Below are 144179 nucleotides of genomic sequence, written 5' to 3' on the forward strand. Positions count from 1 at the left end.
TATCCTGAGCTGCATTAGGCGAAATATTGCCAGCAGGACAAGGGAGGTGGTAGTTCTCCTCTACTCAATCACTGGTGAGTTCAAACATGGAGTTTTGGGTCCAGTTCAGGGCTCCCTAGTACAAGAAATACCTTGACACTACTGGAGAAAATCCAATGTAGGACCACGAAGATGATGAAGGGACTGGAGCTTCTCTCCTATGAGGAAAACTTGAGAGAGATAGGACACTTCAGCCTGGAGAAGAGATCACTCATCCATTGATAAGATCCCTCAGTTGGGATCTTATCAATGTACATAAATATCTGAAGACAGGGTCTGATGAGCATGGAGCCAGGTTCTTTTCAGTAGTGCCAAGTGCCAGGACAAGAGTCAATGGGCACAAACTGAAATACAGGAGGTTCAATCTGAACATCAGGAAGTACTTCTTTACTGTATGGGTGACTGAGCACTGGAATGGGTTGCCCAGGAAGGCTGTGGAGTCTCCCTCCTTGAGATCTTTAAAAGCCGTCTGGACACAGTCCTGGGCAACGTGCTCTAGGTGTCCTTGCTTGAGTAGGGGGTTTAGATAAGAATACCATTCCAGCCAAAATCATTCCGTTATTCTGTCATATGCACATTATTTAAGATTTCTCTTACTCCCTTTTACTTTGAGGTTTAATGGAAGCATACACATCATCTTTTCCTTCTTATGATTCCTGAAAATGACTGAGTAAATATTATACTTCTATTTTTTATATCTTCAGATTGTACCTTACTGTGAGGCAAATGTTTTTCTTGAGAATTATTGTTATTATTCGACCTGTTTTCCTACTATTCCTACTATTCCTACTATTTCCTACTATTTCCTACTATTGTAAAAAAATGTTGAGAATGTTCAGTCAAAATGTAGAAATTTTTTTATCTCATCTCACATAAATTCTCTAATGCGAGCTTACTACTAACATGAGCTACTTTCACTTAGACTATGATTCCTAAGTTGTTCTGCATATATTTTGCTCTCTGAATGTTCATTGTTAACCACAGTAGTGGACCTGGTCTTACAGAAATATCAACATGAGGTTAATTTTTGCACTTTTAGTAGTTCTGTTGTTATCATAGAGATGAACTATATGAATGGCTGTTCAGTAACATATTTATACTTTTGCAGGAAGTATCAAGATATGATTACACGATTGGCATAATCAAATACTGTATGGTAAAAGGTTGTATTGCAGACTTCTTCAACATGCGTTTTTTACTTTCTTACGAGGCCCCAATTTAGCTTGCAAATGCATGCTTATATCATGGGAAATTTTCTTTCTGCCAACTCAACCTCTCTGAAGTCATGTCGAGGAAAACATATTTGACCTTCTTCATTTCTTTTTCTTTGAGCAATTTTCACAGTACTGAACTTTTACACTATATTTAGTGTAGATTAGCAAGACTAGAACACATACTTTTCTCATTAATAAATTTTAAAATGTCATAGGTAAAATTTTTCTTTATCTGGAAGGAAGAATCATGTAAACACTGTTAAAGAAGGGAAGTCACATTTAAGCATGATCTCAACACTGGAATTAGCAACTTCAGCACTTACTTTGCATTATTTAGTCCAACAACTGTAAATAATTAATTGAAAATCTACCGAACTTACATTTCTAGGACACAGATTTTGGCTATTTTTAAAGTGAAGTTTTATTGTTCTCCCTTTTGGCACAGTACAGCATAACAAGCAGTTCTTTACCTAAGTAAAAAATATGTAATGAAAAAAATTATCTTCCCTTTCTGAGTCCACTTTTATATTTTATATTATTTTATATTTTATATTTTATTTTATATTTTATATTTTATATTTTATATTTTATATGTTTTATAATAAAATCTTATTAATATATTTTATATATTTATTTATTAATATTTATTTATATATTTATATATATTTATATATTATCTTTAAGAATATCAGCTTTTATATATATATATATCAAGGCATATTATTATGAGCTCCTTTGTACAGAAAAAGTTGAAATTGATTCATATAAACATATATTTACAGGGCTACAGAGCTAAATATGCTAGTCAGGTATGCCACAAGGGAGAGTACTTTAATGTTATAATGTATTATCAACAAAACCAACATCGGATCTTTATAACTGTTGTAATCACTGATTCTAGCAAAAGAGAACAGAAAGTGAAGATGCTATAAGGGGGCTATACATCTCTTTTTGAAGATCCACAAACAAGCATATGCCAATATACTTATTTTGTACACATTCTCAGTATATATTTGATCTCCTGATTAAGATTAGATTATATGTTGGGCTATTCATTTTATTACATCAATAGTCATCCAATATTTACATATTTAAATATTCAAATAAATATCAAATATTCATTGTATCAATATTTCATTCAATATTTGCAAAACAATTTCCACAAGAAGCAGAATCTAACATTACATTAACTGTCACATCATATTTCACAGAAAGTAATGAGCTTATTTACACACCTATATGTATCTTCAAACAAAACAAAATCAGAAGGCATACTCATCTGTCCTTTACAGTGCTTACAGCTAAGATGAGTATCAATATTTATTTGTCTGAAAAGTAAACACACCAGTCCTCTTGCAATATTTACCACAAAGATCTTTAGTATCACTGAGTTATGAAGTGAATATTGAACCTCTCTGAACTATCCAGCCAACAATCAAATACCAATCAGTTGAGACTTATTTTGATGTCACTGTAGGACAAAAACCCATGTTTCTCACACACACACACCAATGTAATTTATAAGATGTGTCATGGTTTTTATTTAGTTTCAAAGATCGCCCTTTGAAGTCAGTTGCATAGGAAGAAACTCATATCCTTTTTCTTTACCACTAATAGTCTTTTTCTTTTTTTTTTTTTTTTTAGATATCTGAATATAGCCATAACAGACAGTACAGTTCATTGTGTCCCTGAAGAGAATACATCTTCTGATGTGGTATTTTAACTGCTTTTACTTCTAAAATTAAAAAGGAGAAAAATTTTAATTCTGACAATGGCATGAAAGTGGGAGGGATAGTTTCTGTTTCTGGCTTAGAAGGAACTATCTGAACTGTAGTCAAAAAAAAGAACAGGCTTTTCCATGGTCTTCCTTTAAACTGTAAAACTGTTATTTTAAAATCTACAGCACAGCTTGTTTTCCAGAGAGCACTTTGATACCATGCAATACCAATTCAAATGCTGACAACTGGCACATTTACCTTTAGAACATTTGAATAATGAATTAGAAATTCAGCCTGTTATTCATTCAAAATCTAAATTACTGTATCCATTAATTGACTCTTCTCACTCCATTACTTGAGCCAGAATTTTAACTGATTTAATGTAAAATATCCACTAAAGAAAAAGAGACGACTCTTATTTTCTTAACTGAAAATCCAAGTGGTGGAACACATTCCTGAAACACCAGTAACATACATGGCCTGTCCATGCTTTGACTAAAGTCTGTTTGAAATTAGACCTCCTGGGGTGGAGATTAAAGTGTTTCATACCTTCTCTGGATTTGCAGAAAGATATTAGTAACACAGGCCTACACTGGTAGGTGGCTACAGACCAGAACAATACTTTGATTCTTAAGGTTTAGAAACTCCACTTGTTTGGACTTTGTTCAAGAATCGGTACTGTAACCTAAAAAGTTGCTGAATATTACTAGCACTACATTCAAACAGGTCATAATCACTAGTATTGTAACCATATAATCATAAAAATGTCTATGTGTGGTAAAAATGTAAACTAATAATAAATAGTTGGAATATGAAATCTATGTTAAAAAGAATTACTTACAAGTCTCTACATAAACTGAAAATAAGGAAATACAATATTTATGATACTATACAATGATCTATAGATCATTGACTGCCAAACTCTGTAAGCATATTTTACAATATTTAAGTCAAATTTTGATTATGGTAAAAATGAACCATGTTACTTTATTGTTTCTTCCAAACTAGTTTAATAATGTACTTATGTTAAAGAAAAATATGTCTTTTATAGCTTACTTCTGGGAAATTCAGGTATGGAACGGAGATGTAAAATCCTGTGCAGAATAATCTGTGATCATCCAATTTAAATTCTCTCCTTTAGGAGTTGTATGCTTCATTGCCTTTCCTCTTACATAGTCAACTACATACATAAAAGCTGAATACCATGAAATATGAACCTTTTTAACGCTGAGGGATTTATTCAGCATTTGCATTACAAAGGAAGTGGATACCATTACAATAAATTTGCACAGTCAAAGTATCATGTAGTCAGAGGTAGGGATTCCCATGAAAAGAATCTTTCATACGCACTCTGCATAACTGACCCAGAGATCTGTAATCTGAGTTCCTAGTTTCAATACTGTTCTGACAGATAAATAAGGAGATACTAAAACTTTTGCAGCAAGCAAACTAATGAAGATCTAAATTATAGTTTATAAGCCATAGCTAAGTTTTAATAAGGAATGTTAAAATAAGCAAATGTACTTCATGATTATATTGCAATTGAAATGCTTCTGACACAGAAATTGTGACCAAAATCAGCTCTGAAACCAGAGCTCTTTTTAAATGTAGCAGTTTATTAAACAGAGATACTGTTATCACCTTACTAATAATAATCCCTCAAAAGTTATTATTGTGCTGGTATTTTTAAATGTTAACTTTTAAAATGAGAAAAGAAGGAAAAAAGACTTTGGAAAAAGATTTTGTATTAAGAAAGCCTTGAATGCAAAAACAAAAACAACCTTTTCCCTTTCCATTTTTTCTCCCCTCACTAAATCTTATCTGCTTTCCTTAAGTTTATATCCCCCTATATTGTATAAAAATAAAATCATTGCCCTAAATAATACACACATGCTTTTCTTTATTATTCAGTGTGGTGGTGCGTTTTATGTTATAAAATTCTAGTAATTATTATAAGGTGTTCAAGACCTGTAACAACAGTCGCTAAAGCAAGGTGATTTATAGAAAGGGTCAAAAGGCAATTATTCGTAAACATTTGACATATTTGACAGTTTTTTGTTGTTGTTGTTTTGGTTTGATTTTTCTTGCTTCTTTCCCTCTTGCCTGATAATATAAAGATTTTTTTTTCTTGTAAAATAATAATGATATTATAAATACTATATAGTATAAAATAAACAGAGACTATAATGAAATCCTTACTTGTGGCAAAGAACTTCAAAGTAAAGTAGAATCACTGTCCAAAGTTAAAACAGACATCTGAGAACGTTAGACTCATGAGTAACTTTATCAACAGTTGCACCTGAGATATTCTAATATTAGTGCAGAATAATCATTTTGTACTCTGGATAGGTGAAAATGCATAAAAATAATCAGATTTAAATTGTTTGAAAGAAAAGCAGCATTTGTTTGAAAGTATAATGTCAACAAGAAATTAAATATATGCTGTATGTCTCTTGTATAAATTTTAAAGGAAAAAAATATAGTGATTTATCTTTAAGAAGCAGAAAAATAAGTAGAAAAAGCAAATTCATTATTATTTCAAGGATTTTATCTTTCTCTTGGCTGCTATTGCGTACCCTGCAGGGATTTAGAGGACACTGAGGAACTACCTTCCAGGGCCTGTCATATTCTGAACATACTAAAAAAAGAAGCACTCACATTGACCCTGATTTCCACGGGAAATAAAATCAAACTCTCAATATTCAACCACATAAAACATAGGATTTGGGGAAAATAAGTTTTCTGTAAGTGTTCTCCAGAGAACCTCTGCAGGCTTCAATGGTTCAGCTCTCTTGAAGCCTAATTCTAATTCAGCTGCATAAAATCTCACCTCGCTGGCCCTGCAGCACATAGGCTTGTTTTTAAAGCCCTGTGATCCATAAAAAATCTCCTGAAAAATTCTCTTTCTTGACCAAAGCACCCCAGAAACTTCTTTTCAGACTCAGGAGGCAGAATAGGAGTGCTAATAAAAACTGAAAGGACATTATATTTACAGCAAGTACATCATGTGAAGCCGGTAAAGCAAACTATTGGAAATTTATATATCCTGACAAAATTCAGAGATGCTATCAAATGAAAGAATTTGACTGGTCCAGTTTCAGTGGAAAATTTGAAATTTCACTTCTGGTATTCAGTTGAATTATAAGCCTGAGTTCTGGCAAACAAAATCATAAGATATTTTTGTGAAGATTTGACTCACACATTTGAAAGTCAGGGTGTCACAGTAAGTCTTGAAGAGGTACTGTATGAGGTAAAATTACTTGTTTCTCTTCACAGTCAAGTTCAGCAAGCAAATAATAAAATTTTGTCCCAGGAACTCATGGAAGAAAACTGTTCCTACCTCATTGATTCCATACTGCTCTTGCATAAAACCCATACGCTGTCCAGCTCCTTTCTCTGCAATACCTTTTGCATTAATACATTAATGCAAAATAATACAGTGTATTTCTCTCACATTTTTTTTCCCCAAGATCCCAAACAATTAACATGTTAATTTAAAAAATCTTAGGTAAAATATACATCCGCATAAATTTGACACTATGAGTTTAAAAAGTCCTTTGATGCAATTCAGATGCTTTCAATGATATGATGAAAAGGGTTAACTTCAATATCTTGCAGTGCTGTTTTGGGAAAAGAAAATATATATATATATATTTTTTTTTTTTCAGTATTGAAACTGTCATCTGGATGACAAAGATGTTTAGGAATATACTTTCCTTTTTTTTTTTTTTTTCAATTAGCATTTTATAAGACATATATCTTCTATAAACAATGCATATACTGGAGCAATAATTCTTGCAGATATCCCAAAGAAAAGCTTATTCTTATTTACTAATACTTATTCTGTATTAGTGTATCTGGTAGAGACGGTCTAACTCTTCTTACTGTCCTGCATGAATGTCCACTATCCCAAAGTCATATGAGCTCTCAGGTTGCTAAAATTACAAACTAGTGAGCTATTTATCTAAAGGTTGCCTTATTTACAGGCTTATGTTTTGTCATTACAGCGCTTTGGCTGAAGGGATTCTTAAATTAAGAGAGAAAACTTTCTACAGGTAATTTAGAAGACTGATTTGGAAAGGCTAAGTTTACAGTAATTTATTTTAATCAAATATACAGGGAGACAGCATCTCAGCAAACCTAATGAAAGTTCAAGTAGTTAAGTCACATGTAGAAATCTCTTTTACAGATGTCTATATTTTGGGATCTGAATTTGAAGTTGAATCCTATTCATAAACACGTACCATAGTGCCCAAACAGATTATTTGGGACAGTTCCTAGAGCTGTCTAATTATGTAACTGCTGTTAGGTTTGTCTGGGAGGATGCATAGTTTTGCCTCTGTGGGAAGGAACCTGCAGACAATCTCAGATATGGGAAGAGGACTCTGGGAGCAATCATTATTGACAAAGCGTTTGCATCCAAGGTGCTTAGTTCTTTGTCTGGTCAGGAACTCAGGAAATCCAAATGGGGTCATGAGCAGGTCAGTAATTCAACATCTCTTTGAGCCTTCCTGAAATAGAAATCTCAGCATTTCTACTTAAAACCAGTGAGGGACCGAAATCACCTGGAGTTCTTAAGGCATCCATTTAATGTATAGATGTTTTTTTCTTTTGTGGGATACTGAGGTCTCCCCCTTCCTCCTCCCCCTCATCCCCTGCCCCCCCCCCCCCCCCCCCCCCCCCCCCCCCAGCAGTGAGATAGAATAATAATAAGCTTATTATTTATGGAGACATATGGTCCTGCATGACTGATAATGATCCAGAATGATAAGGAAAAACAGCAAAATATGTTTTGTGCACTGGGATTTTATATATGCAAACGGATTAATAATATTTTGTCAATTATTCATTAGTGTCAAATGAACAAATCACATCCAATTTGTTGTATCTAAACTAATTCCTACAAGGCAATCAAAATTTTAAGCAGATGTCTATGCTGCAAAAATAATGTGTGTGTAATTAAACATGGTCAAATACTGTGTATGCAATTCTTTTTCTTTCATCATGTCTTGCTGCTAGAATGAAGGAATAAATTTTTATTCTGCCACATTCAGATAAGGGTGACAGCCACAGCCATCTGGGCGGTGAGTTTGCAGTGCAGTTCATGTGCAGAGAACTTTTCCCCCCATCTCCATACTGCCACACAAACACCAAATAAAACCAAGTAAAAAGCAAAATCCTAGGTCTCCAGATGACTTACAGCATTTATTCTGTTCTGTAAATAGGAAACTATATTATGTGCTTTGGAAGTAAATAAAAATAAGAGACAACAACTTCAATATTTGCAATTTGGGCCCGTAAGGGAAATGATTCACTGCATGGAAAAGACTTTTCTAGAAAAAATAAAATCTGTAATGTTCAGCCTATTTTATTTCCTGAGCCTGTGTAGATCTGTGAAATTCTACCTGGTTGACAAGAAAGTCAACTTTTTGTTAACAGTCCTATATTGATTTCATGGATTCCCATATCTCTATTATATCCTTTTAGAGAAAACATGTATATTAGAAAAATACACAATAATAGAGCTGTTGATATTATTTCCTTTTTTAAAGATTATTTCTTCAAGTATCAAAGTATTTTTATTCCAGAATTCTGAGCATTTTGGGTAGATTTTATGACACTTCACCCTCTTATCCAAGTTTCTCACTGCTATAATTAATAGAAATAATTCAAGAGTACATTTTGTTCATTTTCATTAATCTCATAGAGCACTGATAATTGTTTTTAAGAAGATAGCAGAATTGAATGACTGATAAAAGAAAACACTTGCAAAAAAGCTGCACTTGCTGTAGCTGTGTGCTTGCTTCAGAGAAACCAAGACCATTTTGAAAATAATTTCTCATTGACAGTGTCTAAGAAGACAGCTAAATGTATTTTTCAATACATTTTATAAGAATAACGCATATGATTTAACAGTATTAAAGCAACCATAGGTTTTCCTTCTTTTTAGCCATAAATTTGCAATCTGAATATTGTCCTCATACGTACTGTATGTATGTCAATAGAAGCTTTGAAAAAGACCCTTTGTTATAAGAGAGCATATGTTACATTCTCCCTAAACTGAGGATGTTAACTTTTAATGAAATGATTCTGAGAATTTAGGAATTTATGAGGATAGACTGCCATTTATTTTATGAATTGATCTTCTCTTCCTGCAAGACAGAATTCTCATTGGTTGCAAGATGCTGCAGAGCAAAACTGTTTGTTCTAAAGTTTTTTCCTGACCATCATAGGATTTGTTACTGAGCATGAGCCTAAATAATAAACTTGACATTACCAAATCAGAACTAACCAGGAAACCACAGTTTTCATTTTGTAATAAATGAAACATTAACACATTTGTGCTGGTCCCCACCTCATATGCACTGCTAGCTACAGTCTGCTTAGCCACCACTGTTAGACTAGGCTGAAGGCTGAAGGTGAAACGATCCCTAAGCAAAGTCCAACTTCAAGTTATATTTTGGAATTACCATACATGTAAAGAATATGTTCTTTGCCATTGCTGGTGATATTAATAATACCTATCACCTTTAATAGTAATACCTATCAACTTTAATAATATTACCTATCACCTTTAATAGCAGATGAGACCACCTCAGCTAAACTCCATATTTATAAGGACCTGAGCAGTACTCTGTTTTCTTGAGAAATACACGAATGTGTAAAGTTTTATTAAATAGAAGCAAAATACTACAATGAAGTATTTTTAATCCATTTGGTCTCTGTTTATAGTAGATTTTAGCATAGTTTCAAGTATTCCACTGTCCACCAAGCAGCACACTGGGCCTGGTGACAGTTGCCTTTAATGTGAACCGAACAAACCTGTCTTTCTCGCTGTGCAGATAATATGCAAAAACAGAACACTAAGGATGGGTAATTTTCTTTTGATTATCTTATCTCTCAGTTTTAATTCTTTAGGATAGTTTCTTTACCTTTCGAGAGATTCTGACAGGCCCAGGGAATTTAGCTATCCAGAAGGACCAAGTTCCTTCCAGCACAGCACAACGTGGAATTCTACTTGGGGCAGTTGATATACAAAGTGGAATAGAAATTAAGTTTGATCCGATTTGTTAGCAGTCCTCAGACACTCCACTTGTGAGACTGACAAGTCAATTCACTCTCTGTCTGTCATGAATCCAACAGCTTGTCTCCATGTGACTTATGATTCTGCTGTGTAGCTCCTCAAGGGACAAGACTGGAGGTGTAAACAGATCTCAGGTACTTTATCATCATGGTAAATTAATTTCAATTTCTGAGCAAAATTGCATAATAGAAAAACTAAAATGCCATTGCTAGTTCTGTTTTTTGTTGCTGTTGTTGTTATTGTTTGTTTTTTACCAGTTCTACTACTGCAGCAGTTGACAGTAAGAAACACAGATGACATATAATCTATAAGAACAACAGACTTCAGTCTTCATGGATTTATATGTGTGTGTGCATGTATAATGCATATAAAATATATATATATGTATTTTTTTTCTTACGGAAAGGTAAGGAATCCCTACCTACAGATAGGTAGGAATTCGATCTTCCATGAAAATGCAGAGTTTTATTTGAAAAAAATGCAAACATTTTCAAAATAATATTTGGAAGAAAATGCCTTTTGGGTCAGTAAAAGCTTTCTTTCTAGTTGGTATGACAGAATATATTTTAAAGTAAAAAGTTAAATATGTTTCAATGAAAAATCAAAGTATTAAGAAAGTATTAAAATCTCTGTAGCTCTTTGTGTTATTGTGTTATTCTAAAAATAAATAAATAATATTTGGTTAAAATGTTCATCACTCTATTAACTATTTAGATTTCAGATTTCAGTAAAACAATACTAAAAGGGAAAAATATTTTACAATCCATAGACTGACAGTTTTCTCTTCACCAAAAGGACATATAATAAATCTATCAAAGTAATTTCATAAAAAGGCATTAAATCAAGTTTCATGGCATAAAGCAGACAATTGGTTATGCTTTTTAGGAAGATAATTGCTTTGCTCTGGTTATTTCATAAGTCCATCCTTTAAACACAGGTAAATTGTGTAAGACAACATACTTCAGGGGAAATAGCTATTGTGCTGCTGCTTAATTTGACTATATCAGGGCCCTGAAAAGTAAAGCCACCTGATGTAGCACCCTCCTACTGACATAGCCCTGATCGAACTACCTGCTATGCATGCTCTAAGCATAGACTAAGGCTCTAACCTTCTCTAGAGCCTTATGAGAAGGATTAGTGAATATTACATACTACATAGGCAGAGACACTTTGATGAAGGTGGTCTTAAAAGCATGCACAAAGGGGCAGATCACCCATGTATTTAGAGCTCTCAAAACACAACCTTTTACATTTCATCCAAGTCCCACTTTGTTGGCATAGATATTTTCACTCATCCATGTCTTAGCTTTATCCCTGCCTTAAAACTGAAAGCTAAAGTCCTGAATCAGGCAACTTTCCAGACAGTTTCAGGAATGGGGAGTTCTGTGCCAGCACTATTTAGTCTGACCTTTCACTTACTTCAACGAGCTGTAAGTAAAACATTTAATCTTATGTGATCCAGAGTACTGGGATGAATGTTACAGTGAAAGAGTAGTTTTAAAATCTCTTTCCTGTGATTTACATGAGAAAACATGATTTCCGTGGTTTATATAACCTTATTATGAAGTTTATTCTTACAAAGGTACTCCCCACTATTTAAGGGGAAACCTGCAACTATTTAAAGACAGCTCCTAAGTGTAAATGAAGAAAGAGAATTTTCAATTACATGCTCTCAATAGAAAAGCAAGACCGTTAGTTATTTTCCACAAATGTATACATTTTTAAAGACAATTTCACCAGTTCAGATTCTTTCCAATATTAGAAAATAATACTTTCACTCCTTCTCCCATTCCATATATATATATATAACACCAGTCAACCCTGCTTTGTATTATTATTAATTCTTTTCTATATAAAATACCTTTTGTTTTTTGAACAATGTTCATTTCTACTAAAAATTTTACAAAATAATTCTGTCAAACTTTCCTTTACTCCTTTAATATATGCTTGAAAATTACATTTTTACAGCTTTTCACCGGTAAGGAGTTCCACATAGGGTAATTTCTCTCAGAATCAGCAGCTGGTTCAAAAGAAAACGTGAACATGTTTTAAGCAGTTCCTGAAGGTTTGAACAGCTACTGACCTCTGGGAAGAATGAATAAACAGCAGAGCTGAGAACAAAAGGAGTCCTCAGGCTACTATTAACTCACACTAATAAGGCAGACATGATGTACTATGGTCAGTACAAGTCTCATTTGTAGATAAGCCATAAAGAAAAAAACATTTCATCACTAAAGAAAGATCAGAGGTTAAAGTATGATATGATTATTTTTAACTGATCTTCCAGTGACAAATTTCTGAAATATGAAGGAGTTCTTACATTTCAGAAAAATATTTCAGTGTGACTTTACACAGCGTTTGGAGTTACAAAATGTACATGCCAAAGAAAAAGCTTTTTTGTGTATTTGTGGGGACAGGCAGGGCTGAAGGGAAGGGGATGTTAAGTTTCTTTCATTATGTAGTCGAAGTAACGATTGCATAAAATCTTTACATTTTTCTGGCACCTTATCTTTTAGAAAAATGAAACTATTTCTTTTACAAAGCATATCTTAATTTAGTAAGAACATGAAATATAAGAAGGAAAAAAATATTTAGTAAATTACTGTGACAATTGTTAGAAATATGTAGAATACCTTGAACATCATTAAATATGGTCAGATTTTTTATTATTATTATTATTATTATTATTATTATTTTCCTTAATTGGACCTGATTCTCCAATGGTATTACTTTTCTTACGTAAAGTTTATTTTTCCACACAACTTCAGGGCTTGAACTGTTGTCCTTGAGGGAGGGAAGAGAAGGAGGGAAGGAGGGAAGGAGAGAAGCAGGGGGGGAGGGAAGGAAGAAGGAAGGAAGGAAGGAAGGAAGGAAGGAAGGAAGGAAGGAAGGAAGGAAGGAAGGAAGGAAGGAAGGAAGGAAGGAAGGAAGGAAGGAAGGAAGGAAGGAAGGAAGGAAGGAAGGAAGGAAGGAAGGAAGGAAGGAAGGAAGGAAGGAAGGAAGGATTTAAAAAATACTCACTTTTCTTGCAATCAGAAGCTGGTAGTTGAATATTTGCAAACCATATTACTACTCCTTTAACTATAGTTATATTTCTCTGTTACAGCCCGTATACAACACAAACCTTGGGACAACAGACTACATGACCAGAGTATTGCCATCCAGCAATGGTAGGAACTCTTCAGTTTTTAAATCCAGAATGAGTTAATGAAGATTCTGTGGCTTGTTCCCAAATCAGTACTGTTGTTTATCTCCAGGCAGGTGGCTGAGTACCACACAGTTGCTCACTCAATCTCCCTGGGTGGGATGAAGGACAGAATCAGAAAGGTAAAAGTGCAAGAACTCATGTGTTGAGATAATGACAGTGTACTAGGTAAAGCAAAACCTGTGAGCACAACTGTAGCAAAATAAGGAATTAATTCACTACTTCCCACCATCAGGCAGGTGTTCAGCCTCAATCACTTTGAACATCCCCCCTTCCTCCTTCCTTACCTCAGATTTTATTGCTGAATATGGTATCATATGGCTTGTAATATGTCTTTGGTCAGTCTGAATCAACAGTCCTGGTTCTGTCCCTTCCCAGCTTCTTGTGGACCCCTGTGCCCTTTACTAACAAGGCAGTACAAGGAAAGTCCTTGACTCAGTGTAAGCACTGCTCTGCAACAACTAAAAACATTGGTGTGTTATCACCACTGTCTTCATGAAAAATCCAAAACACAGCATTATACAAGTTTCTAAAAAGAAAATTAACACTCTCCCAGCCAAAACCATGACACGTGTTTTGTTGCAAACCTCCAGAAAAATGCTACTCATCTTTGTTGATACAAAAATATTTATTAAAGGATATAAATATAAGAGCTTTGGCAAGAATGATCTCTTCTGATGTTTGATGCTAGGGTAAATTTTAAAATGAGAATGGAAGAGTATCTTTCCATTACAGTTCTGAAAAACACTATATGACATTATGAACATGATTCACCACACCTCTGTACTGTAAATCAATTTATTTTGAAATTAGTGTATAAGACCTCTCAGTAGAAAGTGGAGAAAACACCTCCAGGAAATATCCCATTCCATTTTAAAATGAGTGTCCAAAAGAAATGAGATGAACCATGGGAGCTACCATTTTGCATCATCAACTCACAGAAGCATCAGTTTGTCATAGAAATCTGTTTAATATGTCTTTTAAGGCAAAGATACTCTATTTTTGAAATGGAAAAATAACAAGAAATAAGGCCTTAGGTAATTAGGAAGTTGAGGGATTGAATTTGATAGTAAAGCTAAATTGTAAAGTCCTAACTTCAGAGTTGTTGTAATAGCCTTTGTCAAAAGGAAGGTGCATGCTATTGTATTACATTACATCAATAATTGTATTGTATTACATTACATCAGTAATGTTTCTTGTTTCCCAGAGGAGGTGAAATATGTCATTTTCTTTTCTGCTTTTCTACAGAATTCATATGTGATCATCACCCCTTATTTCTTCTGAGTCAGGGCTCTGACTCAGACCCCTATACATACTCAGACCAACCTGTCACTGCTCTATGAAATTCCAACTTTGTCAAGAAAGTTACCAATTAGAAGACAAATTAGAAAAATAATTGAAATCTTTATATTTAAGTATCTACCTTTTGTGATCTTGCAGCTCTATGGGTAATAGTTTTACTGGCTAGAATATATAGAACAAACCTGGCTTTTAAAAACTCCATATTAGTCTTTCTCTTCTTCTAATACTTTTTATTCAGGAGAATGTACATTATTAATTTAAGTGCCTGTACAAAAAAAAAGCTTTTGTCTTTTGTAAAGCTGTGTGCATCCTAGATGCCCAAAAGAAATGAGCATGTTAAGCTACCAAGTCTTGGCCTTAAGTTGACCTCTTTCTCTTATATAACAAAAATGTTAAAAGCTTGATGTTAATTAATGCAAATTCTTAAGAATTCTGCCTGTTCAGACCATCCTTAATGCAAAAATTCTAAATAATTATGTTCTCTGAGGACATAATTGCAGCTCCAATGGTAACGTTCACAAAACAATGAAGGGTTCCACTTGACTTTTTCTTTTCTCCTCAGTAGCATTTTTTAATGAATAGTTTGAGAATTGCTAACGGTAAATTAAAAATCAGGCCATGAAAGTAGTTTTTATGAGATGGTAATTATTTGATCTGGCTGAAGCCCCCAGATGAATTTGACATATTTTTCTTTTCTTTTAAAATATTTAAAGTAGATAGGATGCAACAGAGAAAACATCATAGCTTTACTCTGTAGTACAAATGTAAAAAAAAGTCCTTTTTTCCCAACTCACTCACTTCAGATAAATGTCTCTATGACTAACATGTTTTGGAATGAATTAAGGGAGAATCTAAGTTGCTTTTTACCCTGTCAAGTAAGGAACTGTAACACTAACAAGGACTGGAAGAATCAACCTAAATTAGATGCCAAGAATTATTTTGCTTCATTTCAAGTTATTCAGCTTCTGAGGTTAGTCAAAAATGTAAGATAATGAGCTGAGCAAGAATGAAAAACTGCTTTCTTATGACATCCTTTCTCCTCTTGATTTTAAATGTACTAATGCTTGAATATTGCTTTTAGCAACATGGCTTTTAGCCTCAAGAACAATTTCAACATGGTAAGATGCATTTCTCAGCCCTCTGTGCTTCAGCAGTTGAGGACAATGCAAAAGTTGATTGTTGGATGCAGCATAGCCAGTCATATCGGTGGAACTGCTCAACAGGTTGCTGGAGCCTTGTTCCATGTTTCCCATCATGGCTGTATGTGAAAACTGGAAAATCTGGCCTTACATAACTTAAGGAACTCAGAGTAGAATTTTCCAAGATAAGCACTACCAGCCTGAGCTTTATGGAGGAGGTGCACTATGTCATTTTATATCAAGCACACAATAAAGAATCCCTTGTGGCCCTATGTACGGTAATCAAATTTTCTGGTTACAGTGTATTCACCCAAAGGACAGGCTTCAAGTCTTCAAATCTCCCCTTAGAGCTCCACAATATTGCTTGACTTCTTAACAGAGTACTGCTGCTTTGGAGGATAAGAAAACATATATATACCAAAGATATAGATCTCCAAAGTAAAAAAAAAAAAAAAAAAAACACAAAACAAACAAACAAACAAAAACCTCATGACATAATTAGAAAGAAGATGCTAGATCAAAAGCAAAGTAGCAGCATCATTGCAAACAAATGGCTGGATTATAATAGGATTTTATTTTATTTTATTTTATTTTATTTTATTTTATTTTATTTTATTTTATTTTATTTTATTATTTTATTTTATTTTATTTTATTCCAAAATACTTATCTACTGGTAGAAAAGGGGCTTTTGACAGCTTATTTCATAGTGTGGTTTACTTGAAAGGAAGTCACTTTTATAGTTCAGAAATTTCAATTTGAATGTATTCATTAAGCAAGTGAAAAAACGCGTGATATTCCCAGTCTTTAATTAAAATGTAGATAACTTTCCCAGTTTGACTGTCAAATGATAAAATGGCATTTCCATGTTTCTGTAGGGTGTGACAATGTTCATGTGACTTAGCCTACATTACAGTTTAGCTTTGTGATTTTAGATTGAAGTTTTAAGAAAAAAAGACAGGAGTTGCATTGGATATTTTATTCAAAAATCATTTCTCCTCTCTCCCAAAGTTGTTTCTCAGGCATAAGTGTTCTCTTTCAGTCATACACGAAACAAAAATCTAAATTATGGTCACAGTGAGATCATCATACAATGATCTCTGCTCTCAATTCCCCTGTTGTCTCGGTACTTACTGAGAAGAGGAATGCCTCAGTTCTCAGTGCCTCCTGCACTTGCTGCTGTGGCATGTGCATTTCTAGCTAAACTGTGCTGTAATTTTTTCCTGTTTCTGTTAGGACCTACTCAACAACAGCAGGCAAAGAACATTTAAAGGAACTTTGGCTAGTATGTGACTCTAGTGAAACTAGCTTCAGCTATGGCTGTTTTGATGGAGTTACACAAAGATACTGCACAAGAGGTAATTCAGTTCAGTGTGTAAACAGGGTGATTACAATAACAGCAACTGAATAAAGCTGTAACTTCATGGCTTCTCATTTAGTCATTACTTACACTCAGGCAGAAAGATTTTTGAAATTCAATATGCTGTTTCCTGTCCTTTTGATCTATAAAGAGGAAATGGATCCTCTTTTCAAAGAGCCAATGTTTAAAAGAATACAGGAATGAACATGTTACAAACTGTAAGCATGTAAATTACTGGTGGTAGTTACTGTCTTTGTTGCTGGAGGAAAAATGAGAACTTTGTTTGGCTGGTGGTAGAGTACTTGACAGGCTGTCTTGAAGGTTGTTTAAATACAGCATATAAACTCAGTGCATTTTATTAGTTTATAAAAAAGTTGCAATTAAATGACATTTTTAATTTTTTTTTAAAGACATGGTCTAGATTGGATTAATTTATGACAACTAAAACTATATGTATATATGCAAATGAATAAAATGTAAATACAGGACATACTTTAAGAAAGGCTTTCCAGTTCTATCTAAGTAAATTAAAACAGTTCTCACTCATGGCACTTTCAGCAACCTTGTTATGATGAAGAACCTTTTGACAGTGATTGTATTACAATCAAGTAGAATAACAAATGTACAAGCTTAAAAAAAAAAAATCTTTCCTTTATTCAAAGTTGTACTTGGAGATAGCTCTAACAGTAGGAGGAATTACTTAGAAATAATGCAGTCTTATAGGAATTTCTAATATAATGGGATTTAGGCTAGCAAAGAATAGAATGGAAAAAAAAATAGCAGTTTGGTTATGGCAGAGTAGTGAATGGAGAATAGAACTGCTAGGAACAGCAGGAGTTTGGGAGAAAGGACTCAGAATTAAAAAGGTAAACATGAATAGAGTCAACTGAGAAATCATTTCTTCAATACAGTGACTGATGTGGGTTTTGTATTTCCCTCTCTTCCTGATCATCTCATCTGCTTTCAAATTTGGTAAGAATACTTTTTATACTTTTTAATGGTAACTTTTTGTATATCTAGAGGTCCCTGGTAAAATGATACCATGGTTGCAATTTTACAGTAAACATGAGAAGAAAGGCTAGGAACACTAAAGGCTCTAGACATCTCTAAAACACAGATAATTTTCTCTTAAATTCTCTTCTAGAAATCAAAACTGTAATCCCATTTTATTTCTGACTCCACCTCTCCAAGGGAAAGAGTAAAGCATTGACATAACATCTCAGGGTCTCTTTCTCTGTTGACCTGAACCTTCTCCAGTTATTCTTTCATACCTATCCAGATAAAGTTGTCTGGCTCTCAGCTGAACCCTAGAATAATCCAGAAAGTAAATAAAATTTTTGATAAATTTGTTGTGAAACCTGATTTGAGATATCATACTTCGCATACATATGCATGCTCACATACAGTGTCTGGATTGCCTAGTGAATAAAATGTGGTCTCAGAAATACTCAGATGCATCCCTTTTAAAATGTGGTAACTGGAAGGAAAGTAAATTATACCACTTTTTACATATAGTTTATAGTTATGTCATATGACCAAGAGGAAGGAACCTTCATTCTAGGTCTTCTCCAAAACACATGGATTAAATATGAAATTATTCATTTCTGCAAGAGTCTGTAACTCCTAAGATACTGATTATGCTTTAATTAGTATATATGAGGCACTCTACATTTCATCTGTTAAACACTGTTATGGAGAAAGAAGCTTTAGTTTCACAAAGTCAGTGAGGAAAAGAAGTTTGAGAGAGAGCAGGGTGTGTGCTTGAGCTGTTTTCTGCAATGAGCAGAGTTCTGATTCCTTCTTAAAGTGTTAACTCTTGGTTTTATTTTTTATTGAATGTATACACTTCTGAATTTATAGAATATGTTGTTACCTGGAATTCTTGTTACCTACTTTTTGTGCAGCATATGTTTTAGTTGAATATCACCTTGAAACATCTGTCTTCCCTTGTGCTCTATATGGTACACCTAGCACATGAATATTCTCCTGCTGTATTTCAGCTGTTTACTTGTTTGTTTCACTGGCTGGAGTTACTAAGATAAATAACTACTCCCCAAATTGAAATAAAATACTGAATGTTTCAATGTTAAGCTCTTCTTTCTGCCCAGTAAAAATATAGAAATTGGATTATTTCTGCTTTTAGAAATTGGACTAATGACTTGGCTTCCCTTATTTATTAATTTAGGACCATTAGTCCTTAAAAAGCACTAATTTGCTAACCACAATTTTAACTATCTGCTTTGTTTATCCAGTGTTGTTAAACAAGTCCTTTTGGACACAGGGGAATGGAGGTCTGTCTCCTGACCTGTGTCATGGATGAAATTGTATGCTTCACTTGTAAGAGAGAAATAGCAATATATTTTTTGATACACTGTAGTGATCTAACGAAGCTTAATCATAAATGAGACCGACATAATAAGATTTGAGATGGCAAGTTACACTTGATTATTCACTACATAGAGGACGGGGTAAGTCAGACACATTGGCGAGACCTCCCATTGAGGTTCAGAGTGGACCCCCTTGCTTTCTAAACTCCTTGAACCAAAGAGCTGAGGTGCCTAAGTACAGCTGAATTCACTCCTAGTCCCAGTCTTGGTCAATGGTTATGTCTAAGGATTATATGTGCACAATCAGTCTAAGATATAATCTTAGCAAAGCTTACGGAGTTTATCAAGCTATTAATCACTTGCCAAGGATCTGTTGCTGCAAGGGCTGTCTTGCAAGGCATATGTGACCTTGAGAGGTGTCTCTACTCAAGTGGAGATCCTGTCATGCAGACAGCTGCAGTGCAAAATACCTCAAACAGCTCTTGGCCTGCTTACCATTTATGGGGTAAAATGACAGACTAATAGTCATATTGGTTTTTACGCACATGCTCCATTGGCCCTCAGCTGCTGAACAAGGTGTCTCTGTCAGTTTCTCCAGCACCCAGCTTGATCTGATATTGTGTTTGCTGTCTGCCTGAGCAAGGCCTCCAGTGTAGCCAGTTCACTGGTAACTCTGTCTGCCTGAGCAAGGCCTTGGTGCAAGGGACAGTGTTTAAGCAAGCCAATGGGCAGACCAAAACCACTTGGGGGTGAGCACACCATCACAACCTGTTCACCTATGTCAGAGTCATCATGTATATCCAGGATGAATCCAACAACTTGAGCACTGCAACAGCTTTCTGCAGAGTCTGGGCTTTTAGCTTAGCTTAACTTCAATGGTATGGGAGGAAGAGGAGAAAATAAAACTTGATGAGTACAGAAACAAAAGTAGCAGCCCAACTTCCTACAGATCACCGATATATGTTCTCCTCTTGCTAGTGTCTGGGGCTGCCCACCCACATTCCTCACCTGCTTGGAGACGCAAGTTGCACTGTGAACAGTCCTGGCTGACAGCAGTGTCTTTCGCTGATGCTTCTTAGAATGGGGTTCATTTTGTAAACACCTTTCATTTGACAGGACATCAGTTTGGATCTCTGCCCTCAACCTTCCCAAACCTATTCGGAAATGCAGTATCTCTAAGATATCTACACTTCTGTCAGTTTTGGTTAATAAGCCATCAGATTCAAAAGTTACTGATTTGAGACAGATAGACAGCTGGAAAAGTAGAGCGTTCTCATCAGCCAAGCTTCTTTTTTTAAAAAGCAGAATAACACAAAGTAATAAATAAATAAATAAATAAAAAGATTCTAAAGCATGACCAGGAGATAGAATAGAAATAAAAATAGACAACAGAAGGAAAAGGGGGAATGGGTGCTACACACAGCATAGAAAAAGAACATAATGTGTTCAGAATTAAAAGAAAGGAAAAATCAGAAAAAGACGTGAGTTAAAACCTGAGATGGACTGTTAATTTTACTTATATAACACTTCATTTTACTCATTCAGTGTCAAGGATTTCCAGTAAAAACTAGAATCACAGAATAGAATAGAACATAGAATCATTACGGTTGGAAAAGACCTCCAAGATCATCTGGTCCAACCATTGCCCTACCACCAACGTCATCCACTAAAACATGTCCCTAAGCACCATGTCCAACCTTTCCTTAAACACCCCCAGAGACAGTGACACCACCACCTCTCTGGGCGACCCATTTCAATGTCTAACCACTCTTTCTGAGAAGAAATTTCTCCTAATTTACAACCTGAACCTCCCCTGCTGCAGCTTGAGGCCATTTCCTCTAGTCCTGTCACTAGTTATCTGCGAGAAGAGGCTGACCCCCAGCTCCCCACAACTTCCTTTCAGGTAGTTGGAGAGAGCAAGAAGGTCTCTCCTGAGCATCCTCATCTCCAGACTAAACAACCCCAGTTCCCTCAGCCTCTCCTCATAGGACCTGTGTTCCAGGTCCTTCACCACCTTTGTAGCCCTTCTATTGGACACGCCTCAGTGCCTCAATGTCATTCTTGTAGTAAGGGGCCCAAAACTGACACAGTACTCGAAGTGAGGCCTCACCAGAGCAGAGTACAAGGGGACGATCACCTCCCTGGTCCTGCTGGCTACACTATTCCTGATCCAAGCTAGGATGCCATTGGCCTTCTTGGTCACCTGGGCACACTGACAGCTCAAGTTCAGGCGAGCATTGACCAACACCCCCGGATCTTTTTCTGCTGTCCTGCTTTCCAGCCACTCTGCCCCAAGCCTGTAGCATAGCATGGGTTTGTTGTGGCCGAAGTGCAGGACCCGACACTTAGCCATGTCGAACCTCATCCCATTGGTCTCTGCCCATTGATCCAAATTATCCATGTCCCTCTGCAGGGCCTTCCTACCCTCTGGCAGATTGACACTTCCCCCCCAACTTGGGGTCATCTGCAAACTTACTGAGGGTGCATTCAATTCCCTCATCCAAATCATCAGTAAAGATATTAAAGAGAATGAGCCCCAACACCAACCCCCCGGGAACACCACCAGTGACCAGTCGCCAGCTGGGTTTAACTCCATTCACCACTACTCTCTGGTCCCAGCCATCCAGCCAGTTTTTAACTCAGCAAAGAGTGTACCTGTCCAAGCCATGGGCTGTCAGCTTCTCTGGGAGAATACTTTGGGAGACTGTGTCAAGGCTTTGCTGAAGTCTAGGTAAACTACAACAACACTCTTTCCCTCATCCACCAGGTGGGTCACCCGGTCATAGAAGGCGATGAGGCCAGTCAGGCAGGACTTGCCTTTCACGAACCCATGCTGTCTAGGCCTGATCCCCTGGTTGTCTTGCACATGTTGTGTGATTGTACTCAAGATGATCTGTTCTATAATCTTCCCTGGCACTGAGGTCAGGCTGACAGGCCTGTAGTTCCCCAGATGCTCCTTACTACCCTTCTTATAGATAGGCATCACATTGGTAAGTCTCCAGTCATCTGGGACCTCTCTGGATGACCATGACTGCTGATAGATGATGGAAAGCGGTCCAGCAATCATATCCTCCAACTCCCTCAGCACCCTCGGGTGGATCCCATGTGACCCCATGGACTTGTGACAGTCCAGGTGGAGCTGCAGGTCTCTAACTGTTTCCACCTGAACTGGGGGGTGGGGTGGGGTGGGGGTGGGGGTGGGAGTGTTATTCTGTTCCCTGTCCCAGACTTCCAGGCGGGGAGGATGAGTAATCCAAGGATTACTGGTCTGGCTAGTAAAGACAGATATAAAGAAATCATTGAGAATCTCAGCCTTTTCCTTATCCACAGTATTCATGTTTTCCTCTGCATCAAATAAAGGATGGAGATTCTCCTTGTCGCTTGTTAATATATTTATAAAAAACAAGTTTTGTTATCTTTTCCCATAGTGGTCAGGTTGAGATCAGGCAAGGCTTTAGCTTTTCTTTTTTCCCAGCATATGCTAGCATATGCTAGCAACTTCCTTGTATTCTCATCATGTTGCCTGCCCCTTCTTCCATCGGATATAATCTCTCCTTTTCTCCCAGAGACTCATCAAAATTTCCCTGTTCAGCCATGATGGTCTTCTTCCCTGCCGGCTCATCCTACAGCACACGGGGACAGCCTGTTCCTGCGCCTTTAAGACTTCCTTCCTGAGAAGCATCCAGCCTTCCTGGACCCCTCTGCCTTTCAGGACTGGCTCCCCAAGGAACCCTCCCTACCAGTGCCCTGAACAGTTCAAAGTCTGCCCTCTGGAAGTCCAAGGCAGCAGCTTTACTGCCCCCACTCCTGACTTCACCAAGAATAGAAAACTCTACAATTTTATGGTCACTCTGCCCAAGTCAGCTCCCTACCACCCATCTCCCACCTTCCACTTCTCTGTTCATGAACAGCAGATTTAGTGAGGCACCCCCTCTGGTAGGCTCATTAACTAGCTGAGTCAGGAAGCTATCTTCCACACACTTCAGGAACCTCCTAGACTACTTCTTCAGGGTTTTACTGTATTTCCAGCATATGCCCGGGAAGTTGAAGTCTCCCATGAGAACAAGTGCTGGTAATCACGTGACTTCTGCCAGGAAAGTCTTCCATTGCTGCAGTGTTCAATTTCCCTGTTTGTCGTTACAGTCTTAATCTTTTCATGATGTGAAATTTCCAGTCTTAACTATGCAAACTTGAAGTTTTCCATTTTCAATTACTGCAGTTCCTGTGAGCTATAAGATTCTAATTTCTATAAAGTTAAATCATACCTTGCTTTTTCTTTGCTTAGCTTATATTCTAATAATCTACTTTTAAATTAATATCAGAAATTCAGTAGATTTCATTAAAAATAATAATAATAAAAAAAATCTGTAGGTCTTGGAAATTTCCTTCTGTAGTCCCAAAATTCTGAAATAAACATGTTTATGTTTAAGATTTTTGAGGGCTATAGTTTTGCTGTATAAATTTGCAAATTTTGATTGAAACATATAAATAAAGTAATTTGACCTAGGTTGCTTCTGGAGCTCATTGACCAGCAATTTTAGAGAATTTCTTTCTTTACTTACTTACTCAGTTACTGATTTGATGAATTACATTTGATGGAAGGTCATTTTGATTAAAATGTAGGTGCTCCTGATTGGAAATGGAATCAGTAAGTGTGTCTTACACCTTAAATCAACCTTCTAATCATAATATCATAATATCTTTTTTTTTTCTTTTTTTTTTTTTCTGTAGTGTGGCATAATAGATGTGAGAATTGCATAAAGCAACACTTGGGATAGATGTGAGAGAGAATTAAGCTTTTCCTACCTTCCCTTTGTTGTGATATTTTAAAAGGAACATTCTTAGGGGATGAATTTACAGGAGAGTAGTGATGATAAGGAGTGAGCCTTACCACATTTTTGGTAAATGCTGTCACTATTAAATTATTATGGAAACTGTACAGTAGAGTTGTCTTAAAAGAAAGTTGAAACCTGCAAGAAATGGTACCAAACTATTATGAACTGAGACCTTTAAGAGCCTTAGGTAAAAGAACAGCCAGGAGGGCTGTGTGCTGACCTCTTCTGGCTAGGGAAGTTTCTAACATGCATAGACACAGGAGTCTTGGAAGTGGGATGTCTCTGCACTAACTTTAGATACCTCTGTTGTAAATATTTACATTGGAGTTAAAAAGTTGAGTCTTGCTTTAGAGATAATGAAGAGAAAAATGTCACTTCATGTAGCAAATGTATCTAATATAGGTCAGTATCACCCTAAGTATACATAATTCTTTCTTTTCATTTACTGCAGCTACCTGAAGCTAGGACAAATATAACACCATAAGAACTTCCAGACTTCCAAGTCAAATAAACCCATACATTGTATTAAAATGTTCAGATACTCCAAGACTTTAGGCTGCAGGGACATTTAGATCCCAGTTTGGACTAAGACAATTCAGTTTCAAATAAATCCTTCTTCAGGCTTTATAGATTGGATCAGGCATGTAGTAGTATAAGAGACTTGCACAGCAATTATTTTAACTTTTGCCATTTTGCGCTTTCCTCTGCTTCCACTGAAACTAGGAGAACTTTTTGTAGGATAAATTACATCTAATTTTAAAACACACAAAGAATAGAGTCTAAGCATCTAAACCACTTTAGGTTGCAGTGTTTAATGCATACATGATAGGATGACAATAAAGCATACATTTGGAATAACCTGCACCACTTAGAAGATCTAACTATTTGAAGCTCCTGTCAAACAAAACTTTATGCAACAACATATCATCATTTATTTCTTCTATGCGGAAAAGATGCGGAAAGATGGTAATGAAGGTCATAGCAAAAAAAAAAAAAAAAAGGAAAGAAAAAACACTTTTTTTTTTATAATAGTATTATTAAGAGGTTAATGTTGCAGTAAAGATACTAACAAAGAAAATTCCTAAATAATGCATTATTATTTTATTTTATTTTTTTTTTTTTTTAACCACCATTTAATACTTAAAGCTGAGTTCTCTCACAAAGAAGCTAAGCCTAGTGACATACCAATTTGAGCAAGCACTGGCCTTATGGCCAGTTCTTATCATCTAATTCTATAGATTGGATGAATCTGAAAACAAAATAAATCCTCTTCTTTTTATGCTATTCTAAGGTCCCAGTACTGCAGGCTGATCTGTGTGTGGCTGGACAGAAATAGAAATAACAGCAATCTTCTAACTGGGCTTTACATTTTAATGACTTTAAATCAAACATTAGGTTAGAATTTAGATTATTACAGTTTTATCCTCAAATTTTAATTTTTCAGGGGCGTAACTATAACCAATACTCTGGGAGTTAGTCACTATGGTTTTTGTTTTGTTTTGTTTTGTTTTATAAACTGGGACAGTGCGAGTTTTATACCTAAGGCAGGACTATTTCTTTTAAAGTTTTCCTTTTGTTTGTCCCCACAATAAAGCTGCTAAACAGGATAAAGTATGTCCATCCTTTAAGCCAGGATGTGAAATCTATTTTCACTGAATTTCTATAAATCATTCAGTATGAGGTGTGGAGATTAGTGTTTGCTGAGGAAAACTCAGCTAGTATATTTCCCTTATAAAATGTCAAGGCTCTTTGGGCTGAAGGAACTTTCCTGTGCAAGGTGGTTGAAGACAGTTCTTTGAAAGGGGGTTGACAGAGTACTGCCAATGAATCAAATGTGAACCATTAAATTTAGTGAACTGAACACTTCAGAGAACCTTCACTTCTCCTACAGAATAAATATTTTCTTCTGTATTCTCTTCAGTCTTCTCAATATGGAGTCCCTATTTCAACATTCAAATATAGACTTCTAATTTAAGACATCTTTGTTAACTGTGGTGGTGATTTTTTCCTTAGGTTTAGTTATTGTATTTTAGCTTTACAAAACTACTTGTATGACTTTTATTTTGTTTTTATTTTATTTTTAAAGGAAAAGGTTGTCAAAAAGGGAGTGAGTTTAGTCAGAATGCCATACTGACATTACTATACTGCTTTTAAGGACTTGAACCCATAACATTGTGACCTACTCACAGTGTTATTCTGGCAAACAGAGAAAGTGCTAAATCAAGATTTTGTAGCTAAATAAAATTAACTCACATTTTAAAACCCCTTGTTTGGTTAAATGAATCCCATACTGGATGGCTTTAAATGCTGTTATGCTGTTTCAAATGGAAATCCCACAAAACTTTTTTTTTTTTTTTTTTTTTTTTTTTTAATGTGGATTTTCATGGTTCTGCCCTGTGAAACTGCATGGGGTGTAGGTTTCAAAGTGCTGGCAGAGGGGGGGCTGCAGAGGTGACCTCTGTCAGAAAAGGCCAGGAGCTGCCCTGTGACAGACACAGCTAGTTCTAGCTGGCTCCAGCGGCTCCACTGCAGGACATGGCTGAGCCCAGCAGCCAAGATACTGGTGCCCTGGAGAAACATTTATACAAGAATAAAATGTCACATAGCAGGCAGTGGAGGAGGGAAAGAAAAAAGAAAAAATCAACCAAGGGAGCATGAAGGTCAGGGAAGATGGAAGGGGACGTATTCCATGCAACCAGAGCAGATATTACCTGCAGCCCATTGTAGTGATTATGGTCATGATCTATTAGGGTTATTTGACCTGCATGTGTGTTATGGCCACAACCACTATGCCCAAGGAGGACCCAGAATGGAGCAGACGAATATTTCCTAGATGAACTGCAGCCCTTTGAAAACTCATGCTAGAGCAGATCACAGAATCACAGAACGTTAGGGATTGGAAGGGACCTTGAAAGATCATCTAGTCCAATCTCCCTGCCGGAGCAGGAACACCAAAATCATGTCACACAGGAATGCGTCCAGCCAGGTTTTGAAAGTCTCCATTGAAGGAGACTCCACCACCCCCCTGGAAGCCTGTTCTAGTGTTCTGTCGCCCTTACTGTAAAATAATTTTGTCTCATATTTAGGCAGAACCTATGTTCCAGCTTGCACCCATTGCCCCTTGTCCTATCAGTGGATGTCACCAAGAAGAGCCTGGCTCCATCCTCCTGACATTAGCCCTTTACATATTTATAAACTTTAATAAGGTCACCCCTCAGTCTCCTCTTCTCCAAGCTAAAGAGACCCAGCTCCCTCAGCCTTTCCTCGTAAGGGGGATGCTCCACTCCCTTAGTCATCCTTGTGGCTCTGCACTGGACTCTCTCAATCACTTCTCGAGAGAACTTCACCTGAAATCTGTGGAAGAGTATCTATAGAGTAAAGAAAAGAGAGAGGAGGAGTGGCTGAGAGAAAAGGGCTATGTACTATGTACTATGATCATAACCCCTCCTCCCCATTCACCTGTACTGTTCGAGGGTCCTTAGAGGAGTTGAGTATGAAGGCAAAAGAAACAAAGTTTGTTTAACATTTGTTATTATTTCTCACTACCTGAATCTATTTTCATTGGTAATAAATTATTTTTTTCCCCAAGGCAAGTCTGTTTTGGCCACTGCAGTAACTGGTAATGCAATCTGCCTGCCTTTATCTTGACCCATGACAGTTCTAATCCTATTTTCTTCCCCTATCCCTCTCAGGAGGGAGAGTGAATGAGCAGCTGGGTGGGTGTTTGGCTGTTAGCCAAGGTTAACCCACTACAGAAACAAATGTTCTATTCTGTGGCAGATAAATCACATAATCAATCACAGAATGGCTGAGGTTGGAAGGGACTTCTGGAGGTCATAGGGCCACAACCCGTGCTCAGGCAGGGCCACCCTCCCTTCAAAAATACTGTTAGATGTTTGCATAGCTGATAAGAAAGCTGTATTCTGGTTATTTATCGTCAAACTGAAAGGTTATTATTTTGTCCTGTATCTCACAATTTCCAGTCTTACCAAATTGTATAAAGATAATATTCATATTGGTTTTGATGCTAATGCCCACTGGTAGATTTTGAAGCAGTTTAGGGGGCAGGGTTAAGTTAAAAATATATCAACAACTCAGAGGAATACTCAGAAAAGATTAAATCTGATTTGGCAAAAACAAAATTGTTATAGTTGGTGATAATTCGCTGAAGAAATATAATATGTATCATTAGTGGATAAGCCTTAGAACTGAGCAAGGGAACTGGGAGTTACAGTGAATAATAAATTAAATATTTTTCACAGTTGTGAAAAAGAAAATTATGCAGGGATGTATAATAGATGTATTGTCCAAAACAAAACTCTCTGATTTCTCCATACTCAGAGTTCAATTTAGAGATACGCACAATTCAAGAAGTATACAGGCCAATTTAAGAGAACACAGGGAGAGAAAGAAAATAGTCAGAGATCTAGAAAACATGATCTACAGAAGGGAGTAAGGAAGTGGAGATATTTCATTTAGAGAAATGAAAATCTGAGGTGTAAAAGCCTGATGCATAGGGAGGAGTGATCTGTCCTCCATGCCTGCAGTAAACAGCACAAAGAAGAATAAGTTATTGTGATATAGAGATAAGATGTTTTTTTTCTGGGGGAAATAATTATGAAGCACTGCATTAGATTACTTGAGAGACTGACAAATTTCTGTCACTGGAAGTCTTTAAAAACATGCTAGACTAACACATGCACAGTGGCATACGCTTATGTGATTTTTGCCTTCAGGCAGGAATATGAGATAAATGAACACTTGAGGCCCTTTTCAGATATTTTAAATGATTTTTTTTTTTTTTGGTAGTGGTGTTAAGATCACTACTCTTGTAATATATCAGGAATAGTTTGAAATGACTGTAGAAAAGTGTTTTATTTTTTCCTCAACCATTAAATTGTCAAATCATAAAAATCTCATAAAATTTCTGGTATACATGAAAGTACTAATTTCAGTGAAATAAACATAGCCTGTGTTTATTTTTAGACTTTTCACATATGATTTCCCCTCTAGTGAATAGTTTCATTCATTGCCAAAATTTTCTGAATATCAGGGGAATATACGGTAATTGAATAATTATTACAAGATTTGCCATCAGCAAAAGCTGGGTGTTTTCCAGTCTTTCACCTCTGATGAAGGTGACATGTATACCCTTTATGTATTTTTTTCTCTTATTTTTTGGCTCTACCTCTCTATTTGACAGAAGATTAGCACACTCTTCTTGCCAGCATGAGTCCAGAACAGTCAGATGACATTTATTTTGAAAATTCATGTTTTGTACCAGAGAACTACAATATGGATATAATTACTTATGAATCAACTACAAAAGGCATTTTGTAAATGAATAATACTATTCCTTATACAGGCAAAGCATATTATTTAAAAAGATAAAATATAAAGCCTAGACAGGCTTGGAAATTATTATTAATATAATTTTATAGTGTAAATTTGCAGGTGCTAGGAAAATGCTATATTTGTTCTGTGACCGAATAAAGAATGTATCAGTACGTTCGCATCGTCCATGCCAGCAGTAACTGAAAGAATTAAGGTTTTGTTTTGGTTTAATTCTTATGTTATATGTTTATACTGACTTCCTGGCTTTAAGAACAAAGCAGAAGTTTTCTGTATGGGTTAAAAATATTCCAAAGTAGGTAACCTAAAACATTTGTTTTCATAAGGTTTGGAGGAGGGTTGAGGGAGGAGGGAGACCATAGAAGTAATTAGTAAATTTTTTTTTTTTTGAAACATGACTTCAGCTAGGAGTATTTAAGATGCCATTTAAGTAGCAGAACAAGAGGCAATGCACAAAAACTGGAAGACTAAAGGTTCTATATCAACATCAGGAAGCACTATCTGTTTCCCTTCGATCTGGGAGGAATAGGATACATAGGGCCCGAAGGTCGAGTTGCTTAACAACTTAAAGCGAGACATACTGTTCTCACGACCAGCTCCTGAAACTCGACAGTGTTTGTAATCAAGAAAAGGAATGGAAAATGGAGACTGTTATATGATCTGAGAAAAATTAATGAAGTCATGGAAGATATGGGAGCGCTTCAACTGGGATTGCCGTCTCCAACTATGCTCCCCCTGTCATGGACATTAATAGTAATAGACTTAAAGGATGGTTTTTTACACATTTGCCAGAATTCAGAAAAAAATCACTATGTTTATGTTTCAATTGATACCTTTTCTGATTGTATTTTTGCACCTGTCCATGCAGGAGAAAAGGCAAAGGGTGTGTGTAAACATTTTCTGTCAGCTTTTACAACAGTAGAAATCCCCCAAACAATTAAAACAGGTAATGGGCCAGGACATGTGGCCCACGCAACCCACTTTTTTTCAACAGTGGGGTATTCAACATCTGATGGGTATACCTCGTTCTCCGCACGGGTCAAGCAATAATTAAACAAGCCCATGGTACCCTAAAAGCTATGCTTCAAAAACAAAAAAGGGGGAGTAGAGGTGTGACCCCCAGGAAAAGATAGGTAAAGTATGCTATGTTCTTAAATTTTTAAATCGGTGGGCAGAGGAAGGTCCTCCAATTCATAGACATTTTAATCACAATACTTTAGACTCAGTTAAAGAAAGGGCAAAAGTCGTGGTAAAAAAAAAATAAATAAAAAATTAAGCAAAAAATAAGCACCAATCATTGGGAAGGGCCCTATTCTCTAATAACTTGGGACCAAGGTTGTGCTTGTGTTTCAACAGGAGCCAAGCTGGTCCTAGATAGGTGTCAGCATGATGGGTCCGTCCATCCATCTCATCATCTGCCTTAACATCACAGCACTCTCCTTCGCAGTTTGGACTCCAGCTCAAACAAAAAACAATGTATGGGAGGGTCTCACTGGCATATGCAGGACCCACAAACAAGGACTCCAGGAGCTGGAGGGGCAGCCAGAGCCCCCCGGCTGGGCAGCATTCAGTGCCTGCCTCTCCTAGGGATGTGGTTACAAAGTTTGTTAAAGACAGGATTAGTATGTCTGGTAGTTTTTCTCTGTGTTTTAATTTGTGTTAATCGTGCTTTCTTAATTTGTGTTAATCGTGCTTTCTTTGATAATAAAGAAGAGGGAGATGTGTGAGTGTGGCCATGGGGTCAAGCCCTTCTTGTTTAGAAACCCTAATTGTTGTCCGTAAAAATGGTAGTTTGAAACTCATTAAGAAGTCTAGTGAAACTTTTCATTATTTCTTTTGTTTACTTACTATATGTTGCACTTTACACTTATTTTGTTGTTTAAGAGTTCTTGAAAAAAAGGAAAAAAAAAGAAAAAAAAAAGAAAAAAGAACCTGAACACAGAATGTGTAACAGTTCAAAACTTAAAAATAAATAAAATTAAAATTAAAATTAAAAAATGTAAAAATAAAAATAGAAAAGCAAGAAAACACAGTAGGACTATGTAGATATGTAGGATTTTTTAAAGGTCAATACTGAAATGATTCATAAAAGAAAAATGGTATTTTATTGACAGAATATAATAGTGTGGAAATATATGTAACAAGGACCAATCAGTATGAAAAGCACCTGCATGAGTGACACAGTAGTGCCATTGAAGTTTTTTCAAAAAAGTGGATTAAAACACAGACAAAAATAGTACTGTGTGAGGAAAAAAAAAAAAAAAAAGCGTGTGTGAAGAGCAAGCAAAGGGCCTGATACAAAACATACTAAAGACAGCAGAAATTGTCTGTTGCTTTTACTGCTTGGGGTTGGGACGTTGAGAAAATTTGTAAATAACTGAAAAAGAGAAAATTATCGATGAAACAGCTGGAAATTAGAGTTATGGCTATAGAAAAACTAGTACTGGCAATAGTGCTGTTGAAAAAACCTGGTTCATAAACTGAACTGTGTTTTAACAAATTATTGTTTTTAATAATACAAATTTACCAAGTGAAATAGAAGGTAGCCTGTAACGTTAACACTCCCAGCCATCAAAGAATAGGACCTTTCCTCCACGGCAGTTCATATGAAAATTATTCTCCAAAGGTTTTGTTGTTGTTTTTCCAAAGTAACAGAATTGCACAGAATTTTTATGACTAAGCTATTCGTAAAAATAATTAGTAAAGTTTATAAATACATATAAATACATATGTATATGTACCCACACATAAATTACGGAGAAATTCCAAGTTAGACAAAAAATGAATTGAACTGGAAATGCAGGAGTTATTGTCTATATTAATAAGGTTTATCATATTAGGTCAAAGTGTGCCGTAACTAGTTTATATCTAGTTTGTCATGATGTCTAATTTAGAGCTTCCCAAGCCTCTTGTAACCAGATTTCTTCATAATGTGATCTTGTAAATAATTGGAAGAGAATTAAACATGGCTTTATTCAGTCCATCTACAGTGATGTCTTTAGTAATATGAAAAGGTGAAAAGGAAAGTAACAATCTTTGATAAAAGGCAAAGTACCAGCATGCAATTCTTTAGTATTAATGAAATTCTAGAAATTTCTAGGTTAAGAGAGCTCACAAAAGGGTATACTATGCAGAACTCTCCAAGGTGGAAGATACATCAGGCTGATACATCAGTGAATCATCATCATTTGAAAAGAAAATGTATACATTTTTCATCTCTAGATTGGAGACGGAATAACTGCACAGAGCTCAGTATAGCTTATTAGGCCAATGAAATATCAAATTAACATAACTTCATAGCTTACAGTTTCAGCTATCTTATTATTCTTGACCCACATAATTCCGGAATTCATTTCTCAGTGCTTGCAGTCCAAAATTTTGGAAAGATGAACTTTTATTTATTTCTGGGGGAGACTTACAAAAAATATATTTCTAAATGCCTATTATGTATTATGTATTTGTATTGTGATAACAGAATCAGAAGTATGTTAATTTCTAAATGACATTTTATTTTCTAATGTTTCTAATGTATCCAGTGCTGACATACCATCAGATATTACGATAGTATACGCCCTTGTGCCAAAGCACCAACATAAAATATTAAACACTTAACTAAATTGTAAATATGAAATTATACAAAACTTCCATATATAATAAAGAATAATAAGTACTTTTTTTTTTTTTCTTGTGAAGAATACAAGTTCAGAAGGTAATTAACAACTAGTTTTTAAGCCTGATCAGAACTTCTAAAAGGGAAGTCTGGGATTTGCATCTATATTTCCCTCCGGAAGCCTTTTTTATGGTGAATTCATATGGTTCCATTTGTGCATTTATTGAAAAACACCTTTCTTGTGACCACGGATTGTAATTGTGGATATATTTATGAAAATATTTAGAAATACCCAGAAATTATGTAAGCTACTCTTCAATAATTATGTATTAAAATTTAGCAAATGCGAAATTGATCCGTGTTGATGAGACTTTGATGGTTCAGTTATATATTCTCTGCTGATCAGGTAGTGTTTAACTGCCCAAGGAAACTATACTCAAGTCCTTCATCCCCCAGTTTGTTCATTCCCCATTCACCTGAAAAAAAAAAATAAAATAAAATAAAAAGTCTTTTGTCAGTGACAGCGACAATTTCCCCACCTTTTCCCTCAGCACTTCTCTGTTTACGTGGCAAGGTTTTGGTAGCGGGGAGCTGCAGGTGTGGCCTCTTTGTGAAGAGTCCAGAAGATGCCCCATGTCGGACAAGGGCCATTTTCAGGTGACTCCAAAAGGGACCCACTGCTGACCAGAGCTGAGCCAATAAATGAAGCTATTTGTATCTCTGTGAAAGCATATTTAAGAAAGGGGAAAAAACGCTGCACAACAGCAGCTGGGAGAGCGAGGAGGAGTGAGAAACAGCCTTGCAGACCCCAAGGTCAGTGCAGCAGGAGGGCAGGAGGTGCTCCAGGCATGCAGCAGAAGTTCCCCTGTGGCCTGTGGAGAGGCCCCTGGTGGAGCAGGCTGTCCCCCTGCAGCCCATGGGTCCCACATGGAGCAGATCTCCACGCTGCAGCCTGTGAAGGAGCCCCCGGTGGAGCAGGTGGATGTGGCCTGGAGGAGGCTGTGGCCCATGGAGAGCCCCTGCAGGAGCAGGCCCTGGGCTGAAGCTGCAGCCTGTGGAGAGGAGCCCACGCAGGAGCAGGGGGTCTGGGGGGAGCTGCCGCCTATGGGGGACCCAGGTTGGAGCATTTTGCTCCTGATGGATGGATCCCATGTACGGACACATGTTGGAGCAGTTCTTGAAGAGCTACTGCCTGTGGGAAGCTCACACAGGATCAGTTTGGGAAAGACGTCATCCTGTGGGAGGGACCCCACATGGAGCAGGGGCAGAGGGTGACTGAGAAGGAGCGGTGGAGATGAAGCATTAGGGACTGACCGCACCCCTCATTGCCCAGCTGCAGCACTCGGGGGCGGGGGGGGGGGGGGGGGGGGGGGGGGGGGCAGGAGGCATATGAGAAGATAGATGGGGGATTTTTTTTAATTTTTTTTTAGTTTCTCACTGGTCTAGCTTGTTAGTAATAGGCAAAAAAAATTAGTAATCTCCATATGATGAGTTTGTTTTGCCCATTGTAATAATTGGCAGATGTTCTCCCTATCCTTACATAAACCCTTGAGCCTTTTTCATCGTATTTTCTCCCTCCTTTTCCCTTTGAGGAGGGGGAGTGAGAAGGCAGTTGTAGTAGAGCTCAGCTGCCCAGCTGAGTAAAACCACCACACTCTGTTGGATAAGTGTTGTATATATTTGCCTTTCTTTCAGATTTCACTTTTATTCTTCTGTTGCTGTCACAAATGTCTTAGAGCTGTCTTCCTCTGCATTACTTACTAATAAATTTTCCAGTACTTCAGCACAGTCTTTACTCTCAGAGATCGAATTTCTCAGCACTCTTATTTTCTGCTTTCCTCATAACCTCATTCTAACTGTTCTAAGTACTGATTTCTCCTAAATCCAATCGTGAGTCCTTACATCCATCACGTTATACATTAATTTTCGGCTGCCTAATTCCCCAAATTATTCACGCAGACAGTCATTTGAAGATTTTTCCCAAAATAGCCATCACATATGCAGCTACTAAATGGTGATTCTCTTTAATGTTTATGGTTTAAGATTTACCAGGAAGCTGACAATTTTTGTTAAGTTAGCTTTCTTCTCTTTGACTAAATTCATAGAATCATAGGATGGCTTGGGTTGGAAGGCACCTTAAAGATCATATAGTTCCAGCCATCCTGCCATGGGCAAGGATGCCACCTACTAGATAGGTTGCTCAGGGCTCCATCCAGTCTGGCCTTGAACACCTCCAGAGATGGGGCATCCACAGCTCCTCTGGGCAACCTGTTCCAGTGCCTCACCACTCTCTGAGTAAAGAATTTACTCCTAACATCTAATCTCAATCTTCCCTCTTTTAGTTTAAAACCATCTACCCTTTTCTTATAACTATCTGCCTGTACAAAAAAAAGTTATTCTTCATCTTTTTTATAAGTCCCTTTTAAGGACTGAAAAGCTGCAATGAGGTCTCCCTGGAGCCTTCTCTTCTGCAGGTTTAACATCCCTATCTCTCTCAGCCTTTTTTCACAGAAGTGCTCCAACTCTCTAATCATCTTTGTGGCCCTCCTCTGGACCCTCTCTATCAGGTCTATCAGGTCACATTTTTCTTGTGCATAAGACCCCAGACCTGGATACAATACTCCAAGTGGGACCTCACAAGGCAGGTTGTCAGCCTTCTGGCCACTCCTCTCTTGATGGAACCCAGGATGCAGTTGACCTTCTGGGCTGCAAGTATACACTGCTGGCTCATGTCAAGCTTTTCATCCATCAAAACTCCCAAGTCCTCCTCCGCTAGGTTGCTCTCAGTGAGTACTTCTCCCAGTCTGTCTTCTCCCATTCTCTTCTGCTTCACCTTAGTAGTCTCAACATGGAATTGTTAAACCTTATTAAGTTCACATGGGCCCCCTTATCTAGCTTTTGTAGGTCCCTTCATTCTGTTTTATCAGCTGTACCACTCAACTTCATGTCGTTCGCAAACTTGCTGAGAGTGCTTTCAATCCCACTGTCTATGTCATTGAGAAAGAGTATTAAACAGCACTGGGACCCAGACTCACCCTTGAGGAACACCACTTGTCACTTGTGCTTCTTGTCAGATTCCTCTTATATAATGTTTTAGAAGATAAAAAGTTAAAAAATAATAATAAAAAAAAACCTGAGGAACTCAACATTGCAACACAACCACTGTCTGCAAATAAGTTATTGAAAACAGTAAGAAAAAAAACATCAAGAGACATAATGTGATGTACCTTTTAAAATCAACAGCAAGATCAGCCCATGCTGCACAAAAAAAAAAAAAAAAAGAGCAAAAGAACAACAACAACAAAACAAACACCAACACCAGAAAAACAGTAAACCAAGCAAAACCAAATCAAACCAAACCAAAACTTACCTAAATATTCTATGGTGGAAAAAAAAAATCAGTGAAATACCTAGGTGGGCAGCTATGAACATTTAGAATAAGAAACTGTGATTAGTGAATTTACTCAAAACATTATAGAAGGAACTACACAGGTAACACATGATACCTATAAATCTCTATTTTGAAAGCAATTGATTATTGATCAACTTGTATACTGGAGACTAATTATAGAATAATTTGCTCACTATGGACTGTCTTTCAAAATTTACCAGACAAACATGTTAATAATGCATAGTAAGGATATGAGTCATTGAATTGCAGAGAACTACACTTAGGAAGATAAATCACAACATCCATGCTTGAGATATTTGACCTTAACATTTTTGGAAATCATTTTAATTTTATGTATGTGTGCTATCAATCAATATTATGCACAGCTCAGAGGACTAGCTGAAATAAATCTGTAAATATATTTCAAAATGCTCATCCTAATCAAAGTAACTGTAGGCTATGTCTGTTGAAAACATTACTTGAGAACTGAAGGGCTTCACTTCGAAGTACAAAAATGAAGCTCAAAAAAAGCAAAATATTGAAGGGTCACTGAAAAATATCAGTGTTGCAAACCATGACATAGTAAAATAAATCTATTTGGACAGATGAATATTTACTAATCAAAATAAAATAAAAGATATGCATCTTAATATTTCAATAAACTATCACAGGATGAATTCAAGTAAGAAAAGAAAAAGAAAAAGAAAAAGAAAAAGAAAAAGAAAAAGAAAAAGAAAAAGAAAAAGAAAAAGAAAAAGAAAAAGAAAAAGAAAAAGAAAAAGAAAAAGAAAAAGAAAAAGAAAAAGAAAAAGAAAAAGAAAAAGAAAAAGAAAAAAAAGAAAAAGAAAAAGAAAAAGAAAAAAAAAGAAAAAGAAAAAGAAAAAAAAAAAGAAAAAGAAAAAGAAAAAGAAAAAGAAAAAGAAAAAGAAAAAGAAAAAGAAAAAGAAAAAGAAAAAGAAAAAGAAAAAGAAAAAGAAAAAGAAAAAGAAAAAGAAAAAGAAAAAGAAAAAGAAAAAGAAAAAGAAAAAGAAAGAAAAGGAAAAACACAGTTGGAACAGTCACTTAATGTGGAAGATTTTTTTTTAATCCAGTTATGAACATAACAGAAACTTTTTTTTTTTTTTTTTTGGTGGTGGGGGGGAGGGAGCTTATTTGAAGCTATCTTATACTTGGACCTGGACAGAAGATGAATTGTAATTAAAAACAAAACAAAACAAACAAAAAAGAAAACAACTATATTAATTCAAATTATGGATAAGCATCATTGCATCATTCATAATGGCAAGATCAAGAGTAATTGTTGAAGAAGTACTCATATATTGCCAGCACATGCCTTGTATACTTATATACTCCATTGTTTCTGTTCTCTGTGTCAGTGACGTATCTTATGACTACAGATTTATAATTTTATATTGCTTCAGACTATTTTATAGGGAATTTTTAGGATGTACCAAAAGCACATTAGCAAACATGATAATTACAATATACTCATTTTAGCAATTTTTCTTCATTAACCAAAAATGCATTGACATGAAAGAAAGAAAAAAAAAATCTTTATACTCAACATCTGGAGTCACTAAAAAAGAATCTGAAAATGGTGAATTTAAAAATATGTACAAACACTCTGAACAATCATGCAAAGATTAGACTAGTTTTTCATTTTAAATGGATTGTTTGAGCTCCACTTTCTTCTTCTGTTCACTAGTGCTTTTAGTCACCCAGCTCTTCATGCTGTTTCTACTTGCTTCCCTGCTGCTACATTTTGCTTTTTGCTTCTTGTCTCTGTCCCCTGCTGTTCTTTTCAACAGTGTTCTGCTTTTTGTTTGATGAACAGTGAAAATTGCAGAATTCTTGACCTCTAAAGAACAGACAGAACTTCAGAAATCGGGACTCTTGTAAATTGGACTTGGCTGCTGCTGCTACATGGAATACCATTAAACATCAAGGAGGACTAATCCTTTTTTTTTTTTTTTTAAATTCTACAAAAGTGTATATAAAAGGTCTTACACTGTAATATTGCACATGGAATAATTTCAGACTCTGGCAAGCATTAGTACAGACATTCCTGTTTTTAATTCTGCAGAACAAAGGCAATTTCAAGTTAAAGCCAGGAGTAATTTTTTGCACAATTACAAAACCTCTCAAAGTAGAGTCTTATCATTTACACTATCCAAATTATTACTCCTTTCCTTTCCCCATTACGTAATAAAAGTGGAACATTATGCACAACAGATGGTGGTGCTTTCATGATCACCTTGCACAATTCCTGTGCCTTGAATAACATAAAGTTTTTTTTTCTTTTTTTTTCTTTTTTTTTTTTTTTTCTTTCCCTGAAAGCCTGTCAGACATGTCAGAACATATGACATCTAGTCTTTGGTATATGGGTGTTTTTTGGTATGCAGCACTCAAATCAGACAGGCACGTTAATTAGTTTAGCACATGTCTGCAAAAAAATATTATATATATTTCCCAGAATGCTAGCTGAAAGAGCATGTGCATCTGTACAGATAAGCAATGAGTTATTTTGAGAACATCTTTACCTAGTGCATGGCTGTTTAGTTCACTTTGTTCTCAGAATGTAGGTCAGAACTAAGCAAAATTTGTACTGGTAAATGTGTAGCAAAAGACTTTCATGTCAACAGTTTTTTTATTTTCAAGTTTTGAAACGTTATTAACTAGCTCAGAACTTAAGCACCTTACTTAAGTTTAAACCTCCAATACCCTTTAAAAGTCCATATCCTCATATAGTAGTAAATTGAAAGTGAGTTGAATGACTTCAGATTTCACTTCTAGAAAATTCTTATCTGCATGAGTAATTTTCTACTTTTCACAGTATACTTTTCAGGGCTGTGAGTGTTTAATAGGCAGCTCCTCTCTATCGCTCCTTTCCTTCACATTTTTCCCCTTCTCCCCTGTGTGAGGCTGCTCCCACAGGCTACAGTCTTGACTGTAGTCAATGACTGCTCCATTGTGGGTCCTCTCCTCGAGCTCCAGTCTTCAGGATTGTCCTTGACTTAGTGTGAGCACTGCTCTGCAACAAGTAAAACACCAGTGTGTTATTGCCATTATTCTCGTCCTAAATCCAAAACATAGCACATAACCATAAATTAACTGTATTCCAGCTGAAACCAGCACAGGCACCAAGGCTGTCTCTCCAACCTTCCCACCCCTGCCAAACGCCAGTAGGCTGGGGTTGAGCAAGAAACTGGGAGGGAACCGAGCCAACTGTCTCAAAGAAACCAAAGGGATATTGCGTACTTTATGAAATCAATATGTTAAACAATAAAACCTAAGAGAAAAGAGGAAGCAGGGGGCATTTTATGAGGGAGTTTGATTTCTGAAGAGAGCTGCTACATGTACTGAGGCCATGGTTCCCAGGCAATGGCTGTATGTTGCCTGCTGATGGGATGAGAAGTACAGACATTTTTTTTCCCCTTTTGCTTCCATCTATGACTTTTGCTTTTCTTTCACTAAGGTGCTTCTAAGTCAGCTTGCAAGTTTTGTTTTATGTATTTATTTATTTATTTATCTACCTTATTTTCTTTCCCTGTCCTGCTGTGGGCACCTGGCGACCAGCCGAGGTTAACCCACCAGAAGGGCATATCTACATTGTGTAGTCCTCCACAGGCTGCAGTGTGGATATTTGTTCCAATATGGTCTTTCATGGGCTGCAGGGAACCTGCATAACCATGGTCTTCTCTAGGAGCTGAAGTGGAATTTCAGCTCTGGTGCCTGGAATACCCCCTTCCCATACTTCTCTGACCCTGTTGTCTCTAGGATTGCTTCTTACAGGTTTTTCCTCACTCCTCTCTGTCAAATTCTACACATTATTATTGTTATTGTTATTGTTATTGTTATTTCTGTATTATTTTTTCAAGCAGTGCTACAAGTTTCACAGATTGGCTCCACTTTCTCCACAGGTGGATTCTTTGCAGAGATTGTTGGAACTGACTGTGTCCAGCAGGTCCCTGGTGTCCTACACCCTGTCTGCAACAACAACCTTGCTACATAAACCCAATAAAGGGGATGAGGGTACTGGTCATGCCGTGGTCACCCTCAGCTGTGGTACACTCCTGCTCGTGGAACAGCCATGCTAGGACTCATAATCCCTTGTAATACTTAGCTAATTAATGAACATGCCTATATATGCATACATATGCATGTGCGCAGCAACACATAAACTGCTGGCAAAAGTCTGGGAGGTGATAACAATACTCATGAGTAATTGTAACTATGAGCTATTTTCCCTTTACACCTACGTTTCACATAACATCAAGCCCTTGAGAATTCCTGGTGTTGTTAGCCCTTTGCTCATCTTAGCAGATAAAATCTCAGCAAAAGTAGTTATTAATACAGGAAGGAGTATAACAACTAAAACTAGTAAGCAGTCTCAAAAAAATCAAGTATCACAAAGTAGTCTTATACAATAACAAAGTATTATTCAAAGACATCCATTTAATAAATACACAAAAGGGACACTTGAAATAAGACTACACTTATATGGTCACTTTCTCAAATAAATTACAATTGTCTAGAACATCAGGGTTTCGGCAATTTTAAATAGGTGTCAGTGAAATTATTGTAATATATCTCTAATTTCCTTGAAGCTATTCAATGAAGAATCTCAATTATTATTATTATTATGTCTATTTTCATTAGTGTTCTCAAGTACTCTGAAATGGGTGAGACAAAATTACCTAATGAACATACAACTAAAATTAGTTGAAGCTACATTCTGATAAACTAACAGACCTGGAAATGTACATAAAAATAATTGCTATCAGCAGCCAATATAAAACTTCATTTTATAAACCTCTACCTCTAGTAACTAAGATTGTTATGTAAAAATAAAAGTTCAACTGTTTGCCTGTTTGTTCTAGGTATAATTTGCAGAATAGAAGCAAAAACTTCTTTTGCTTTTTAAACCACAGACGTTAGAAATAATGGTTTGCTTTAGTTTTCTAAATAGAATTTAAATTGAAGTAAGTTATGAGTTTTAAACTGCTTGACAGGGAAAAGAAAGAAGTATAGTTCAATGTTTAGCACCTGATTCTATTATGACTCTGGTAGAACCTCAAATGGGAGATATGAAGCTCTGTAGAAGTGGAAGTCTGAGATCAGCTAAGACATTGTAAATTTGCAATATACATGTTATCTGTGTTAACAGAGAAACTAACAACTTTTCCTCTTCAGCCCTAAAGCAGTAGAAATCTCTATTCTATGCCTGTTACAGGCATTTGTATTTCATCAGAAGGGTCTTTCACAGATATCCAATGAATAGCTACCTCTTTCCAGCAGACAGAGATCAGATCATATCAAATACGATCCCTCCCATTTCTCTTATTTCTTGCAAAAAGAAAGCAAATCTAAAAAAATATCCCAACTTGTTACAAGACATCTCATCTCATTCTCCCATCCTATTTCTTCATAAAATAGGGAATATTTGTGATCCTGATGAGAGCAGGTTTGGTGGAGGTAGAGACTACACTTTTTGAGAAAGGACATCCCTGCAGAGATCCTAGCATGGGGGCAGAGGGGTAGAGATTAAGTGTGAAGTGTCACATTGCACATATTAACAGTACAAAGAAGAAAAAAGAGTAACTAAGAAAATAAGTATATACTTTCTGTTGAATAAGGGAAAATGTCTAGACAAATGAGGGATTTTTCTTTCCCTTAGGAAAGGAGATATTGATTCTACTTATTTTGTTAGATCTTGGATTAATCTTTCCTGTGTACTAAAACAGCTGCAAATATTTTATAGTTTTTAAAATGTATGAAGATGTGTTTGTTACGATGATGCCACTTGCCAAAATTACTGATTCATCTTACTTGATAGTAGTTTATAAGTACTTAATCTTTAGTTGAATGTATTCTAACATTTTTGAGAGATAAGGAAATGCTATGAGAATCTCCACAGGTCATGAATCACCACAGCTTAAACTAGGGCATTTATTTCACTATCTGTATTCACAGTTATTGTATTATTGCTCTATAGATAATGAATAAAATTTATGTAATCATTTCATATGTAATACTAAAACTTCAAAGTCAAGTAAGGTGTTCAATTTTTATATGTCAATATGTTTTTTTTCAGGGCCTGGATATCCATCTTTACAGAAATCTAAGCTAGATCAAATCTACATTAGGTTTCATGTTTCAGAGGCTTCTTTGAAAACAAATGAAAGAAAAAGAAAACTACCTTGCACATAGGGTATAGAAAGTCGCAGTACATGTTATGTGATGAACAAAAGTGAGGCTACAACAAGACAAACATACAATAAAATACAAACAGGATGTCAGCTAAAGTGTTCTATTACTCTCTGTAGAGTTCAGACAAATTGGCATTTTATTAGGCCTGCCTACAGCAGCAAATCTGGTAACTTTTCTTCAGTTGAAAAAGCCACATATCTGTTAACATGTAGAAAGCTGGTAACCTTCTCCAGTCTCTTATATGTTGCTCTGAGTTTCTCTGTCATTCTCACAAACAATAAATAGTGGCTGCTAGATGTGAAGTCAAGCCTTTCAAAATGGAGAATTCTCTTCCAGCTGAGGTCAGAAAAGTATCAATTAACTGTCACATCATTGACTGCTCATAGTCCAGCAGCAAAAGAAAATTGCTTATCTATTCACAAAGTAAAATTTGTACTAGGTCGCTGTTAGCAATTTATTTCCACTCCTGTAACAGTGATTTCTTAACTGTAATAATCTATTTTCTCTCCCTGATCTTTTGATGTGAACAATATCTTAACAAATCAAGACTGAGGGGAAAAAATATGGTCCCTGCTATCACCTGCTGTTTGGAAATACAACTCACATTCTTTATTCAAGACATTTTTTCTGCAAATTTTTAAACAGCTACTTCTCATTAGGAAATTTAGAGGTGTTACATAACATTTATTTAAACTTCTTTTGTGGTTTGGGGCTCACAATTATTGATACAAAATAAAGTTCTGACAGTGACACTGCCAAGCTGCTAAGATTTTATTGTTTTCAGTAGTAAACATAAAGATGCGCTTTAGTCTCACCAGGTGTGAAGTATTCCATTCACAGAAGTAGAAATTTTATACATTTTATTAGTAACCTCAGTTCATGCTAGGTATTTCTCAAGTCATACTCTTGTAGGAAGCCCCAACATTGAGACTAACGATTATAACAGAAGTGTTGAATTAAGTATTAAGTAGTTCTCTTTCACTGAAATTATTGCAGTTTGATGCTAATGCAGTGGATTACCGATTAACTTTTTTATTTTTTTTTAATTTTATTTTTTTTTTTACATTCAAACAAGAGCAGATTCTAGATTCCTGAATAACTGATGGAGCTGAAGGTTTATAAAGCTATATCTGCACTGTCTCTGCCCCTACAATGTTTAATCCTTTTGATTTTTCATAAGACCTTAGAATAGTGAAAAGAGAATAGAAAATGATTCTATACTGATTACTAGCAACTTTAACATGGTTATTCGACATAAAGGGCACAAAAATATTCCCTTGTACCAGTTCAGTGAATACGGAAATGTTTGTTGAGTTCTGACCCTTCCATAACTGCTAAAGCATTTCTAGAATGACTCTGAAGCCTGTGTTACCCCTGAGGTCCTGGCACCGTGAGTAGATAAGGTAGTTCATAAGCTGCCTACATTCAGACTACTCTGGCTGACTACAAGTCCTATCCATTCTTGCAGCAAGAAATGTCAGAACATTTCTAGGAAAGACTAAAGAATTTCAGTTCTCACTGGAAGTGCACTTTGACACCTAGACTATATGCACTAAGTTAGTTAAGCTTGGAGAGTACTATAAGCACGAGATATATCAGGCCAGGAATCTGCAACATAATGTCCCTATGTTGCAGGCACACACAGCCACCCTCTAGCACACCACCTTCTAAGTGATGTGTGAATGTCATTGTTCTGGCCTGGAGGCTACCCTAGGCACCACTCTATGCATCGTGCTGTATCGCCTTTCAGAACTGCACATTATTAAATGTTTTATCTGACTTAGAATTATCAGTAGCAAAACCATCATTGTAAGAGATGCATGTTGAATAATTTTACTTATGTGTTTATTGCAGTTTATTGAAACTGACAGGGTCACCATAGTTTTGTTCATTCACTAAGGAATTTAAAGCATTCAACCAATAAGAGCAAGAAAAGAAGAAAAGGAGCAAGCATTTTTATTTTTTTTAATTAATGTTATTTATTAATTCATTTTTTAATTTAAAACATTCAACTAATAGGAGCAAGAAGAGAAGAGAGCTCCAAGTATACTAAATATGTATCTAGTGAATTACATTATGTTGAAGCACTTACCTGCATCTATGGGTAATTTACATAATAGGCACTGTAGATACAGAAGGTTTAAGGTCAGTATTAGCATTGGAAAGAATAATATTATTTATAAATTGTATAGCATATCCCATTAATTGTGTATTCAGTAGGATGTTGGATTTGGATTAATAAAGGTTTCAATTTCTTGCTATTGTTTAATTTTCTTACAGAAGATTTTGAGTGTGTACTTTTTGAGATTCTCACATGGAAATTTTGTTTATTTGCTTATTTTAACTGAAAATAGTGTGGAGCAATTAGTATTGTATTTCCCATGCTGAAGTTTTATTAGATAAAGAGCTAATCTGAATCTGACTGTGAGGAACTAGTAAAGTCTATATATTCAGGTCACCCAAGATAACTGCACACCCATTCCATCTCCCTGATATGACAACTTCTGAACTTCTGATGCCTGCACTATAGATATTTGCATATGATAGCAGTATTGGATGGATTAGTTTCACTTTGAATTTTTTTACATGGACATGATGTTATAACTGGACCTGATATAAGCCATGCTTTAAGCAGGGCGTTACATCAGACAACGTCCAGAGGTTCCTTCCACCCTAAATAGTTACGTGATTTTATAATCCTACCACCTGGAGCTCTAAATTTAGCACTTTTTCATTACGACTACTTCTAGTAGCTGCATAACTTCTCTGTCATTCATGTTGGCTATTTTAACAAGAACAAACAAATGACATTTCTCCTAGATGTGTTATTCCTTATGCTTAATGCATAGTTGAGGACTTAATAAATATATTATTGTAATCAAAATAGCAGGAGTAGAATTACAAAGTCTTTCTCTGTCTTTGCTACAATCACATTATTACTTATATTTTAAAGGATCAATTATATATATTTATTCTTATTTAATTTTTAACAAGTAAATACTTGATTAAGAAAAATAAATACTTGAGGAAGTGCATAAAATGTAAAAGTAAACTAAGGTGAATCATGGTGTCATTTAAGGCAAATAAACTATCTGACAGAAAACTTTCTCTTCTACCTGGGACTCCTTGTCTGGGAGAGGCTCTTTTCTGTGTTACTGGGATTTTGTTTGTTTACAGTCATTGCCAAATCACACATAAAAGTTCTATAGTGTTATGGTTAATGACAACACCAGGCCTATGCAGCAGCAGAACAGACAACACTTAGTCATCATTTTACAGACAGCTGTCAGTGAACTTTTTTTTCCCCCCAGTAATTAAATATGGATTTTCATTAAACAATTAGCTTTCCCATCACACTATAACACTGAAATATGTCACTATTTCAATTAATATTGACATATAAGTTAGAGTTAAAATAATAAAATAGGAACCCTTTGTCCTTCTAACGTGTAACATACAAGTCAATATTATAGCATTTATAATAATTTGTATAATTATTTAAGGTTTTCTCGTCTAAGTTATATTTTTCCATGACCTCTTTAAAGGGCAGTAGGAAAGCTGATAAAGGCCCATTTCCATTCAATCAATTAAATTCAAATTATATATATATATATAATCTTTTTAATGAGTTAAGTTGCAATTTTTTTAAGAACATTTATCTGTGTAAGATTATGACTTTCTAAATACTTTTACAGCATAGTACATTTTCTGTAAATATACATATCAAAAATTATCTTGAGAAAAATATAACTTTTTATGATTATTATTTTCTGTTTTTTTTTTTTTTATATATATATTAAAGACGTGAGAATTGCAATGCAAGAAAAATTTTGTATAATTCTAATGTATGGGGCTAGTCTCCACAGTTTCTTTCACAGACTTTTGTTTGTTTGTTTTTCATTACTACATCTGATGTGATTACAGAATTTTCCTTCTCCTGGGTTATTACAGACTCTTGGAAACCACTCTATCTTTTATGTTGACTGCATCTCATGGTATGACTAGGTAGATTATTTTTATTTAAAATATGAAGCTCCTTGTTGCAAAGGTCGATTTCAAATTCAGATCATGGGTGGGTTTTTTTGTGCAATCATTCGAATCAATACCTAGAGCCTATAGAGAAAACATAAAACTCTACCAAATAAACATGACGAAGATTTACATTTTTGTTGTAAACCAGTCAGTGATTTCTCAAAGCAGAACCCAATGGTGTATTATACTTAACAAGTATATACGTGTAGAGCTATTAATGCAGAAGAACAATTTAAATCTTTTCAAATAAAAGGAGAATGAAACTATGAACTAGTGAAGACTGGGAAAAAAAAAAAATGGAAAAAGAACCCAGTCCTCATTAACATGCTGTCTTGATGTTTTATTTACTTATAGCTTTTCACAATCCTCCTTTAAAGTAGGGATGTAATGCACCATGGTAAATGTAATCTAGTACAGAGGCTGACCTGAAAAGGATAGTAGGAGAATAGAAAATTAGACACACAAGCTCCAAGCCCCAACAGTATTTGTATCATTTACATCACACTTTTCAAATTAACATTTCAGGCTTTTATATATTTGATTGTTCACCAAGAGGAATATGTCCAAAGGAAAAAAAAAAGTAAAAAAAAAAAAAAAAAGTGTAAATCATCAGAAAATGATGTAGCTAAGGTATGAACCTGACTAAAGAGGAAAAGAGACAAGCTATTTTTTTTCTACTCTTGTTATTGTTTAAGTTATTTTAATTGACTGAACTGCTAGTTACCTAAGTCCTGCTGCCAATCTAGCAAATATTTAGGAAGAAACTTCCTCTTTCAGTCTGAAATTGCATTATATTTATAATTATTGATTTCTTATTAAAAAAAAAAAAAAACACCTTTATTGAGTGTTAAATTTCCAGCATGCTTCATCTTTATCACTTTTCAGAAGTTTAAGTTATAAATCTCAAAATCAGGCAGGCTTATGCTGTAGGACTACCTTTGTAGGTAGTAAATGAAATATGGCCAAGGAATATTCTAATACATTGGAACTCAATCATCTACACTTTAAACCTAACAAAAATTTCCTTGACATGTTATTGGACCATGCTAAATTAATATTTTCAAAAAAAAAAATCCCAAGTATAAATAGGTCAGATACAATTTCTAATATGCAGTTTTATTTGACTACCTGTTTGGGAAAACAGAAAAATTTGATAGTATCAGTGTGAGCTCCTCCATGCCAGGTGGCTTTAGCAGTTAATAATGATGAATCACATTTTAATTACTATATGCATAGCTCAGAATTTCTAGATATATTTTGGCAATACAAAATTTAATCAACTAAACAAAAACATTTTATTCTGCATTAGCTTATGCTACCAGAATTTACTCGGAGGTGTGTCTTAAATTAGTTTGTGATCAAAAGAATTTAAGTCTCTAAAATATAGATGTTGCTCTATTTAAAAATGACATCTGAAGAAAATAAAACACACTAACACACTATTTAAACTGCAGTGGCTGACGGAAGGAACTGAAAGTAAAATTCATTATACTCAAAAACCAAATTTTTCAGTAGTGGTTTATGATTCGTGGTAGCCATATCTCAATCAGTTCTTATTTTTCTTGAAGCAAGGTTATCAAAAACTGATTATATGTATATATTTTAATTAAACTTAGTAGCATACATCCTTTTTTTTAACAGTTTAGTTTCCCAGTAAATGTTGTTTACTCTAATGGGAAAAAATAGCATGGATATGTTTTATCAGTTTTTAAGAAGTATTTAATTATTTTCATTTCCATAATTATAACTATCAGTAACAAATATCAGGGTACTGAAAACTTATTCTGAAAACCTAGCACATAAAAACTACTTCTATGTTTTTCAACTACGCATGTTTGGTTCAACAAAATCATCAACACCTTGAATTTGTCTTGAACACATCTATAATTATATTTGGTCATTGTCACGTGATATATTATTGAATTTGTTTCATTAGCTTTTTATCAACTCTTAGAAAATTTCCTAATAAAATTGTAATTTGCCTATCAATTGAGTTAAACTATTGGAATTCATTCATGAATGGATATATTATTGCACAGTTTTCAGCACTGTTCAAGCAAGGTATTGAGAAAAGCTACATAAACTCTGAGGATCATGTTCCAGACAGTGACTGTAATTACCATATTAATTACCATCAAATTCTTATAGTATCTAAAATTTATTTGAATTTCTATTGCTAGGCTCCCTATATGATATCTGTGTAGCTACTCTTTTTAACCAAAAGTGGCAAGAGTCAGTGCAGAAGTTTCTATAGTTACTTGGAGGCTTCAGAAGAGTTCAATCAGTTAAGCATGTTCACATTGCATCGTTTAGTTTACAGCATAGAAAAATCAAATAGACCAAATTTTGCGTAAATGTTGGTAGCTATCATGGGACTTTCAAATGCAATCGAAATCCCGAAACTAGTTTGGAAAAAAAAAAAAATATATATATATATATATTGTTGTTACCACACTCACTTGCCAAGGCAATCAGCTGTGGGTGGGCCCATTCCACAACAAAGTGGGGGATGGTGGTGTACAGGGGGGGTTTCCTGAGTCAGGGAAGTCCCAGGGGAGTGCAGAGACTCTTGAGGGGTCAGGAAGCTGACGTGAGAGCAGATGACAAGGCATGGGTTGGTCCAGCAGTAATGGTGGCCACCCTCCACTGCCGCATAAGCAACCCTCAGGGAAAGAAAGCAACCAGTTGTGTGGTGACCAGAGCAGGCAAACAGGGTGTCTGGAGGCAGTTGGCATACAGGGAGGGCGCCCCTTGAGGGAGGGCCATTCCACTGGCAGAGCGGGAGGCACCAAGTACACCTTAACCCTATACCTGGATCTGCACAGGCTGAGGGCACGGCTAACAGATGCAGCAGTTTGCACGGCAGTTCATGCAGAAGGGCGCAAGAGGGCACCTTTGTTTCCAGTCCTCGTAGTGTACACTTTCTCAGATATGAGCATGACATGCTGCAGAGCATATTCCTCATTAGCTGCTGGAGTTACTTCGTTATCTGTGTCAGAAGTGTTGACCCTGACAGACTCTCTGACTGCAGATGTGTCTTTTCAGGTCTCAGGCTGCAGAGATTGCTTGGGGCCTCTCTGGGAGGCCTGGACTAACAGTCAGATCTCGTGTATAAGGTGTTCAGGTGTAGACAGGGTGTTCATGGAGACCATACAGCTCCAGGAGTCCCAACCCCATACAGCAGTGGAGCTGTCAGAGGGCTCAGTGCTACGTAAAGCAGTACATCATTACACTACAGAAGAGAGCTGGAAGCTGGTCACTTCTCGTAGGACAAGAAAGGCTTTTACTCCTCCTGAAGCCTTGCTATTGAGGAACAGATTCAGTGCCCACCAGGCTGAGGAAGAGCTGGGCAAGACTTCAAGGGAGGCAGCTGGGCAGACAGACCCTGTGACTAGCAGGAGTACTTGGAAGAAGAGGTGGGGGGATTGTTGTGGGTGACTCCTTGCTGCTGGGTGTGGAGGCACCTGATCTCTTGTCTAGACGGTTTTGTTGCCTGCTAGGGGCTTGGATAAGACATGTCATGGAAAAACTGCCAAAACTTGTCCGTGAGTCAAACTAATTACCCTCTGCTCCTCTTCCATGTGGGTGCTAATGACACCAAGGGTAAATCAGAAATCATCAAACAGGATTTTAGGGCTCTGGGAATGGTGGTCATGGGCCACGAAGCCCAGGTCATTTTTTCCGCAATAATTCCAGTGGATGGGAAGGATGGGAGTAGGAGAAAGCTGATGTTCCAAGTTAATGACTGGCTGTGCCACTGGTATTGGCAACAGGGTTTTGGTTCTATTACCATGGAACCCTGTTTGATGATCAAGAACTGATGGGGAGAGATAGGATCCACCTCACTAAGAGGATGCACACGTGTCTTTGCTAGCAGGATGGCCAACATGGTAAGGAGAGCTTTAAACTACGAAAGATGGGGGAAGGGGAGAGTTACAGGGATGGGGAAGGGAACGCAGCAAAAAGTGGCTTGAGTCAGGCTGCCTCCAGTGGGTGCATGCAGACAAGGAAGTGAGCACAGGACATGACTATGGAGGATCCTCTTGTAGGCTTGATCACCTCCCTGAAGTCCTTGTGTAGAAATGCTTGCATAGCAAATGAACCTGATATCTGCTGGAAACACCATACATCTGGGCACAAACAATCCAAGAGGTTCCTGCAGAGCATTGATGATAACTTTTTTACACAAGTGTTTAAGGAGCCAATGAGGACAGGTATGTTGCTGGACCTTGTATTAACAAACAATGAAGGGTTGGTTAGAAATGTGAAGGTTGGGGGCAGCCTTGGCTTCAGTGACCATGAGATGGTGGAGCTCGGAATCTTGGGAGGAAGAAGTAGGGCAAAAGTTATGATCACAACCCTGGACTTCAGGAAAGAAAATTTTGGCCTCTTTGGGGACCTACTTAGAGGAATTCCATGGGTTAGGGCCCTAGAAGAAAGTGTGTGTGGGGGGGTGCAAGAGAGCTAGTTAATATTCAAATATCACTTCCTCCAAGCTCAAGTTCAACATATCCCTTTGAGTAAGAAGGCAAGCAATGGGGGCAGGAGACCTGCATGGATGAGCAGGGAGATCCTGGGAAAACTCAGTCAGAACAAGGAAGTATACAGCATGTGGAAAAAGGGACAGGTTACTTGGGAGGAATATAGGGACATTGTCAGAGTACGCAGGGATATGACAAGGAAGGCCAAGACTCATTTTAAATTAAATCTGAAAAGGGATGTCAAGGACAATAAGAAGGGCTTCTTCAAATATGTTAGTAGCAAGAGGAAGACTAGGGAAAATATAAGCCTGCTGCTGAATGGGGTGAATGCCCTGCTGACATAGGATACAAAGAATGCAGAGTTGCTGAATGCCTTTGTCTCCACTGCTAATACCAGCACCCAGGAATCTCAGACCCTAGAGACAAGAGAGGAAGCATGGAGAAAGGAGGACATTCCCTTGGTCAAGGAGGATCAGGTTAGAGTGTTTAGGTACACTTGACACCCACGAATTCAACCAACTTTGCTCACTGGCCTGGTTCTGACCAGTGGAAGGTCCCTTTTGGAGCTGGCTGAAACTGGCTCTTATCTAGACTTTTGGACTCTTCTCACAGGAGCCACCCATACATCTACCCTTCTACCAAGCTCTTGCCACGTAAGCCCAATACACCTGTTGACAAAGAATACAGAGAAGGCAGAATTTATGAATAACTTCTTTGCTTCTGTCTTCACTGCTAAAACCAGACCTCAAGAACCTCAGACTCTAAAGAAAGGAAGTGTGAGAAAGGACAACTTTGTCAAGGAGTATCAGGTTAGAGATCATATAGGCACATTTGACACCCACAAATCCATGGGCCCAAAAATGGGATACACTGGTGAGTGCTGAGGGAGCTGGCCAATGTTATTGCTAGGACACCCTCTGTTGTCTTTGAAAGGTGGTGAAGAACAGGAGAGGTGCCTGAGGACTGGAAGAAAGCCAGTGTCACTTCAGTCTTCAAAAAGGGCAAGAGAGAGGATCCAGGAAACTACAGGCCAGTCAGCCTCACCTCCACCCCTGGAATGGTTATAGAAGAGCTCATCCTGGATGTCATCTCCAAGCATGTGAAGGCTAAGAAGTTGATCAGGAGTAGTCAGCATGGATTCACCAAAGGGAAATCATGCTTACCCAATCTGACAGCCTTCTATGATGGGACGACTGGCTGAGTAGATGAAGGAAGAGCAGTGGATGTTGTCTACCTTGACTTCAGTAAGGCTTTCAACAGTGTCTTCCGTAACATCCTTATAGGCAAACTCAGGAAGTGTGTGATAGATGAGTGGACAGTGAGACAGATTGAGAACTGTCTGGATGGCAGAACTCAGAGGGTTGTGCTCAGCGGCAGTCTAGTTGGAGACCTGTGTCTAGTGGTGTCCCCCCGGCGACAGTACTGGGTCCAGTCTTGTTCAGCGTATTCATCAGTGACCTGGATGATGAAACAGAGTGCACCCTCAACAAGTTTACTGATGACACAAAGCTGGGAGGAGTGGCTGATACCCCAGAGGGTTGTGTTGCCATTCAGAGGGACCTGGACAGGCTGGAGAGTTTAGCAGTGAGGAACCTCATGAAGTTCAACAAAGGCAAGTGCAGCACCCTTCACCTAGGGAGAAATAACCTCTCGCACCAGTACAGGCTGGAGGCTGACCTGCTGGAAAGAAATACTGCTGGAGAAGGACCTGGGAGTTCTGGTGGACAGCAGGTCGACATTTTTGAGCAATGTGCCCTTGTGGCCAAGAAGGCCAATAGCATCCTGAGGTGCATTAAGAAGACTGTTGCCAGCAGGTTGCGGGAGGTGATCTTTCATATCCCTTTATTCAGTCTTGGTGAGGCCACACCTGCAGTATTGTGTCCGGTTCTGGGATCCCCAGTACAAGAGGGACATAGAGCTATGGGAGCAAGTCCAGCAGAGGGCTACTAGGATGATAAGGTGACTGGAGCGTCTGTCATATGAGGAGAGAGCACCTCTGTCATATGAGAGCACCATCTGTCATATGAGAGAGGCACCGTATGTGTGAGGTGCGAGGTGCGAGCAGGTGGATGACCTGGTCCGCATGGTGGCAGAACTCAAAGAGGAGGTGGAGAGGTTGAGGGCTATCAGGGAGTGTGAGCGGGAGATAGACTGGTGGAGTGACTCCCTGCAGGGCCTGAAGGAGAGGTACCAGGGTGAGACACCCCAAATGGGGATGGACCCCCTGCCCTGTCACTGTCGGGCAGAGGGAGGCGACCTAGGAGTTGAGGAGGGATGGAGACAGGTCCCTGCTCGACCTCACAGGCGACGACCCCCCTACCGGCCCCACCTTCCCAGGTGCCCTTACACAACAGATTTGAGGCCCTGGAGCTTGAGAGACCGGTGGGTGAGGATGAGGTAGAAAGTCTACCCAGGAGGATGCCTAGGGTGAGGAGGTCGACTCCACGCTTCAAGACTGCCTCCACCAAGAAAGATAGAAGGGTAATCGTTGTAGGCGACCCCCTTCTCAGGGGGACAGAGGGCCCTATTTGTCGACCTGACCCTACCCTTAGGGAAGTCTGCTGCCTCCCTGGGGCCAGGGTCAGGGATGTTGCCAGGAAGCTTCCCAACCTGGTCCGCCCCTGTGACTACTACCCTCTTTTGATAGTCCAGGCTGGCAGTGAAAGTATTGAAGAGAGAAGCCTGAAGGCTATGAAACGGGACTTTAGGGGACTGGGACGGTTAGTGGATGGAGTGGGAGTACAGATGGTGTTTTCATCTATCCCTGCAGTGGCAGGGAGGGGTACAGAGAAGACATGCAAAACCCACCTGATTAACACGTGGCTCAGAGGCTGGTGCCAACACAGAAATTTTGTTTTTTTTTTTGACCATGGGGCGCTTTACTCAGCACCCGGCCTGGTGACCGCAGACAGGTCCCTATCTCTAAGGGGAAAACGGATCCTAGCCCAGGAGCTGGCAGGGCTCATTGAGAGGGCTTTAAACTAGGTAAGAAGGGGGATGGGGCTGAAATTAGGCTTGTTGGAGCTGTGCCAGGGGGAACAATGGCAAAGCCGGGGAAGAGGGCAATGGCCCAAATGAAGTGCATCTACACTAATGCACGCAGCATGGGTAACAAACAAGAGGAACTGGAAGCCATCGTGCAGCAGGCAGGCTATGACTTGGTTGCCATCACGGAAACGTGGTGGGACCACTCTCATGACTGGAGTGCTGCAGTGTCTGGCTATAGGCCCTTCAGAAAGGACAGGCAGCACAGAAGGGATGGTGGTGTGGCTCTCTATATCAGAAAGTGTTTTGATGTTGTGGAACTTGAGGCTGGGAATGATAAGGTTGAGTCCCTGTGGGTTAGGATCAGCGGGAAGGCCAACAAGGCAAGCATCCTGGTGGGGGTCTGTTATAGACTGCCGAACCAGGATGCAGAGACGGATGAGGAGTTCTACAGGCAGCTGGCAGAAGCCGTGATATCGTCCGCGCTTGTTCTCATGGGGGACTTCAACTTCCCAGACATATCCTGGAAGCACAACACAGCCCAGAGAAAGCAGTCTAGGAGGTTTCTGGAGAGCGTGCAAGATAGCTTCCTGACGCAGCTGGTTAGAGAGCCTACCAGGGGAGGTGCCCCGCTAGACCTTCTTTTCGCAAACAGAGAAGGACTGATGGGAGATGTGGTGGTCGGGAGCTGTCTTGGGCACAGTGACCACAAAATGGTAGAGTTCCCTATTCTTGGTGAAGTCAGGAAGGGGATCAGTAAAACCGCTGTCTTGGCCTTCCGGAGGGCTGACTTTGAGCTGTTCAGGACACTGGTTGGCAGAGTCCCTTGGGAGGAGGTTCTGAAGGGTAAAGGAGTCCAGGAAGGCTGGGCACTCTTTTCATTAAGGAAATCTTAATGGCTCAGGAGCGGTCTGTCCCCATGTGCCCAAAGATGAGCCGGCGCGGAAAAAGACCGGCCTGGCTGAACAGAGAGTTGTGGCTCGAGCTTAGGAGAAAAAGGAGGGTTTATAATATTTGGAAAAGAGAGCGGGCCACTCAGGAGGACTATAAGGATGTTGCGAGGCTGTGCAGGGACAAAATTAGAAGGGCCAAAGCTCATCTGGAGCTCAATCTGGCTACTGCCGTTAAAGATAACAAAAAACGTTTTCACAAATACATCAACACGAAAAGGAGGACTAAGGAGAATCTCCATCCTTTACTGGGTGCTGGGGGGAAACTTAGTTACAAAAGATGAGGAAAAGGCTGAGGTGCTCAATGCCTTCTTTGCCTCAGTCTTTAGCGGCAAGACCAGTTGTTCTCTGGAAACCGAGTACCCTGAGGGAGTGGAAGGGGATGGGGAGCAGAATGTGGCCCTCACTATCCACGAGGAAATGGTTAGCGACCTGCTACAGCACTTGGATGGACGCAAGTCGATGGGGCCGGATGGGATCCACCCGAGGGTACTGAGAGAACGGGCGGAGGAGCTGGCCAAGCCGCTTTCCATCATTTATCGGCAGTCCTGGCTATCAGGGGAGGTCCCAGTTGACTAGCGGCTAGCAAAAATGACGCCCATCTACAAGAAGGGCCGGAGGGTAGACCCGGGAAACTATAGGCCTGTTAGTTTGACCTCAGTGCCAGGGAAGCTCATGGAGCAGATTATCTTGAGTGCAATCAAGCGGCAATTGCAGGGCAACCAGGTGATCAGGCCCAGTCAGCATGGGTTTATGAAAGGTAGGTCCTGCTTGACAATCCTGATCTCCTTCTATGACAAAGTGACACGCTTAGTGGATGAGGGAAAGGCTGTGGATGTGGTCTACCTTGACTTCAGTAAGGCTTTTGACACCGTTTCCCACAGCATTCTCCTCAAGGAACTGGCTGCTTGTGGCTTGGACTGGCGTACGCTTTGTTGAGTTAAAAACTGGCTGGATGGCCGGGCCCAAAGAGTTGTGGTGAATGGAGCCAAATCCAGTTGGAGGCCGGTCACTAGTGGAGTCCCCAAGGGCTCAGTGCTGGGGCCGGTCCTCTTTAATATCTTTATTGATGACCTGGATGAGGGGATTGAGTGCACCCTCAGTAAGTTTGCAGACGACACCAAGTTAGGTGCGTGTGTCGATCTGCTCGAGGGAAGGAAGGCTCTGCAGGAGGATCTGGATAGGCTGGACCGATGGGCCGAGGTCAACTGTATGAAGTTCAACAAGGCCAAGTGCCGGGTCCTGCACCTGGGGCACAACAACCCCAAGCAGAGCTACAGGCTGGGAGATGAGTGGTTGGAAAGCTGCCTGGCAGAGAAGGACCTGGGAGTACTGGTTGATAGGCAGCTGAATATGAGCCAGCAGTGTGCTCAGGTGGCCAAGAAGGCCAACAGCATCCTGGCTTGCATAAGAAGCAGCGTGGCCAGCAGGGCTAGGGAGGTGATTGTCCCCCTGTACTCAGCTCTGGTGAGGCCGTACCTCGAGTACTGTGTTCAGTTTTGGGCCCCTCGCTACAAGGACATGGAGGTGCTCGAGCGAGTCCAGAGAAGGGCAACGAAGCTGGTGGGGGGTCTGGAGAACAAGTCTTACGAGGAGCAGCTGAGGGAGCTGGGATTGTTCAGCCTGGAGAAGAAGAGGCCCATGGGCGACCTCATCGCCCTCTATAGGTACCTTAAAGGAGGCTGTAGAGAGGTGGGGGTTGGTCTATTCTCCCGCATGCCTGGTGACAGCACCAGGGAGAATGGGCTAAAGTTGCGCCAGGGGAGGTTTAGGTTGGATGTTAGGAAGAACTTCTTTACTGAAAGGGTTGTTAGGCATTGGAATGGACTGCCCAGGGAGGTGGTTGAGTCGCCATCCCTGGAGGTCTTTAAGAGACGTTTAGATGTAGCCCTTAGTGATATGGTTTAGTGGAGGACTTGTTAGTGTTAGGGCTGAGGTTGGACTAGATGATCTTGGAGGTCTCTTCCAACCTAGACAATTCTGTGATTCTGTGATTCTGTGAGAGGCTCAGGGACCCAGGCCTGTTTAGCTTGAAGAAGAGAAGACCGAGAGAGCATCTTACCAATGTGTATAAATATCTGAAGGGAGGGTGTTAAGAGGATGGGGGCAGACTGTCTTCAGTGGTGCCAAGCAACAGGACAAGAAGCAATAGGTTCAAACTGAGGCACAGGAATTTCCATCTGAATATGAGAAAACACATTACTGTGAGGGTGACAGATCACTGAAAGCGGTTGCCCAGAGAGGCCGTGGAGTCTTCTCTAGAGATATTCAAAACCTGCCTGAACATGATCCTGTGCAATGTGCTCTAGGTGACCCTACTTGGGTGGGGTTTGGACTAGATGATTTTCAGAGTTCCCTTTCACCCTCAAGCATTCTGTGAATCTGTGATACTGAGTGGAAAACACAGTTTTCTCTATTAAAAGAACTCAATAAAAATATTAAAATATAAATAAAAATATTAAAATACAAATAAAATATTCCTTTAGCTAGGAATGTAGATGCTATCTGTTTATATTTGAAACTGAAATAATGAGTAATTTTTTTAAATGATATTTTCCTCCATGGCTGTTATAACTTAGGCAAAAGTATTTGGGGAGCATTTCTAAAACTACCAAATTTCTTAAATAACATCAGTCGGCTTCCATATGAAGAATGCAAGTCCTACATTCATTATTTTAAAATGAACTATGTATAATGAAGTATCCAGTTCTTCTGAAACACGGTATTCAGAGACTATTATAAATGACTTCTTTAAATGTGTCTGTTCTCAAATTTGTTATTTCTGAACCTCATAAAATTTTTTGGTAATTCTGTAATTTTGAATAATTATGGACATTCCAAGGAACCCTGTGTATCCTGGACCTACATTTTATGACAACTGAAAATGAATAAAGAAATAACTTTAATTAAACAAATGTATGTTTCTGTCTAATAAAGAAATTTATACCATGCATATTCATTCATACCAATCTATTTGCTGAGTTCTTTGAAAACTCCCTTTTCCTTCAGAATTTCAGTATAGTCTTGCTTGTTTGATCATTAATTAAGCATTCATAATTGAATTGTAAGGTACACATTCACCTTTCCCTTATTTAGCTTCATTCTGACATGCTGTTTTAATCACTTCGAATTTTTAGGGGAGTTCTTGATAGAATATCTTGTTACAACTAATATTAAAAATGTATATATTACTAAAATATATCTACTTCCAGCTTAGTTCATCTTCAGTCATCGACTGATTTAATAAATTCTTTTAATAGGAAATAATTGTCAAAGATATTTACCAAGAACATATCCTATAAAACAAATTTGATAAATAAATACCTAATATAGCATATTTCTACTGAAGAAAAGCTACTACATACTTCTATTCTATTATTCATACCCCATTCAGTTATAAATAACTAGAACCATTTGTTTTGCAAATTTATGTGGTTTACAATTATATACGATAATATGCATATATGCATACATACATGTATGCACAAATAATATGCATATATATATATACATATATATATTTATTTACAATAAACCAGTATTCAGCAAGCTAGTCTCAAAGCCTTCAACATCATTTCAAATGAACTTGAAAAATAATTTGCACTAACACCTTACCCATCAGCAGAAAGCTAAGGCTTTTTAACCTTATGTAAAACACCTTTAAACTGTCAACTAAAGCAAATTTTAACATTCAGCTTTGAATCTCAGCAGGATTTCTTCAATTTCTTGCTTTTTTCCTCCATTATCACAAAACCTTCTTAAAGTTGGCCTGAAATGACACTAATCTAGCATAGCTATTTTCAGTTTAATGAATGGGTTTCTGTCTATGTAGATTTATGCAGATGGATGTTTTGGGCCTCACCTGCTGACATTATCAGGATGGAGTCACTCTGTGTTTCAAATAGCAGAATAATACTTCTGTAATAACAAATATGTAGATCCAGAAGAAAGTCATACAATTTACTGGAATTGAAAAAGCAGATGGGACCTTTGGCAAATGATGCTATTCTTCCTTGCCATTGAGTGTTTATTCTAAAAGCATCTGTAGCACTGTAGGCAACATTTTTTTTCTGAGTGAAGAACCCTGTGTACTAAGTACCTCATATTTCCTTCAAAAACAGCATGAAAATTTACCTAATTTTGAAACTTTTCCCTTTAGTGCCTTGTGAATGATGTAGAAAATAGAATCAAAATATATAAGACTAAAAGATTACAATTATGTTGTTTTTTCTATGTAGTAATGTATAGTTTGCAAAAAATATTACTACAAATATATTTTTTACAGTAACACCCCAATTCTCAGCAAGAAATCAACAATATAACAAACTTACTAAGTTATCATTACTTTTTTTTTTTCAAATATAAAATTTTCTGTCACAGAGTAATGTTTATATCACAGTGCATCTCTACTGTTAGTCAATAAATAACTGATTTAGCAAAGCTACAATTGAAACAGTACCGTCTTGTTTTCTTACCGTTTTTTCACTTACCTTTCTTAAACAAATTTTCATTTTTAATAGATCTCCATAGGACTAGCAAGAATATAATGCATCTGGCCTTGATGCATTGTCATTACAGGGACATATGTTTTATCTCTTATATCATTTTGCAACAGGCAAACTTTCCCTAAGTATTTTATGTTGAGTAAATAATTCTTTACTCATAAAAGTTTTTCTTGGGTACACTGTTTGAAATCAGTATGGTAGCTTGAAAGAGTGAAGACAGAATACAAGTACATATTTTTGAGGATGGAAATGTAGAGTTAGACAAGGAGAGCTGATGGAGATTATTGGTGAGTCTTGGAGTTTTACTGGGAAGAGCAATCTTTCTCACCTATAAAGAGAAAGAAAACTTGAAAACAAATGAGGAAAAAGATAAAAATAAATGAAAAAAAAAATATGAATGTGAGTACATTAAAAAAAAATAGCAAAAGCATGACACAGTCCAGAAGAAAGTTCATTGTGAGAAGAGATTGGAAGCTGAGAAAGAATTTTATTGTAAAAAACAATTAAACGCTGGACTTATAAATGTGTAAGAATAGGAACGTAGGCAAAATACACACAGACACAAAAAAGAAGTTCTGACACCAAGAAACACATTTATGGTAGCCTTTGGACAGTCTATGAATTGTAAAATGAAAGCAAGAAGGGTAAATTACTTAAAATGGTAACAAGAGAATCAAAATAATATTTTGCAGTAAATAAGAAAGAGGATAAAATAATCTGTGAAAACATTTTAAGTGAAAAATTTAAGGAAAACAATGCTATATTTACTTCATGAAAATATTTCCCGAGAGAAGATTTTAGAAAGCTAAATAAGAAAAACCAAGAACACTAAGATAAATTAAGGGAACAGATAATGGATTCTTGGTCGTCTTAGGCTTAGGTGGAACATTTGTGACTAGGCTTGTGGAATGACTTTTATCTCTTTCATTTGACATTTCTGAGAACTTCAAACAAACACCTCAAATCACAGATTACAAAGATATTTTTTTTTGAATTACATAGAAAATTTAATCCTGTGTCTATTCTATTCTATAACCTTTTACTGTGCAACATCTTGAACGCATTAGCATGTGTCCTCATCAATTACTATTTGCTTTAAAGGCTACTAGATTTTCCATTCTTGAAGTGTTTATTTTATTATTTATTTATTTATTTATTTATTTTGGTTTCTTGGTTTTATTTTTCCAGCACCTTTTATGGCTGCAATACACCATGCTTTCTAATCTTTTAGTGGAAACATTCTTTTACAGCACAAACACAAAATACATGTTTGTTTGCAACCCTGATCCCCTACACTGTTCCCCTCCTAGAAAATGTCTTCAGAAAGACTTTTGATGGTAATTACTCAACCTGTATGTCATTTGAATTCTGTTTCTTCTCTGGAAGAAAAGAAAATTTCTACAGAAATACTTTGCAGGTGATACTGATCGTTTTCCTCAAGATTTCTTTCACTTTTTTTTAAAGACAGTCAACACCTTTTCTAATTTGTAATTTAGAAAAAAAAATGCATAGAAATGTATAAGAAAATTATAAGGAAAATAATTATCTCTTCCACTGTTTTCCATTTCTCTTCTTCTTTCCAGCCAAATACTTAAATAAATCTTACATATATATCTATATATTAAAAGAGGAAACAATTTGTCTTCAGAATCACAGAATAGTTGAGGTTGGAAGGGAACTCTGGAGATCATCTAGTCCAAACCGCCATCCAAGTAGGGTCACCTAGAGCATGTTGCACGGAATCATGTTCAGGCAGGTTTTGAATATCTCCAGAGAAAGAGACTCCACAGCCTCTCTGGGCAACCGGTTTCAGTATTCTGTCACCCTCAAAGTAAATAAGTGTTTTCTCATATTCAGATGGAACTTCCTTTGTTTCAGTTTATGCCTGTTGCCTCTCGTCCTGTCACTGGGCACCTTAGTCCTGGTGAAAAAAAAAAGAACATCTAAAAATAAATTAGCCATTTATTTCAAGAATTATGATATTATTGTATTTACACTAACTGAATCTTTGACTCAAGGTAATTTATAGTTTCAGTAAGCTATGTTCTATGCAATTTGTAAAACTGATGCTTTAATTAAGTTTTCTGTAAACATATATATATATATATAACCAGTTCTTGATAAATAAATATGATTATATTACTTCATCTTTCCATTATATAAAATTACTCAGGTAATTTAAGTAATTCAAAATTCTGCCTCATCCCCTTGTTTTCTGGAACTAATCTCACCCATTATTACGATGATCTGAATCAGTAACCTGGTAGAAAGCTGATGGGCTTTTTTGTTGTTGCTTTTTTGTTTGTCTGTTTGTTTTTTTGGGGGGTAGGGGGATAGGAGAGGGATTCATTTTGTTGTTGTTGTTGTTTGTTTGTTTGCTTGTTTTGTTTTGTTTTGTTTTCCTGCTGGGCTTACTTACTGCTGCCATAGGGAACTTCAACGTCCATCTGCAGCCAGTAAGATCAGCAAAATGTCAGTTCACTTGAAGTGGGACATAATATTGCATAATTCAAGTCGATAAACAAAGCAAGACAGGAAATCCAAGGTGGTCTGTCTGAGTGATTTCTTATAAGCATGAGCATATTACTCTTTTTGATGTACGTTGTTAGCCAACTTTTGGAGTCCAGCAGATTGTATCAATTAAGAGAAGAAACTTCATCTAAGGAACTGTTTAATTTGATTCAGTCCTGTTTATTTATAAACAAATTTGTTTTAATCCTGATCACAGCACAAATCACATAAAAAGAGATTTGGAACTTTGAGCACAGAAACTCTAGACTAAAACTCTCAAGAGAGCGTCATGCACCTGGTATTTGCAAACAAGTAACCTTTGGTTTTCAGAATTATTCTACATTTACTTTTGAGAAGGGAATTCCCATTTGTCCCTCAAATGTCATATTCATTAAATAATACTCATGGAATATTATTACACATATAAAACATATAAAACATACAAAACACATTCCAAGTAATTTGTTGGATGGTGCTCCTTTTGTTTTGGCACTGCAGATGTTATAAAAGAACACTTTATATCTTTCTTAATAATTAATAAAATGCCTATCCTTGCTTCCTGCTCTATTTTTTAAATTTCTGAACCACTCAGATTTTGTTTCTTATCCATTGGAGTTTTTTTTTTTTTCAAAAGTGAAAAGTTTTGGGCACATTAAGGAAATGGATAAGTCATTTTCCTTTTCAGACTTTTTAACTTGCATAACATCTATTTATAGTTGCAAGTAGAGACACAACTTTTAGTATAGTGTAATAATAATATCTTTAGAGAATCACCTCCTTCATATGACATTAAAAATGCTTATTAAAAAAAAAAAAGTATCTGAATCAATGAAGGAATGGTAGAACATAGTAAAGCACAGGAAGATTAGAAGGTATTTAGAGACATACAGAGATACATATGTAGCAAGCAGGAAATACTAGTGCTGGTTTCAATTCACTGTTAATCTGCAAGTAGTTAAGAGTGTGATTATTTTAAAGAATCTAGTAGTATTATAGTGAATCAAGCTACAGGTATTTAAATGTAAGTAAAAAAGAATATCTACTTAAGGAAAAGAAAATATATATATTTGTGTTGATTAATAAGTTACAAGAAAAGTTCCACTTTCCCTGCTGTGGGTGGGGACACCTTCCAAGTAGACCAGGTTGCATAAGGCCCCATCCGATATATCCTTGAACACTTCCAGGGATGGGGCAACCACAACTTCTCTGAGCAACCTGTTCTGATGCCTCATCACCCTCAGAGTAAAGAATTTCTTCGTTGTATATAACCCAAAACTACCTTTGTTGTTGTTGTTGTTGTTGTTGTTTTGTTTTGTTTCTTGTTGTTGTTTGTTTTGTTTCAAAAAATGAATATTAATTATGGGCCAAAAAGAATTCTTTAATAAATAGGAAGCTAAATTTTCAGTAAGAGAGGTAAAGAAGAGAAAAATGTATGACTTAAAATATTATCCAATTACATTTCTCAAAGAACTCATGCTGTTCCAATGTAATTGTGACAGCACTTTAAGATATTTTTTCCCCATAAGTAAAAATAGCAAACAACATACTATTCTCCACATCACTTAAAGTTTATATATATATGAAATTTGGTAATTTCTTCTAATTTCTGCTGCTTGTGTTTTTATTTACCTTGTGTGTAATTCATAGAATGACATAACTTTTCTAATAATTATCTATGATCTGGATACTACTTTCATCTTCATTTTTAGTTCAGGAAGATTAGGGCTTTCTTTTAAGTAGGTCTAAGGAACATTACAATGTCCTTCGATGCTCTTTATTTTACAGTTATTTCACACAAATACTGTACAGACCCACATTTATTTTAAATTTAATCAAAGACCAAAATATTTCTTCACCATTGGAGAAGATCTAGTTCTCAAATTTACACATCAAACTACAAGAAAAAAAAAAGTAAAATAAAAAGAGGAGAAAAGAATGAGATTCACAATTTCCCAAAATATTATTTTATCGTAATTTACATAGTCAGGAAAAAGTCAGACAGCCTCTTAATAGATATATTATTGTCATTCCGCAATTAGACTTTCAACGTCTAAGATAAAGAAGCAGTCTTATGAACACATACATGCACACAAAAATGTATTTTTTTCCCTTCTATTCCTCTTCTGAAACTTTTCCAAGGATAATGGATACCTACATAAGTCAGTTTTGACCTAATATAAACTTAGCATGCTAATTGATTTCTAATAACTGTAAACATTCAAAGTCTTGTTAATATATCCCCTTAAATTTAATCTATGTCTGAATACTGAAAGGCACTACTTTTCATTATATAACAATATTTCTATTGTTACACATTATATTGTATAGCAATATAACATTGTATTATATTATATTATGTTATGTTGTTATGTTATATGGTATGTTATATAACTTTATATCATATCATATCATATCATCATATCATATTATACAATATATATTATATAATATCATAAAATCATAAAATCTACAGATACCTTAAAGGAGGCTGTAAGAGATGGGGGTTGGTCTATTCTCCCATGTCTCTGGTGACAGGATGAGGGGGAAAGGGCTAAAGTTGCATCAGGGGAGGTTTACGTTGGATATTAGGAAGAACTTTGCTGAAAGTGTTGTTATGCATTGGAATAGGCTGCCCAGGGAAGTGGTTGAGTCACCATCCCTGGAGGTCTTTAACAGACGTTTAGATGTAGAGCTTAGTGATATGGTTTAGTGAAGGATTTGTTAGTGTTAAGTCAGAGGTTGGACCAGGTGATCTTGGAGGTCTCTTCCAACCTAGATGATTCTGTGATTCTATGATCATAGAATGGCTTGGGTCAGAAAGGACCTCAATGATCATTTAACTCCAGCCCCCCTACCACAGACAGTGGGTGCTACCCACTAGATCAGGTTGTCCAAGGCCCCATCCAGCCTGGCCTTGAACACCTCCAGGGATGGGGCATCCACTTGGCATCTTGTTCCAGTGCCTCACTACCCTTATAGTGATGAATTTCCTCCTGACATGTAATCTAAATCTCCCCTCTTTTAGTTGAAGACCATTCCCCCTTGTCCTATCATTATCTACCCAAGTAAAGAGTCCTTCTCCATCTTTTTTATAAGACCCCTTTAAGCATTGGAAGGTCACAATGAGGTCTCCCTGGAGCCTTCTCTTCTCCAGGCGGAACATCCCCGGCTCTCTCCCTTTCTTCATAGGTGAGGTGCTCCAGTGCTCTGATCATCTTTGTAGCTCTCTTCTGGACTTGCTGTAACAGGTCCACTTCTTTCTTGTGCTGGGGCCCTAATATATATAATATATTATATAACAGTATAATGTTACACAGTATTGTATAACAATATTTCTAAGTTATTTCCTATATTTTAGATATTGACATTAGAAATGTTGTGACATTATTTTTAAAATTTAGCTGGTACATTTCTTAGAAAATCGAAGACCTCCAATGGAACTAAAGTATTCACAGTACATGCAAACTGTTTTTCTGGTTCAGCTTCTCTAGTTGATTTTCAGGGTTTGCTGTTGTTTGTACTCCTCCCTCCCACCCCCCTTTTTTATTTCTTTAATAAAAAATCATTAGTGAATGACACGTACAATGCTATTTTTCAACAAAATTAATTAACTTTTTGGTTGATTGTCCAATATGCAAATGGAGAGTAGAGGTAGAGCCTGCCCTTTCCGGAACCCTGGAGTTATCTCTTTGCATATATGTAAGGTCTGACAGACAAACTGTTCTTGGGATTATTCTCCATCTAAAATGCAGACTGCAAGCCTTGCCTTTCCATCTCTACCATTCTTCATTTCAAGAGCTTCTAGTATCTGGACAAGTCTAAAGAAGATTGCCAGTACAGGAAAGCTACTCTGTAGTGGGAAGTACCAGCTGATGTTCTGGCACAGAGGTACAGCACAAGATTTTAACTGATTAAACACATATGAAATAATGTGGTTTCTTGTGACCGTGGTTTGACATCGAACATGAACAATAGGTCTGACACATAAACTATTCTCAAGCTCTTGTAAAAAAGCTTTAAAGTACTTGAATGTAGCCATGTGTCATTACTAAACAAACATTGGAAGGAGGAAAATCTGCCATTGACAAACAGCTGTTCTTCTTCAAAATATGTATATACATTCTTGACGTTCCTTCCTATCTCTGTATCTTACAACCATTCTAAAATGTGGCTGGCAGGGACTACAAGGGGAGGCCATGTGGACCACACATGGGAAGAGGAGCCTCAAATGTAGACCTGAAAATAATTCTATAGTAAAAACAAAACAAAACAAAACAAAAAACTATTTTAAAGTAGAAAAAAAAAATAGTATTCTGACTATAGTTAGCATTCTAACTAATTCCATAGTAGAAAAAAATCTGATAATATTTTTTTATGTATAAATAACCAGACTATTTCAGTTCATGACCTTTGATTATACTGCCAGCGAGTCTGGCAACAAGTATACAATGACTGTTTAGGGGATGTGCATGATTACACCTTGGAAAGTGACCTGTGGCAATTCATTCCTACATTCTCTCAATTAACAAGAAGTTTCAGTCACTACTGACCTTGGATTAGTTAAATCCATCAGCCTAACAACACAAGTTATACCAAAAAAAAAAAAAAAAGCGAGAGAGAATAATCTTTGCTGTTTTAACATACCTTAAAATGTTTCTGCCTTTTCTTGTATAGAAAGACCCTAACAGCAAGTTGCATCGACAGTGAAAATAGTAGCACTGAAAACCTGAAAGGCTAACCTATTTTTCAAAAATGAAAATCAAAATAACATCTGTCTCCTTTTTGGGGATGGCAGGGGGGTGGAAGGAATGCATCAGACATCACTCTTTTTAATATATGTGATTTCACAGGTATGACATGCTATGGGAAAATTTCACTGGAAGTGATATAATATCATATAATGTCATATGACTCTCGTGCTTTTCCAACATTATATTGTCCAAATATTTTTTTTTCTGTTAATGTAAGGTTCAGTTATGCTATTTTTCCTTACTCCCTTGAGAAATTAATTCTATGAATTCACTGTATGAAACATTCATTTCAGTAGTATTACTTTTCTTATTAAAATTAAAATCCCTAAAAGTCTAATCAATCAAATCAATATGTTCAATACTTTATTTTCAATGGTTCCTTTTTTTTTTTTTTTTTTTTTTCTGTTGTACTTTTCTAAAAAGAGGTGTTGATTTTCTTTGCTTTTTGTTAGGCAGCTGGAGGTATCTTAAAAAACAACAACAAACAAGCAATACCCTTCAACTTTCAGAAATTTTTGAGGACTACTCTCTAAAAAAAACTGATTTTAAAGCCTAAAATTGGCTAACTAAACACTGTAAAATTCAAACATTAGATTTCTTACAATGTTACCCTAAGCCATTATTAACAATGATCTGTTTTAATAATTTTAAAGTCAGATGTCACTTTGTCATCTTGCACAATCTGTTAGTCTGTTACCATGAAATAAACTGTATAGTCTGTTATACAGACTAAAAGAAAAACCTTATTGGTAACAAATGCCCAAGAGAAAGTGCAGTTATTCTATGGTGTGATTGTCTTTATTCAGCTAAATGCCATATTTGCAAGAAACTAGGTGTTACAAAAATATTTCCATGTTTTTCAGAATGCTTACTTATCCTGAATGACTAAAGATAAAATACAGTACGTATACATCTCACACATTATTTTTAGAGTTTCATTTTGAATTGACCTTTTGCTGATTCATAATGAGGCATTTAGAACTGTTTTAAGTCTTTCAAAAAAAAAAAAAAAAAAAAAGAACCTGTGTGCAAACTAATGATAATTTTCATGAGATGCATTAGATAATGCTTAACAACAGATGATTTACAGACAATATTCAAAAGACCTGATGAACTATAATAACTTTAATATTACTGTGTCCCTACTGGTTTTGCTACAGTTATTACTAATACACATTTGCATCTGAAAAAATAATTGGACTCCATATTCCCCTCAGAAGGAAAAAAAATAAAAATAATTTTACATTTATGGTTTTGAATGGATGATTACAGGTACAGTTCAAAAGAAGTTTGTATAAAAATTTCATGCAGAAATGCATAATCATTGTTTTATATTATTAATCAGATGATTAATTTCTGACTTCAGCTATTTGGTACAATTATTTTAAGTAGAGAAATTAACAGCAAGATACTTTCTTTGTTTGTTAAAATCAAAATATTTTCTACCTCCACTAGCAGAGAAGAGAAAGAATGAAAGTCCTTTATTCTCAAGGGAAATGTTTTTCTCTTCAACAGGAGTAAAAATGGCTGAATATCAGTCAAGATTTTTATTTTTATTTTGCTTTCTAAACTTTGAACAGAGAAAATATGATCCAAAATCAAACAGATGTTTACTGTTTATATTAGCACATAATACAATATTGTGACTCTCTTGAAAATAATTCACCTTTCACGCTTCTCCAAAGGCTGAAATTTTGTCTACACGAAAGTGTTTGGCTTTTACTAGGCTTGCTTTATTCTGGCTGAAATGACCTAAGTTTAAACAAACTAATTCTTACCATGGATTAAGCATTTGGATACTGTAGATTTTATAAGCCTACTTTACAGAGAATTATGTAAAAAAATATATATTTTTTTTAAAATTGAAGCAGACTAATATTTGTATGAGAAAATCACTACACATTTCTCTCAGCAGTCCTCCAGTTATGATCTATTCTGATTGCATTTTCCATAGGTTAACTGATATGTTTACATTCTTTCCCATATGCTGAGTAGACTGTAAATTCTCTGCTAAAATGCTGGCAGGAAGTATAAATTAAGCCATTTGTCATTGCATGCTTGTAAAACAAAAACATTTTGACATTAGAATAAGTACATACAGAAAACTGATGCAAAGGAACAACTAAAGACATTACAGTCCTATATTTAGCAAGGTTGAATGAGGAAAAGGTTAGAAAAAGCCAGGGTAAAAATCTAAAATCCCACCATGTTTAAACTATCCATCCAGATTTTGTGAACAGTGAAATTAGAGAGCATCTACCTTATCCTTTTCTTTTTCTTATTTGTCTTTTGCTGGGGCAATCCCACCAGGAAATTACTTCTGTGTACAGAAGGCAGTAATTTTTTCCTTAACCCTTCCTTTCCAACACAATGAAATCATAAAGAAAGCCTTCTAATACATTATATATTATACTGACTGGAGCACTGTTAAAACTGGGTACAATCTGAATATGTTTCACTCTTTGATCAACATGCAACTAGAAATTGCAATTTTCAAAGCATTTTATGAGATTCTGTGATAGCATTATGACATTCTGTGATAATCTAAAATAGAACAATGTGGTATATATTTCAGAGTATTTATCTCTGCAATATAAGAGTTATATATGGTGGAAATTTACCTAGCCTTTTTGTTAAATAAATTTTGGTAAGAAGAATAATAATTTGGGGGAGCATTTCACAACTTAAAATTAATATGCATATGGAAATTTGTGGTGGAAAAATATTAGTAAATTGTGAGATTGAAGACATTAAGTTCTATGATTTGTTATTACAAATGTTTTTTGTTGTTATTGTTGTTGCTTTTTTATTTTTTATTTTTTAACAAACTGCATAAATAGTTTGAATAAATATAGGAGAGTTTAGAATTCTGAAAGCCATCAGTTGTGTCCTTAGGATCATGAGGAACAATGTGTTAAACCATGTGTGCACACATAAATAGTTCCCTTTCAAATCTATAGCATCTCACAAAGATTCTGAGGAAATAAGGCATTTTCCTTAGCTTTCTTAACTCTTCTCTGCTTCTTCTTAAGTAACTCTTCTCTGCTTAACATAGTTGGGTAACAGATTATTAAGTACCAAAACATGCAACTATTAGCTTGGACCTTGCAATTCCCCTTGTTTCTCCAACACAGACATATTTATCCCCCAAAATCCTGTTTAGCAATCCGCTGTAGTGTCATAAAAACAGCTGTATGTTGTTGTCCTTTTTAACCACTATTTAATCCAATGTTACATATTTAGCATACAACAACTTCAAGTGTGAAAAATGGCAGATAACACCAGACTTCTGTTTCAGGTTTCAAAAATGAAAATGTCTTTATTTATGTACAGGCTGGGTGGAGAATAGATTGAAAACAACCCTGATGATAAAGACCTGGGGGTGCTGGTTGATGAGAAGCTCAACGTGAACTGGCAATGAGTGTCTGCAGCCCAGAAATCCAACCATATCCTGGACTGCATCAAAAGAATTGTGGCCAGCATGTCGAGGGAGGTGATTCTCCTCCTCTATTCTGTTCTTGTAAGACACCACCTGGAGTACTGCGATCAGCACTGGGGCTCCCAGCACAAGAAGGACAAGGACGTATTGCAGCAAGTACAGAGCAGAGCCACGAAGATTATCAAGGGACTGGGCACTTCTCCTATGAAGACATGTTGAGGGAGTTGAGGTTGTTCAGCCTGAAGAAGAGAAGGCTCCAGTGAGACGTTATCATAGTCCTCCATTACCTAAAGGGGGCCTACAAAACAGCTGGGGAGAGACTCTGTCAGGGAGCGTAGGTCAAGAAGTAATGGCTTTAAACTGGAAAAAAAAATAAAAATAAAAATAAATAAATAAATAAATAAAAAGGTAGATTTAGATTAGGTGTAAGGAAGAAGTTCTATACTGTGTGGGTGGTGGGGCACTGGAGCAGATTGCCCAGAGAAGTTATGTATGCCTCATCCCTGTAAGTGTTTAAGGCCAGGTTGGACAGAGCTTTGAAGGTGTCCCAGCCCATGGCAGGTGGGTTGGAATTAGGTGATCTTTAAGGTCCCTTCCAACCCAAACCAGTGTAAGATTACATGATTCTATGACAATTCTTTTCCAGTTCCTGTACTGGAAAGATGGAAAGAAAGCATCACAAAAATGGTGGATAGGAAGAGGAAGAATGAAAGCAGAAGTGTAAGAAAAAAATGTTTTCTTTAAATGTAATGCTCTAAAAGTTTTTGTTTGATTGTTTGTTTGTTTGTTAGTATTATTACTGTTGTTGTTGTTGTTGTTGTTGTTGTTGTTGTTTTGGAGGGGGGACAGCTTAACATGCATTTCACTTAAGATTAGATCAATCAACCTTCCAGTTCAGAAATCTGACAGAAAGAAAAACTAATGTAGAAGAATGGGCTTAGACTTTTCAGAGATGCAAAACCAGGCAGGTGAAGTATGTAATGGACTTTTCAGAGCTTGGGAAAAATAAATAAATAAATAAATAAATAAATTAGGTTGGAAGAGACCTCTGGAGTTCATGCAGTCCAACAAAAACTGAGATGTTTTACCAGAGCTTCACAACGAATTGAAGCTAAAGGAGATGTGAATGTATTGGGTTTATATGTGTGAGAATTAAAGTTGTGGTTTTGCAGTGGATAACTCCACTAACCTTGCATATTTGAAAGTGATTGCACAGGCATAACAGTAGGGGATATGTTAAGCAGATAAGTGGTGGGAGGAAGATGGGAGAAACCTATACAACGGGGGCCCTAGGTTAAGTGGGCTACACCCACCACAGGCACCCTGCTACTCCTGTCAGGAACACCGACCCATGTTGCAATACCTTCCACCCCATGTTGAAGGATTCTGGAGTAGTTGGCCAGGGGGCCAGACAAACATAGGACACATCAGAGAAGAGTGGTTGGTGTTAGTTACATCTCTTGTGTAACACTTGGAAATGTATCATTAACGAAGCTTTTCTGTTTTGGTATAGAATGTAACTATTATTTTCTTTGTAACCAAGTAATGATAATTGCTGTATTTTGATTAGAGTATCTGACTCCACTTAAAAGGATTGAGGGCTCTTTTTTTCCCATAACAGGACATATCACATAAAATGTCACAATATTCTTATAGTGAAATTCTGTATGCTGAATAAAAAAAATAAAATAAAATATAAACACATTTTAAGTACTTTATGTATAACATAGTCTGCTTTATCTTATTCAAGAAGTTCTGCATAAGGAGAGGGTGATAAAACGGACAGAAAGAAAGAGAAACTAATCTAATCAAACAGCTGTTTTTATTATTATTTGTATGAAAAGGAGAGTAGAAGAAGAGAAGCACACTAAAAGTATTAAGAGTTTTGGATAAGACAATTTGGCAAGCTTTCATTTCTGCTTATTAACTTGCCCTCCCATGAGCCAAGATGCATAACCTTCTTAAACTTTGAAGGTTGCAAATATTTTTAACTGGACTGGTTATTGACAGCAGATCATTATAGCCACTTTCTGTTATTTAATAAAATGGAATAGTGAAATAGCCAAAGCGTTCAGCTGAAGACCAAATAATAATGACAAGGGAAACAAAATAGTTCTGTAGAATTTAAAAAGCTTGAAACTGCCTGTAGCTTTTGAGTTGATCAAACAAAACAGAAATAAATGGGACTTTGGGGGGAAATAAAAATAAAAGTAATAAATAAAAAGTAATAAATAAAAGGGGCTTTGTCTTGTTGTTTTTGTTTTGTTTTGTTTTATTTTAATCTTAGCATTACCATGAAAATGTAGATGCTCTGATCAAAAGTCTATATTCTCTACTTTGCCATATATTTTTCTAGCTCGTACTGAAGCCGCAAAGCGAAACATGAAGAAATCCTGAAGTGTGGATATTATGATTTCAACCACAAAAAAAAAAAAAAAAAAGGCAAACATTTGCTCAGCAGTAGTGACATCATTCCTTCAAATCTCGTTATGAATTCAAGAGGACAAAACAGATTTAAGCATTTTAACACCTTTAGTAGCAAATCCTTTACTCATAAATACATTGAAATCATTTAAATATATAACTTTGAATAGCTTTGTAGCATCAGTTGGAAGAGTTTAGTGTGAATAGTACTGTTACAAATTAAGATGTTTACAACAGAACAAAAATTTTTTGTGTGCATGCCATTCTGTATTTTTAGCGTTGTTTTCAGAATTAGTGATGATTTTAGTGTTGTCTATTAAAGATCATAAAGCTAGTGAATCAAAGTTAAAAAAAAAAAAAGGTATTATAGAATTTGTTTATCTTGTTGTTGAGTTCATGCAACTCCACTCTCCTGACATGTCTGCATATTTGAAAACTGAAGCCCTATTTTTTTTCTTACTTTATGTTATATTGATCATTTGAAATAATAGGGGACCTTTAGGAAGAAATTGTAAATCTGTTCAAACTCAGCAGGTTTCTGTACCACACTTTGATACCATATAATGAAAGACAGAAGTACCATTTTTAGGCTATGTTCTCATAGAATCATAGAATCATAGAATATCCTGACTTGGAAGGGACCCACAAGGATCATCAAGTCCAACTCCTGGCACCACACAGGTCTATCCAAAAGTTTAGACCATGTAACTAAGTGCACAGTCCAATCGCTTCTTAAATTCAGACAGGCTTGGTGCAGTGATTACTTCACTGGGGAGCCTGTTCCAGTGTGCAACCACCCCCTCAGTGAAGAACCTCTTCCTGATGTCTAGCCTAAACTTCCCCTGCCTCAGCTTCACACTGTTCCCGCGGGTCCTATCACTGGTGATAACGGAGAATAGGTCACGTGCCTCTCCACTCTCCCTCGTGAGTTGTAGTTGTAGACTGCGATGAGGTCCCCCCCTCAGCCTCCTCTTCTCCAGGCTGAACAGGCCAAGTGTCCTCAGCTGCTCCTCATATGTCTTCCCCTCTAGGCCCTTCACCATCTTCGTCGCCCTCCTCTGGACACTCTCCAGTAGTTCTGTGTCCTTCTTGTACTGTGGTGCCCAGAACTGTACACAGTACTCGAGGGGAGGCCGCAGCAGCGCAGAGTAGAGCGGGACAATCACTTTCCTCGACTGACTAGCAATGCCGTGCTTGATGCATCCCAGGATATGGTTGGCCCTCCTGGCTGCCAGGGCACACTGCTGTCTCATATTCAACTTGCTGTCAACCACAACCCCCAGATCCCTCTCTGCAGGGCTGCTCCCCAGCGTCTCATCGCCCAGTCTGTACGTATAGCCAGGGTTGCCCTGTCCCAGGTGCAGGACCCGGCACTTGTCTTTGTTAAACTTCATGTGGTTGGTGATCGCCCATCTCTCCAATCTGTCCAGATCTCTCTGCAAGGCCTTTCCACCCTCTTCTGAGTCCACAACTCCTCCGAGTTTGGTGTCGTCAGCAAATTTGCTCAAAACATCTTCTAGCCCTACATCCAAATCATTTAGAAAGACATTGAAGAGGACTGGCCCTAAAATGGAGCCTTGAGGGACCCCACTAGTGACCATCCGCCAGCCAGATGTGGCCCCATTTACCACAACACTTTGAGCCCTGCCTGTTAGCCAATTGCTCACCCATCGTATGATGTTTTTGTTTAGCTGTATGCTGGACATTTTTTCCGGTAGGATCCTATGGGAAACCATGTCAAAAGCTTTGCTGAAGTCCAAAAAGATCATATCAGCTCGTTTCCCTTGATCAACTAGATGGGTGATCTTGTCATAAAAAGAAATCAAATTGGTTAGTCAGGACTTACCCCTCATGAACCCTTGTTGGCTGGGACCAATGACTGCATTGTCCCCCAGGTGTACTTCAATAACTTTAAGGATCATCCTCTCCATAATTTTACCAGGCACTGACGTGAGACTGACAGGCCTGTAATTGCTAGGGTCTTCTTTCTTACCCTTCTTGAAAATTGGCACAACATTTGCCAGCTTTCAGTCTACTGGGACCTCTCCAGATTCCCAAGATCATTGAAAAATAATTGAGAGAGGTCCCATGATGACATCAGCCAACTCTTTAAGCACCCTGGGATGAATCCCATCCAGACCCATGGACTCATATGGATCCAGGTGGAGCAGTAAATCCCGCACACGTGCAGGTTCGGTTGGGAGTTTGTCATTCCTACCATCATGGTCCTCCAGCTCAGGGCACCCAGGGTCCCGAAGACCTTCATCAGTGTTGAAGACAGAGGCGAAGAAGGCATTAAACGCCTCTGCTTTGCCTATGTCATTGTCTGTGAGGAGACCTTCCCGATCTAGTAGCGGACCTATGTTTTCTTTGGTTCTCCTTTTTCTGTTCACATATCTAAAAAAACCTTTTTTACTGTCTCCCACAGACACAGCCAGCTTCAACTCTAGTTGGGCTTTGGCCCCGTGAATTTTCTCCCTACAAACACGAACAGCATCCCTGTATTCCTTCCTCATCGCCTGACCCTCCTTCCAGCAGCCGTACACTTTCTTTTTTTGCCTAAGCTCCACTAGAAGATCCCTGGTCAGCCAGGCTGGCCTTCTGCCCCGTCTGCCTGCCTTCCGATATTTAGGAATCGCCTGATCTTGTGCTTTTAGGAGGCAGTGCTTAAAGATGGACCAGCACTGATGGACGCCAATGCCTTCAAAAGCAGTTTCCCAGGGGACCTTGCTGACTAGTTCCCTGAGCAGCCTGAAGTCTGCTTTCCCCACATCCAGGGCTGAAGTTTTGGTGGCAGTTTTCCTTCTGTCACCGTAGATTCTAAACTCAACCACTTCATGGTCAGTATGACCGAGACGGCCGCCAATTGCCACGTCTCCCACAAGACCCTCTCTGTTCTCCAGCAACAGATCTAGGAGGGCACCTTTCCTAGTTGGCTCTGTTAGCACCTGCACCAAGAAGTTATCATCTAGGTGCTTTATGAACCTCCTGGACTTGCTCGTGTCAGCCATGTGGTGATCCCAGTTGACATCTGGCAAGTTGAAATCCCCCATTAGGACAAGAGGAATTGATCTCGAGGCATCTCTTAGTTTTGCAAAGAATAAATCATCGGCGTTGTTGTCCTGGCCGGGTGGTCTGTAATAGACTCCCACAATGACATCCCCTTTATTTGTTCATCCCTTAATCCTTACCCAGAGGCTCTCAACTTTGCCATCACCAACTTGAAGTTCCACACAGTCCAGCCCATTCTTCACATACATAGCCACCCCGCCACCTTGCCTACCTGCCTGTCCCTCTTGAAGAGCCTGTAACCATCTATTGCAACACACCAGCCACAGGACTCATCCCACCAGGTTTCCCTTATGCCGATGATGTCGTAGTTGCGGGACTGGGCCAAGACTTCTAGCTCATCCATTTTATTCCTCATACTGCGTGTGTCTGTGTAGAAGCACTTCAAATACACCTCCCTACATGCAGCACCTTGTGTATCCGACCGAAGGGCCTCACTCGCACGCAGTCCCTCTGATTCTAGCACACCATCCCTTAGCTCATCACCGGCATGCCTGGTTTTATCCCCTTCCCCCTTCTACTCTAGTTTAAAGCCCTATCTGGCAGCCCTGCCAACTCCTGAGCAAAAATCCTCACCCCTCTCTGAGAGAGGCGCATTCCATCTGGTGCCAGCAGGCCCGGTGTCGAGTAGACCTTCCCGTGATCGAAAAACCCAAAATTCTGCTGGTTGCACCAGTCCCGAAGCCACGTGTTAATGTGATGAGTCTGCTTGTCAGCATCGATCCCCCCCTATTGGAAGGACAGAGGCAAACACAACCTGTGCCCCTGGTCCTTTAAGTAGTTGCCCCAAAGCCCTAAAGTCCCTTTTGATCGCTCTCAGACTTCTCATTGCTACCTTGTCATTACCAGCCTGAAAGACCAGTAGCAGGTAGTAGTTGGGTACCATTTTTAGGTTATGTTCTCATTTTAGAAAAGATTAAATTTATCATCCTCCTGATTTCTTTATTCTAATTTTTCCCCTGACTGCACATCCATAAAAATTCAAAATAGAAAAAAAAAAAAAAGCTACAGAGAAAAATCTTCTATATGGTCCATATTCAACAAAGCCCTTAAATTCATCCCTAAAGTTTTGCCATTCTTATTTGGCATAGAAATTAAGTTAATGCAATTTCAGAAAGTGTTTGATTTATTGGGTGAATCAGAGTCCTTTAACAGTATTTAGATTTCATTTCTAAGGTCCTAACTCTGACAGAAATCCAAGGTCACTTGTATATTATTAACATACTTCTCTGGATTCTCAGCTCAGTATTACAATGAAGTATTACAATGAAGACTTGGTGACCTCCTGGGATCTTAGAGAGGATTTCATAGAGTCCTAGGAGATAATCATTTAATTCTGTCAAAGAAGAAATACAAGAAAATGACTTCTGTGTCTAAAACATTGAAAAATTACTCTTATTCAGCAACCTTGAATTTATTTGATCAAACAGAAGACACATGCTTATCACAGACGTCCTTCATCCAAGGGTTTCCAGTGGCTTCAGAAACCAAATTATTTGCAAATTTTGCTTTTGACTGAGCAAATTAACCTTTGAAAGAATCGACTGTCTTTAAGTTACAGAGTCAGCCGAGTAACATTCATGCACAGAGGTGTTCAGACAAAAGAGACAATGCTCATTTGTGAGACTCCTCAGCAAGGAACTTTAGTACCTTGTGTGCAAGGGATTAGTACTGAGCAAGGGTGGCCAACATTGTGAGTGTAGTGATGGGGGATCCAGAGCAGGATTTAGAATAACCTTGCTCTGCCCCAGCTCTACAACAGCAGAGACCACCTGGATAGGGTCCCACGAACCTATAGAGACTATACCATATTTATGCCACCTTTGTCCAGGTAGCAGCAGCCACCAAAGCCTGTTTTTTCCAGTATTTGGATATTTGCATAGGACCCTGGCCTGAGACTCTCCTGAAAAGTTTTGCCATTGGTATTGCAGTTCTTTACGCTTTCATATATTGTCACTTCTATATATCTATCTCACCTGGGACCTTAAATTGAATTAACCAGTAGCTGTTAATTAAAGTAAGCACTACTAAAAAAAAAATCCAAGGTTTGAATTTTGTAAATTAGGCTTTAATAAAACATTAAGTAGAAGTAGAAAACACAATAGATGTGCTTAAAATAAAATACAAAAAATAAAATTTTGTAAATTTTTTATTTATTTATTTATTTTGCTACCTCACAAGATAGATGATTTGCTCTTCACTTGTTCTGCAGTCAGAACTTTCAAGAAGCTTTCTGATTGTCTGCAAGGCCTAAACACAAGAGTTTCTTTCTCATCAAGGATTCAGTGCTGCTTTTTTTTTTTTTCCTATTCTAGAGATATACTAGATATACTACTTATTTAGAGCACAACAGCCAAGAAGGTGGCAAATAGGCAGTCTTCTTGCTTGTACCATTTAAGCAAGACATATATCTAAAATATATAAATGATATATGATATATATATATAAATGATATATGATGATATATATATATAAAATTACAGGTGAAAAAATGAATTGCAACCTTTTTTTTTTTATTATTTAATCTATTCAACCTCCTTTATTTAATGAAGATATCCTAGTATTTGTAAAAAAAAATATGCTATCCACTCCCAGCAGCAGTGAAGTATAAACATTAGAAATTACTTTTCTCAGTAAATAGTCACTTCTCAATGTTAAATAATCTTTTACTTTTAAAAGTTAAATAATCAGGTTTTTTGTTTGTTTTGTTTTTCTCCTCTCAGTTGCGTAGCTTTCTCACTGGTGTATTAGTTGATCAATTAATTGAACAGATCAATGATTGAGGCCATTTGGCTAAAATTAAAGTAAAAAATAGGGTATGGATTATCATTCAAATGACCTTTTTCTTGTCTCTGACAAAAAGCCTGAGATTTACATCTGTGATGCAGAGAAAGACAAGTTATGCAGGAAGTAAGATATACTTAAGAAATTTAATTATTTTTACTTTTATGTAAAGAAAACCCTCTCCGTTTCATTATTATTTGTGCCATGTGAAAACATTCATGTGGTAATAAAAGTGACAGAATCTCAAATACAATGATAATTTCAGTGAAATCCCAGTTTAAGTGTGCTCCAACAGTTCCATAACTGTTCTACATTCAGGTTCGCACCAAGACATACCAAACTCTTCAAGGGTCTATTTTTTTTAGAAATTGTAAGAAAATACAAAGTAATAAAAATTAGCTCTTTAAACAGATAAAATTGAGATATACTAATCTGATTAAATATAAAGGACTGATTATATATATATAGATTGATTGATATATAGATATATATTGATTATATAAATATATATTCCTGGACACACCATTTTGTGATGCAGATCTTTCTACTAATCTGTTCAGTGCATCACCTTTAATAATTCAGACTGAGAGAGACTCCATTCTGTTGAGTTCTTTCTACTACCACTATGATTGGCTTTGAGTCTCATTGGTACTGTAGGCAAACTTCTGGACTTCTACCTATCTATGTCAGCTTTCCATTTTTTCTGTCCTTAACTCCTATCTGCCTCAGCTGCATTAACTGATTTGATCAGTAGCAGTCTGCCTCCCCCAAAACATAAATACAGGAGAAAGATGAAGAACAAGCAACTTATTTTATACTTATCCTTTTAAATAAGAATAATATATAATTAATTATATGCTGCGTATTGAAAACAAAATACAGAGAAGTAACTTTAAGCTGCTAAACTGTTTGCAGTTATTCCGACCAATCAATGCATACATAGCTGTACCTTGTCTAGGCTTAAATACATATATATTTCTGTAAAGGACATTTGGAAGAGAAAGAAGCTGAAAAGTAATAGAGGTGATTAAATTATTTTTCAAATAATACCAAAACAATAATAGTAAGGGAAATATTAAATTAAAAAAAAATCTTTTGAATTATAAATTTAATTAGCCATTAATACAAACTGGTTGTCATACCTGAGAAAACTAAAAGGACAGAGTAAAGAAAGGATTTATGTTATATCCACTTTGTTGTTACACCACATTCAAATTTATATGAAAGGAAAATGCTTGCTACAATAGAGATGTGGTAGGAACTGAAAATAAATAAATAAATTAATAAATAAATAAAGGTGGGGTCAAAATTTCAATAGAATTAACAGTCATTTAAAAACAATAACAACATGAAGTTGAATTTGATACTTTAAAGAACTGACAGAAATATATTTAACCGTAAATGTTTGTGATTTAGCTCTGTGATCTAAGATATAAAGAAAATCTTATTTCTAACTATACATATATATATATATTAATATGACTTGCAAAAAAGATGGAAGGGCAATAAGAAAATATTTCAATACTCCATATATCTCCATCGAGGAAACTTCAGTAGTTATTTATATCCTGAGTACAAAAATAAATATTTGGTATGCCATTATACATGCATTAAAAATGTTTTTTCAAAACAAGTTCTCACAATACATATGTTCAGTCAGCAGATAGAATATTTTGGAGCAGCCATGTCACACAAAGTTACCAAGAAGGGCCTTCTGTGACACCATGAAGTATAATTATACTGACATGATAAAATTTCCAGTTCCAAAGAATTACAAACTGTGCAGTTTGAAACCTCCATTAGAAGTAGAACTGTAGAAAAAGTAAACAGAACAAGGAGAGTAACTAAACAGCTGATTTGACCTCTACTGAAGGTATGTACAAAAAATGACTACAACAAAACTGACGCTTTGAGCGCTTCCATGACCAAAATCTCTTTTACATCAATAGCTCAACCCAGGTTTTTCTCCAAAGAAAACCTGAGGCATTTATTTCTAGGATGCTCTTCTGTTCTAACTGGCATTACATGCAAGACTTTCATTGGTTTAATGAGTTCAAGATTAGGATTCTATTTTCGATCATGCAAATATTCACATAGATTATTTTTTTTTTCTTTAATAAATATTATAGTAGGTAGTACTGTGGTATGTACATTGTTGTGATTTACTGTACAATAAATTTTAGTAATAAGATCATTTTTATCATTTTTAAATCCAAATAAATTACACTATAGGATATATATATAATTATGTAAAAGTAATACCCCTTTTAAACATGTTCTGGAAAAAAATGTCAACAATTTTTTTTTTCTTTTTTAATTTTCCAGAGCTGAATATCAGTTATGAGAAAACCTTTGAGAAAACTTTTTAAAACTCTTCATAAGAATATTTTTCTGAGACATTCTGGAAGAGATGTTTTTTATATCTATATGTCTGGAGTAGAAATTGTCTTTAATATTATCCCTTTGCAATTAAATATCCAGTCTGAAACAGTTTATCAGGCTGTCTGCTGATGTTGTCTTCCTCAGTGGAAGATTCACTTCCAGAAGTAATTCAGTCTGCTGAGTTAGACACAAACAACGCAATAGGAAAAGTCTTGCTTTGGGGAAGTGCCAGTCATCTTTCCATTGACTAAGGATGAGCTTAAATGAATGCTACTGATAACCATCTAATTTCTAAATGCCTTGAAGTAGGTGAGAGAAACTCATCTTTAATGGCAGAGTGAAAAGTTTATTTTATTTTATTTTTTTTCTTAAGTAAACCCAGCATTTAATTTTATACTCTGTTTTCAATCAAATATTAACAAATGTATTACATGTACTTAAGGAGAACTTTAAAATAATTTAAAAATAAAACAAAATCATTCTACATGAGCTATAAATGTACAAGCAGTAAATGATCAGATCTTCAGTTAACATGATTGTCTAATCAACCTACTCAGTGTTATTATTCCATTATACATTATTTAAGGATCCAGATCAAGAAATACTTTTCTCTTTAACATGAAGTTTTACAGAGAGATGACAATAATAGTGACAGAAAACAACTATGTGTCTCTTGTTACATTATTGCATTTGAGGTGCTAACTGAAAGTTATTTGCATGTGATTTCAAACCTTTTACAGTCTGTATTTCTACAGAAATGTTCAATAAAAGAGCTTTTGTTGTTGTTGTTGTTGTTCAAGAACTAGTGCTTTGGCGTCAGCACACCAAGACAGAACAAAAAATAGTAATTAGTATTTCCTTCCTGAGAAGAAGCTGAACCAAATAAGACCATACTCAACTTATCTTTCATTTCCCTTTCACTTGGTCTGTTTCAAGTAGAAACCCATCTGGAAGGCTGCATTTGCACATAAAGCAGGTGAGATAAGAGTCATTTCAGCAGCAACGATATTTTGAGAGAGGCCCTTATCTGAGTTCTGTACACACAGAAAGAATTGAGTATCTTCTTACTGTACCCAGAGAAATGAACAGCTGGCACTGACGAAGCCAGGAGCAAGGTAGCTTGACAGTCCCTCCTCATCAGGCAGGCACATAACCTTTAATCTGTTTAATTGGAGGTAATCTGTTGCAACTCCTGCATCTAATCCCCAAACTGAGATGGACACTTAAGTCTTTCATTGTCAAAAGACAAAAATGAAAGAAATGTCACAGATTTGATGACTGGAAAGGAGAACTGATATAGCAAAAAAAATGAAAGGGCTTTATGGTGTGTCTTGGACAGGAGAAAAGTCCCCAAAAAGGTAAAGTCATAATTATTTATAGCAAAGCAAGTGAGTACTCAGGACATACAGAGTTGCTAAATCAATCCTTTCTTCTGTCAAGTTATTATGAAATCAGGATTGGAAATTGACAGGAATTTTACTTACACTACATTAGCTAATTTTCAATTGTGTAAAATGCAAAAATAAATCCAGTGAAATTAATGCAAAGATCCACAGCTGTTTATGAGATATTATTGCTTATATAGACATACCTTAGAATGTTATTCACCATCTGCTTGGAGAGGTAAACAGTGAAAGTATCTATAGAGAATATTACAATAGTTTAGTTTAGTTTTGTTTTGTTTTGCTTTGATTTTTTTTTTCCAGAAAGTATGCTTTCTTCTTCCACTTAAATTAACATGATCTCTTTTCACATTCTTCCTAGAGAAGAGTGTGCAGTCCAAATTTCATTAAAAAAAAAAAAAAAGAGAAACATAACCAATGAGGAATTTCAACACTATGAAACATCAGTGTGTTTTTCATTCCCAAAGGTGAGTTTTTGAAAGTTTTTTGTTTGTTTGTTTTCAGATGAAATATCTTTACAGTACAAGGTTTAGTCAGTATCTTCAATTTCATTTATATTGATTTATTTTATTTATTAAATAATTTATATAAAAATATAAAAATTGTTAAATTCTGACCTGTTACACTTACCCTTTATATTTACATTAAAGTTGTAAATTCACATACTTTAATTTATACAAAACTAAACATTCTGAAATTTTCAAGCACAAGAGAATACAAAAACTCACTAAAAATATACCTCACTAACATATTTAACAATAAATATTAACAGAAATTTAGTTTCCTGAAAAGAGAAGTTCCTGAAAAGAGAACAAGAGAAAAAGAGTTTCTGCCCAATTTTGTCAAATTTTCAATTTGATTTTATTTTTATTGTAATCCAAACCACTTTGTTCATCCTTAATAATTAAGTAATGAGATGAATAATCAGCTAGTCATCTTCAAAAAAATAAGAACAGATTGCTTACTGTTCTATGGCATTAGGAACACTGCATGTCGTGCAAAGTCTGTTAGCATCTGCTTAAAAATATGAGCATGGGTGTGTAATGAATTGCATGATGCTTGAATCAGTCCCCTTCAGTCATTAAAATGAGGCTTGGGAGGGTGGGAAGAGCCTTAGTTTTCATTTGACATGTACTTTGTCACATCATTGCAAGTTGCAGTTTAGAAGGGAATCATTAAACTACATTTAGGAAATTATATTCTCCCATATAACTTTCTCCTTTGAAGAATGAAACATCTGATTCTTTTTATAAAAACAAAAAATAAACATATTGAAACACTTTTATACATATATATATAATGAAATATGACACGATTATATTTTTTAGTTTAACGTCACTTGCATTGTAATAATAAAGGATAATTTAATAATCTAATAAAGGATAGATGGAAGAGATTTGGGGGTATGTTGTTAATTACTTTTTCTAGTTTTTCCACAGAATTCATCTTTGCTTTGGACTGTGTCTTTTTTGTACAATTAATACTTGTAGAGTAAATTCTGGTTCTATAGAATAATACATTGTTCTTTAGGACAAGATGTTGGTAGTATACCATCATGGAAAGACTTATTATCCTTTAAGGTCCTCATCACAGAATTGAGGGCTTAATGTATTTCTAAGTGAAAAAGAAGATGTTTTTTTGTTACAAATTCATTCTGAATTGTACATGAATTTCTGACTTGCTATATATAGAGATATATTTTAACCAAAAATTGATCCACAAAACTGTTGCTATTGTCATTTCACAATGAAGACTTTAAAAAATCATTTAACTACTCTTTTCACAAATAAAATTATAGGCACTATATTCATGTAGAAATAATATTTTCAAATTAGATACCAGTTATACATTTCACAATGTTTAAATTTCACCATGTAACACTGAAAAGTTTTATGCATACATTTTTCTAGCAATTCTGCACACACTGGGGACTTACATACCAAACCCAAATGTCTATAACAACTCCACAGACATCTTAATTTATGTGATTTAATTACAAACCAAATTTTATTAATTTCTGTAATATGGGTTCCATTTTGGTTCAAATGGAATGCTTCTAGAGTGTCTCTCACACTGTCATCTGGCCTTTATTACATAGTTACTTGTCAATTACTTCTTTCAGAAACAGTACGTCTAAATTTTTCATAGAATACAAAGTAAATGAACAACATAATCATGTATAGTCTTATATAATTGCAGTACCTAAAGAGGGCCTACAGGAAAGCTGGGGAGGGACTCTTTAACAGGGAATGTAATAATAGGACAAGGAGTAACAGCTTTAAACTAAAAAAGAGTAGATTTAGATTAGATATAAGGAAGAAATTATTTGCTCTGAGGGTGGTGAGGCACTGCTGCAGGTTGCCCAGAGAAGCTGTGGATGCCCCATCCTTGGAAGTGTTGAAGGCCAGGTTGCATGGGGCTTTGAGCAACCTAATCTAGTGGGAGGTGTCCCTGCCCATGGCATGGGGTTTGGAACCAGGTGATATTTACCTTAACAGAAACCATTCTATGATTCTATAATAAATATGTTTTTTTTTGTTGTTTGTTTATTTGCTTATCTATCCAGAGATGTATTTTGCTGATAGCTTGTGAAGAGATTGAGATAGACTGATGGGCTGCTCAAGTGATTATTGTTATGCATGATTATTCCTTCTGAGCTTTTCAATGGTTTCTATTTCTTACATATGCTGTAGTCAATTCAATCAAAATAAAGCTACATTCAAACAAATTGTCCATGTAAATCATTGTTGATATGACTGCTTATTGATAACATTTTTTTTTCCTCGAGTAATTAGTTTAAATGATGTTAAAGACCTATATTCTCTTTACTTTTCATGTCAAATTTAGCTAAATTACTTCACCAAAATACAAAAGAGCAGACTATGATACCCAGGGAAAGAGGTAAAGTCCTTCTAGAAATTCTTGATTTCACCAGGCTTCAGCAGATAATTTAGGCTGATTTTACTAATTCATTAATATTTCACTTTGTAAAAGCTGCTTTTGTTGCTGCTATTGTTGTTTTAATGTCCTTATTTAAAACAAGAAAGAGGACACCAGAAAAGAATGTATATATTATTTTCAATGTTAAGGCTACTTTAGTTACTTTATTTTAACAGTTGTATCTCTAAAATAAGATTTAAAAGCTCAAGTTTAATCTTGCAGACAACCTCTATGTACTGAAGGTTAGTGATAAGAAGAAGTAAAACTTGAAAGAGTAAACAATGTATATGTTCTTTGTTCTTTAAGTTTTGGAAAAATGAGTTTTTCTTGGTTTCACTTTGCCTAGGCTTTTTCATTTTAATTTGTATTAGTTTGATAATTTCATTAAGCCATTGTTTCTACGTGTTTTATTTCTTAATTCTCGATGGTAATAAACTATTACATAACTGAAATTATACCAGCATGGCAACAAGAGCCTGAATTAAAAGCACAGGAGCAAAATTACTCCCACTAAAACAGCAGAGAAATAAAAAATACAGGATAAATAAAATATCTTCTAAATAAATAAAATAAAAAATAAATAAAATGAAGGTATGAAAATTGCTTTTGTACTGCAATGGTTTACTTTAGGGGACTAACTTTCTTCATTCTCCAAAAGAAAGGTTTTAGCTCAAAGACACACTGATGTAAAAGGTTCCATTAACCTCCAAGTAGAAGACTTTTTTGAAATGGCTGTTCTACCCAGTTATGGATATAAATTCCAGCCAGATCTTTATGGATAAGGAAAGGAATAAGATTGTTCATGATAGGCAATGGTCCACTGATTTTTAGTTGATGTTATCAACAATCACAGCATATTCAGTTCTCTGACATGATTTTTTAGATTGGAATTTTAACAGCACTTGAATTGAAAATCTACTTATGTAAAATAATTGCATTACTGCTTATATTAAATATTTGGGCCCTACAAATGGTTATTTGCAGTTTTGGACTGAAACCTACAATGTTAGACCTTATTCCAATATATTCTAAATGTATTTATATTTATTAACATAAATTCTGTACAGTTAGGTGTTGCTTAAGCATTAAAGCTCTAAACAGATAAAGTCATGAGGAGACTGGCAAGCCTAGTCCTTTTCATCTTCAGAAAGGAACAAAACTTAAAATAATGAATGCAAAGCAATGGGGAAGACATACTCTACAGTATTGCAACACAAATAAATTACTAGCTTAATTAAAAAGTGACTTTTTTTTTCTTTTTCTCCCATTTACTCCAAACTCAGCTGTGCTGCTTTCAGAAGTAAGCTGTCATACAGAAGTGAAGCTGTTGTGCATACAGATGGCTGTGTCTACTTGTAGGCACAGACAGCTGCACCCATCCTTGGCAATCATATCAGCACTTTCTACTAGTTATCTTTTCAGTGCACTGTAATTATCCTCATTTGTTCCCAGTAGAAAGCATAGAGGCTTATTTTTCTTTGCTTTGTAGAATTCATATTATTTTCCAAATTTCTTTGTGCATGCATGCCACGCACAAGCGTAGAGAAACTCTAAATGTGCACAGTACAGCACAAAGTTACTATTGGACAGATTAAATTTGTAAACCTATAACGGTGCCTACCAAGAAAGAAGAAAAATGAAGAAAAGTTGAAGTTCCTAGTAGCATATATTATATTTAAACCTGTTGCTCAGATCGTTTTTGTTTGGTTAGTTGGTTGGTCTGGTTTCGTTTGGTTTCAATGAAAAAGAAGTGAATAAATATAAGAAAATATCTATGAAATGTTGCACAATTTCGTGCCCCAGGAAGTCCCAATTTCCTTGAAGTCTCAGAGTAATTGATATTTTTATTATGGTGATATGATTTTTTTTTGTTTGTTTATTTGTTTGTATAGTAGAAGAAACAATGTTGAATGACTGGAATGTATTCTAAAGCTGACAGCAAAAGGCAATTCTCACTCAATAATATCATCTGTTTTAAGGTCCTTATATTTCCGCTTAATTCAAAGGAGCAGAACCTTGGATAATTTCTTAATACAAGTATTCTCAGCTAGCTACAAAATTACAAAAAAAAAAAAAAAAATACATGTTGTGTAAAATGATGTTTCTTCCCCAACTTCCTCAAATTAATCATAAAATCATAGAATGGCTTGGGTTGGAAGGGACTTCATCTTGGGTTGGAAGGATCATCTGATTCCAATCCACCTGCCATGGGCAGGGGTGCCTTCCACTAGAGCAAATTGCTCATAGCCCCATCCAACATAGCCATCGGCACTTCCAGGGATGAGGTATCTACAACCTCTCTGGACAATCTGCTGCAGTCCCTCATCACCCTCACAGTAAAGAATTTCTTCTTAATATCTAATCTAAATTTACCCTCTTTTAGTTTAAAGCCATTACCCCTTGTCCTATCACTATATTCCTTGATAACAAGTCCCTCTCCAGCTTTCCTGTAGACCCCCTTTAGACCGCTCTAAAGTCTCCCTGGAGCCTTCTCTTCTCCAGGCTGAACAACCCCAACTCTCTCAGCCTGTCTTCATAAGAGAGGTGCTCCAGCCCTTTGATTATCTTCATGGACCTCTTCTGGACTCATTCTAATATGTTGCTGTCATTCTTGTGCTGGGGACACCCCAGAGGTGACTGCAGTACTCTAGGTAGGCTTTCATGAGGGTAGAGTAGAGGAGGAGAATCACCTCCCTCGCCCTGCTGGTCATGCTGCTTTTGATAGAGCCCAGGTTACATTTGGCTTTCTGAGCTGCCAATGTTCATTGCTGGCTCGTGTTGAATTTTTCATCAGCTGACACGCTCAAGACCTTCTCCACATGGCTTGCTCTCAATCCATTCTCCCACCCAGATTGTACCTTTTTTGTAGGAGTGCCCCAACCCAGATGCAGTACCTTGCTCTTGGCCTTGTTGAACTTCATGAGATTCACACAGGACTACCTCTCAAACCTGTCCAGGTCCCTCTAGATGGCATCCCTTCCCTCCAGTGTGTAAACTGCACCATACAGCTTGGTGTCATCAGCAAACTTACAAATACCAAATACTTCATGCAAATACCAAAATGGTGACAGAAGCATCTTTTCACTACTAAAAGAAAGCAGAGTGAGGAATGGGATTATTTACAAAATATCAGTAAATGTTGAATAAGATTTCTTAGGATTTAAGAAGTGCATTTCATACAATGAAATAATTTGATCTTTGATAAAGAAACACCCTGTACAAATGATAGTAATACTGTTGATTATGACAAAAATCATGCTTTTAGACAATGATGTAATATATATTACAAATAAGCTATTATTTGAATTTGAAATCTCTTCCAAAAATTTTTCAATCATGTTCTTCATCTGCCAGAAACATTTTGGAAATATGCATGTAAACCTAAAATATAGTCATATGGAAGATAACTTTGAATCTGTACCAATGCAGAGGCTTTTCTCTGTAAGATGATTATGTTTATTATCTTTAGTTTATAGGATTTTTTTTTAAAGATCTTTCAGATATTAAAACTAATTTTGTACATTAAGTAATATCTATTCAATTGTATGTTAAGAATAAAAATGGTAGTGCCAGAAAGAAATTTTAAGATAATACTTCTGCATCTTTACTGATGTGTTCACACAAAACCTAATGACGCATTCTTGAAATTAGCAAATTTATCCTGTATGTTACGTATCACTTATTAAAGATTCTGTTGGAATAAAAATGGTGAGAAACTAATAACAGCAAATTACAAAGTTAAAATAAAAAATGAAAGGATTTCAATAAAGACATACTCTCTCAAATATTAGACTTCATATTTTGATTTTACTTAAGATTGCCGTCACCTGATTTATTCACAGCTCGGAAAAAGTTGTCTTTTTAACTATATCAGAAACATAGCCATAAATCAAAATACAGACTTGAAAAGAGTCTTATTTTTTTATTTTAAAGAGTTTTATTTTTCTGGTATGAAATACATAGTACGGTAAGAGATTCATTGGAGTAAGTGTACATGATACAGTTTTTAATTAGTAAATCATTGAATATTTCTTTTTAAATTTTTATTATATTAGTATTTAAAAACTACTGGTTTGAACTGTGTTCAGAAAAAGAACTACATTCACTCTTAACTGAAAAGTAATATGGAAAAGGAAGATTTTCCTGTGATAGGCAGACCTAGACAAGTTGGAAAAAGGTGCTCCATAGTCAGTAAATGGTCATTGTAATTCAGTTAGGAATCAAGTGCTAAAGAATAGGAACCATAGATATAGCTGATGTAGCTTAAAAATCAAATTACTGGGACAGCATGAAATTTGATGATTTTACATGCACACTGTTCGATGAGGCATTGCCCCAAGTCATTTGCAGCAGAAGCTACTGAACCCTTTTATGTAGTCAGTTGGAAATGGGAATGTTAAGGATGTGTCTTAAAATGTTTTTCACTCAGAGGAAGAGACTGCAATACTCTGAGCAGAAAGATATCTCCATCTGTAGAAAGACCAATGAATAGTTACACTTATCAAGACGTAATGTGGCCAATTATTGCAACTGAAGATATACACTGTTAGATCTTCAGTTGTTCTTAAAAAGTTCTGAAATAAACAAACAAATAGATCTGTAAAAACAAACAAATGGAAAACAGAATGGACAATGAAGGATATATAAAGAACTAAGCTATAATTGGAATACACTAACAAAGAAAATATCTATCTCACAAAAGCCCAGTATTTTTATAGTGAAACAAGTTACCTGGAAAGACACCCCTCTTAACAGAAAACTAGTTTTCAGGTTATTTGCTAAAGTTTTTAAATGATTTTTCTTTTAGTTCATTTATTTGATAATACACTTTATGCTACTCTTCTGTCATGTTCTTATCATAGAATCGTAGAACGGCTGGCATTAACCTGGCTGGCAGCTAAGCAACACACAGCCGTTTGCTCATCCTCCGCCCCTCCTCCGTGGGATGGGGAACAGAATCAAGGGAAAAAAAATAAATTTAAAAGGAAAGCTCGTGGGTTGAGATAGAGACAGTTTATTAGGATAGAAAATAAATGATGATAATAATAATAATAACAATAATAATAATAATGTGTTATAAAGAAATGATGCACAATGTAATTTCTCACCACCTGCTGACCAATGCCCAGCCTAGCCCCGAGTAGCTGCTCCCCCCACCCTGGCCAGCCACCCCATATTAACTGTTCAGCATGATGTCAGATGATATGGAATACCCCTTTGGCCAGTTTGGGTCAGCTGTCCTGGTTCTGTTCCCTCCCAGCTCCTGCTGCACCCCCAGCTTGCCCACTGCCAGGGCAGAGTGAGAAGCTGAAAAGTCCTTGGCTTAGTGTAAGCACTGCTGTGCAACAATTAAAACATCAGTGTATTATCAACATTATTCTCATCCTAAATCCCACACACAGCACCATACCGTATACTAGGAGGAAAAATAACTCTATCCTAGCTGAAACCAGGACAATATCTACCCCTTATTTCATACCATTTATGTCATGCTCAGGTTCCACACTTTCCAATACATTCCAATGAATTACCACTTTTCATATATGTATATAAAATGTCCACTGAGTTTGTGTAGTCCATGACTGACTTTGGGCTCCATCTGTCACAGCAGTCTTTTAGGGCAGAAGAGATGGTGTGTGATGTTGGATTATCACACATTGAAGCCTGTTCTTGTTCCATCATACCACTGTGCTTGTCCAATTCTATCAAAATTCATTTGTCATTATCTGTGTGGCTGTTACTGTGATACCATTAATAGGACATTGACATATAGCAATCATAGCAGTGATGACATACAGTATTATATAATAATTAACATAATGCAATTCAACTCATGTATGGGCTATTCTCACCCAATATTAAATCCCCTTAAGGTACACATCAGACCTCCCCATTCCTTTGCATTACCAACCAAGTGCATCTAGGTCCCTGAGTAAAAGCAGTCCCACAAATGGGTTTGCCTTTGACTGAAGCAGGAATAGTCCAGACTGTCTTACCCAGCGTGTTTTTCATGTGCACTTCAGGGACTTTGTACTTTGTCCCCTTCTACAGTGTGTAACAGGTTTGATTGGGCAGGTCTAGCTCAGTTGGCAGATCCTCTAGTGTTGACTAACCAGGTGGCCTTTGCCAAATGTGTATCCCAATGTTCGAATGTCCCAGCACCCATTGCCTTCAGTGTAGTCTTTAACAATCCATTGTATCTCTTGATTTTCCCAGAGGTTGGTGCATGACAGGGGATGTGATACACCCACTCATTATCATGCTCTTTAGCCCAAGTGTCTATAAGGTTGTTTCGGAAATGAGTCCCATTGTCTGACTCAGTACTTCCTGGGGTGCCATGTCACCATAGGACGTGCATTTCAAGGCCCAGGATAGTGTTCCAGGAGGTGGCATGAGGCACAGGATATGTTTACAGCCATCTGGTGGTTGTTTCCACCATTTTAAGTACGTGGCGCTTGCCATTGTGGGTTTGAGGGAGTGTGATGTAATCAATCTGTCAGGCCTCCCCATATTTATACTTCAGTCATTGTGATCCATACCAAAGAGGCTTTGACCGTTTGGCTTGCTTGATTGCATCATGTCTCACAACCATGAATAACCTGTGCTATAGCGTCCATGGTCAGGTTCACCCCTCGATCACGAGCCCATCTATATGTTGCATCTCTGCCTTGACGGCCTGAGGTGTCATGGGCTCATCGGGCTATAAATAATTCACCCTTATGTCACCAGTCCTGGTACACCTGATCCATTTCAATTTTAGCAGCCTGATCCACCTGCTGGTTGTTTTGATGTTCTTCAGTGGCCCGGTTCTTGGGCACATGAGCATCTACATGGCGTACCTTTACAATCAGGTTCCCCACCCGGGCAGCAATGTCTTGTCACAATGTAGCAGTCCAGATGGGTTAGCCTCTGTGCTGCCAGTTGCTCTGCTTCCATTGCTGCAGCCACTCCCACAGGGCATTTGCTAACATCCATGTATCAGAGTAGAGATAGAGAACTGGACACTTTTCTCGTTCAGCAGTATCTAAAGCCATCTGGATGGCTTTCACTTCTGCAAACTGATTCGATTCACCTTCTCCCTCAGCAGCTTCTGCAACTCGTCGTGTAGGACTCCATACAGCAGCCTTCCACCTCCAACGCTTTCCCACAGTAGGACAGGACCCATTAGTGAACAGGGCATATTGCTTCTCATTTTCTGGTAGCTTGTTATACAGCAGAGCTTCTTCAGCATGGCCCACCACCTCCTCCAGGGATATCCCAAAATATTTGCCTTCTGGCCAATCCATAATCACTTCCAAGATTCCTGGGTAACCGGGGTTTCCTATTTGAGCCCCCTGAGTAATCAGTGCAACCCCTTTTAGCATTATACCCCATGTAGCATTAGTTACATAATGTGTAAAGGGGACCCTTCCTTTGAACATCCAGCCTAGTACCAGCAGTCGGGGTGCCAGGAGGAGCTGTGCTTCAGTACCGACCACTTCCAAAGCAGATTGAACTCCTTCATATGCTGCCAGTATCTCTTTTTCGGTTGGAGTGTAACGGGCCTCAGATCCTCTGTATCCCCAACTCCAGAACCCTAGGGGTCGACCTCAAGTTTCCCTGGGCTCTTTTGCCAGAGGCTCCAGGTGGGGCCATTCTCCCCAGCTGCAGTGTAGAGCACATTCTTTACATTTTGTCCTGCTTGGACTGGCCCAAGGGCTGCTGCATGAAATATAGTTCTTCTTCAATAGTTCTTCTTATGGGTTACTTGACAGAGTGGATTTACAGTCAGATTGTAATTTGGAATGTGCACTCTCCAAAACCCTACGACACATGGGAAAGTTTGTTTTTCTTTTTTTTCTAGTTGGTGGAGACATAGCTGTTATTTTGTTGATCACATCCATTGGGATTTGATGACATCCATCTTGCCATTTTATTCCTAAGAACTGGATCTCATGTGCAGGTCCTTTATTTTGTTTTATGGCAAAACCATCCTTCAGAAGGATTTGGACTATTTTCTTCCCTTTCTCAAAAACTTCCTCTGCTGTATCACCCCACACAATGATGTCATCAATGTACTGCAGGTGTCCAGGAACTTCCTCCATTCCAGTGCAGACTGGATCAGTCTATGGTAAAAGGTAGGGCTGTATTTCAACTCCTGGGGCAGTCGATTCCAGGTGTATTGGATACCCCTCCAAGTAAAAGCAAACTGTGGCCTGCACTCTGCTGCTAAAGGGATGGAGCGATATCAGTTGTGGCATAACACTTGGCTGCCTTTGATTCCAGTTCGTACTGGAGTTCTAGCATGTCCAGCACTGCAGCACTCAGCGGTGGTGTGATTTCATTCAGGCCACAATAGTCCACTGTTAGTCTCTACTCACCATTAGATTTTTGCATTGGCCATATGGGACTATTAAAGGGCAAGTGAGTCTCGCTGATCACTCCTTGGATCTCCAGTTGACAAAATAGTTTATGGATGGGAATCAGGGAGTCTCATCTGGTGCAATATTGCCATCGGTACACCATTGTGAATTATCCATACCGTACTCAATATTGTAGCCACAGGAATGCTAATACCTATAACGCACACCAAACACAACACGGGATCATCCTGTAACCAGATTGCCAGTCCCAAAAGACAAATGGTGGTATTGACTACGGGGTAATAAACCCAGGAAGGTGTTGTCCCTGTGCTGGAAGGGCGCTTGTACCTTGAGGGCAATGATTCCTAATGTAACTATTACTGAAGATAGACAAAACCAAAGCCCCCTTGGGAGCCATATACACAGAATTAAGAGGACTCCAGCTAATCATTAAGTGAAAAGGAACAGGGTATTTCACAGTTTCACAAGGTGGTTTATCCCTTGGTTATGGGTGAGTGAATTAGAGAAAGCTATTGTAAATATATTAGCTGTAATCAAAGAATTAGAAAATAACACTCTGGATGCAATCCGGGCACTACAAGAGGAGGTGACGAGTCTCTCAAAGATAGTATTCCAGAATCTAAAGGTACTGGATTTATTACTGGCCTTGCAAGGAGGGGTTCACACTATAATTAATGCCAGTTGCTGTATGTATGTAGACCAAACGGGGCAAACTGAGACTGATCTCAAACAATATTTGTGAGAAAACCAAGATTTTACAAGAGGTGGCCCAAGAAGATACTTCCTGGACATTTAGAGACATTTGGGAAAAGTTGATCTCATGGTTGCCTGGATAGGATTGGCTCAAGCAACAATTTGTTAGTATTCTAGTAATAATGGCATTTTGCGTCTGTCATCCCTCATGACATCTGAAGAAAAATATTGCACCTAATGTTGGAAAAACTCAAGAGAGGGGAATGGGAAGAGGTGCAAAAGCAACAAATCGTAGTAAGAAAAGAAGAGGGGGGAATTGTGAGAAACAAAGTTGTGTTTTTGTGGTAGAATGTGTTTTTGCAGTGGAAAATTCCACTAACCTTGCATATTCAAAAGTGATTGTGCAGGCATAACAGTGGCATAACAGCGGGGAGTATGTTAAGCAGATAAGGGGAAGGTCCCACTGTTCCAAAATAAGGAAGATAGCTGAGAAAAACAAGATGAACAGTGAGAAATCAGTAAAAACAAAAAATCATGGGCCCTTTGGTCATGAGCGAATAAGGAAAGAATAGGAAAATGAGAAATTAAAAGTTGGTCAAATAAAATTGTACATATATGGCATAGTAATAAGTGTTGAGTAGTTTGTGAACCTATAGTACTCAGCCAATGAGGAAACAGGAGGAATCAAGCATCAGGTAACAGGGAATATAAGGTTATGATATACTTCTGATGAGCCCTCCTGCTTGCAGGATGCCCACCATTGCAATCGCGAATAAAAATGCTACTTCACTGAGATCTTCACCTGAGCCTGTGTTATTGGCTATAGATTCTTTCTCACAGGAGAACACCATCTCTACTTGAATTCAGATATGAGATAAGCTTGAATCTTCTAAAATTACATGAGTATGAAAATCATGGAAACAGAACTTTAAATGGTGACTATCAAAACAAGCCACTAACTAAACTAAAAAATTTCAAAATTAAGCCAAAACCTCAGTCTTGTTTTAGTGTTCTTGCATAAATAGTTATATTTTCCCGCTTTTTTCTTCTTAATCACTACAGCAAATTCCCCAAACTCATTTTTCATTCACTGCTCTCAATTTGATATTTTTTTTCAGGTAGTAATTATCTTTGCACTAAAGAGCCACCTGCTTCTCAAATGTACCAAAAGACATAAGGTTATTAAATACCAAATCATAACAGTTTGAAAGACTTTAAAAAGTCTACACATGCAGCTTTGAAATATTGCTAATGCAGCTCTACCAAAATGATGTGCAGTTATTTGGGATTCCAGAGCTTTTGTTTGCTGTATAAGATTCTTAAAACTTCGGTTTGGTAATAAAAGAAGTTGTCCACATGCAAGAGTTAGCAGGAATTGTCTTTGTCAATAGAAAAAAAAAAAAAAAAAAAGAAGTAAAGGAGGGACTGAAAGCGAAAAAGGGAAATTAAAGGATAAGGAGGGATGACAACGGAAAGTGGAAAGGGGAAGAAGAGAGAGAAGGGGGATGAACTGAAGAAGGGCAGGGAAAAAACTTTTATTCAGCTGAAGTTGGTAAATAAAATGTTGGTAAAATTGAGCAAAGCATAATATATATATGTATCAAAAAAAATGTGACCAGCAGGTAAAATGAGGTGATTCTCCTCCTCTACTCTATTCTTGTGAGACTCTCCACCTGGAGTACTGTTTTCAGCCCTGAGGTCCCCAGCACAAGAATGACAGCAACATATTAGAATGAGTCCAGAAGAGGATAATCAAAGGGCTGGAGCACCTCTCTTATGAAGACAGGCTGAGAGAGTTGGGGTTGTTCAGCCTGGAGAAGGGAAGGCTCCAGGGAGACTTTAGAGCGGCCTAAAGGGGGTCTACAGGAAAGCTGAGGAGGGACTTGTTATCAAGGAATATAGTGATAGGACAAGGGGTAATGGCTTTAAACTAAAAAGAGGGTGATGAGGGACTGGAACAGATTGTCCAGAGAAGTTGTAGATGCCTTATCCCTGGAAGTGCCGACGGCTATGTTGGATGGGGCTATGAGCAATCTGCTCTAGTGGAAGGTGCTCCTGTCCATGGCAGGTGGGTTGGAATTAGATGATCCTTCCAACCCAAGATGAAGTTCCCTTCCAACCCAAGACATTCTATGATTTTATAATTCTATATAAGTAAAGACTGTAGTTTAAATCTTAAGTACAACATCCATAATAGAATAAAGATTTTGACAATATTACTCAAAAAGTCTTTGCTCATTGAAACAATGTAAAAAAAAGTAAGTACGAGCAAATATACAAACAAAAAGGACCAACAGAAGGGGAAAAAAATGTTTTGTAGTATAAGAATTTTAAAATTGTCTTGGATATAGAGATTAAATAATCTTTAAATTCAGGTGCCATAATTTTACTTCTCCAATTTTTATATATTATTATATTTTTTGTATTTTTGTGTATTATGTATTACTTTTATTTTTATGAAGCTAAAGCTTCACTTAAAGACATTTTATATGCTTCATAAACCTTCAGAAAAAATAGCTTAGCAACATCATTTTTCCTGTGCTTGAGCTCTCTAACACAATAGCAGCCACACTCTGGAAGACATACTGTGTTTAGGTTAAATTTAAATTACTTGTTCAAAGGGAAAGTAAAATAAACAAGTTAAAACTTTGAGAAAATTCAAATCAATGTATTTTGCTATTCACATTTTTATCATAGAATTTTAGAATATCCCAGGTTGGAAGGGACCCACAAGGACTATCAAGTCCAACTCCTAGCTCCACACAGGATGACCCAAAAAATCAGAACTTGTGTCTGAGAGCACTGTCCAAATACTTCTTGAACTCTGGCAGGCTCGGTGCCATGACCACTTCCCTGGGGAGCCTCTTCCAGTGCCCAACCACACTCTCAGTGAAGAACCTTTTCCTGACATCCAGCCTGAACTCCCCCTGTTGCAGCTTGACTCCATTCCCTTGGGTCCTATCGCTGGTCATCAGAGAGCAGAGATCAGTGCCTGGACCTCTGCTCCCCTTGAGAGGAAGCTGTAGACCGCAATGAGGTTTCCCATCAGTCTCCTCTTCTCTATGCTGAACAATCCAAGTGACTTCAGCCGCTCCTCATATGTCTACCCCTCTAGAGCCTTCACCATCTTCATCGACTTCCTTTGGACACTCTCTGACAGCTTTATATCTTTCTTATAATGTGGTGCACAAAACTGCTCACAGTACTCAAGGTGAAGCCGCAACAGCCAGACAATCACTTGCCTTAACCAGCTAGCAATGCCGTGCTTGATGCATCCTGGGATACAGTTGGTTCTCTTGGCAGCCAAAGCACACTGTTGTATGAACATGAGCCAAGGCTAACGTTCAGCTTGCTGTCAACCAAAACCCCCAGATCCCTTTCTGTGGGACTGCTTTCCAGCATCTCGTCTCCCAGTCTGTATGTATAGCCAGGGTTGCCCCTTCCCAGGCAGTGAATCCAGCACTTGTTCTTGTTAAACTTCATATTGTTGGTGATTGCCCAGATCTCTTATTTGTCCAGATCTCTCTGCAGGGCCTCACCACCTTGCTGTTGACTTGATGGAGTCAACAGCTCCACCCAATTTGGTATTGTCTGTGAACTTGCTCAAAAACCTTCAAGTCCTACATCGAAAGCATCTATGAAAACATTGAAGAGGACTGTTTCTAAAATGGAGCCCTGGGGAACCCAACTAGTGACAGTTCACCAGCCTGATATAACCCCATTTATAAGAATGTTCCGGGTCCAACATATCAGCCAATTGTTCACCCATCTTATTATGCTTTTATCTAGGTGTATTCTGGTCATTTTGTCTGGAAGGATACTGTGAGAGACAGTATCGAAAGCTTTACTGAAATCCAGAAAGATTACATCAGCTGGCTTCCTTTGGTCAACTAGATGTGTGATCTTGTCAAAAAAAGGAAATTTGTTAAACATGACCTTCCTCTTGTGAACCCATGTTGGCTGTTACCAATGTCTGCGTTGTCCTTCAGGGGTTTTTCAATAAGTCCTAGAATAACCTTCTCCACAATTTTACCAGGCACTGAAGTGAGACTGACAGGCCTTTAATTGCCAGGGTCTTCTTCCTTGCCCTTCTAGAAAACTGGGACCAAATTTGCCAGCTCCAAGTCAACTGAGACCTCTCCAGATTCGAAAGACTGTTAAAAATAATTGAGAGAGACCCCACAACGACATCAGTTAGCTCTCTGAGTAGCCTGGAATGAATCCCATCAGACCCCATGGACTTACACGCATCAGGTGGAGCAGCAAATCCAGCACAATCCTTTTCCTCATCTCTTGTCACTATATTTCCCCCCATATCCAATAAAGGATGGAGATTCTCCATAGTATTCCTTTTCTTGTTTATGTATTTATAAAAACATTTTGATTGTCTGTAACAGCAATTAGAGACTCTCAGTATCTTGTGGAGTCTTGTAATACACTTAATTTTGGACATTTGGATAATCAAGATATTGTCCCTGGCACTAACAATTTAGAGTTTTCAATGACTTCAACGATTTTAATGAAACTGCTCACAGGAGATATTGCTTTAAGGTAACTGCAAAGCTGAATATAAAAATTCCTTAGGGATTTCAGCACCTTAAAGCAAAGTTAGACCGGTTGAAGGATTTTCTAGTACACTGGCTTGCCTTGGCTGCCTGCTGATTATAAGCCAAAGGCAGACAACTTGTGCAACACGCGTCAAAAAAACAGCCCACTCTCAGGGTCCTTCTTTTCCAAATTCAGCCATCTGTGCTCCCCAAATCTGAACAGAGGGCTGAGTACATTTACAACCTGTAAATTGCTTCTAGTGATTTTTTTTTTCTAACATCATCTTGAAAAAAGATATGAATCAATTTTTTTTGTGTTTGCTTTTTGCAAGGATTCTCAATCTTCATTGGAGAAAAAAAAATATATCAGTGGTATTGACACCTTTAATGTAATCACATGAAACACTTAAATTAGAGAATATATTTGTCCTTGGATCCACATGTTAATGATGGAAAATGTCACATATGTCTGAGGTAAAAGTAACAGATGTATAGAGTGCTTGAGTGTAATATTGTCTACAGTGTAGTCAATAAGTTACTGGAAAGGAATTCATGAATATGTTTCCCTTAACTTCTTATCTTGGCCATTTTCTGATGTTTATGTAACTGCAAGGTGTCATGAAGTGAAATTTAGTTTATCTTGAAATAGATATACAAAAGAAAACTAGAGTTGTTATTAACTTTTCTAGTCATTAACCTGTGCCCTAACAGAGCATAACTTGGGAGTCAGGAGTTTCTTCTTCAGGTTATTCTATAAATTTCTACTTTGGATGAAAATATTTCTTTGTGAAACATTTTGTGCAACCAGTTGGTCTGCCACAGAATAGTAAGCAGTGGCATAAATAAAGTTATATTTGCAATGTGCATGGAGATAGGAATTTAAGTAATGTTTCTGTAGGACTTGATTGTCTCTGTTTCTTAAGGAAACAAACACACAGTGGGTAAAAATATGCCTTGACAACCAAAATCTCAGTTATAGGCATTTTTCTGCTCTACAGTTGAAGTGCAATGAAATAAATTTAGATGAATATTATACTCTCACTTCACCTGTTTATGATTTTATGAGCTCAAAATGGTGACTGAAAAAAAGAGCAGGTACAATATTATTACACATGTATCTTTTCTGTAATTATCCAATGGTGTATTATTCAAAGTAATTTTATCTTTCATTGCATAGATGCAAATGTAAGTAGGGAGTGCCTACCTTTTTGTTCTACTCCCCCCTCCCCCACCCCTTTTTCCCACTTTTTTTTTTTAATGAGTGCAATAATTTATTTTTTTTTTTAATAAATACATCCTTTATATACTACTGATATAGCTTGTTACCATACTGTAATTACTGTAGCTGTTGCACCATATTGTGAAGCATGGTATTTGGATAAGAGAAGAGGTACTTCAGAATTTTTTTTTCAGTAGTGAACGTCTACCTAAGAGTAATTATTCAAAAAAAAAATATGTTATGGAGAGTCCTTGTGATTATCACTCTGTTGAATTAAATTGCAAATTCTTATGTTTAGTTTATATACTTATCATCTGTATAGCAGTTCTGCATATATTATGGAGAATATATACAGCAGAAGGCAAATGGGAAAATCATTGATAGTATGTTATCCTGACAGTAACCAGTAAGGATGGTTGTATTCATCTTTTTGCCTATTTTCCAATTTATTCTGTTCTTTTCTTTTTAGGATTTTTTTTTTAGGAATGTGTAAGCATTACCCCAAAAGCATACATATAACCAGAAAATTATGATTACAAGGACATTTAATTACATATATATAAATCATATAATTCAATAATGACAGCTCTCTCCCATTTCATAGAAAAAAAAAACTAAACATCATTCATAAAATAACCATTCAGCTGGAAAATATACACAGATGATCATTTTCTGCAGTACTGTCATAATGCGTAACATGGCCATGCTTCTTACTGTTCAGCACTTTGATAATTTTATCCTACAGATTTTTCCATAGTCATACATAATAGCTAAGCACCCTATGGTGAAAATATAAACTGAATCGCCATGTGCCTGCAGTGTTCTTGCAAACCTAGCAGGTTTTTGATTGGCTCTAGCAGGTTTGGGGAAATGACCATTTCAGACAGGACACAGTCAAGCAGAAAATGGGCAGATGCTGTAAATTGCGTAATCTGTACGAAGAAAACTCATCTGCCATTTATAGTACATGAGATTAAATGATGAGATACTGACTGATTCAAGCTAATTTAATGACAACCTCTAACCATCTGGCTAGAAAACTGAAAGCCCTAATGTTGACCCACATAAATTAGCCTAAAAACATTTGCTGAGTTTAATAATGGATTATACATCAAAGCAAGAACTCACTACTGTTATAAGTAATGAATTATTTAATTTTAATCTGACAGTTCTACTACTGCTAACCAGTAAGAGATTACATTGTAAAGCAACGTATATAATAAATGACTGAATACTTTTCTGTTGTGCTAGTAAATGCATAGCTTTCTGAGCCCTATGCTTTCACTTGCTGACAGTATGAATCTGTGGGAAATAACACCTCCTTTTTTTTTTTTTCCATGGATTCTCCAGCACTGGATCTTCCTTTGCTTTTTGGACTTACCATTTTGCAAACATATTAACTACAACTGATGAATTTGTCCATCTTGTTTATTTCTTTCTATTTAGCATGATTTCATAAATAGTCAAAGTCCTGTAGCCCAGATTGTGTTGTTGATGTTTTTGCTTGAAGAGTCTTTGTGGAATGTCGTTGAAGAAGGAAATAAGAAAAAAAATATGGCACAATTCAGAACATGATTTTTCTGACAAGATCCAATTTACTGGTGATGTTTTGTGAGGTGGAAAGGAACCAGCTTAATTCTCAAAGCTGAGTTGGCAGCTGGAAAATGTACATCAGCAAACTTGTTTCAAAAGCAGTGAAGCAATAACTTTCAACTTCCCCATTGCAATTTTTATGGAGTATTTTTTATTAACAGAGACACATATTAAAATGTTGTTGAAATATGGTAATGGCAACTGTTTTTGAGACCGCCTATGTAATTTTTTGAAGAGATATTACTCATTGTACAGGTGCATAGTGTTGTATTTTTATTTATGTTTTTTCCTCTCCCACTTATGCTCTTTTTTTTTTGAAACGTTTGAATTTATTTTACATATAAGAATATATACTGTTTGATGAGCATGTTATATCACATTCCGTTCAAAGTAGCAGAGATCTGAAAGTAACAGAAACTGCTGAGAAATCAGAGGGTGTGTTTCCATATAAACTTTGCACAGGTATAAGAGGAACTGTCAAATTTTTTGATGCATAAAGGTCAGCTATGCCAGTTGTACCAAAATATTATAGACAAGAAATACATTGATCCATGTACTATTCCTTCACTAACATCTGTAGAAAAATATGTAACTTCCCTGTGTAGCAGTAGCAAGTACTAGTACCTAGTCAGGTACTAGTTTCAAAAAACTAAGATTCTCTTGAGAATATTCCATTACTTGTCTTATTCAGTCAAGATTATTTAGTGTCTCTGGCAGTCAGCAAGTTGAACCTTGCTGACATTCAAGAATAATCCTTACTAGGTTCATGTAGATTTAAGTGCAAAAAGTTTCATTTGAAGTAGTGTCTTGTGTGCAGAATCCAAATAATAATAATAATAATAATAATAATAATAATCCTAAAGAACAGAACAATGGTATTTACTATTTTGCCAGAGCATTCAACTCATAAACTAATCTCAGTGCAATGCAATTGCTTTCAGATGTGGTGATGTGGTGACAAAGATAGAGTATAATTTGAAAGACTACCCTCATGGCATTGATCAATTTGCTCACAACTATCTATACGATATCATAGCAATATTTACCATTACACTGTGTAAGACAAAAAGGTATGTAAGATTTGAGATACACCAAGAATGATAATATATACATAACCATTACTGAGGCAAAATGATATAACACTTCTGGTCAGGAAATCTTTTTATCTACATGGTCTTATTCTTCTGATCAGTGTGATCCCACCATGAAAACTACACACACAAAGAGAAGCTTTTCTTCATTTGGAATGGATTGTTTAGAGAAGTGAAAATGTAGCACATATCATTTAAGAATCTGCCCTTTCATTTTATGCAAAAGAATATTCTAAGGAACATCTGAACTACTGTTCTGGTCTCAGATCTGTACAGATCTTGACTAATGAAAGAAAGCTGACTCCCTGGAGAACACTGCTACTTTCAGCTGTTTGAAAAGGGAAGCTAATCCATCATTTTCAGAGCATGAAATAGTCCAAAAAACAGTCAAGGAACTACTATATAGCTTTAGTTGTACTATCATTTTTTTTCACAAATTCTTTTTCTTCTTTGCAAGTGTACACGCTTGCAGCCTAAAGCCTGAAGCCAAAGCAAAGAATGCAAATAACATGAAGAATGAAATGTTTCTCCACATTAATTTATTTTATTTTATTTTATTTATTTTTTTAAGCAGCAAAAGGCATAATATCTACTGCTGTGTATTCAGGATACCTATCTTAAGAAAACTTTTTATTCTTTCCTCAGTTTTTCCAAGAGTTTCTTTTATGGTTCTGGTACTACTCTTTCACACTGTATTTCATCTATTTGTTCAATATATTTTCTCTCTCTTCTTCTTTTCCTTTTTCAGGGCAAAATTGTCTGTACAGGTGACCTGAAAGTTACTTCATGATCAAATTGCATCCATTTATGCATATCTATTTCCATCCTTTTTGTGAATGGGACTGTAAAATCTGAGAGAGCATTTGCCCAAAACTGATTATGCCAAGAAGAAAGAGAGCCATCATCTGAGTTAAAAAGTAAACATTCTCTTCCTGAATATTGAAGGGGGGAAAAAAATAAATCAGCATGTCTCCTATTCTTCATCTTCACAGACACTTCAGATGAAGGAATAAAGTTAGCATTTCTTTACTCAATTAGAAAATCAAGAAGTGAATGAGCTCCTTTATAAATCAATAATCTGATGCTGAAGTCTCCCATAATATTCTCCTGGGCAAGCTCTGGAAGTGTGGAATCCATGAGTGGACAGTGGGATGAATTGAGAACTGGATGAATGGCAGAGCTCAGGGGGTTGTGCTTGGTAGTGCTGAGTCTATTTGGAGGCCTGTGGCTAGTAGTATCCCACGGTGGTCAGTACTGGGTCCAATGCTAATCAATTTATTCATCAGTGACCTGGATGAAGGGACAGAGTGCACCCTCAGCAAGTTTGCAAATGATACAAAGTTTGGCAGAGTGGCTGACACACCAGAAACCTGTGCAACCATTCAGAGGGACCTGGACAGGCTGGAGAGCTGGGTGGAGAGGAACCTCATGAGGTTCAATAAGGGCATGTGCAGGGTCCTGCATGTGGGGTGGAACAGCTCCAGGCACCAGTACAGGCTGGAGGGTGACCTGTTGGAGAGCAGCTCTGTGGAGGGGAAGCTGGGGGTGGAGCTGGGTGGACAACAAGTTAACCATAGGTCAGAAGTGTGCCCTTATGGCCAAGAAGGCCAAGGGAATCCTAGCCTGCATCAAGAGGAGTGTGGACAGCAGGTCAAGAGAGGTGATCCTTCCCCTCTACTCAGCTCTGGTGAGGCCACACCTGGAATATTGTGTTCAGTTCTGGGCTCTCCAATACAAGAGGGATGTAGAACTTCTAGAAAGGGTCTAGCGTAGTGCCACGAAGATTATTAAGGGATTGGAGCATCTGTCCTTTGAGGAAAGACTAAGCGAGCTGGGCCTGTTTAGCCTGGAGATTGAGAGGGGATCATAACAATCTCTGTAAATACCTGAGGGGACAATGTAAAGAGGATGGGACCAAACTCTTCTCAGTGCTGCCAGTGATAGGACAAGGGGTAATAGTAAAAGCTGAACCACAGGAGGTTTCATCACCATATGAAGAAGAATTTCTTTATGGTTCAGGTGACAGACCGCTGGTTGTGGAATCTCCTTTGGAGATATGCAAACCCTGCCTGGATGCTATCCTGTATAACACGCTCTAGGTGACCCTGCTTTAGCAGGGGAGTTGGACTACATGATCTCTGAATGTCCCTTCCAACCTCAACCATTCTGTGATTTTGTGATTCTGTGATTAGGGTGTTTTCTTCAGTATTTCTTTCTGTCTTTCTGAGGCAATCGGCTCTGGGGCAGACGCGTTCTGCAGCGGAGCGGGGGATCGAGACAGGCAGGGTTTTTTTTCCAGCATCAAGGCCACTCGAGGGAGCCTTAAGGACTGGCAGCCCTCGAGAGGGACACTGATGAGGCATAGGCAGAGCCAGCAGCGCCCCCTCCCCGGCCGTTCAAAAGCAGCCCCTAGGGAGCGCGAGCGACCAGGAGCGCAGTGAACTGGGCAGGCAAACAGGACGTGGTGCGTCAGAAAGGCGTAGCGCGGCAGTGGGCGAGGCAGTTTGCGCAGCAGTTTGTGCAGGCAGGGCGAGCAGGGAGGGCAGAGCGTTGCCCCCCACCCATAGGAACAACTCCTCTAATGGCTGTTGACCGCTAGCTAGGCTGCAATGGTCTACATCAGGCAGACTGCTCTCTCTAGAAAGTCTGTAACCACCCAGACTGACTGCCTGCTCAAAAATGCGGCAGTTCAGGTCTCTGGATGCAGGGAGTGTCTGAGCCCTTTTCTGCCATCTGAGGGAGGCAGAGGGACTGTGTGTGTGAGGTGCAAGCAGGTGGATGACCTGGTCCGCATGGTGGCAGAACTCAAAGAGGAGGTGGAGAGGTTGAGGGCTATCAGGGAGTGTGAGCGGGAGATAGACTGGTGGAGTGACTCCCTGCAGGTACCAGGGTGAGACACCCCAAATGGGGATGGACCCCCTGCCCTGTCGCTATCGGGCAGAGGGAGGCGACCTAGGAGTTGAGGAGGAATGGAGACAGGTCCCTGCTCGACCTTGCAGGCGACGACCCCCCCCCCCACCAGCCCCACCTTCCCAGGTGCCCTTACACAACAGATTTGAGGCCCTGGAGCTTGAGAGACCGGTGGGTGAGGATGAGGTAGAAAGTCTACCCAGGAGGATGCCTAGGGCGAGGAGGTTGACTCCATGTCTCAAGACTGCCTCCACCAAGAAAGATAGAAGGGTAATCGTTGTAGGCGACCCCCTTCTCAGGGGGACAGAGGGCCCTATTTGTCGGCTTGACCCTACCCATAGGGAAGTCTGCTGCCTCCCTGGGGCCAGGGTCAGGGATGTTGCCAGAAAGCTTCCCAACCTGGTCCGCCCCTGTGACTACTATCCTCTTTTGATAGTCCAGGCTGGCAGTGACAATACTGAAGAGAGAAGCCTGAAGGCTATGAAACGGGACTTTAGGGGACTGGGACGGTTAGTGGATGGAACGGGAGTACAGGTGGTGTGTTCATCCATCCCTGCAGTAGCAGGGAGGGGTACAGAGAGGACACGGAAAGCCCACCTGATTAACACGTGGCTCAGAGGCTGGTGCCAACACAGAAATTTTGTTTTTTTTTTGACCATGGGGCACTTTACTCGGCACCTGGCCTGGTGGCCGCAGACAGGTCCCTATCTGTAAGGGGAAAACGGATCCTAGCCCAGGAGCTGGCAGGGCTCATTGAGAGGGCTTTAAACTAGGTAAGAAGGGGGAAGGGACTGAAATAAGGCTTGTTGGAGCTGTGCCAGGGGGAACAATGGCAAGGCCTGGTGAGAAGGCAATGGCCCAAATGAAGTGCATCTACACTAATGCACGCAGCATGGGTAACAAACAAGAGGAACTGGAAGCCATCGTGCAGCAGGCAGGCTATGACTTGGTTGCCATCACGGAAACGTGGTGGGACCACTCTCATGACTGGAGTGCTGCAGTGTCTGGCTATAGGCCCTTCAGAAAGGACAGGCAGCACAGAAGGGATGGTGGTGTGGCTCTCTATATCAGAAAGTGTTTTGATGTTGTGGAACTTGAGGCTGGGAATGATAAGGTTGAGTCCCTGTGGGTTAGGATCAGCGGGAAGGCCAACAAGGCAAGCATCCTGGTGGGGGTCTGTTATAGACTGCCGAACCAGGATGCAGAGACGGATGAGGAGTTCTACAGGCAGCTGGCAGAAGCCGTGATATCGTCCACGCTTGTTCTCATGGGGGACTTCAACTTCCCAGACATATCCTGGAAGCACAACACAGCCCAGAGAAAGTAGTCTAGGAGGTTTTTGGAGAGCGTGCAAGATAGCTTCCTGACGCAGCTGGTTAGAGAGCCTACCAGGGGAGGTGCCCCGCTAGACCTTCTGTTCACAAACAGTGACGGACTGGTGGGAGATGTAGTGGTCAGGAGCTGTCTTGGGCACAGTGACCACAAAATGGTAGAGTTCCCTATTCTTGGTGAAGTCAGGAAGGGGATCAGTAAAACCGCTGTCTTGGCCTTCCGGAGGGCTGACTTTGAGCTGTTCAGGACACTGGTTGGCAGAGTCCCTTGGGAGGAGGTTCTGAAGGGCAAAGGAGTCCAGGAAGGCTGGGCACTCTTTTCATTAAGGAAATCTTAATGGCTCAGGAGCGGTCTGTCCCCATGTGCCCAAAGACGAGCCGGCGCGGAAGAAGACCGGCCTGGCTGAATAGAGAGTTGTGGCTCGAGCTTAGGAGAAAAAGGAGGGCTTATAACCTTTGGAAAGGAGGGCGGGCCACTCACAAGCACTATAAGGATGTTGCGAGGCTGTGCAGGGATGAAATTAGAAAGGCCAAAGCTCATCTGGAGCTCAGTCTGGCTGCTGCCATTAAAGATAACAAAAACTGTTTTTACAAATACATCAACACAAAAAGGAGGACTAAGGAGAATCTCCATCCTTTACTGGGTGCTGGGGGGAAGCTTAGTTACAAAAGATGAGGAAAAGGCTGAGGTGCTCAATGCCTTCTTTGCCTCAGTCTTTAGCGGCAAGACCAGTTGTTCTCTGGAAACCCAGTACCCTGAGGGAGTGGAAGGGGATGGGGAGCAGAATGTGGCCCTCACTATCCACGAGGAAATGGTTAGCGACCTGCTACAGCACTTGGATGGACGCAAGTCGATGGGGCCGGATGGGATCTACCCGAGGGTACTGAGAGAACTGGCGGAGGAGCTGGCCAAGCCGCTTTCCATCATTTATCGGCAGTCCTGGCTATCAGGGGAGGTCCCAGTTGACTGGCGGCTAGCAAACGTGACGCCCATCTACAAGAAGGGTTGGAGGGTAGACCCAGGGAACTATAGGCCTGTTAGTTTGACCTCAGTGCCAGGGAAGCTCATGGAGCAGATTATCTTGAGTGTCATCACGAGGCACTTGCAGGGCAACCAGGCGATCAGGCCCAGTCAGCATGGGTTTATGAAGGGCAGGTCCTGCTTGACGAACCTGATCTCCTTCTATGACAAAGTGACACGCTTAGTGGATGAGGGAAAGGCTGTGGATGTGGTCTACTTTGACTTCAGTAAGGCTTTTGACACCGTTTCCTACAACATTCTCCTCAAGAAATTGGCTGCTCGTGGCTTGGACTGGCGTACGATTCATTAGGTTAAAAACTGGCTAGGTAGCCGGGCCCAAAGAGTTGTGGTGAATGGAGCCAAATCCAGTTGGAGGCCGGTCACTAGTGGAGTCCCCCAGGGCTCAGTACCGGGGCCAGTCCTCTTTAACATCTTTATCAATGATCTGGATGAGGGGATTGAGTGCACCCTCAGTAAGTTTGCAGACGACACAAAGTGCGTGTGTCAATCTGCTCGAGGGAAGGAAGGCTCTGCAGGAGGATCTGGATAGGCTGGACCGATGGGCCGAGGTCAACTGTATGAAGTTCAACAAGGCCAAGTGCCGGGTCCTGCACCTGGGGTGTAACAACCCCAAGCAGCGCTACAGGCTGGGAGATGAGTGGTTGGAAAGCTGCCTGGCAGAGAAGGACCTGGGAGTACTGGTTGATAGGCAGCTGAATATGAGCCAGCAGTGTGCTCAGGTGGCCAAGAAGGCCAACAGCATCCTGGCCTGCATAAGAAGCAGTGTGGCCAGCAGGGCTAGGGAGGTGATTGTCCCCCTGTACTCGGCTCTGGTGAGGCCGCACCTCGAGTACTGTGTTCAGTTTTGGGCCCCTCGCTACAGGAAGGACATGGAGGTGCTCGAGAGAGTCCAGAGAAGGGCAATGAAGCTGGTGAGGGGTCTGGAGAACAAGTCTTATGAGGAGTGGCTGAGGGATCTGGGATTGTTCAGCCTGGAGAAGAAGAGGCTCAGGGGCGACCTTATCGCTCTCTATAGGTACCATAAAGGAGGCTGTAGAGAGGTGGGGGTTGGTCTACTCTCCCATGTGCCTGGTGACAGGATGAGGGGGAATGGGCTAAAGTTGCATCAGGGGAGGTTTAGGTTGGATATTAGGAGGAACTTCTTTACTGAAAGGGTTGTTAGGCATTGGAATAGGCTGCCCAGGGAAGTGATTGAGTCGCCATCCCTGGAGGTCTTTAAGAGACGTTTAGATGTTGAACTTAGTGATATGGTTTAGTGGAGGATTTGTTAGTGTTAGGTCAGAGGTTGGACCAGGTGATCTTGGAGGTCTCTTCCAACCTAGACGATTCTGTGATTCTGTATTTTGACAGACTATTTAATTCTATTTTATTTTTAGGATCAGTGATGAAATAGTGCTGCCAGAGGGTAACTCTAATTAAAACCAAGTGTAAAAGCATGTATCTCCGTCTGTGTTCAAAAGCTTACACAATTAGTTCACATCACAATTGTCAGAATAAATTACAATTCTCAGAGTTCCCATTCCTCATTTAGCTTGGCACAGGTTCTGCTACCTACTTTTTTTTTATATTATACATAAATCCAATGGAGACTTCTCTGTTTAATATAGGGATAGAATGTCTAGGTTGTCAGTCTCAGAAACAGATCAACTTTTTTTTTTTTTTTTCAGACCTGAAATATAAAGAATTCTGCTGACAAAATGACAAACATAATTCCAAGAAAAGCCTACTTTAATTCTCTAATTTGTACTTATATGTATTGTATTTTTTAATTGTTTTTCCCTTTCCTAGATTAGCACTAAAAAAAAAAAAAAGTTTCCACTTTTCACAGTGAGTTATTGAGTAACAATAGATTTAAGGAATTTCAATTTTGATTAGTTCTACTCTGTTTTCTTAACAAACAAAATGGAAGAACAGCTTCAACAACATAAGACTACTTTCCAACTTTCATTTTAACTATACTGTAATCATTTCAATATTAACTACGTTTATCGAATAGTATGTTGTGATTCTACTCATTGTTTTGCTTGCTGCTCTTAGGATCATAAGCTTCATTATCACTGTTCACTCTAACAAAGGTCGCCCTTAATTTTTTGTGATTAACAGGTCCAGTAAAATGCCTAGAGTCCTAGAATAATGGAATATCGTAAAGGATATCCCTGGAAGGGACCCTCAGAAATCATGGAGTCCAACTCCTGGCTTCACACAGAATCACCCCAAAATCAAATCATATGTCTGAGAGTGTTGTCCAAACACTTCTTGAACTCTGTCAGGTTCAGTGAAATGACCAAACAGGCCCCTGGGGAGCCTGTTCCAGTGCTTGGCCACCCTTCGGTGAAGAACCTTTTGCAGATATCCAACCTGAACTTCTCTTGTTGCAGCTTCATGATGTTTTTTTGGGTCCTATCACTCACCAGAGAGCTGACATCAGCACCTTCCCTTGAACTTCTCCTTGTGAGGAAGCTGTAGACTGTGATGAGGTCTTCCTTCAGTTTTCTCTTCTCAAAGCTGAACAAACCAGGTGACCTCAGCTGCTCCTCATACATCTTGTTCTCTTGACCTTTTACCATATCTGTTGCCCTCCTTTACACACTCTTTAAAAGTTTTATATCCTTGTTATGTTGTGGCATCTGTACACAGTACTCAAGGTGAAGCCTCCCCTATTTGTTTGTTGATCACCTGCATAATTGTCCTTGGCACTCTCAGAAATTTCCTTATTTTTTTCTGACCTTTATGTTTTCCTTGTAGCAGATAGTATCAAGTGAATTCCTTGTTTCACTTTGCTTGCATGCATGCCTTGTACTTTACCTAGTAACCTGTCTTTATCTCAACCCATGTGTTTTCACACTTTTACCTTTCTTACTCTCTTCCCCATCCCACCTGGGAAGAGTGAATGAGCGGCTGTGTGGTATTTAGCTGCCTGCTGGGGTTAAATAACGACAGAACCACAAACGGAATAAAAATAATAGTTTAGATACCATTATGACCATACTATTACAAAATATTCCTAGATAATTAGCATTTTAATACCCCTTTCTTTCGTTTTAGATTCAGCTTTTCTATTGTTCAGACATAATAATTTTTTGGTATTGTGTATTATCTTCCCTTGCTCCCTCACATTTCGAGTACTGCGTCCAGTTCTGGAGCCCCCAGCACAAGAAGGATGTATATCTGTTAGAGCAGGTCCAGAGGAGGGCCACAAAGTTGATCAAGGGGCTGGAGGACTTCTCCTACAAAGAAAGGCTGAGAAAGCTGAGGTTGTTCAACCTACAGAAGAGAAGGCTCCGGGGTGACCTCATTGTGACCTTTCAGTACTTGAAATGAACTTACAAAAAAGATGGAAAGTGACTCTGCTCAATCAGATAATGACAGAATGAGAGGGGATGTTTTTAAACTAAAAGAGGAGAAATTTAGATTGGAGATTAGGAAGAAATTCTTCACTCAGGCACTGGAACGGGTTGCCCAGAGGGATTGTGGATGCCCCATTTCTGGAGGTGTTCAAGACCAGGTTAGATGAGGCCCTGGACAACCTGATCTAGTGGGCAGTGTCCCTGCCTATGGCAGGAGGGGACTAAATGATCTCTGAGGTCTCTTCCAACCCAAGCCATTCTATGATTCTATGATCCATTTTGTTGCCAATGTTGAAGAACAGTATGTTCTGTAACACCATGCTTTACCTTCTACATACGTTGGCATAGCTATCAAAATCAGACAGGGTAGTATTATTTTTATTATTTCCTTTTCAATTGTCCAGGAGAGGAATCAACACTTTCTCAGAAGACTTCATTTCCTGTTGGATATTCAGAAAGCTCAACAATTAACTATGAAAAAAAGATCCTAACTTAAGTAAAAAGAGTGAAAGGCTCCCCACCCCCCCCACCCCCCCAAAGAAAAACAAAACAAACAAAACAGAAAACAAGGCAAAACAAAAGAAATCGAAAGCTACCTGTGAAAATCCTGTTTTAAGAAACTTGCTCAGTCTTACAGCATTCTGAATCACAGACAAAAATATCCTTGTACAGGTATTCTTAACCACCAAACTCTTTTACTTTCTTCTAATAAAAAAATATAACACTTTTATTATGTAGGAGAAACCAAAGCATGCAATTCTAATAACTAATTTTAATCTAAATGTCTTGTTTTATTCATTAGCATTACTAATCATAAGAGTATTGTTAGTAGTTACAGACTAGTAGTTACTAGTAGTTACTAGTAGTTTCAGACTTTTTGTCTGTAATAATGGCATATTGGTGACGTTGCTTATATGAAGAATACATTTTCTGCTACCTAGGCCAAACCCTGCTAGGATTTTTCTTCTTGGTCTTAGAATGAAAAGTGAATGTACTGTGTAATGATCACTAAAATACTATTTCACCATCAGTAAGGTTTTTCATTCCAGCAGTATTTTCAAAAGGTAGAAATTGACATTAGAAGAGGGACATTCAACTGGTTTCTAGCATAATACATAAAGGGAATTCTGGAGATCCTAAATAATCATACTGAATGCATACTGTGGGCAAAATGTAAATATCATGTTTCACGGACTTCAATGTTTTGATTCTGGCATCTATTTTCTTGAGAACACTTAACTTAGTCATATAGATATAGCTACAGTCTTACAAAGGATCTGATTAATCCGATTAACTCTTTTTATTACATTTATGAAATTATATGGTATTCGAGAAGTAAAGATATCAGCTACATTTTAAAAATCCATCAGAGAGATTTATGATGGGCAGGTGGAAAGGGAAATATGTAACTGTAAATTGAAGCACATGTAAAGAAAAGGAAAAAAAATGGTTTCTCAGAAATTACCTTTGAAACTAACTTCTTAGTCACTATCAAAGAAAGTATATGACTTTCTGACAAGAACTAACAACCTCCTCAGGCTAGTCTTTAGTCAGGCTTGACCATGAGCTTGTGAGACAGTTAAAGAGAAGATAAACACAAGGAAAACAAGTGAGGAACTTTGTGTTGGAAGCAGGCACAAGGGGGGGTGGGGTGGGGGTGAGAATTATGAAAGACTTAAGATGTAGCAGATAGCTATTTTATAGCTATTTTATTGTATTGTATTGTATTTTTATGTCCATAGATATTTTATAGATGGAGATGAAAATGGCTTCCCACTAATAAAGACTATTTATTGAACATTCACGGGAGATAACAGAAGAATATATGAATTAACTTCTCTTTTGTTCGTCAGTGTTTCATTATCCCCATTTATATATATATATATATATTTATTTTTTTTTGCATTCAGCTCATCTTAGTTTCCTGAGTCTCATACCTCAAAGTGAAATGCAAGAAGTAGTTGCTTAATATAGGTGCCTAGTTTCATCATTGCCACGTCAAAGTGAGAATCTGATGTTACAAATTTACTGTCTTACTTTTCTATACAGCTAATGGAGACATATGGGAACCTCTGACTACCCACAGAAGGCTTATAGCTATCTCATTTTACTTCTCTTTACTCTATAGAAAGCCATTTCAAAATATCAGACAACTTAATTCCCCTGGGGTTCTATATGTTTACTTATTTACCTTACCTTCATAGCTGGAAAAAAAATAGAGATAATAGCTTTATGTATTTTTAATTGTTTCGCTCTGGTGATGAGGGCATTTACTGGGTTGTAAGAGACTGAGGTGTTTCAAGATCTTTAAAGCCTGAATGCGGTCTTCTACATTACAGGTTATACAGGTGATCCTGAACACCAAGCAGCATTCATCTCTCTTCCTCTTGTAATGTAGGCCGGTATCAGGCCAGAACATAAGTAACCTAAAAACAATGCAAAAAAGAAAACAAATAATAGTTTAGTGTTTGGGGAACTGATACTTCATGGATGAGAACATCATGAATCATAGCCTGGAAAGAAGGTTTGGCTCTGAAGTCACCACCAGGGAAGGTATTATTAGTTATGATGGTTTATGGATGTTTGAATCTGCATTGAGGTGTCAAATGGAGTGTATACAGCCACACACTGAAACCTGGAACACAGTAACCTTCTAGATACAAGGAGAAACAGGATTTATTTTTTTACATTTACATAACTATAATGCCTAGATAAATTTCAAGGGAAATAGGTGAGTTCATAGTGAATTTATACTGCATAGATTCAGGCACTTCGACAATGTGTACTAGATGCCATCCAAAGATTGTAGGTAGAAATATTTGAACTGTTTTCACAGCATGGCTTAGCCTTCAGTCTTTCTGTGTTTAATTCCCTCTTCACCCAACTCCTCATGTTGCTTAGCATTATATAGTTCAGTATTATGACAAAAAAGGTTTTTCCAAGGGAAAAAAAAAAAAGGTTCTAATCTCAAATTGTGCATCTCTATGTTTAAATGAAAACGGTTTTAGCATTATTGTTTTCTAAAAATTTAGCAATCTGTCTTATTGTACTTTGACAAGATTCTGCTCTGAGAGAAGGTAGACAATCAAGTTTCCTATATTTTGAAACATAGGTGTCCTGGTTCCAGTTAGGACAGAGTTAAGTAGCTCATAGTAGCTGGTAGGGTGCTATGTTTTGGATTAGGATGAGAAGAGCGCTGATAATATGCTGATGTTTTAATTGTTGCAGAGCAGTGTTTACACCAGGCCAAGGACTTTTCGGCTTCTCGCTCTGTCCTGCCAGCAAGCAGGCTGGGGGTGCAGCAGGAGCTGGGAGGGGACAGACCCAGGACAGCTGACCCAAACTGGCCAAAGGGGTATTCCATACCATCTGACGTCATGCTAAACAATATATAGGGGTGGCTGGCCGGGGTGGGGGGGCCGGCTGCTCGGGAATAGGCTGGGCATCGGTCAGCGGGTGGTGAGCAATTGCATTGTGCATCACTTGTTTTCTTACACATTATTATTGTTAATACTATTATCATTATCACTATTATTATTATTATTGTTATTATTATATTCCTTATATTCCTTATATTATTATATTCCTGTCTTAATAAACTGTCTTTATCTCAACTCACCGGCTTCACTTTCCTGTTTCTCTCCCCCATCCCAGAGAGGGAGGGGGGAGGGTGAGCGAACGGCTGTGTGGTGTTTAGCTGCCAGCCGGGTTAAACCACAACAATAGGTTGTCTATCTTGTCTTGTCTACCTATTTCTAGATAGACAAGAAAACGTTCTTAATACATTTTTTTTAGCATTTTTTTTATACCAAGACTTATTTAATTTTGATTTTACAAAAAGGAATGAATAATCCAAGTGTTAGTACTGTCAGCTCATCCATTGTGTAGATTCTTGTAAACATTTCCCAGTACAAAAAGGTGTTTTGCTTTAACATGTTGTTGTCTTGTTTATTTCCTAGACAACAGAGAATATATTTGCTTTATTTTAGTCTCCCTCTCTCTCTCAAAAACAAAACAAATCCAAGCCACCACACACACACATTTACAGTAAGTTACATCTGAAAGCTTGTAGAGTACTTAAGGGACAAGTTTTTCTTCTTGCCACTTCAGTTTTGCTTTCATGCAGTAATGAAATGACAGCTATATTCATACTTCCATGAACAAGCTACTATGTAAATTTTAGTCCTTCATTCCATCTGAAGTGGAGCAGAGGGATGTGATACAAAATAATTACTGTCTCTGTTTTAGTTTGGTTTTCCTCTCAGGATTTCTGATTTTCCCTCTTCGTTTTGTAAAAGACTGATGTAGGTTTTGGGGGGATTTTTAATGGTCTGATGATCATACGGTGATTAACTAAGGTTATGGTTCAGAAAATTCTCTCTCCTTTCTAATATACTTCCTGTGAATGTGATTAAGACATTCTGAAATCCAAGGAACTTTAACAGGCTAAATATTTGAAGGTTATTCTAGAAAACAGAGCAAAAATATAAAACTATGATGAAATATTCTAAATAATAATAACAAACAAACAACCACCACCAACAACAAAAAACAGACCACCTAATGTTATCTTTTTGAAAAGTTGTGTTTTTTACCAGGCAGCTAAGAACAACACAGCTGTTCATTCACTAGCCCCCTGTTCACCTCATAAATACATAAAAGGAAGATAATAACATATTATAAACCCTATGACATAATTATTTTGAATAAACTAGTATTATTCTTCTCCTCCTTCCCCCCTAAAAGAGAATATGCCTATCAATATTTACTAAATAAGTCTTGATGTTGCTTTTTCAAAAGCATCTGCTTATATTTCTCTGTTCACAGAGAGACATTTAACAGTCAGTGAGTCAGTACAAAGAACAATGTTATTAAGGACTCCCTAGTTTACTGTTTTCACCATATAATCAAATGAACACCCCATTTGCTCTATACACAGAAGAATATATTTCAGGCTATTTAGTTTCTGTAATCTATTTTTGTTTGGTTCAGAAATTCAGAAAATAATTTTATCTTTTAGTCAGCAAAGCAGAAATATATGTCGAACTTGGACAAGTACTTTTTCCCCATTGTTTCCTCTAGCTATAGAAAACATACATCTGATCATCTTAACAGTTCATCTTCAACAAATAGTAAAGATAGCAAAATTGCATAAACCAGAGGTTTCAGGAAGTAAATTTAAGTATTCTCAGTATTGGGAAGAAACTCAAAACAGAGAGCTTCTGTTAAAGATAGATTAACTTTTTTTCTTTGGCAGCAGCATTAAAAATAAATAAATAAATAAATAAAAATAAATAAAAATAAAAATCATAACTGTTAGTTGTGAGGTCTTTAGTGCTAATATGTGAAAAATGCAGTACTGGTCCTTTCCAAAAATTTCCATACTTCAAGCTCCTGGCTTCTGGATGATAGTAAAGTCTGATGAAAAATGGAATTTAAATTCTACAGACCTAGTTCTTAAGATAAAGACCTGCAGAAGTACAGGATAGGCCCATTTCTGTCTGTGCACCAAGAGTGTGTTCCACTGGCAACCTGAAATGAAGTGGTGAGAAGAACAGTGGAGTGATGAAAGAGCTTTGGTGATGTCCAGCTGGCAGAACAAAGACCAGCTATGCACTTATTCCAGAGCTGATTGTGCTTCCCCTTTCCACAGCTGACAAACGGTTGTTGCAATTTAGGGAATATCCTTCTTGCAGTCAGGGACTCAGAACTGAACACCATACTCAAGGTGTGGTCTTACCAGAGTCAAGTACAGAGAAAAAATTACTTCCCTAGTCCTACTGGCCACATATTTCTGATGCAGACCAGGATGTCATTGGCATTCTTGGCCATCTGGGCACACTGCCAGCTCATGTTCAGATGGCTGTCAACCAACACCCCCAGCTCCTTTTCTGCTGGGCAGCTTCCCAGCCATTTCTGCTGGGCAACTTCCTGACACTCTCCCTCATCTCTTCTCACGCACACATAAAACCAAGGCAAAACAAAAATAAATTAAATATGGTCTGCAAATGAATCTTTAACTAATATTTGATATTACAATATTATGCCTTCTTTACTGCATTTTTAATACATTTTCGAAGTTCACAATAATATTTTTACTCATAGGTTGAAGCCATTGTATTCAGAACCCTGAACCTTAGTTAAATATTATAAAGTTTTACAGTGAAAAACTCATATATTCAATTTTCGATATATGACTCCATTTATTTTCTTGAAGTTAAAATAGCGATGTGCCTAAAATCAGTGGGACTCATTTGATTTAAGCTCTATCTATGTGGTATTGGGAATCTAAGTATATTATGAGAGACTAATGTAAATACTAAGTTATAATATCATTGTCTCTGTCTACGTATAAGTAACGAGAAAAAGGCACTACCCATGGTGCCTTGGCCACTATTATCTAAATTCTGAACCAAGGGAAACACAGTTTGGTGCTAGATAAAATATCAACTTTTAAGAATAGACTTCAAAATCTGATTTTTAGATCTCTCCTTGCTGACAAACTATGTCGTCACTGATCCACTTATATGCATAAAATTTCTTTATCTTTTGTAGCCTCGGGTCAATCAGTAACACCTGATACAGAATAGTTACACAAAGCAGAGCAATCTACATTGTTATCGAATATAAAAACAAAACACCTTCATGTTGCAAATTACCTGATCAGTTCTTCACAAGTAGATACGGTTTCTAAGGGAATCAGGAAACTTTTATCAAAATCTTTCAGAATCTTGATGTTCTGTCATAGCTGGCTACAGTTCCTAAATCTAATCAATTTTACATTTTGTAGATTCCTAGTGAAAACGAAACATAACAACCAAACAAAGCAGTAAAATATGAATAAACTAATTGCTGTTCATAAGAACTCCTTCCTGATTTTAAATCCCAGTCTTATTTGTTTCTTTATGCATTCACCTAGTTTGACTAATTAAAATTTAACATATCCTTTAATTTCATTTATCAGTAAATGCTAGTTTTCAAAGCAACCTTAATCAATGTAAATGTCAACTATTTATCAGTTTAGATGTAGGATTCAACCTCACAACTTACCCTTTTACAGACCATAAAGACTGCTTGCTACCCTACAACTTCAGTTAGATACATACTTGAAATAACAATCATCAAAATGCCAAAATATGTATGATTTTTTTTCCTAAATGTTGTTGTTGATACTGTATTTTTTAGTGGTAGTGTTTTTTTCACACACACACCTTGGTAATGAAAATGAATCCAAGAAAAAATACTTCCACAAAATTTTAAGTTAATGTACAGGCAATAATAAATTAGCATTTGTTTCATAAAATCATAGAATCATCGAATATCCCGAGTTGGAAGGGACCCACAAGGATCACCAAGTCCAACTTCTGGCTCCACAGTTCTTTCTACTCAAAAATTCTAACCATATTACTAAGAGCACAGTCCAAACGCTTCTTAAACTCCAACAGGCTTGGTGCTGTGACTATGTCCCTGGGGATCCTGTTCCAGATTGCGACAACCCTCTTGGTGAAGAACCTTTTCCTGATATCCAACCTGAACCTCCCCTGTCTTAGCATTGACTCCATTCCCTCAGGCCCTATCACTGGTCACTAAAGAGAACAGATCAGGGCCTGCCCCTCCACTTCCCCTCGTGAGGAAGCTGTAGACTGCAATGAGGTCTCCCTTCAGCCTCCTCTTTTCCAGGCTGAGCAGGCCAAGCAATCTCAGCTGCCCCTCATACGTCTTCCCCTCTTGGCCCTTTACCATCTTAGTAGCCCTCCTCTGGACACTCTCCAATAGTCTCACATCCTTTTTGTACTGGTGTGCACACAATACTCGAGGTGCGGCGGCACCAGCACAGAGTGGAGCAGGACAATCACTTCCCTCGATCAGCTAGTGAGGCCATGCTTGATGCACCCCAGGATACAGTTGGTCCTCCTGACTAACAGGGCACACTGCTGGCTCATATTCAGCTTGCTATCAACCAAAACCCCCAGATCCCCCTCTGCGGGGCTGCTCTCCAGCGTCTCGTCCCCCAGTCAGTATGTATAGCCAGAGTTGCCCCTTCCCAGGTGCAGGACCTGTCTCTTGCTCTTGTTAAACTTCATGCGGTTGGTGATTGCCCAGCTCTCCAGTTCATACAGATCTCTCTGCAAGGCTTTTCTACCTTTAAAAGAGTCAACAACTCTTCCCAAAGAGGAGTTTACTGTAAAGATCTAATACACTCTGTGCGTAAGTGGAGTTTGAAACATTTTGGGTTGCCAGATCCTTCTGACAGAGCCAAGAAGGGATCTTTATAAAAGGCTTTCAAAGTAGATGTGAAAGGTTTTAGCTAATTTCTGTATCTTAAAAACAGAAGAGAATCCAACCCTTTAAAGAGCTTTTGTGTAGTACACTGCTTGTGTGTTCAAATCTACTTAAGAACTTGCAGAGGATCTTCAAAATTTTGTGGGTAGCATTGTAAAGAGTACATGGCTTCCTTTGAATTTTACAAGACAAGGTGGGACAAAGAACAGAAACAGGATAGCCCCACAAGAACAGAAAAAGAAATATACATATATATAATATATATATATCAAAGTTGGATAGCTGGATAGCTGGAATCTCTTAGGCTTTGCACTGCTTATGTTACATAAGGATGAAAGAATTTGGCCAGGCAGTGGCAGAAAATGTTGCAGGAACACAAGAAGCATTGTCTTTCAAACTTCTAAATGTCTAAATCTGTTTGTTGTTGTTGTTGTTGTTGTTGTTGTCGTTGTCTTCAGATAAAGCCCTATTTATCTGACATGAAATAATATATTTTATACTTATGTATTACCTTAAAGTCCCCAAAATTCCTAATTGTTTTAGAAAAGCTCTTACTGTGATGCCACAAATCACCATAGAAATGCAAAATAGAAGATTTTTAAAGTTGCTTTTATTCTTTTTGGAGAGATGAAGATTGGAACACTTTACTTATGAGAACTTCCATGAACTAAAAATTGTATTTTATCTCATTCATGTATTATGTCTTAGCCCCAAACAGAGGCACAATGTTTTTTACTGGAAATCAATTCTAAATTCAAATACATAAATTTAGTTGTCTGCAACAACAACTCAAGACACAAAATAAACAAGGGTCAAATCAAATTGTACTAGTTGCTAATTTATCAGTAACTACAGGGAGTCCAGTGTTGCTTAAAAAAAAAAAAAAAAGTGTTCCACCGTGTTCATCACACCAAATGGGCACATCTATTTTAGGATGATCTGACCAGCTCTCTTAATTCTGCTAATTTTACTGATTAGATGTAAAATAATGTGTATGAAGTCATCTAACTTGTAGATAGATGCTATAGAAATTTTGCATGTCTTAATCTGGAGCCAAATTCCTCCCTGGATATTGCTGACTACTTTTACTGGAATACAGAAATACAAGATGCAATATAGTATTATCCATGATTCTTTGCACAGACCAACGATTTTCAACAACAAATTAAGAAAAGACAAAAGACAAAAGATGCATGTAAAACACTAATGTTGTTAAAGCTTCATCTGCACTTAAAGTAATACACCTTGCATAGCTAAAATAACTATATATTGACAAATCAACTAAACAACTCCTCTTTCTATTGAGAAAGCAATTAAAGATATTTTGGAAAACACATATTCTTCACAATGTTTAAAAATGCCTCAAAGCGGGAAAACATAAAAATATGTGGAAATTGAGTTTGAATTTGAACTTGCCGTTATTTCTTGATTATTTCCCAGTCATAAAAGAAGCAGTATGAGTGATATTTGAAAATGGTTTTTAAAGTGTAATAAAATTGTTTTGAACTCTCATCACTTGCATATGTTAACATGAGCATAAAATTGGAAGACATTAAATATATAAATTGTGTGTTTTCAGCTATCTTTCTATTGCACATATTGTCTATAATTAGCAAAACATTTTACATAGTTATTTGAAAATTTCTACAAAACATCCTGCATTTTTTTATCCAGCAACTTGTGAGCAGATTAAGGCATGTTCTTACAATATGGTGATAACTGTAGCCTGGAAAGTGTTTTCTAGATATTAGAAGTTATTTCTTTATGTTATGTAAATTTCTCTCTTTTTTTTTTTAATTCATTTTGTTTTAAGAAAAAAAATACAGAGAGTATTAGAGACCTTTGATTACATGATATTGCTTCTAATTTTTCTTAATAGCTAATATATTTTATATTCTGTCTTAAAATTAGGACACTCTCTTCAAAGTGTCAGTGATATAAAACCTTAATTAATATATATATTTTTAAAATGTTAGGTTTTTTTTATATATAATTTGTTTAAATATATATATTGGGAAAACAGAAGAAAATTAATTTTGTTTTGTTCTATTTTTTTTTTCTCAAATATCTGATGTAGATTTTAGGTTTCAGGTAATGAAACTAAACCCAAGCAGCAATGTTCTCTAGAAAAGTATAAATTTTGTTTGAAATTGATTGCAAGTGTTAGAACATTTTGCACATTTCTATGGAGTTAGAAAATCAAAAAGCTGTGACAATGTGCTGTTTCAAATGTTCATGTTTTAAGTATGTTGTTTTCATTCTAATTGCAATTCAAAATAGAGCAATAGCAACACTCTAGCCCTTTAACTGCTCATATGTTATCAATTTCACATTTACAGGTAAAAAATTATGCATAGTTTTTAATTATATTCTCTTCTTTATAACAAACATAGAGAGTTAACAGCAGGTGAACATGTATGTTAAGAAGCATGAAGGTTAGCGATTGTATTAAGTTCTACTCAACAATATGATTACTAATGATGAACATGGTAAAGAAATCATAATAGCACTAATTACAATCAACTCATAAACATTTCACCTGGCTCCTTTGACAGACAATCCAGGAATTAACAATCTTGTTAATAACTGCTGTTTTCGTGTGTGCCTTGGCCTCAATAGTTGGCAAAGCTTGGTTTTCCTGTTATTTTATTGATATGACTTATATGACTTTCTAGTCATCATCCAACTTCTTCTTTTGGTTAGATAAAATAAAAATCAGTCCTTCCCTCCCCCCCCCCCCCCCCCAAATCACTGGTACAGTGTTCATTAATCATTTGAAATTGTGGTGAAGAATAGATTAGCAAAGCAGAGGGTAAAGACTAAGAAGCTTAGAAGCTTAGAGTTACCTATTTACATCAAACCTTCCTAATCTGATGATTGTATGAGATCTGCCTGCTGCTCAAGTCATCTATTTACAAAAGCAGATAAAAGTAACATTTTTTTCTCTTATAATAATAATCTTTAGACAGAAATAGAAAAAGGAATGTTATCTTTTTACTACTGCATAGAGGATACACAGCTTCAAGTCTTAGAATCTTGTTTCTGGCATCCAATGTGACTAGTTTGAGCTCAAAAATTAAGTGACATTTTAGTTTTAGATAACAAACTGAGTAAGCAGAGCACTTCTAATTTTTAAGATGTGTAAAAAAAAATGAAAAATCAAATGTGTTAGCCCTTAAATGTTTCAGCAAATACCTCTGATATTTATTTTACTTTTCTATTTCAGGGTACTTAACCATGTCATATATTCTGAACTTTATCTGTTTGAGTTGTGTTTGCTTCAGGAATATGCAACTCTACTTTTCGCATTTGAATGGTTATAAAAGACCTAAAATTAAATACAAGTTCTTTTTAAATTTTATTTGATTAACTAGACAGAATAATGTAATCCTCTCAAGTATTTCAATACATATGAATGACTATTTTCATAAAAAGGACCTTTGTTTTTACAGCCATTCATTAAACAGATTATAGAGTATATAGAGTAGTAATTCCACTGTAATTCCACTGTAATTAGGATGATCAAAGCCAGAAGAGAATCATATTTAATAGAAGACATAGAAAGCATGATATATTCTTTTTGGTCAGCTAAAAACAAACAAAAACAAGCAAACAAACAAACAAATAAACAAAGCACAGGTATTTAAACAAACAAGCTTTTAATTCTCTAAAAATTAAGGAAATTAATTGTTCTCCAACTATTTTCTTGCAAATTGAGGGACTTTTATAAAACAGATAACATTACAGCATTAAAAGCAAATATTTGTCAATTACTTCTTATGGCATAGTTGTTTTAAGGTTTTCATCCTCTGTCCACTGTTTACAGGCAGTCAAGAGGGCTGTTTTCTAAACATATTGATGGGATGGACAATAAGAGTATATTATCCAGGAAAATAATAAAAATACTGCTGTATTTTAAATTATACATGTTTTTCTTTTGTCATTTAAATTTGGAGAATTTTCATATGGCAGCTCTGGGAAAAGTAAATGTCTTTCTATGAACATTCTGAATATTAAAATTAAAAAAAAAAAACAGAGAAGAATTAACGGGTAAGTTTACTAGAGGAAAATGAACAATACAAACACAGAGTCTTTTTTTTTTTTTTTTTAAGTGTCTAAGCTGATCTCAGTAATCAGCAAACAGTATGGAGGAAGTCATATCACTAAGGTAGTCAGGCAAACTTGGGCATCTTACTGTTCAATATGAAAATGTATCTGTTGTGGTTTAACCCGGCTGGCAGCTAAACACCACACAGCCGTTCGCTCACCCTCCCCCCTCCCTCTCTGGGATGGGGGAGAGAAACGGGAAAGTGAAGCCGGTGAGTTGAGATAAAGACAGTTTATTAAGACAGGGATATAATAATAATAATAATAATAATAATAATATTGATAATGATAATAGTATTAACAATAATAATGTGTAAGAAAACAAGTGATGCACAATGCAATTGCTCACCACCCGCTGACCGATGCCCAGCCTATTCCCGAGCAGCCGGCCCCCCACCCCGGCCAGCCACCCCTATATATTGTTTAGCATGACGTCAGATGGTATGGAATACCCCTTTGGCCAGTTTGGGTCAGCTGTCCTGGGTCTGTCCCCTCCCAGCTCCTGCTGCACCCCCAGCCTGCTCGCTGGCAGGACAGAGCGAGAAGCCGAAAAGTCCTTGGCCTGGTGTAAACACTGCTCTGCAACAATTAAAACATCAGCATGTTATCAGCGCTCTTCTCATCCTAATCCAAAACATAGCACCCTACCAGCTACTATGAGGGAAAATTAACTCTGTCCTAACTGGAACCAGGACAGTATCTTACAGTTCAGTATGAAAAAAGTGAATGTGTATTTATGGAAGGGTACAACCCAGACGTCATTGTAGGAGTTAGATATCTGACATGGCTGAAAAATTGGTACCGGCCTTTATGAATTGCATAAGTATTTGATGTTGTGTGTGCAGGTTTAGTATTCTTACCTCTTCCACTTGTGAAAGGTGTGACAAAAAACTTCTATTTTATCTCTTATTTCTGATCTCATTTTTTCCTCAAAGATCATTTATCTAAAAAATTTCATCTGACATGCATCAAACATGCATGCATTTGTACTTACAAATATACCTACACTTAAAAATGGGCTGAATAACTTAGAAAAAAGATGAATATTAAAAAGAAAAATAAAATGTAGATATGGTAAAAAGGACTGAGCTCATCTACAGAATAAGAATACAGAAAATTAATTTACAAGTAATATTGAGAGCATATTTAGACCAGATGACCTCCAAAGGTCCACTCCAACCTAAACTATTCTGTGATTCTGTGAAATAGAGACCTATGCATTTTTTGACTGAGAAACAGACTAAGGTAACTATTTCAGTGTGTATTTCAGAGAGTAGACATTCACCCGCACAAAGAGTGAGGATGAGGACATATTGATGGATCCACAGAATCATAGAATAATTAAGGTTGGAAAAGACCTCTAAGATCATCTGGTCTAACCATCCCCCTTCCGCCAATATCACCCACTAAACCATGTCCCAAAGCATCAAGTCCAACCTTTCCTTAAACACCCCCAGGGATGGTGACTCCACCGCCTACCTGGGAAACCCATTCCAATGCCTGACTACTCTTTCTGAGAAGAAATGTCTCACAATTTACAACCTAAACCTCCCCTGGTGCAACTTGAGGCCATTCCCTCTAGTCCTATCACTAGTCATCCTATCACTAGTCATCTACAAGAAGAGGCTGACACCCAGCTCCCCCCATCTTTCTTTCAGGAAGTTGCAGAGAGCAATAAGGTCTCCCCTGAGCATCCCCATCTCCAGACTCAACAGCCACAGTTCCCTTAGCCAGTCTTCATAGGACTTGTGTTCCAGACTCTTCACCAGCTTCATAGACCTTCTCTGGACAAATTCCAGGGCCTCGATTTCCTTCTTGTACTGAGGGGCCCAAAGCTGAACACAGTACTCAAGGTGCGGCTTCAACAGATCTGAGCACAGGGGAACGATCACCTCACGGATCCTGCTGACTACACTATTCCTGATACAAGCAGGGATGCCATTGGCCTTCTTGGCCACTTGGGCACACTGCCGGCTCATGTTCAGGCAAGCATCAATCAGCACCCCCAAATCCTTTTCCTCTGCACAGCTTTCCAGCCACTCTGCCCCAAGCCTGTAGCGCTGCACAGGGTTGTTGTGGCCAAAGTGCAGGACCCGGAACTTAGCCATGGTGAACCTCATCCCATTTGCCTCTGCCTATCAATCCAAATTATCCAGGTCCTTCTGAAGGGCCTTCCTACCCAACAACAGATCAACAGTTCCCCCTAACCTGGTGTCAGCTGCAAACTTACTGAGGGTGCACTCAATTCCCTTATCCAAATAATCAATAAAGATATTAAAAAGGATGGGCCCCAACACCGACCCCTCGAGAAGACCACTCATGACCAGTCACCATCTGGACTTCAGTCCCTTCACCACCACTCTCTGGGCCTGGCCGTCCAGCCAGTTTTTAACCCAGCAAAGAGTGTACCTGTCCAAGCCATGGGCCGTCAGCTTCTCCTGGAGAATATTATAGGATACCGTGGCAAAGACCTTGCTGAAGTCTAGGTAGACTACATCAGCAGGCTTTCCCTCATCCACCAGGTGGGTCACCTGGTCATAGAGGGAGATGAGGTTGGTCATGCAGGACTTGCCTTTCATGAACCCATGCTGACTGAGCCTGATCCCCAAGCTGTCCGACATACACTGTGTGATTGCATTTAAGATGACCTGTTCCATCACCTTTCCTGGCACTGAGATCAGGCTGACAAGCCTGTAGTTCCCCAGATCCTTCTTACTGCCCTTCTTATAAATGGGTGTCACATTAGCAAGTCTCCAGTCATCTGGGACCTCTCTGGATGACCATGACTGCTGATAGATGATGGAAAGTGGATCAGCAATCTCATCCGCCAACTCCTTCAGCACCCTTGGGTGGATCCCATCTGGCTCCATGGACTTGCGACAGTCCAGGTGGAGCTGCAGGTCTCTAACTGTTTCTACCTGAACTGGGGGAGGGGGGAGGTGGGGGGGGGGGGGGGGGGGCAGGGTTATTCTGCTCCTCATCCCAGACTTCCAGGTCAGGAGGATGAGTACCCTGAAGATAACTAGTCTGGCTAGTAAAGACAGATGCAAAGAAGGTGTTAAGAACCTCACCCTTTTCCTTATCCTCAGTTCTTCAGTCGTCATGTTCCCCACTGTGTCCAGTAAAGAATGGAGATTCTCTGGCCCTGCTCTTGCCATTAATACATTTACAAAAACAATTTTTGTTATCCTTAACCATACTGGCCAGGTTGAGCTCATGCTTCGCTTTGGTCTTCCTGATTTTTTCTCTGCATATGCTGGCAACTTCCATGTACTCTCCCTGAGTTGTCTGTCCCTTCTTCCACCAGACATCGTCTCTCTTTTTCTCCTGAATACTCAGCAAAATTCCCTGTTCAGCCACACTGGTCTTCTTTCCCGCCAGCTCATCTTATGGCACATGGGGACAGCTTGCTCCTGCACCTTTACGACTTCCTTCTTGAGGAGTCTCCAGCCTTCCTGGACCCCTCTGCCCTTCAGGACTGACTCCCAAGGGACCCACCCTATGAGCATCCTGAACAATTCAAAGGCTGCCCTCCAGAAGTCCAAGGTAGCAGTTTTACTGACCCCCCTCCTGACTTCAAAAAGAATAGAGAACCCTATCGTTTCATGGTCACGCTGCCCAAGACAGTTCCTGACCACCACATCTCCCATCAGTCCTTCTCTGTTCATGAACAGTAGGTCTAGCGGGCTCACTAGCCAGCAGAGTCAGGAAGTTATCCTCCATGCACTCCAGGAGCCTTCTAGACTGCTTTTTCTTAGAACATAAACATAAATCATTATTTTTTTATACATTTAATGGAAAATCATTATTGAGGGCAATTCTCCTTGACCGCCTTTTTTTTTCTTTTTTTTTCTTTTTTTTTCTTTTTTTTTTTTTCTTCCAAACAAGTTTTGAAACAAAGTTAGAAAAAAACTACAAGAAATCAAATCAATGTTTTGGGAACGAAAATAGGAAACATTTCATTGGAATACTTTCATCGGCTCCCTAATTTTTTTGGAGATATGAAGACATTGGCACACTTTCAGTTATTGACCTACTAAACTCTATTTTACACAGCTGTGTTTCTTTCCCATTCTTCCTGGGATATAATAAATGTACTGCTGAAATCAGATAAAACATAGAGGTGTTACTACAGTAATTTACCTGATAAAAACTATGATATCTGTTTTAGGTTTTTTTTTTTATTTAGCCAATCTTCTCTGTATACCCTGTCTGTATAATTTAACAACGTCACTGCAAATGTTTTATATTTATATATCAAGGGTGTGTTCTGAGACTTTTGGCCTGCAAATCCGATACTTGAGATTTCTAATAGTTTAGAAAACAAACAAACAAAAAAACCTCTCTTTTCACAGATCCTTTAAAAGAGATCTGTGAAAAGAACTGCAAGTTTTGTACCTGGTTTGGATATATATGACATGACAGTGTAATTCCTTACACAGGGCAAGATTTTTGCATTGGTTTTCAAGAAAATTTTCAAACTCCAGTAAGCCATATAATCTTTTTTACAAACTTATGATAGGTTCTTCACTTAGAAGGTTCTTCACTTAGAAGGTGGTAAAGAACTGCAACAAACTGCCAAGGGAAGGGGTAAAGGCACTAGTCCTGCTGCAGTTCCAGAAGCATTGGGACAACACTCTCAGAAAAATGTCTTGTTTTTTAGGTAGTCCTTTGTGAAACCAGGAGGTGGACTCCATGATCCTTGTAGGTCCGTTTTAATTCACCATATTTTATGATTCTGTGATCCACTGAATGTCCTGGTTTCAGTTAGGACAGAGTTAATTTTCCTCCTAGTAGCTGGTAGGGTGCTATGTTTTGGATTAGGATGAGAAGAGTGCTGATAACATGCTGATGTTTTAATTGTTGCAGAGCAGTGCTTACACCAAGCCAAGGACTTTTCAGCTTCTCGCTCTGTCCTGCCAGCGAGCAGGCTGGGGGTGCAGCAGGAGCTGGGAGGGGACAGACCCAGGACAGCTGACCCAAACTGGCCAAAGGGGTATTCCATACCATCTGACGTCATGCTAAACAATATATAGGGGTGGCTAACCGGGGTGGGGGGACCGGCTGCTCGGGGATAGGCCATCATTTTGCCATCACCATTCTGTAACCTGACAGCTGTTTTTTTTTTTTTCTTCTAATTTTGTACCTGCATTATTAATAAGCAGGCTATATTGTTTGCACTGTTCTTCAGTTTAAAAATTAATTTTACTGTCTTCAATAAGGTGCTACAGATGACTTTATTATCTCAGTCCCAGTTTTGAAAAACTAAGAATCCAAATATTCTGAATACTTCACATATGATAGGCTCCCTATTATCCTTATCAGCTCTTTTGCTTGTTCAAGTTTCAGTGACTCAAAGACAAGTGGCCACAGAGGTGACTAGTAGTCAGTCTGTAAAAACTCAAAAATGTCTTGTTCTACAATATCAATTATTCTCTACATTTATTGGAAATAATTTTTTACAACATATGCTGGGACTGTGATGTTCCTCTCTCAGCAGCTGTTTGCAGTTTGCAGCTGAAAGTTTATTCATGTTCTTCTTCAGCTGCTTCCAACTAGGACATCTCCAGTTATGACATAACATTTTGAGGCACCCAAATTCATTATCTTATATCCATCCTGTTTCTCTTATCACATTCTTCAAGATCATATTGAAATCCACAGCAGAAGTCTAAAGGAAAAACAGAGAGAGACAGAGAGACAGACGGAGAGACAGAGAGAGAAAGCTAATCATCAGCTAATTTTGAGGATCATCCTTTCTCAAAGTGATTTGATGGGAATATGTTCTACTGTATGAAAGCTAGATATATTTACTCCTTCATAATCTCTCACATCTAGACAAAATGTCCAGCATACATCTAGATAAAAACATCATACAATGGGTGAACAATTGGCTGATGGGTAGGGCTCAAAAGGTTATGGTAAATGGGACTACATCAGGCTGGGGGCCAGTCACCTGCGGGTTCCCCCAGGGCTCCATTTTAGGGCCAATTCTTTTCAATCCTTTCATAAATGATTTATATGTAGGACTAGAAGGTGTTTTGAGTAAGTTTGCTGACGATACTAAACTGGAAGGAGCTGTTGACTCTGCCAAGGGTGAAAAGGCCTTACAGAGAGATCTGGACAAATTGCAGAGCTGGGTAATCACCAACTATATAACTTTTAACAAGAGCAAATATCAGGTCCTGCACCTGGGAAGGGCGAACCCTGACTATATGAATAGACTGGGGGATGAGATGCTGGACAGCAGCCCCACAGAGAGGGATCTGGGGGTTTTGGTTGATAGCAAGCTGAATATGAGCCAGCAGTGTGCCCTGTTGCGCAGGAGGGCCAACTGTATCCTGGGGTGCATCAAGCATGGTGTTGTGGTTTAACCCGGCTGGCAGCTAAACACCACACAGCCATTCGCTCACCCTCCCCCCTCCCTCTCTGGGATGGGGGAGAGAAACGGGAAAGTGAAGCCGGTGAGTTGAGATAAAGACAGTTTATTAAGACAGGAATATAATAATAACAATAATAATAATAATAGTGATAATAGTATTAATAATAATAATGTGTAAGAAAACAAGTGATGCACAATGCAATTGCTCACCACCCGCTGACCGATGCCCAGCCTATCCCCGAGCAGCCGGCCCCCCACCCCAGCCAGCCACCCCTACATATTGTTTAGCATGACGTCAGATGGTATGGAATAACCCTTTGGCCAGTTTGGGTCAGCTGTCCTGGGTCTGTCCCCTCCCAGCTCCTGCTGCACCCTCAGCCTGCTCGCTGGCAGGACAGAGCGAGAAGCCGAAAAGTCCTTGGCCTGGTGTAAACACTGCTCTGCAACAATTAAAACATCAGCATGTTATCAGCGCTCTTCTCATCCTAATCCAAAACATAGCACCCTACCAGCTACTATGAGGGAAAATTAACTCTGTCCTAACTGGAACCAGGACACATGGCATTGCTAGCTGATCGAGGGAAGTGATTGTCCCACTCTACTCTGCACTGCTGCGGCCTCACCTCAAGTACTGTGTGCAGTTTTGGGCACCACAGTACAAGAAGGATGCAAAACTATTGGAGAGTGTCCAGAGGAGGGCTACTAAGATGGTAAAGGGCCTAGAGGGGAAGATGTACAAGGAGCAGCTGAGATCACTTGGCCTGTTCTGCCTGGAAAAGAGGAGGCTGAGGGGAGACCTCACTGCGGTCTACAGCTTTCTCACAAGGCGGAGCAGAGGGGCAGGCGTCGATCTCTTCTCTCTGGTGACCAGCAATAGGACCTGAGGGAATGGAGTTAAGCTGCGACAGGAGAGGTTCAGGTTGGATATCAGGAAAAGGTTCTTCACCAAGAGGGTTGTTGCAATCTGGAACAGGCTCCCTGGGTACGTAGTCACGGCACCAAGCCTGCTGGAGTTTAAGAAGCATTTGGCATGTTCTCTTAGTCATATGGTCTGACTTTTTGGGTAGACCTGTGTGGAGCCAGGAGTTGGACTCGATGATTCTTGTGGGTCCCTTCCAACTCTGGATATTCTAAGATTCCATGATTTTATGTTCTATTGTATGAAAGCTACATATTTTTCTCCTTCATAATCACTTAACATCAGTAATGCACATTGTATCATCATTTTATAATCCTAAATTAATTAACTCATATCCTTCAACTGCATTCTAAGCAAGGCAATTACTTCATAGCATTCCTTGTGACTGTTCTGTGTCTAGTTTCAATAACTTGGCCCATTTTGCTACCAATTTAACTTTCTTTCTGTTGAAGTGGCTCAGAGAATGTTCTGTACAATAAGGAACAAATTCAAAGCTTACAGACTAATATGTTCTCAGAGAAGATTACACAGTTCATCTTTTTACACTGTTCTAAATATCTTTGCCTTTAAAACTCCTGCTCCCCACCATTCTTTATAGCACAGATGTTAACATATTTTGTGATTAAAAAGTAAATATCATGGTAGTAGGAGAAATCTTACATAGCTCAGAAACCTACCACAACACTCAAAGGCGCACATGCTGAATTTATCTCTTTTTGGATCTGCCTAACTGGTTTCCAAGTCTTAGAATACTGATGCAATTCTTCTTTATTTTATTTTAATATGTGGAAGGGGAGAGAGAAAAAATGTGAGATGAAACATTATAATTAGGAACTTTCATTACTGAGAACCAGGTGAGATGAAAACTTAGGCAAGAAATCAAGGTCTTTAACATGTATCACTCTACTTTGGGCCCCCAGTTGACAGCATTGCAGGTGCATCAACCTTAGCACTACAGGGTGTGCATATCAAAGATGAAGGTCCATGGAGATGATTAAAGAACTGGAACACCTCTCCCATGAGGAGAGGCTGAAAGTGTTGCTTATTTAGCCTAGGAAAGAGAAGGCTCAGGGGGAACTCATCAATGTATGTGCAAAGGGGGGATGCAACAAAGATAGAGCCAGGTTTTTCTCAGTGGTGCCCAGTGATAGAACAAGAGGCAATGGGTGCAAACTGGAACACAAGAGGTTCCCACTGAACTTCAAGAAGCACTTCATTGCTGTGAGGGTAACCAAGCAGTGGGACAATCTCTCCAGAGAGTTTGTGGAGTCTCCCTCCTTGCAGATCTTCAAAAGATGCCTGGACACGGTCCTGGGCAACCTGCTTTAGGTGGCCCTGTCTGTGCTGGGTAGTTGGAGCAGATGACCTCCAGGGGTCCCTTCCAACCTCAACCATTCTGTTGATTTCTGTGTGTTTTCACTCTCACTCTTTACTTCATTGAATGTATGTCTAACCAGGATTAAATGAATTCTGGCCAGCTACTTATCACTTTCTGTAATAAAGTTTAGTATTAACAAAGGAAAAAAAAAAAAAAAAGAAAGAAAATCTTCTATATTTTTAATTAATTCTGCTATTAATATTCCTTTATCCATTCTCAAATTTTCATTTCTCTGATTTTATCTCTCACAAATAAATAAATAAATAAATAAGCATACAATCTGTGCAAATCTTTCATGTGTTTGTCAGTTTGTAGGAGTCATTCCAACACAGAGAGCTATTTCTTTGTTCACTCATATGGGATTTGCCATACCAAGTAATTCTTAACAGATATATCCTAAGGATCAAATATTCAAAATCTGTAACCCTGTAAGCCTATCACTATGTTTAGAGATTCTATATTCCTTTATTATTTGAAGTTCATTATGAGATAGTATACAAAGCCGTATAATAAAGAGTTACTTAGCTATATCTGTGTAGTCATAAGGTCAAGGAGAACCAGAGAACCATAACATGAGAACAGAAGGTCTTAAAAGATCACTAAAACAAGATCTATATCTAAACAGTTCCTGACAGATGTGTCTAATCCTGAAACCATGCATTGACTGATAAATTTCAGTGTTGTTCTTCCAAAGCTTAAGAAATATTTTTCTGGGAATATGAAACATAGGAAACAACTGCATACAAGTTTTGTCTTCTTTAAGAAAAGCAAACTTATTTAAATTTTTAAAATGCCTTCTTTAGATGGAAATTCCTTTCCTCCATAGGTAATATATCAATTATTTATGTTTCTCGTTGTCAAATATGCTATTTGTGTTATACTTTCCAAATTTTCTACAATATTTTTTGAAGTTTGCTATTGCAAATATGCATCAGAACAAAACAAATTATTTATTCTTCTGAGTTACAGAAGAATACAATACAGAGTTATTGTTTATATATCCCAAATAGTGTTTTACCTCACATTTATTTATTGCAACAATATTACATTGTGGATATATACTTTATTTCTGGCCTGTTGAAAGACCACCTTCTCTAAGCAGTATGCCTGCTTAGATAGATCAATTTTACTTTGATAAGTCTTGCCTTAGTACAAGATTTCACACATAGTTTTAATGAAGTTTTACTTAAATATTTCTTGGCTTTACCTATTCCTTTACAATGCTTACAGGCCCACATAGACTAATACTATTATACATATTTTCTCTCTAACAACGGGAAAGCTGTTTGTGACAAATATTAATTAGATAGAAGTCCAGATTCAACTCTTTTAATATCCAGCTTGAAAAAAAATCATAAAAGTTATAATTAGATTTGTAGCACTGTTTTTCTTTTGTCATCAGAACTGGTTGTTCAAGGAGGTGGTGGAGTCACCATCCCTGGGAGTGTTTAAGGAAAGGTTGGAGTTGGTGCTTAGGGACATGGTTTAGTGGGTGACATTGGTAGTAAGGGGATGGTTGGACCAGGTGATCTTGAAGGTCTTTTCCAACCTTAATGATTCTGTGATTCTATAAGCTCTCTTAGTCAACATATTTCTCTTATACTGGAGACATTAAAAAAAATATATATTCTCATTGCAGTCTCAGAAATAGGAAGCGAAGAATTCTGTATACTCTAACGAAAGAACTGCAGCAAAAGGGCTAGTTTTATGTCTCATTCTAAGTGTAACTGACTGCTCTCTGCCAAACCTAGTTCCCATGAATGTCTGATTGCTTGCTACATTCCTGGTCAGATAAAAATTTCAAACTGCAGAAAGAAAGAATTATGATGCTGAGAATGGCACTATATCAAGAGAAATAATAGTTTTGTATTCATAAACTTTTCTTGAGGGGAGAGGAAAAACTAATCTCCTGAATGGGTTTGATAAGAGTAGCTGCTCTAGAACTTAACAATGCATGCAAATGCAGAAGCATCAGTAATGCAGTGGTAGTAACTACAAGTGAATTTTAAGAACTTCCAAATCTCTACACAAAGGTCTTTTATACTTTAATACAAGTTGAAAAAGTAACTTATATGGTGTTAATTTTCACATTTTCCAGGAATTTATTCCAGTATAAATTCAGGAATCCATTAACTTCTCAGCATTTGTATAAATGGATAAAAATTACACTGAAATACATTTAAAACATGTATTATCTAGAATGCACAATGATTTAGTCTGAAAGAAAGGGAAAATATATATATTATTTTCGTGGTTGTTACATTCACAAATAAGGTTTATGCTAAAAATGTTTTCAGTTGTCTTCCATTAACATTCCAAGTTTTCCACATAGCTCACATGAACCATACAATGCCTTACTGCTCAGTCTCACAATAACTTAATATAACATTTTATTTGAATACAAGGGTAAGGTAGGAACAGACAGGTATTACTTATACACTACCAAGTATGATGTAACATTTTGTTCACATGCTGTCCTTTGTTGTCTATTAATTTTGTTTAGTTTAAAAAAATTAGGAGAAATCCCGAAATCCTGAAACTCAATAGTTTTCCATCTAACGCTGCATTACAAAATATAATATTTTTACAACTGTCAAAAAACAACACTGAGTCCTCTGACATCAGGCACATGGACACAGTCTTAGGATAATTTTATGGCAAAGACCTTGACTTCACCTGAAATACCACCATGTACAAGAGGATACAGAAAACTGTGAGACAAGTGATTCCTTGCAAGAAGACACGACTGACAGGTGAGTTGTCTTTAGTACAGAGAAATCTTATCAAGAGCTCATGTAAATCAATCTGAACGACCAGCTTGTCTTCTGTCCCTGCAAAAGAACAAACATGGTCCACTTCTTGTACAATAGAGCACCGTAACAACAATATTAAATTTGCCTTAATTATTTATTATTAATTTTTAATTCCATGGATGATTTTCTGTCACCGAATTATTTCTGTTCATGTAGCTTTTTAATGCCAACTTGCACAGGTATGAATGTTCCCCCAAGACTGGCAGGCAAATAAAACCCTTAATAATTTCCTGGAGACAAGCAAATTCTAAAGAGCAGGGCAATAATGGTACACATCTGGTATGCTGATAAAATAGTATCTTCTGGTTACTGACTTTTGGTATGTCAAGAAACAGAAATCTTTCTTATATGCAAACTGGATGTCCATAGAGCTTCTTCATCCAGTCATGCTTGTTCTGAGATACCCAAATTACACTAAGTGATGTCCCTCCTGAAAAAGCTGTGCAATCTTGCCATATTCCTCTTTCTTCTTATTTCCATCCAAATTGTTCCTGAAGCTGCTGAAGTTGGCATAAGAGGCTTTAGCTGTTGCTTTCGTAGCTGCTGCCAAAACTGCTCACTAGTGCAACAACAGTAGATGCCTGGTGTCAGCAAGTTTCATACATTTATGCAAGCCCTACATATTACAGATTTCCACTTTGTAAGTGCAAGACATCATTTTATCCAGACTTTCAAGTTAACATATTTTAAATTGACTTATCTAGCTATCCATAGTGTTGTCTCTCATGGAAGAACTAGAGATTAATTTTTAGAAGCAATCAAGAAAAAAAAAAAAGGAAAGAATCCAAGCTTCTTATTTTCTGCAGAAGCACTAAGCGTTGTATGAATCTATGCACATTTGGCACACAAAAGCATTATCTAGACACCCTAGACTTTGTTTATAGCCAGTATAGATGCCTACAGAAATGATTCACTGCATGCTTATACAGATGTCTAAGACTGGATACACAAACTTTTCTTTAGAACTGTTGGCTTTTCTGCATTGACAGTAAAGGGCTCCCAGGAAATGAAGCTGAGATTTAGACAACAGATATTTAAACAATCTGATTTAGATTATATGATACTCTCCCCTCTCTACTAACCTATAAATGAACTCTCACGAAGTCCTTATATTGAGACAGTAGCCTTCAGATAGTACATTTAGATTTTCTACTGCTTCGTGTTGAATCAGATTCCTTCCTTCTATCTTAAAAGAAGAGGTATATATTAAATATGCATTTCGACAAGTTGTACCAGTTGACAAATATTAGGAATCAACACAATTCTACTGTCATACGAGAGACCTGTCACTGTGAGCCCACTTTAAGTTCTACTAGTGCCCTTATCAAAAATACATCTGAAACATGATTTCCTCATGAGACGACATCTGAATTTTATGAGATTGAATGCATCCTCTAGGAAAACTGCTGTCTTTTTTTCAAGAAAGAGTCACTGTAGATGCAAGTAAGAAAACATTTTTTTTTTCCTCTGAAGAATATTCTGAAAAGACAATTCCAAATATACAGTGTTTGTTGTTCTGAAGATACTCTAGGGATGTTGTGAATTGTTTTTCTTTACAACTTTTTCAGTTTTGCACAAAGGACTCCAAAGACTGCCTCAGCCATGAATATTTTAAGTATCACCTCCTAAGAGCACAGGAACAGGCAATTCCAAAATATCAGAAGTCAAGCAGACGGGAAAGTAGAATATTTTGGCTGACCAGGGATCTTCTTCTAGAGCTTAGGAAGAAAAAGAAAGTGCATGTACATTGGAAGCAAGGTCAGGTGACACAGGAATACCACAGAGATGCTGATGACAATGATAGGGAGAAAAATCATGCAGACAAAGCTCAGTTAGAGTTGAAGTTGGTCAGTACTGTAGGGGACAATAAAAAGGGCTTTTATAAATATATTAACAGTAAAAGGTGGAACAGGTATAGTGTTGGCCTGTTACTTGATGAGGGACATAGATAAAGCAGAGATATTTAATGCATTCTTTGCCTCTGTTTTCAACACCGATGATGGGCCCTGGGACCTCTGGAGCCCCAGTCTGGAGGACCATGACTGCAGAACACAGTCAACTCCAAACTTGTGCATTTGTATGCATATAAGTCTATGGGACCCAATGGGTTTCCTCAAAGGGTACGCAAAGAACATGCTGATGTCATAACGAGACCTCTCTCAGGTATTTTTCTTGGGAATCTGGAGAGGTCCTAGTCAACTGGAAGCTGGTAAATGTCCCAATTTTCAAGAAGGGCAAGAAAGAAGACCCTGGTAATTACAAGCCTGTCAGTCTTAGTTCAGTACCAGGTAAAATCATGGAGAAGATTCCTGGGAGTTATTGAAAAACACCTGAAAGACAACACAGTCATAGGTCACTGCCAATATGGGTTCCTGAGGTGAAAATCCTGTTTAAGTAACTTAATTTCCTTTTAAGACAAGGTTACCCACCTAGCTGACCAGGGGAAAAGAGCTGATACAGGCTTTTTGGATTTCAGTGAAGATTTTAATACTGTTCCTCACAGTACCTTTCTGGAAAAATGTACGGCATACAGCTAGACAAATACATAATACAATTGGGTGAATAATTGGCTGATGAGTCAGGCTCAAAAGGGTTATGAGGTTATAACAGGCTGGCAACTGGTCACAACTGGGGTTCCCAAGGGCTCCATTTTAGGACCAGTTTCCTTTAATGTTTTCATAAATTACCTGGATGGAGGACCAAAATGAATGCTTACTAAGTTTGCAGTTGATAATAAATTAAGGGGAGATGTTGACTCACTTCAGGGTAGAGAATTCAGAATCATTTGCCCTGAACTAATATTTTTTCTTTTTTTTTTTTTTTTTTTTAACTTTTATTTTTAATTTTACTCAACTCATAGTTACTAATGAAAATAAAGAATGTGGCTTCCACCTCCAGCTGCTCTGGCCCAGGATTGCTTCTGTCTGGCCGCTGGCACCCAGCCCAGTGCCCAGGGAACAAGGGTCTCCGCCCAGGCTGGGGGATGCAGCTGCCACTTCCCTTTTCGCATGTTCAGCCAGTAGCAAAGCTGAGCATGTATCCCAGAGTGAAAAGACACCTGCATGACCATTCATAGAGGCTGCCACAGTCAATTCTGCCTTCAACAACAAACATGAAACATAGACACAGACGGATGAGACCTCTTTCCTCCTCTCTGGCTGGTAGAGATAGAAGTTCCCTACTGAAGGCACATGCAATCACACCACCCGCTAGGTTCACAAGCATACGTACACGCGTGTGGATCCTTTGAGTACCCAGCATGCCCCCTCTGTCTGTTCAGCACTCTTGCCTGCATCCTGGGCTCCTTGCCTGGATTCTTCAAATACAGGTGCAGCCTCTGTGTCCAGAATCCTTGCCTGGATCCCAGGCCCCTTACCCACTTCACGGGTCACCTACTTGCTGCCTAGTCTGGCTGGAAGTTTCCTGCAAGCACACAAGTATTCACTCACCAACCCCTCATGTACACCACATGTACAAGTTTTCCTGGGTGTACCAGCATGGACTGCCCACCCACCTCATACCCTGATCTGGATCTGAGGCCCTGCCACTTTCTGGCTAGTCCAGCTTCAAGGTTGCTATAGGATACACATGGACACCCTGTGCACACAAGGTTGGAAAACCACATTCCCCCTCCCCCAGCCCCCCAACCCCCACTGTGACAGCAGCCAGCGCCAGGCACATGGGCTGCAACCTACACGTGCTGTTCCACTGGCCAGTACAGATCCCTGCACTTGCCTCACTCATGCTGGTGCACCCTCTTCCCAACATCTGGTTTGGGAACACACACAGCACCTGACCCAATGGCTGGCAGTTATCACTTGGATTTCTCACTTGGATTCTTCAGTCTAGAGAAGAGGAAGCTGAGGGGAGGCCTCACGGCAGCCTACAGCTTTCTCATGAGGTGGATGGAAGAGCAGGTGAACAGTGGTAAGACTCAAGGAAATGGCATGAAGCTGTGATGGGGAAGGTTCAGGCTGGATATTAGGATAATGTTGTACAGCAAGAGAGTGGTTAAGCACTGGAACAGGCTCCCCAGGTCACAGCAACAAGCCCACTGAAATTCAAGAAGCGTTTGGACAGTGCTCTCAGAAATATGGTCTGATTTTTTGATTGTCCTACGTGGAGCCATGAGTTGGACTCAGTGATCCTTGTGAGTACCTTTGAACTCAGCATATGCTATGATTCTATGACTACGAACCTTGTCCTCCAGGTTCATAATACTGAACCTAATATGTCAAGCCCTTCAAACATTCTCTGTTTTTGTATAGATTTCTCTGTACCATGTCATTTCTCATTGAATTAATGAAATTTTAGCTTAAGGAATTATAGAAACCTTCTTATTTTTCGACTTTTTATTGTACAAAGTACACGAGACAAAATCCAGCACAGTACAATTATTATGTCACCTTCTTTTGTAAATACAGCAAATACTTGTGGATTTTGTATTTAATGATTTCTAAGATCCTTCTGTTACTTCCAAAGTCAATGTTTGCTAACACCTTCTATTGAAACACAACTAGCATTCAGATTGTATTTCACAGAAATTAGCGACAGAGGTGTATTCATTTTGTGTTTCAAACATTACTGTTTCTTTTTGTCAAAAAAATATAAAATCAAAAGCTTACAACTGATTTTAATATATTGATGTTTTGAAATGTATAAATCTATCTATATAAAGCCAGATGCTATGAGGAGTGCTATCCTTCTGAAGAAACAGCAAGTATCTGGTAAGGAAACATGCAAAGAAAAACTATTAATATATTTCTCAATTAGCCAAGTATAATCTCTCAGAGCTGTCCTTTTTACAGTTATGTAAAACATAAATGTAAAACATAAAACATTTACATTTATGTATTTTTTACATTGTCTGATATAACTTTCTACTTTTCCATTTTTTTCTTTTCTTCTAAGTTTTGTAAAAAATAAAAATAGAAATAAAAAAAAATGAAAACCCTCAGTAATAAGACTACAAAGTTCTATAATTTTTCTTACCTTAATGGTACAACTGTTCTCTGCTTACCATTTACACCTTTTATTTCAGTTCTGGATATATTTTAAACTACTGTCATATTAAAACAAGAGAAGCTTCAATCATTTTGGGGGCTTAACAGGTGCAGTCCTCTCAAAAAATGGGAGGTTTTGCTTCTGCATACCTTGTATTTCATAAGCAGGCTATATCTTTGTGCTAATTACAGACTGACTCAATGCTGCAACCCCCATCATCGAGAGAGGTTACATATAACTTTTGTATTGCAGTTTAACTGATGTCAACTGTTAAAATCTATATTATGCCCCCAAAACACTATTAAGTCATTCCTTTTAAAGTGGTATTAAAGGTATTTTCAGTATTTAAATAAAGCCTTTAAACCCTTTTTTAAATTTCATGGTTTAATAAGTCAAAACCCAGGGTTCTGATATTAAAAGTTAATATGCAACAGGTGTAAAAAAACATAATGATATTCCTGTGAATCAATTACTAAAATTTGCATCCTTCTTAATTTCTCTGAGCAAGGGATTACAATATGAAGTTCAGAACAAAAGCAGAATTCTGTCTAGCTTTTCTTTGCTCCTCCAATAACAGATATCCCCTGAATCTTTCAAGGTGGCTTTGTGTTAAAGCTGACTTTTTCAGCATTGCATGAAAATCAGATGAGTAAGTGAATGAGCAAATTAAGTAGCATACCATTAATAATGTTTTCTACCCTAATAATGAGTATGGATCTTTAAGGCTCTGATTGTTTTTGTAACTTTCCAGCTTGATACATATTTTAAATGGTGCACCAAAGAGACATAAGATAACCCTTCCTAAATTGTAGATGCTTTGTATCATTAATAATCATTCCCGTTTAGTCAACACAAATTAAAATCATTATAAACATTCTTGTATTTCAGAAGTCAGAAGTAAAGGATTTCTGAAAAATTTGAGGAAGAAAATTAATAATCTCAGTCGATGAACATTATTTTAAATTGATTTTCAACACATTTCAGAGAAGCATTTGAATCTATTTTGCTTTCAGAAACGAAGAGGACTGCAAGTAGCCCAATAAGCATCAACGCTATAAAAATGTGTAGATAAACAAACCAAAAGTCAAATATTAGAACAAATATGGGTATTATGTTTTTATGTGGGAGTAATGTCAGAATGTTAGTTAAACGTCAGTTAAAATCTGAATTTGGTTACAGGAGATACTTTATTTGAAAAGGAATTGTAATGTATTTTTAAGAAATAATGATGGCAAAAATGATCACTTGGGCAAAAGTTTAACAGTTCTATATAAATTTTACAATTAATGTGTGGAGGTTTGTTTATCTGTAATATTCTTTAGTTGAAAACCTTTCCAAAATCAAGATGAACAACATCCAGTGTTCTTCCCTTATTCACTAGGTAGGTCATCTCATCCTAGAACACTGTCAGGTTGATTAGGCATTGTATGCTCTTGGTAAAACCACACTGACTGTTCCCAATTTCCTTCTTTTCTTCATATGCCTAGGCATATTTTCAGAAGGACTAGCTCCATTGTCTTCCTAGGACAGAGGTTATGCTGACTGGCCTTCCGTTCCCTGGATCTTACTTCTAGCTATTTTTGAAAATAACTGTGATATTTGTCTGAATGTACCTGTCTTGACTATTTCCCAAAAGATCTAATGTGAGGAAATCTCAGTCAAGAACATTCAATATTTTGTGACCAGATTAGAATTCTCTGATATTTTCACTTCAAGCACTCTTTTTCTCATGCTTCTAGTGGCCATGGGTATGCATTGTTCCTCTGAGACACAGAATGAGAAAGGATCCACTGGGAACATTTGCCAGTGAATTAGCTGGCAAACTGATGTAAAATATATATATATATAAATATATATACATACATATATGTGTATATATATCCTACATCTGTATCAGAAGAACACAAAGTGCTCTGCATCTCCTTGCATTTTTGAACATGGACACAAGTTTGTCTTTATTATTTTTACAAGAGAAAAAGTAATCCCCCTCTCAGCAGACAGTACTCTAATACCCACCCAAACAAACAAACAAAAAAAGCCCATACTTCTATGTGTATTTTAAATAATAGATGTTTCATTTAGCATCTTTTCCATATCATATTCATTCAAACATTGGAATACAACTAAAATTTACTCTTGCAACATGCGTAGGACAATAAGCATCAGCTCACGAATTCTCAAATTTCAAAGCGAGACATGCCACAATCACTTGCTAAGTAAGTAGTAGTAAGACAATAGTTGTTATATATTTACCACCTGGATAATTATAACATTTAGATCAGAGACAAATATGGTTTGTGTGAGTAAATGTACACTCTTTAAGGATATCTAGATGAGGGTAAAATATGAAACACTTATGCAAAAAAATTTAGAAAAAATTGCAGTGATGTCTGTGATGTATTCCCGATTAGAACTAGGGTGTTTTTGCGGGCTTTGCAACAATACAGCAATTTTTATTTTTTCCTTTTTTCAAATCTAAAGTCTCTTAAAATACAACAATGCTCATGTAAACATTTTTTAAACTGCACTATTCTTTTTCATTTTACTTAGTCAAAAACAAATAAACAAACAAGCAAACACACACAAACAAGAACAAGAACAAGAACAAAAAAAAAAAACAATTTCAGACAGAAAAGTTTTGTCCATCTTTTTCTGATATTAAGTTGAAGATAATTCTTTTTTTTTTTTTTTTTTTTTTTGGCCATCTGTTATTTCCATGTGAGTTGCCACAAGAGTAAATCAACGTATCAGACCATCATCTACCATACAGATATTTTTTAATATTACAGAAGTCTGTAATAAACCTCTATTCCAATCTATTTGGGGGATTTATATAACTATCTTGGTGTTATTCCCTCCTAATTTGAAACCATTATATAATGCTAAAAATAAAAATAGCAATGCATACTACTTAGCTATCATGCAAGAATGCAACTAAAAAAACAAACAAACAAAAATTTTGTCTACCTGCTCAATTGCATTATGTAAATATCATAATTAAGCATTTTGCTAAGAGTAAGCAAAAAGACTGACACAATTATCATCAGTCCTTATAAAATGTCTAAAAATCTTATTTGTAATTTCTAAAGTATTGTCAAAGATGACAGCTACAGAGTGGGTAATGAATTATTCTAACCAAATTAATAGATAGAAGAAACCTTCCACATTTCTGACACCAGTTCAGAGTTTGTTATCTTACACATTCTTTGTTAGATATCAAGTTTTCATGGTGTATCAGACTGGATTTTTAAGCTTCACTATCTCTGAAATAGATCATAGCACATAAGCAGTACCCTTGATTGTAAGCATTAAGACCAACACTATCAATAAATGAGCCAATCACTAATGTTAAAGTCTGAGGCTTTAATCTAGCATAACCTTTCTCTAGCTTTTCAAGCCTCAAGTCCCAGAAGATCACTGAATAGATATTGCATAATGACAGATCTTTTTTTTTTTTTTTTTTTCCTCTCTGAGGAAACAGGCAATCATGGTACACAGAGAGCAACTGACTATTCATCTACCTGCTCCACTTCCCTATCTGCTCTGCACTCTCGTCCCCAGTAACTAAATTACCTGAACTGATCCAAAGAAGTACAACCTTTCAGAAAGAGAAAGATATTCTGAAAGACAAATCTCTTGCCTTCCCTGCTGCTTTATTCTCCTAAACTCATTAACTGCTGGCCTGGGAACACAATAATGAACAAATTGCTTCAAGCA

The sequence above is a fragment of the Anser cygnoides genome, chromosome 1, assembly GCF_040182565.1.
Source record: "Anser cygnoides isolate HZ-2024a breed goose chromosome 1, Taihu_goose_T2T_genome, whole genome shotgun sequence".
Lineage (NCBI taxonomy): Eukaryota > Metazoa > Chordata > Aves > Anseriformes > Anatidae > Anser > Anser cygnoides.